We start from the raw sequence: 144,179 nt of genomic DNA, 5'->3' as shown, positions 1-144,179 counted from the left end.
AGGGTCGGAGGGTCAGTACTGAGGGAGTGCTGCATTGTCAGAGGGTTAGTACTGAGGGAGTGCTGCACCCTCGGACGGTCAGTACGGAGGGAGTGGTACACTGTCAGAGGGTCAGTACTGAGGGAGTGTTGCACTCTCAGAGGGTCAGTACTGAGGGAGCGATGCACTATCAGAGGGTCAGTACTGAGGGAGTGCTGCACTGTCAGAGGGTCAGTACTGAGGGAGCGCTGCACTGTCAGAGGGTCAGTACTGAGGGAGCTCTGCACTGTCAGAGGGTCAGTACTGAGGGAGTGCTGCAATGTCGGAGGGTAAGTGCTGAGGGAGTGCTGCACTGTCGGAGGGTCAGTACTGAGGGAGTGCTGCATTGTCGGAGGGTCAGTACTGAGGGAGTGCTGAACTGTCGGAGGGTCAGTACTGAGTGAGTGCTGCACTGTCGGAGGGTCAGTACTGAGGGAGTGCTGCATTGTCAGAGGGTCAGTACTGAGGGAGTGCTGCATTGTCGGAGGGTCAGTACTGAGGGAGTGCTGCACTGTCGGAGGGTCAGTACTGAGTGAGTGCTGCACTGTCGGAGGGTCAGTACTGAGGGAGTGATGCATTGTCAGAGGGTCAGTACTGAGGGAGTGCGACACTGTCGGAGGGTCAGTACTGAGTGAGTGCTGCACTGTCGGAGGGTAAGTGCTGAGGGAGTGCTGCACTGTCGGAGGGTCTGTACTGAGGGAGTGCTGCACTGTCGGAGGGTCAGTACTGAGTGAGTGGTACACTGTCAGAGGATCAGTACTGAGGGAGTGCTGCACTCTCAGAGGGTCAGTACTGAGGGAGCGCTGCACTGTCAGAGGGTCAGTACTGAGGGAGTGCTGCACTGGCGGAGGGTCAGTACTGAGGGAGTGCTGCATTGTCAGAGGGTCAGTACTGAGTGAGTGCTGCACTGTCGGAGGGTCAGTGCTGAGGGAGCGCTGCACTGTCAAAGGGTCAGTACTGAGGGAGCGCTGCACTGTCAGAGGTTCAGTACTGAGGGAGCTCTACACTGTCAGAAGGTCAGTACTGAGGGAGCGCTGCACTGTCAGAGGGTCAGTACTGAGTGAGTGCTGCACTGTCGGAGGGTCAGTACTGAGGGAGTGCTGCACTGTGGGAGGGTCAGTACTGAGGGAGTGCGGCCTTGTTAGAGGGACAGTACTGAGGGAGTGCTGCACTGTCGGAGGGTCAGTACTGAGTGAGTGCTGCACTGTCGGAGGGTAAATGCTGTGGGAGTGCTGCACTGTCAGAGGGTCAGTACTGAGGGAGCTCTACACTGTCAGAAGGTCAGTACTGAGGGAGCGCTGCATGGTCAGAGGGTCAGTACTGAGTGAGTGCTGCACTGTCGGAGGGTCAGTACTGAGGGAGTGCTGCACTGTGGGAGGGTCAGTACTGAGGGAGTGCTGCATTGTTAGAGGGACAGTACTGAGGGAGTGCTGCACTGTCGGAGGGTCAGTACTAAGTGAGTGCTGCACTGTCGGAGGGTAAATGCTGAGGGAGTGCTGCAATGTCGGAGGGTCAGTACTGAGGGAGTGCTGCATTGTCAGAGGGTCAGTACTGAGGGAGTGCTGCACCCTCGGAGGGTCAGTACGGAGGGAGTGGTACACTGTCAGAGGGTCAGTACTGAGGGAGTGCTGCACTCTCAGAGGGTCAGTACTGAGGGAGCGCTGCACTGTCAGAGGGTCAGTACTGAGGGAGCGCTGCACTGTCAGAGGGTCAGTACTGAGGGAGCGCTGCACTGTCAGAGGGTCAGTACTGAGGGAGTGCTGCACTCTCAGAGGGTCAGTACTGAGGGAGCGCTGCACTGTCAGAGGGTCAGTACTGAGGGAGCGCTGCACTGTCAGAGGGTCAGTACTGAGGGAGCGCTGCACTGTCAGAGGGTCAGTACTGAGGGAGCTCTGCACTGTCAGAAGGTCAGTACTGAGGGAGCGCTGCAATGTCGGAGGGTAAGTGCTGAGGGAGTGCTGCACTGTCGGAGGGTCAGTACTGAGCGAGTGCTGCACTGTCGGAGGGTCAGTACTGAGTGAGTGCTGCACTGTCGGAGGGCCAGTACAGAGGGAGTGCTGCATTGTCAGAGGGTCAGTACTGAGGGAGTGCTGCATTGTCGGAGGGTCAGTACTGAGGGAGTGCTGCACTGTCGGAGGGTCAGTACTGAGTGAGTGCTGCACTGTCGGAGGGTCAGTACTGAGTGAGTGCTGCACTGTCGGAGGGTCAGTACTGAGGGAGTGCTGCATTGTCAGAGGGTCAGTACTGAGGGAGTGCTGCATTGTCGGAGGGTCAGTACTGAGGGAGTGCTGCACTGTCGGAGGGTCAGTACTGAGTGAGTGCTGCACTGTCGGAGGGTCAGTACTGAGGGAGTGCTGCATTGTCGGAGGGTCAGTACTGAGGGAGTGCGACACTGTCGGAGGGTCAGTACTGAGTGAGTGCTGCACTGTCGGAGGGTAAGTGCTGAGGGAGTGCTGCACTGTCGGAGGGTCTGTACTGAGGGAGTGCTGCACTGTCGGAGGGTCAGTACTGAGTGAGTGGTACACTGTCAGAGGATCAGTACTGAGGGAGTGCTGCACTCTCAGAGGGTCAGTACTGAGGGAGCGCTGCACTGTCAGAGGGTCAGTACTGAGGGAGTGCTGCACTGGCGGAGGGTCAGTACTGAGGGAGTGCTGCATTGTCAAAGGGTCAGTACTGAGTGAGTGCTGCACTGTCGGAGGGTCAGTGCTGAGGGAGCGCTGCACTGTCAAAGGGTCAGTACTGAGGGAGCGCTGCACTGTCAGAGGTTCAGTACTGAGGGAGCTCTACACTGTCAGAAGGTCAGTACTGAGGTAGCGCTGCACTGTCAGAGGGTCAGTACTGAGTGAGTGCTGCACTGTCGGAGGGTCAGTACTGAGGGAGTGCTGCACTGTGGGAGGGTCAGTACTGAGGGAGTGCGGCCTTGTTAGAGGGACAGTACTGAGGGAGTGCTGCACTGTCGGAGGGTCAGTACTGAGGGAGTGCTGCACTGTCGGAGGGTAAATGCTGTGGGAGTGCTGCACTGTCAGAGGGTCAGTACTGAGGGAGCTCTACACTGTCAGAAGGTCAGTACTGAGGGAGCGCTGCATGGTCAGAGGGTCAGTACTGAGTGAGTGCTGCACTGTCGGAGGGTCAGTACTGAGGGAGTGCTGCACTGTGGGAGGGTCAGTACTGAGGGAGTGCTGCATTGTTAGAGGGACAGTACTGAGGGAGTGCTGCACTGTCGGAGGGTCAGTACTGAGTGAGTGCTGCACTGTCGGAGGGTAAATGCTGAGGGTGTGCTGCAATGTCGGTGGTTCAGTACTGAGGGAGTGCTGCATTGTCAGAGGGTCAGTACTGAGGGAGTGCTGCACCCTCGGAGGGTCAGTACGGAGGGAGAGGTACACTGTCAGAGGGTCAGTACTGAGGGAGTGCTGCACTCTCAGAGGGTCAGTACTGAGGGAGCGCTGCACTGTCAGAGGGTCAGTACTGAGGGAGCGCTGCACTGTCAGAGGGTCAGTACTGAGGGAGCGCTGCACTGTCAGAGGGTCAGTACTGAGGGAGTGCTGCACTCTCAGAGGGTCAGTACTGAGGGAGCGCTGCACTGTCAGAGGGTCAGAACTGAGGGAGCGCTGCACTGTCAGAGGGTCAGTACTGAGGGAGCGCTGCACTGTCAGAGGGTCAGTACTGAGGGAGCTCTGCACTGTCAGAAGGTCAGTACTGAGGGAGCGCTGCACTGTCCGAGGGTCAGTACAGAGGGAGTGCTGCAATGTCGGAGGGTAAGTGCTGAGGGAGTGCTGCACTGTCGGAGGGTCAGTACTGAGGGAGTGCTGCACAGTCGGAGGGTCAGTACTGAGTGAGTGCTGCACTGTCGGAGGGTCAGTACTGAGGGAGTGCTGCATGGTCAGAGGGTCAGTACTGAGGGAGTGCTGCATTGTCGGAGGGTCAGTACTGAGGGAGTGCTGCACTGTCGGAGGGTCAGTACTGAGTGAGTGCTGCACTGTCGGAGGGTCAGTACTGAGGGAGTGCTGCATTGTCAGAGGGTCAGTACTGAGGGAGTGCGACACTGTCGGAGGGTCAGAACTGAGTGAGTGCTGCACTGTCGGAGGGTAAGTGCTGAGGGAGTGCTGCACTGTCGGAGGGTCTGTACTGAGGGAGTGCTGCACTGTCGGAGGGTCAGTACTGAGTGAGTGGTACACTGTCAGAGGATCAGTAGTGAGGGAGTGCTGCACTCTCAGAGGGTCAGTACTGAGGGAGCGCTGCACTGTCAGAGGGTCAGTACTGAGGGAGTGCTGCACTGGCGGAGGGTCAGTACTGAGGGAGTGCTGCATTGTCAGAGGGTCAGTACTGAGTGAGTGCTGCACTGTCGGAGGGTCAGTGCTGAGGGAGCGCTGCAATGTCAAAGGGTCAGTACTGAGGGAGCGCTGCACTGTCAGAGGTTCAGTACTGAGGGAGCTCTACACTGTCAGAAGGTCAGTACTGAGGGAGCGCTGCACTGTCAGAGGGTCAGTACTGAGTGAGTGCTGCACTGTCGGAGGGTCAGTACTGAGGGAGTACTGCACTGTGGGAGGGTCAGTACTGAGGGAGTGCGGCATTGTTAGAGGGACAGTACTGAGGGAGTGCTGCACTGTCGGAGGGTCAGTACTGAGTGAGTGCTGCACTGTCGGAGGGTAAATGCTGAGGGAGTGCTGCACTGTCGGAGGGTCAGTACTGAGGGAGTGCTGCATTGTCAGAGGGTCAGTACTGAGGGAGTGCTGCACCCTCGGAGGGTCAGTACGGAGGGAGTGGTACAATGTCAGAGGGTCAGTACTGAGGGAGTGCTGCACTCTCAGAGGGTCAGTACTGAGGGAGCGCTGCACTGTCAGAGGGTCAGTACTGAGGGAGTGCTGCAATGTCGGAGGGTAAGTGCTGAGGGAGTGCTGCACTGTCAGAGGGTCAGTACTGAGGGAGTGCTGCATTGTCGGAGGGTCAGTGCTGAGGGAGTGCTGCACTGTCGGAGGGTCAGTACTGAGTGAGTGCTGCACTGTCGGAGGGTCAGTACTGAGGGAGGGCTGCATTGTCAGAGGGTCAGTACTGAGGGAGTGCTACACTGTCGGAGGGTCAGTACTGAGTGAGTGCTGCACTGTCGGAGGGTAAGTGCTGAGGGAGTGCTGCACTGTCGGAGGGTCAGTACTGAGGGAGTGCTGCACTGTCCCAGGGTCAGTACTGAGTGAGTGGTACACTGTCAGAGGATCAGTACTGAGGGAGTGCTGCACTCTCAGAGGGTCAGTACTGAGGGAGCGCTGCACTGTCAGAGGGTCAGTACTGAGGGAGTGCTGCACTGTCCCAGGGTCAGTACTGAGGGAGCGGTACACTGTCACAGGGTCAGTACTGAGGGAGTGCTGCACTCTCAGAGGGTCAGTACTGAGGGAGCGCTGCACTGTCAGAGGGTCAGTACTGAGGGAGTGCTGCACTCTCAGACAGTCAGTGCTAAGGGAGTGCTGCACCCTCGGAGGTTCAGTACGGAGGGAGCTCTGCACTGTCAGAAGGTCAGTACTGAGGGAGCGCTGCACTGTCAGAGGGTCAGTACTGAGGGAGTGCTGCACTGTCGGAGGGTCAGTACTGAGGGAGTGCTGCACTGTCGGAGGGTCAGTACTGAGGGAGCTCTGCACTGTCAGAAGGTCAGTACTGAGGGAGCGCTGCACTGTCAGAGGGTCAGTACTGAGTGAGTGCTGCACTGTCGGAGGGTCAGTACTGCGGGAGTGCTGCATTGTCAGAGGGTCAGTTCTGAGGGAGTGCTGCACTGTCGGAGGGTCAGTACTGAGTGAGTGCTGCACTGTCGGAGTGTCAGTGATGAGGGAGCGCTGCACTGTCAGAGGGTCAGTACTGAGGGAGCGCTGCACTGTCAGAGGGTCAGTACTGAGGGTGCGCTGCACTGTCAGAGAGTCAGGACTGAGGGAGCACTGCACTGTCAGAGGGTCAGTACTGAGTGAGTGCTGCACTGTCGGAGGGTAAGTGCTGAGGGAGTGCTGCACTGTCGGAGGGTCAGTACTGAGGGAGTGCTGCATTGTCAGAGGGTCAGTACTGAAGGAGTGCTGCACTGTCGGAGGGTCAGTACTGAGGGAGTGCTGCACTGTCGGAGGGTCAGTACTGAGGGAGTGCTGCATTGTCAGAGGGTCAGTACTGAGGGAGTGCTTCACTGTCACAGGGTCAGTACTGAGGGAGTGCTGCACTGTCAGAGGGTCAGTACTGAGGGAGTGCTGCACTGTCCCAGGGTCAGTACTGAGGGAGTGCTGCACTGTCAGAGGGTCAGTACTGAGTGAGTGCTTCACTGTCGGAGGGTCAGTACTGAGGGAGTGCTGCACTGTCGGAGGGTCAGTACTGAGGGAGTGCTGCATTGTCAGAGGGTCAGTAGTGAGGGAGTGCTGCACTGTCGGAAGGTCAGTACTGAGTGAGTGCTGCACTGTCGGAGGGTCAGTACTGAGTGAGTGCTGCACTGTCGGAGGGTCAGTACTGAGGGAGTGCTGCATTGTTGGAGGGTCAGTACTGAGTGAGTGCTGCACTGTCGGAGGGTCAGTACTGAGGGAGTGCTACACTGTTGGAGGGTCAGTACTGGGGGAGTGCTGCACTGTTGGAGCGACAGTACTGAGGGGAAACTGTGCTGTCAGAGGGTCAGTACTGAGGGAGTGCTACACTGTTGGAGGGTCAGTACTGGGGGAGTGCTGCATTGTTGGAGCGACAGTACTGAGGGGAAACTGCACTGTCGGAGGGTCAGTACTGGGGGAGTGCAGCACTGTCGGAGGAGCAGTACTGAGGGAATGCTGCACTGTCGGAGGGTCAGTACTGAGGGAGTGCTGCACTGTCGGAGGGTCAGTACTGAGGGAGTGCTGCACTGTCGGAGGGTCAGTACTGAGGGTGTGCTGCACTGTCGGAGGGTCAGTACTGAGGGAGTGCTGCACTGTCGGAGGGTCAGTACTGGCGGAGTGCTGCACTGTCGGAGGGTCAGTACTGAGGGAATGCTGCACTGTCGGAGGGTCAGTACTGGGGGAGTGCTGCACTGTCGGAGGGTCAGTGCTGAGGGAGTTCTGCACTGTCGGAGGGTCAGTACTGAGGGAGTGCTGCACTGTCGGAGGGTCAGTACTGAGTGAGTGCTGCACTGTCGGAGGGTCAGTACTGAGGGAGTGCTGCATTGTCAGAGGGTCAGTACTTAGGGAGTGCTGCACTGTCGGAGGGTCAGTACTGAGTGAGTGCTGCACTGTCGGAGGGTCAGTGCTGAGGGAGCGCTGCACTGTCAAAGGGAGAGGACTGAGGGAGCGCTGCACTGTCAGAGGGTCAGTACTGAGGGTGCGCTGCACTGTCAGAGAGTCAGTACTGAGGGAGCACTGCACTGTCAGAGGGTCAGTACTGAGTGAGTGCTGCACTGTCGGAGGGTAAGTGCTGAGGGAGTGCTGCACTGTCGGAGGGTCAGTACTGAGGGAGTGCTGCACTGTCGGAAGGTCAGTACTGAGTGAGTGCTGCACTGTCGGAGGGTCAGTACTGAGTGAGTGCTGCACTGTCGGAGGGTCAGTACTGAGGAAGTGCTGCACTGTCGGAGGGTCAGTACTGAGGGAGTGCTACACTGTTGGAGGGTCAGTACTGGGGGAGTGCTGCACTGTTGGAGCGACAGTACTGAGGGGAAACTGTGCTGTCAGAGGGTCAGTACTGAGGGAGTGCTGCATTCTCAGAGGATCAGAACTGAGCTCGTGCAGCACTGTCGGAGGAGCAGTACTGAGGGAATGCTGCACTGTCGGAGGGTCAGTACTGAGGGAGTGCTGCACTGTCGGAGGGTCAGTACTGAGGGAGTGCTGCACTGTCGGAGGGTCAGTACTGAGGGAGTGCTGCACTGTCGGAGGGTCAGTACTGAGGGAGTGCTGCACTGTCGGAGGGTCAGTACTGGCGGAGTGCTGCACTGTCGGAGGGTCAGTTCTGAGGGAGTGCTGCACTGTCGGAGGGTCAGTACTGGGGGAGTGCTGCACTGTCGGAGGGTCAGTACTGAGGGAGTTCTGCACTGTCGGAGGGTCAGTACTGAGGGAGTGCTGCACTGTTGGAGGGTCAGTACTGAGGGAGTGCTGCACTGTCGGAGGGTCAGTACTGAGGGAGTGTTGCACTGTTGGAGGGTCAGTACTGGGGGAGTCCTGCACAGTCGGAGGGTCAGTCCTGGGGGAGTACTGCACTGTTGGAGGGTCAGTAGTGAGGGAGTGCCGCACTGTCGGAGGGTCAGTACTGAGGGAGTGCTGCACTGTCGGAGGGTCAGTACTGAGGGAGTGCTGCATTGTCAGAGGATCAGTACTGAGGGAGTGCTTCACTGTCAGAGGGTCAGTACTGAGGGAGTGCTGCACTGTCAGAGGGTCAGTACTGAGTGAGTGCTTCACTGTCGGAGGGTCAGTACTGAGGGAGTGCTGCACTGTCGGAGGGTCAGTACTGAGGGAGTGCTGCATTGTCAGAGGGTCAGTAGTGGGGGAGTGCTGCACTGTCGGAAGGTCAGTACTGAGTGAGTGCTGCACTGTCGGAGGGTCAGTACTGAGTGAGTGCTGCACTGTCGGAGGGTCAGTACTGAGGAAGTGCTGCACTGTCGGAGGGTCAGTACTGAGGGAGTGCTACACTGTTGGAGGGTCAGTCCTGGGGGAGTGCTGCACTGTTGGAGCGACAGTACTGAGGGGAAACTGTGCTGTCAGAGGGTCAGTACTGAGGGAGTGCTGCATTCTCAGAGGATCAGAACTGAGCTAGTGCTGCACTGTCGGAGGAGCAGTACTGAGGGAATGCTGCACTGTCGGAGGGTCAGTACTGAGGGAGTGCTGCACTGTCGGAGGGTCAGTACTGAGGGAGTGCTGCACTGTCGGAGGGTCAGTACTGAGGGTGTGCTGCACTGTCGGAGGGTCAGTACTGAGGGAGTGCTGCACTGTCGGAGGGTCAGTACTGGCGGAGTGCTGCACTGTCGGAGGGTCAGTACTGAGGGAGTGCTGCACTGTCGGAGGGTCAGTACTGGGGAGTGCTGCACTGTCGGAGGGTCAGTACTGAGGGAGTGTTGCACTGTTGGAGGGTCAGTACTGGGGGAGTCCTGCACTGTCGGAGGGTCAGTCCTGGGGGAGTACTGCACTGTTGGAGGGTCAGTACTGAGGGGAAACTGTGCTGTCGGAGGGTCAGTACTGAGGGAGTGCTGCACTGTTGGAGGGTCAGTACTGGGGGAGTGCTGCACTGTCGGAGGGTCAGTCCGGGGGGAGTGCTGCACTGTTGGAGGGACAGTACTGAGGGGAAACTGTGCTGTCGGAGGGTCAGTTCTGGGGGAGTGCTGCACTGTCGGAGGGTCAGTCCGGGGGGAGTGCTGCACTGTTGGAGGGTCAGTACTGAGGGGAAACTGTGCTGTCAGAGGGTGAGTACTGAGGGAGTGCTGCACTGTCGGAGGGTCAGTACTGAGGGAGTGCTGCACTGTCGGAGGGTCAGTACTGAGGGAGTGCTGCATTGTCAGAGGGTCAGTAGTGAGGGAGTGCTGCACTGTCGGAAGGTCAGTACTGAAGGAGTGCTGCACTGTCGGAGGTTCAGTATTGAGGGAGTGCTGCACTGTCGGAGGGTCAGTACTGAGGGTGTGCTGCATTGTCAGAGGGTCAGCAGTGAGGGAGTGCTTCACTGTCGGAAGGTCAGTACTGAGGGAGTGCTGCACTGTCGGGGGGTCAGTACTGAGGGAGCGTCACACTGGTGGAGGGTCAGTACTGAGGGAGTGCTGCACTGTCGGAGGGTCAGTACTGAGGGAGTGCTGCACTGTCGGAGGGTCAGTACTGAGGGAGTGCTGCACTGTCGGAGGGTCAGTACTGAGGGAGTGCTGCACTGTCGGAGGGTCAGTACTGAGGGAGTGCTGCACTGTCGGAGGGTCAGTACTGAGGGTGTGCTGCACTGTCGGAGGGTCAGTACTGAGGGAGTGCTGCACTGTCGGAGGGTCAGTACTGAGGGAGTGCTGCACTGTCGGAGGGTCAGTACTGAGGGAGTGCTGCACTGTCGGAGGGTCAGTACTGAGGGTGTGCTGCACTGTCGGAGGGTCAGTACTGAGGGAGTGCTGCACTGTCGGAGGGTCAGTACTGGCGGAGTGCTGCACTGTCGGAGGGTCAGTACTGAGGGAGTGCTGCACTGTCGGAGTGTCAGTACTGGGGAGTGCTGCACTGTCGGAGGGTCATTACTGAGGGAGTTCTGCACTGTCGGAGGGTCAGTACTGAGGGAGTGCTGCACTGTTGGAGGGTCAGTACTGAGGGAGTGCTGCACTGTCGGAGGGTCAGTACTGAGGGAGTCCTGCAGTGTCGGAGGGTCAGTCCTGGGGGAGTACTGCACTGTTGGAGGGTCAGTACTGAGGGGAAACTGTGCTGTCGGAGGGTCAGTACTGAGGGAGTGCTGCACTGTCGGAGGGTCAGTACTGGGGGAGTCCTGCAGTGTCGGAGGGTCAGTCCTGGGGGAGTACTGCACTGTTGGAGGGTCAGTACTGAGGGGAAACTGTGCTGTCGGAGGGTCAGTACTGAGGGAGTGCTGCACTGTTGGAGGGTCAGTACTGGGGGAGTGCTGCACTGTCGGAGGGTCAGTCCGGGGGGAGTGCTGCACTGTTGGAGGGACAGTACTGAGGGGAAACTGTGCTTTTGGAGGGTCAGTACTGGGGGAGTGCTGCACTGTCGGAGGGTCAGTCCGGGGGGAGTGCTGCACTGTTGGAGGGTCAGTACTGAGGGGAAACTGTGCTGTCAGAGGGTGAGTACTGAGGGAGTGCTGCACTGTCGGAGGGTCAGTACTGAGGGAGTGCTGCACTGTCGGAGGGTCAGTACTGAGGGAGTGCTGCATTGTCAGAGGGTCAGTAGTGAGGGAGTGCTGCACTGTCGGAAGGTCAGTACTGAAGGAGTGCTGCACTGTCGGAGGGTCAGTACTGAGGGAGTGCTGCACTGTCGGAGGGTCAGTACTGAGGGAGTGCTGCATTGTCAGAGGGTCAGTAGTGAGGGAGTGCTTCACTGTCGGAAGGTCAGTACTGAGGGAGTGCTGCACTGTCAGGGGGTCAGTACTGAGGGAGCGCTGCACTGTCGGAGGGTCAGTACTGAGGTAGTGCTGCATTATCAGAGGGTCAGTAGTGAGGGAGTGCTGCACTGTCGGAAGGTCAGTACTGAGGGAGTGCTGCACTGTCGGGGGGTCAGTACTGAGGGAGCGCTGCACTGTCGGAGGGTCAGTACTGAGGGAGTGCTGCATTTTCAGAGGGTCAGTAGTGAGGGAGTGCTGCACTGTCGGAAGGTCAGTACTGAGGGAGTGCTGCACTGTCGGAGGGTCAGTACTGAGGGAGTGCTGCACTGTCGGAGGGTCAGTACTGAGGGAGTGCTGCACTGTCGGAGGGTCAGTACTGAGGGAGTGCTGCACTGTTGGAGGGTCAGTACTGAGGGTGTCCCGTACTGTCAGAGGTGCTGCCGTTTAGATATCATGTGTCTGACAGTCTAGTGTAAAATAATCAAGGGCTCATCAGGGTGATTTTAAAATCCTTTGATACTTGTTGACTCGTGCTTTCCCACATTGCTGTTGATGGGATATTGGCTGTATCCTAAATGGATGCAATGTTTCCCAACATAACAACAATCACTATCAGTTATTGCCCATGTACCGATTTCAGAGCAAGCAAGAGAAAGAGCTTGCATTTATATAGCACCTTTCACAGTCTCTGGATGTTTTAAAGCATTTCACAGCAAATGAAATACTTTTGAAATGTTGTTACTTTAGTAATATAAGAAATGTAGCAACCAATTTGTGCAAAACAAGATCCCGCAAGTGGAAGTGTAATGATGACCAGATAATCTGGTTTAGTGATCTTAGTTGAGGGATAAATAATAGCCAGGACACTGCGGAAAACTCTCTTGCTTGCCTTTGAAATAGTGTCTTGGGAACTTTTACACCAACCTGAGAGAGCAGACAGTGCCTCAGTTTAACATCTCTTTCAAAAGAAGACACCTCCCTTAGTAGTGACAGTAAAGTGTCCTCCTCCACTGTGTGCTCAAGTCTGTGGAGTAAATCATAAACCCACAACCTGCTGACTCTGAAACAAGAGTAAGACCAGTGAACCAAGGATGTCACATGCTGAGAATCCTGTGGTGAGTAACTCACCTCCTGACTCCCCAAAGCCTGTCCACCATCTACAAGGCACAAGTCAGGAGTGTGATGGAATACTCTCCACTTGCCTGGATGGGTGCAGCTCCAACAACACTCAAGAAGCTTGACACCATCCAGGACAAAGCAGCCCGCTTGATTGGCACCCCATCCACAAACATTCACTCCCTCCACCACCGACGCACAGTGGCAGCAGTGTGTACCATCTACAAGATGCACTGCAGCAATGCACCAAAGCTCCTTCGACAGCACCTTCCAAACCCGTGACCTCTACCAACTAGAAGGACAAGGGCAGCAAATACATGGGAACATCACCACCTGCAAGTTCCCCTCCAAGTCACACACCATCCTGACTTGGAACTATATCGCTGTTCCTTCACTGTCGCTGGGTCAAACTCCTGGAACTCCCTTCCTAACAGCACTGTGGGTATATCTACCCCAAATGGACTGCAGTGGTTCAAGAAGGCAGCTCACCACCACCTTCTCAAGGGCAATTAGGGATGGGCAATAAATGCTGGCCTGGTCAGTGACACCCACATCCCATACTGAATTTTAAGCGCTGCCACTTGGAGCTCATTCGCACATGCAAGTCAGCCCATTCCCCCCCAATCACACAGAGGGGGTGGTCTCTCTGATGCTGGTAATGGTGTCAGCTGACTAATAAGCAGGTTCTAGCACCATCTTTAAAAGGCAGCCAGCCCTGCATGAAACCTCTTCCTACTTTTGTCTTGTGCTGCTGGAGCTGAGCATCCAGGATTGGCTGCAGCACAGCCCCAGCTCTGAAGATGCAAGCCCTGGAAGGCAACTGGGAATGGCAGAGGTGGGAGGAAGGGTGGCCTAACAGTTCAGTGGTGCCTCCCTGTTCACTCTTCTCCAGGCTGCAAGGGAAAGGTGAGAGGTCCTTTTCCCCAGCGACTGTAAGAAGATGTCCTCTTGCCTGACCAAGCAAGCCTGGACAGTGATTGCAGAGGAGGTCAGCTGCCGTGGGGGGGGGTCACCTGCCGAGACTGGGTCCAGTGCCGCAAGAGGGTGAAAGATCTCATGCGCTCAGCAAAGGTCATTTTCAGAATGGCTCCGTTTGACCTGGGTGCCCCCATGGCACATGGGAACCTCTACTATGTCAAAGATAGGTAGGTGGAGTGGGGAGGATTGATGCCACGTGAATGGCTACATGTGTGAAACCACTCACCCTCGTTTACACCTCAGAGGATGGCACCTACATGACAGGCTCAGTCAATATTCCAGACTATGTTGTTTTAGCACCCCTGTTGTGAGATGTGTCATGTTGTTGTTTGACCAGGTTCAATAACTGCATCCTTGCTCTTCCAGCCGACGAGGGCTTACAATAGTCGGGAGGTGTGCAGGACCGGTGGCGGGGTGCCAGACCTCAGGCCACTCACCCAAGCTGAGGAAGAGGTGTTGAGCTAGCTGGCAGCCAGGGAGCACATGCAGTTTCGGACGTGGAGATTGGGGTCCTGGGTGAACAGACTGCTTTTTACAAACACAATGATTCCTGATAAGATTTCATATTTGGAGACTATGCTGTCATCATTGCAACAGTTGTACCATAAAACCTAAATGTTTGCTCTTCACATTGTACCTTGCAGGGCGATGCTCCAAATCGACATTGGAGGCTCCGGACACTTCCACCGCCACTGAGGAAGAGACAACCTCAGAAGGTGCAACGTCTCATGATACTCTCTCACCTTCCACCAGCGCAGATACACTCACCTCAGTGGGACTGCTTTAGAATCTGGGTCACAAGCTGGTGAGAGCACCACACACGTGCCCGAGCAGCTGGCTGAGGCTGAGGCAGGCAACGTCTCTGACAGTCGGAGGACGGTGGGTGTCCAGGCGCATGCTCAGCCCAGGCTGATGATGATCCTCTGGTGTCGACAGCACAGGGCCTGCTGAAGTTGCAGGGAGAGGTAAGGCAACATCTGGCAGAGATGCCACAGGCCATACGCAGCCTTGAGAGGACGATGGGGGAGTCCATCCAGGCCTTGGCAGCTGCCCTGACCGAGGCACATGAGCGCATGGCTTCCTCCATCGAGAGGTTGGCGACCCTCATGGAGATTCCACTGATATCTGCTGACCTGCAAACCCTCACCTCGGCCATGAGCTGAACACAGCAATGGATAGGCAAGACAGGGACCAGGTACCTGGAGAGTGTCTCTGCTCATGGTCCTTCTCAGGAGAGCAGCGAGGTTCCTACGAGTCTTAAGAGGGAGGAGGTGAGTCTGCACTCCACATCTGGGGTCCCCCCCTTAGGGGGTTTCCTATGATGAGAGGCTGAGTAAATTGAGCCTATATTCTCTGGAGTTTAGAAGAATGAGAGGCAATCTAATTGAGATATACCAGATTCTGAAAGGGCTTGATAGGGTAGAAGCTGAGAGATTGTTCCCACTGGTCAGGAAACCTAGAACATGGGGACACAGTCTCAGGATAAGGGGCCAATCATTCAGGACTGAGATGAGGAGAAATTACTTCACTGAAAGGATTGTGAATCTTTGGAATTCTCTACCCCAGAGGGTTGTGGATGCTCCATCATTGAATACATTTAAGGCTGGGATAGATGGATTTTTGGTCTCACAGGGAATTAAAGGATATGGGGAGTGGGCAGGAAAGTGGAATTGAAGCCCAAGATCAGCCATGATCGTATTGAATGGCGGAGCAGGCTCGATGGGCCCTATGGTCTACAACTGCTCCTATTTCTTGTGTTCTTGTAGACGCTGGTTCCTCAGCCCCTCCACCGGTTAGTCCAGCTCCAGCAGCCACGACATCCGAGGGCCGTCCTGCACTGGCGCCCAGAGAATGACCGCCCAAGTCATCCAAAGCCATAGGGCGTCCTGATCATCAGCCTGCCTCCAGTCAAGCTGCTAGCACTGAAGTAGCACTGTGAAGAAGCACCCGTAAATATTTCAAAAAGACACCATGACACATATGGGTTTTCACGGGCGAGATGCCTATGTTATACTCGATATCATTAAATGTGCTTTTCTATCATGTGTCTCCTTTCTCCTGTCTGAATGACGTATGCCACCATGTAACGATTATGTGTCCTCCCATTACATCATTGACCTGATACAACTACCAATGTATGGAATAACATCATTGCCATACCAGTATGTGTGATGTGGCACTGCGTGGATGCAGTCACATGGGCAATGGCTCAGACAGCTGCTGCCAGTAACACTGGAGCGACAGATATCACAGATGCAGAAAACAGCAGACTAGATGAAGGTTGCTGGTGTGTGACGTGAGGAGCATACGTTACACTTCAGAGCTTGTGGAAGTGCTCAATGATCAGGTGTTGTCATGCATCCGTTGCTCAGCGCTCGCCATATCTGCCCTCCATCAATGCTCTCCATGCTCCCATGCGCATCTGCTGCTGGATGCCCTCTGTTTCCTCATCACATGAGGATGTCTCCTGCTCCCGTACCTCATCATCCTGCAAGGCCACCCCCCCCTGTGTAATGCAATGTTGTACATACATCAACGATGCCCATAACCCATATCTGGTGCGTACTGTAGGGCCCGACCCGATCTATCCAGGCAGTGAAAGCACATTTTCAGCATGCCATTGGCCTGCTCGATGGTAGCACATGTGGAGCTGTGGTAGGTGTTGTATCTCTCTCCTGCATCGCTGCTGGGGTTCCTCACAGGTGTTAGGAGACATGTCAGCCAGGGGTAGCTCTTGTCCCCAAGAATCCATCCCAGAATCTGAGCCGGTGCAGTGAAGAGCATTGGCACCTGGGACTGGCGCAGGATGAAGGAATCATGGCAGCTGCCCGGAAAGCAGGCACACACTTGCAGGAAGTGTTTCCTGTGGTCACATTCTAGGTGCACGTTGAGTGAGTAGAAGCCCTTTTTATTTAGGTATGTGACTGGTTGCTCCATTGGAGCCTTGATAGCCATGCATGCAGTCAAGGACCCCTTGCATCTGTGGGAATTCTGCAGAGGCCCCAAATTGAATGACCCTCTGGTCACCGGCCCTCCTGTACAAGGCATCGGTGACCTCCCTGATACAGTGGTGTACTGCTGATTGCGAAACCCCACACAGGTCGTCGGTGCATCCCTGGATTGATGCAGGGGAATAGAAGTTTAAAGCCACTGTCACTTTGTGAGCAACAGACATAGGGCGTCCAGCAAAGACATAGGGACATAGCGTCCAGCACAGACATAGGGCGTCCAGCAAAGCCCATCGGCTGTAGTCATCATTCAACAGTGTACAGAGATGTGTCACCACCTCTCTGGACATCCGCAGTCGCCCCTGACACTGGTGCTCCGACAGCTGCAGGTATGAAATGCGGGCCCTATAGACCTCCTGTCTTCTCTGGCCTTGAATGTGCCTTGGTGGAAGCTGCTGCTGTGTCCATGAGCTTCCACATGGGCTGCACCTGCCTCCTGGTTCCGCCTCTGGTGGATATGCCTCCTCCTGGCATGTGAATCCAGAACGACTGGGTGGACCAGCCCCATCTCTGTGCTGGAGGTCAACTCTGTTCCTTCACAAGGTCAATGGCACCTATCTGGGCAGAGAGTGATGTGAATTGGTGCTTCTCTTGTGTCCCCAGCATGAGCTGTGTGGTATGGCATGACATTGCTCGTCTTAGCTTTAAATAAGAGCGGGGCAGTCTGAAAACCCTCAAAACCCTCATATCATTGAACCATTGAAACGTAGAAAAATTACAACATAGAAGGAGGCCATTCAGCCCATGATGTCTGTGCTGGCTGACAAATCCAGCCGTTCAATCGAATCCCACCTTTCAGCACCTGGTCCATAACCTTGCAGCTTGCAGCACTTCAGGTGCAGGTCCAAAAGAATTGAGGGTTTCTGCCTCCACCACCATTCCTGGCAGTGAATTCCAGGCACCCACTTCCCTCTGGGTGAAAATGTTTCTCATGTCCCTTCTAATCCTTCTACCAATCACCTTAAATCTGCGCCCCCAGTTAATTGACCTCTCCGCTAGGGGAAACAGGTCCTTCCTGTCTACTCTATCTAGGACCTTCATAATTTTGTACAGCTTAATTAAGTCACCCCTCAGCCTCCTCTGTTCTAAGGAAAACAACCCTAGCCTATCTAATCTTTCCTCATAGCTGCATCTTTCAAGCCCTGGCAACATTCTTGTAAATCTCCTCTGTACTCTCTCCACAGCAATTATATCCTTTCTGTAATGTGGTGACCAGAACTGTACACAATACTCCAGCTGTGGCCTAACCAGTGTTTTATACAGTTCCAGCATTACATCCCTGCTTTTGAATTCTATACCTCGGCCAATAAAGGAAAGCATTCCATATGCCTTCTTCACCACTCTATCTACCTGTCCTGCCACCTTCAGGGACCTGTGGACATGCACTCCAAGGTCTCTCACTTCTTCTACCCCTCTCAATATCATCCCGTTTATTGTGTATTCCTTTGCTTTATTTGCCCTCCCCAAGTGCATTACCTCACATTTCTCCGGATTGAATTCCATTTGCCACTTTTCCACCCACTCAACCAAACCATTGATATCTTTCTGGAATCTACAGCTATCCTCTTCACTATCAACACGGACAATTTTAGTGTCATCAGCAAATTTCCCAATCATGCCTCCCACATTTAAGTCCAAATCATTAATATATACCATAAACAGCAAGGGACCCAACACTGAGTCCTGTGGAACGCCACTGGAAACAGCTTTCCATTCACAAAAACATCTGTTGACAACTACCCTTTGTTTCCTATCACTGAGCCAATTCTGGATCCAACCTGCCACATTCCCCTGTATCCCATGGCTTTCATTTTACTGACCAGTCTGCCATGTGGGATCTTGGCAAAATCCACATAGACCACATCCACTGCACTACCCTCATCAATCCTCCTTGTTGCTTCCTCAAAATACTCAATCAAGTTAGTAAGACATGACCTTCCCTTAACAAATCCATGCTGACTATCCCTGATTAATCTGTGCCTTTCTAAGTGGCAGTTTATCCTGTCCCTCAGAATTGATTCTAACAATTTAACCACCACTGAGGTCAGACTGACTGGCCTATAATTATTTGCTCTATCCCTTGCACCCTTTTTAAACAATGGTACAACGTTCGCAGACCTCCAATCGTCTGGTACCTCTCCTGTATCTAGTGAGGATTTGAAGATGATCCTCAGCGCATCCGTTATTTCCTCCCTGGCTTTCTTTAACAACCTGGGATGCAATCCATCCGGTCCTGGTGATTTATCCACTTTCAAGAATGTCAGACCCTCTAGTACTTCCTCTCTCATTATGCTTATCATATATAATATTTCACACTCCTCCTCTTTAACTACAATGTTTGCATCATCCCTCTCCTTTGTGAAGACAGAGACAAAAAAACTCATTAAGAACCCTGCCCACATCTTCTGCATCCACGTGCAAGTTCCCTTGTACATCTCTGATAGACCCTACCCTTTCCTTAGTTATCCTCTTGCTCTTAATGCACTGATAAAACATCTTTGGGTTTTCCTTGATTTTACCTGCCAATAATTTTTCATATCCTCTCTTTGCTTTTCTAATTTCCTTTTTTACTTCACCCCTGCACTTTCTATACTCCTCTAGGCTTTCTAAAGTATTAAGATTTTTGTGATCATCATTAGCCTTTTTTTTCTGCTTTAACTTATCCTGTAAGCTTCTATTTAACCAGGGGGCTCTAGATTTGGCAGTACCAACCTTTCTCTTTGTGGGGACATGCCTACACTGTGCCTGTAGTATCTCGCTTTTGAATGCCTCCCACTGGTTTGCGGCTGATTTTCCTTCAATAGCCATATCCAGTCCACTTTTGCCAGATCACCTCTTAGTTTCTTAAAATTTGTCTTCCCCCAATTTAGAACGTTTACTCCTGATTTATCTTTGTCCTTTTCCATGATTATGCTAAAACTAACTGTATTATGATCACTATCTCCAAAATGATCACTCACTGTTACTTCATCCACTTGCCCAGCTTCATTACCGAAGACCAACTCTAGAATTGTGCAACCTCTCTTTGGGCTTGTTACATGCCTGGATTTGACCAGTGGCAACATGAGCTTAAACTGTCTAACACTTGTGCCCTCCATCCCGCATAAAGGACTCATCAACTACCATTGTTCTCCCCCTCCCCCACACATCAGGGTCCGCCCCCTTTCCCCCCAAACATTCATGGGCGCAGAGTGGCCCCCTTTATGGAACAAGTGTACAGGGTACCACCTTTCAGGATTGCAGTGTTGAGACCCCCTTCAGAACACACCCGCACCCATCTCATTTCATGTATGTTGAGTCCAGAAGACTGTAGAGTGCCTAATTGGAAGATGAGGTTCTGTTCCTCAAGCTTTCGTTGAGCTTCACTGGAACACTGCAGCAGGCCGAGGACAGAAATGTGGGCATGAGAGCAGGGCAGTGAATTAAAATGGCAAACAACCGGAAGCTCGGGGTCATGCTTGCAGACCAAGAGGAAGTGTTCTGCAAAGTGGTCACCCAATCTGAGTTTGGTCTCCCCAATGCAGAGGAGACTGCATTGTGAGCAGCGAATATAGTATACTTAATTGAAAGAAGTACAAGTAAATCATTGCTTCACCTGGAACCTGTCTAGTGAACCTTCTCTGAACTGCTTCCAATGCAAGTGTATCTCTTGTTATGTAAGGAGACCAAAACTATATACAATACTCTAGGTGCGGTCTCACCGATGTCCTGTACAGTTGTGTCAAGACTTTCCTACTTTTATACTCAATCCCCCTTGCAATAAGTATCAACATTTCATTTGCCTTCCTGATTACTTGCTGTACCTGCATGCCAACGTTTTGTGACTCAGGACACCCAGATCCCTCTGTACTGCAGCATTCTGCAGTCTCTCTCCATTTAAATAAATGCTTTTCTATTCTTTTTATCAAAGTGGGCAACCTCACATTTTCCCAAATTATACTCCATCTTCCAAATTTTTGCCCACTCACTTCATCTATATTTCTGCAGACACTTTGTGTCTTCCTCACAACTTGCTTTCCTACCTATTTTTGTATTGTTGGCAAACTTGGCTACAATCCATTTGGCCCCTTCATCCAGGTTATTAATATAGATTGTAAATAGTTGAGGTCCCAGCACTGATCCCTGTGGCATTCCACTAGTTACAGATTGTCAACCTGAAAATGCCCCATTTATCCCGACTCTCTGTTTCCTATTAGTTAGCCAATCCTCTATTTAAGTTTAGATATGGTAGACAAGGAAAAGCTGTTCCCATCAGATGATATAAGGACTAGGGGGACAGATTTCAGGTTTTGGGCAAGAGTTACAGGGGGGATGTGAGAATGAACTTTCCGATACAGAGAATGATAATGATCTAGAAATTGCTGCCTACGAGGGTGGTGGAAACAGAGACAATGAATGATTTCAAAAGGAAATTGGACGGACTATTGAGGGAAATAAACTTGCAGGGCTATGGGAATAGAGCTGTGGAATGGAACTGACTGCATTACTCTGCAGAGAGCCATCATAGACTCGATGGGTTGAATGGACTCCTTCTGTGTCCTAAAGACCCTATGAGTGAGAAACTCTTGTCTGACACCACAATTGATTGGAAAAGGCACCTCCAACCCTCTGATCTGTTTGTCTCTAAGTAAAAGGCACATTGGCTGATGAAGAGTATTAGCCAATGGGTGGGTCTATACGTAGAGTTGGACAGTGACATAAGATGAACACAAGCCACATATACCAAGCTGTGAAATTCTGATCTAGTCTGTGTAAGCAGGTTGATCACTGCAGGAGTTCCTCAGGGTGTGTCCTAGGCCCAACCATCTTCAGCTGCTTCAGCATTGACTTTCCCTCCGTCATAACATCAGAGGCAGGGATGTTTACTGATGTTTACACAGTGTTCACTACCATTTGTAATGCCTCAGGTAATGAAGCAGATTGTGCCACATGTAGCAAGACCTGAACAACATTGAGACTTGGGCTGATAACATATGAACATACGAATTAGGAGCAGGAGTAGGCCATTCAGTCCCTCAAGCCTGCTCCGCCATTCAATAAGATCATGGTTGAACTGTTCGTGTTTCGAATTCTACACTGCCATCTACCCCACAATAACCCTTGATTCCCTTGCTGAACAAGAATCTATCTACCTCTGCCTTAAAAATATTTACCACTGTCTGAGGCAGAGTTTCAAAGTTGCACAACTCTCGAGAGAAAAATATTTCTCCTCATCTCTGTCCTAAAAGGACGACCCCTAATTTTAAAACACTGCCCCCTAGTTCTGGACTCACCCACAAGAGGAAACATCCTTTCCACATCCACCTTGTCAAGACCGCTCAGGATCTTATATACTTCAATCAAGTGTCCCCTCACTCTTCTAAACTCCAGTGAAAACAAGCCCAGTCTGTCCAACCTTTCCTCATAAGACTGGTCTGGCCTACATGTGACTCCAGACCCACAGCAATGTGGTTGACTCTTACATGCCCTCTGAAATGGCCTAGCAAGCCACTCAGTTCTATCAAACTGCTACAAAGTCTAAGAAAAGGAATGAAACCGGATGGACCACCCGGCATCGACCTAGGCACTGGAAACGACAACAGAAAACCAAGCCCTGTCGACTCTGCAAAGTCCTCCTTACTAACATCTGGGGGCTTGTGCCAAAGTTGGGAGAGATGCCCCACAGACTAGTCACGCAACAGCTTGACATAGTCATACTGACGGAATCATACCTTGCAGACAATGTCCCAGACACCACCATCACCATCCCTGGGTATGTCCTGTCCCACCGGCAGGACAGACCCAGCAGAGATTCGGGCACAGTTGTATACAGTCGGGAGGGAGTTGCCCTGGCAGTCCTCAATGTTGATTCTGGACCCCATGAAGTCTCATGGCAACAGGTCAAACATGGGCACGGAAACCTCCTGCTGATTACCACCTACCGCCCTCCCTCAGCTGATGACTCAGTACTCCTCCATGTTGAACAGCACTTGGAGGAATCACTGATGGTGGCAAGGGCACAGAATACACGCTGGGAGGGGGACTTCAATGTCCATCACCAAGAGTGGCTCAGTAACATCACTACTGACCGAGTCCTAAAGGACATATCTGCTAGACGGGGTCTGCGGCAGGTGGTGGAGGAACCAGCAAGAGGGAAAAACATACTTGACCTCGTCCTCACCAATCTGCCTGCTGCAGATGCATCTGCCTATGACAGTATTGGTAGGAGTGACAACCTCACAGTCGTTGTGGAGACGAAGTCCCGCCTTCACATCGAGGATACCCTCCATCGTGTTGTGTGGCACTATTACCGTGCTAAATGGGATAGATTTCGAACAGATTTGGCAATGCAAAACTGGGCATCAATGAGGTGCTGTGGGCCATCAGCAGCAGCAGAATTGTACTCAACCACAATCTGTAACCTCATGGCCCGGCATATCCCCCACTCTACCATTACCATCAAGCCAGGAGACCAACCCTGGTTCAATGAAGAGTGCAGGAGGGCATGCCAGGATCAGCACCAGGCATACCTCAAAATAAGGTGTTAACTGTTGAAGCTACAACACAGGACTATCTGCATGCCAAACTGCGTAAGCAGCGTGTGATAGACAGAGCTAAGCGATCCCATAACCAACGGATCAGATCTAAGCTCTGCAGTCCTGCCACACCCAGCCATGAATGGTGGTGGACAATTAAACAACTAACTGGAGGAGGTGGCTCCACAAATATCCCCATCCTCAATAGCCCAGCACATCAGTGCAAAAGATAAGGCAGAAGCATTTGCAACAATCTTCAGCCAGAAGTGCCGAATTGATGATCCATCTCAGCCTCCTCCTGAAGTCCCCAGCATCACAGATGCCAGACTTCAGCCAATTCGATTCCCTCCGCGTGATATCAAGAAACGACTGAAGGCACTGAATACTGCAAAAGCTATGGGCCCTGACAATATTCCGGCAATAGGACCGAAGACCTGTGCTCCAGAACTTGCGGCACCCCTAGCTAAGCTGTTCCAGTACAGCTACAACACTGGCATCTACCCTGCAATGTGGAAAATTGCCCAAGTATGTCCTGTACACAAAAAAGCAGGACAAGTCCAACCCGGCTAATTACCACCCAATCAGTCTACTCTCAATCATCAGTAAAGTGATGGAAGGTGTCATCAACACTGCGACCAAGCGGCACTTGCTTAGCAATAACCTGCTCAGTGACGCTCAGTTTGGGTTCCCCCAGGACCACTCAGCTCCTGACCTCATTACAGCCTTGGTTCAAACATGGACAAAAGAGCTGAACTCAAGAGGTGAGGTGAGAGTGACTGCCCTTGACATCAAGACAGCATTTGACCGAGTATGGCATCAAGGAGCCCTAGAAAAACTGAAGTCAATGGGAATCAGGGGGAAAACTCTGCTGGTTAAAGTCATACTGAGCACAAAGGAAAATGGTTGTGGTTGTTGGAGGTCAATCATCTGAGCTCCAGGAAATCACTGCAGGAGTTCCTCAATGTAGTGTCCTAGGCCCAACCATCTTCACCTGCTTCATCAATAACCTTTTTCAATCATAAAGTCAGAAGTGGGGATGTTCGCTGATGATTGCACAATGTTCAACACCATTTTTGACTCTTCAGATACTGAAGCAGTCCGTGTAGAAATGCAGCAAGACTTGGACAATATCCAGGCTTGGGCTGATAAGTGCAAGTAACAATCGCATCACACAGGTGCCAGGCAATGACCATCTCCAACAAGAGAGAATCTAACCATCTCCCAGTGACATTCAATGACATTACCATTGCTGAATCCCCCACTCTCAACATTGACCTGAAACTGAACTGGAGTAGCCATATAAGTACCATGGCTACAAGAGCAGGTCAGAGGTGAGAAATCCTGAGGTGAGTAACTCAACTCCTGACTCCCCAAAGCCTGTCCACCATCTACAAGGCACAAGTCAGGAGTGTGATGGAATACTCTCCACTTGCCTGGATGGATGCAGCTCCAACAACACTCAAGAAGCTCAACACCATCCAGGACAAAGCAGCCCGCATGTTTGGCACCCCATCTATAAACATTCACTCCCTCCACCACCAACGTACAGTGGCAGCAGTGTGTACCATCTACAAGATGCACTGCAGCAATGCTCCAAGGCTCCTTCGACAGCACCTTCTAAACCCACAACCTCTACCAACTAGAAGGACAAGGACAGCAAATGCATGGGAACACCACCACCTGCAAGTTCCCCTCCAAGTCACACACTATCCTGACTCGGAACTGTATCGCCGTTCCTTCACTGTCGCTGGGTCAAAGTCCTGGAACTCCCTTCCTAACAGCACTGTGGGTATACCTGCTCCACATGGACTGCAGTGGTTCAAGAAGGCAGCTCACCACCACCTTCTCAAGGGCAATTAGGGATGGGCAATAAATGCTGGCCTGGCCAGCGACGTCCACATTCCATTAATGAATTTTTTAAAAAGACAACCCGATAAGCGGCAAGGAATATTCCCCTTGATGTTCAGCAGCAATACCATCGCTGAATCTGCTACCATCCACATCCTGGGGGTTATCATTGACCAGAAACTTAACTGGATCAGCCATATAAATACTGTGGCTACAAGAGCAAGTCAGATGCTGGGAATTTGGCAGCAAGTAACTCACCTCCCCAAAGCCTGTCCAGGATCTACAAGGAACAAGTCAGGATTGCGATGTAATACTTTCCACTTGCATGGATGGGTGCAGGTGCAACAACACTCAAGAAGCTCAACACCCTCCAGGTCAAAGCAGTCTGCTTGATCGGCACCCCATCCACCACCTTAAACATTCTCTCCACCACCACCAGTGCAGAGTAGCAGCAGTGTGTACCATCTACAAGATGCCACCTACACCACCATTTGCAAGTTCCCCTCCAAGCCACATGCCATCCTGACTTGTGTTATGACAAAGGTAGGAGTAATGCACAGTTAAATCAGTCCCACTACTCCACAGGTCACAGCATATTAGTAAAGTTTCCCAACTACAGAGAAATAGACAAATTAAACACTTTATTTATCCCTCAGAATAAGGCACACCAAACCAGGTTTCTTTAACAAACAACAACATTAACTATTTATTAATAAACCAAGTTTTAAATAATAATGAGATAAATCTATATGTATGAAAAGATTTTATAACTTATTCTTCCTAACCCTCATGCACACAAAAGACCAACAGTTAACCAGTTTTAAAAGGTTCAGGTGCAACAGTTTGTTATGAATATTAAATGAACAATCGTTTAGTGGTATAGAACTTGAGTATTAGTGAAAATAGAGACATGTTGTCAAAGTTTTTCATCTTGCACGCATCAGGACATTCGCAAGAATAACCAATGTAAGGGAAAACAACAATTTATACTGCATGAGAGGAGTGCTGACTGGTTGGCAAGTGAACTCTGATTGGTAGAGGCATTGCCATGGAGAATGCACCAGCTTATGGTAACTGACAGTTAATTGCCAAGCCTCAAATTACCCTGGAATCAATTTAATCAATTTAAGATTGTCAGTAGCGGTCTTAGTGTCATGCATGTGCATGTATTGGAAGCTACAAGTATTAATACACAAGGCCCTGTTCTTTGCAGACAGAAAAAATATTTACTAAAATTGTGCTGTTTCAGCTGAACAAAATAATTGACAGCCATTAGCTGGATCATTCCTCAGGGCAATTTCTTAACCAGAGTCAAGCTGCCTGCTTTTTATTTCAAACTAAGCTTGGCAGTTAACTGTCAGTCCCTATAAACTGGTGCATTTCCCATGGCAATGCCTCCACCAATCAGAGTTCACCTGCCACCCAATCAGCACTTTCTTCTCATGCAGTATAAGTTGTTTTCCCTTACATTGGTTATTCTTGTGGATTGTCCTGATGAGTGCAAGTCAAAAAGCTTCAAGAACGTGTCTCTATTTTCAGCAATAATAAAATAATTAGATGTCACAGTCTGATAGGATATTTCCAGATCGGTCAGGTGTCTCACAGTTGAATAGTAGGATGCCACTCAAAGTCTCTCCAGGTGAAATTAATGGGAAGTCTGTGATGGGTAGGCATTCAAGGCAATTCTTCTACAGCAGGTGTCACACAGGTCTTTCAGCAAAAGGGTGTAGCAACAAGTCTACTTGGATTTTTAAGTAGCAGTCTGACAGAAAGCAACATTCTTGAGATTTCAAGATCTCTCAAAAACATAAAAGGCAACAGGACTCACTCTTGAGGCTGAGATTCTGGAGACTGAGGACAACAACAATCTGCCACAGCCGAAACACAAGGCTTCCTTTCTCCAAAGCAGTGTTCCTCCACAGAGTGTAGCAACTTCTCTTTTCCTGGGTCTTTTCTCTATCTTCAGACAGGTTAAAACCACATCTTAAATGTAATATTTCTTTCTAAGAGATGAGAACTGTCTTTTTCAGAGAGAGTAGTTCTTTTCTCTGGTCTATCAGGAAATCACAGCCACAGTTCACTGCTAGTTGCTCCCAGCTCCCTGGTCTGTTTCACACAGCAAAACTGAAACGGAAAGCTTCCAACAACCAAGTCACAAGACAGACATAAATCTTCCTGGTTGCTTGGATATAAGTTTTACAGCCTACACACTTCAAAGGGCTGAATTTCGCTGTAAAGTAGGCACCTATCCAACACAGAAGTGCCGCCACCAAGCCCTGGCGATATTATGTGCAGAGGATCATTTAAATGGAGAGGGCGGTTGGCCACCCCGATGACGTAGAAGACGTGGCCGCTGTATCCCCGGCAACGTGTCTCACACCACCGCGCAGGCGACAGCACCATTTTTAAAGGGCTTCAAGCCCTTCATGAGAGATTTGCATCTTGAAAGGGAAATGCCCTTTTAAATTTTTTAATTAAAAAGCAAAAGCAGGAGGCCCTCTCCCAAACCCCAATCTTTGTTTTATATGCCAATCTGACAGTCATTAATTTTATTCCCACCTTGAACATGCCCTTCAACCCCTTCCCAGCATCCCCACATCCAATAAAAAATGTTTTCTCCGTTCCCCCCTCCAACCCACCCTGATCATTTTAACCCTCTCCCCTCCCCACCAGTTTCTTACCTTCGGAACTTCATACGGAGTTTCGAAGGGGTGCGAGTTGCGATCAGTGGTGGTAAAATCGGCGTGGGACGGCCGGCAGATAAGTTCTAATGTTTCTAATTTCAATATTTTAATGAAGGCCCCATTGCTTGGTGGTGGGGTGGTCACACCGAGGTCCTCTGCTGCCAGAATAATGCGGCGGGGCCTTCTCAACATTGGGGGTCGAGGCAGGCCTTTCCCGGCAGAATGGTACAGGCTCCTCCACTATGACCCCCGATGTCAAGGGGCTTATAAAATTCAGCCCAAGTGTCAGCATTTAGTGTTCACAGAAAGTCCTTTTTTCTCAGTCTTAAAGGCACACAGACGTCTTTTTTAAAAAAAAAACTTCTTGTGACACCTCTGCCCTTGGCATAATGAAACACCATTTTTGAAGGTGTTCATTACAATGTAAAGCAGAAATTGAAAAAAACATTTTAAACATATTTTCACATGCATGCTCCCATTCGCTGTACTGGTAGTTAACACAATTTTTCTTTGTACCATTGTTACTCATGTAACACAACAAGGTTAAACTCAGGACAAAGCATTGGCGAAGACATTGTTTTGTCCTGAAATGTGTACAATCTTCAAATGATAAGACTGTAACAATAAACTCCATCTGAATATTCTGGCATTTTGGTTTTAAACTTTTTCCACAAACGTTAATGGATTATCATCAATATCCTCGAGGCGACCAACATCCCCAGCTTGTACACACTGTTGAGTCAGCGGCGCTTGAGATGGCTTGGCCATGTGAGCTGCATGGAAGATGGCAGGATCCCCAAAGACACATAGTACAGCGAGCTCGCCACTGGTGTCAGACCCACCGGCCGTCCATGTCTCAGCTTTACAGACGTCTGCAAACGCGACATGAAATCCTGTGACATTGATCACAAGTCGTGGGAGTCAGTTGCCAGTGTTCGCCAGAGCTGGCGGGCAGCCATAAAGACGGGGCTAAAATGTGACGAGTCGAAGAGACTTTGTAGTTGGCAGGAAAAAAGACAGAGGCGCAAGGGGAGAGCCAACTGTGTAACAGCCCCGACAAACAAATTTCTCTGCAGCACCTGTGGAAGAGCCTGTCACTCTAGAATTGGCCTTTATAGCAACTCCAGGCGTTGCTTCACAAACCACTGACCACCTCCAGGCGCTTACCCATTGTCTCTCGAGACAAGGAGGCCAAAGAAAGAAAGAAAGAAAGATATCATTGTTTGTTTGTGGTCTTGGTGGACATATACTTCGAAATGTTTAAGAGCCAGCAATAGTCCTAATGTTTCATTTTCCATGGTGGAATACTTTTTTTTTGGGTGGCAATTCAATTTGTTTGAGAGTACCCTACTAGTTTTTCTATACCTAATTCATTTAAGGCTGGGATAGATAGAGTTTGGGTCTTGCAGGCAGTCAAGGGATATAGGGAGCGGGCAGGAAAGTGGAATTGAAGCCCAAGATCAGCCATGATCGTATTGAATGGCGGAGCAGGCTCGATGGGTCATATGGTCTACTTCTGCTGCTATTTCTTGTATTCTTGATTCATCATCCTGTAATAAGACTGCACAAACCCCCAGGTCACTAGCATCAATCGCTACCTTGAAGGGTTTAGCAAAGTTTGGAGCAGCCAAAACTGGTTCATTAGTTAAGATTGCCTTTAGATTTTCAAAAACTGCTTGGCATTCATCCGGCCATACTACCTTGGTTTTCTTTTTCTGTAGCAAATCGGTTAGAGGAGCAGCTACAACTCTGAAATTCAGTACAAACTTTCTGTAAAAAATACAAATCCCCAAAAACCTCATGATTTCACATTTGGTCTTAGTGATAGGGAACTCCACTAAGGCTTGTACTTTTACAGTTCTTGACAATACTTGCCCTTGCTCCACTATATGCCCGAGGGAGGTCACTCTTGCTTTTCTGAATTCGCATTTTGCCAGATTTACCTCTAAATCAGCAGCTTGTAATTTTTTAAACAGTTTCTAGCTGATTTAAGCATTCTTTCAAAGCATTACTGTATATTAGTACATCATCAAGATACACTACACAGTTGGGAACACTGGCAACCACTTGATTCGTTAGTCTCTGAACAGTTGCTGGAGCATTTTCTAGCTCGAATGGCATCACTCAGCATTGATAAAGACCATCTGGTGTGACAAAAGCTGATACTTCATTAGCTCGAGGTGTCAAAGGAACTTGCCAGTATCTCTTTAACAAATCTATTTTGGTAAGAAAAATGGCACTGCCCACTCTGTCAATACAGTCCTCCAAGTGAGGAATTGGGTAGGAGTCTGTCTTCATTACAGGATTGACTTTTCTGTAGTTTATGCAAAGTCGGTTGACCCGTCAAGTTTAGGCAATAATACTATTGGTGAACTCCAGCTGCTTTGACGAGGTTCAATTAAGTAGTTTTCTAGCATGTATTGGATTTCTGCTTTTACTTGGGCCTGTTTGTCTGGACTTAACCGATAAGGATACTATTTTAAAGGAACAGATTCCCCTACATCCACATCATGTGTAGCTAAGGTTGTACATCCTGGCTTATCTCTACAGACTTTTTTAAATGTGGTGAGAAGCCTTGTTAGGTCTTCGTGTTGTCCTACCTCTAAGTACAAAAGCATGTGGTCCAATTTTCCTAGCCATTCTGTATTTGTGACTGGATAGTAAAAGGTTCAATCTGAGAATTGTCTAGACCTCCTTCTACCTCATCCTCACAATCCTTTTCCTTCTCAACAGTCCCCATTACCTGACATACCTGAACTGGCTAATCCTCCTCCTTGCGATAATATCGCTTTAACATATTGATATGACACAATCATATAGTCATATAGTTTTACAGCACAGAAACAGGCCCTTGAGCCCAACGCGCTGTGCCGACCATCAAGCACCCGTCCAAATCCAAACTAATCTCATTTCCCCGCACTTGGCCCATAGACCCAATCAATTCTTTTTCCAGCGAATAGGGGTGCCAATCAAGTAATTTACCTTACCCACTCTTTTTAATCACTTTACATGGACCACTGAACCGTGCTTTGAATGGTTCACCCTGTAAAGATAACAATATGAATACTTCATCTATGGTTGAAAATTTTGAAAACTTTGTGTTCTTGTCTGCCCATTTTTTTACATTGGCTTGGGATGATTTAAGTGTTCCTGAGCCACCTAGCAAGCTTTTGTGAGCCTTTCTCAGAACACAGATACAGAGTCTGATATCAAAAATTCATTCCTTTGTTCTAAGAACCTGTCTTTGATGAGTTTTAGAGGACCTCTTATTTCACGTCCATAAACCAGTTCGAAAGGACTAAAACCGTTAGACTCATTCAGTGAATCTCTTGTGGCAAATAAAAGAAAGTTTAGCCCTTTATCCCAATCATGCGGATATTTGTGTCAGTATGCTCTAATCATTGTTTTGAGAGTTTGGTGGTACCTCTCTAAAGCTCCCTGGGACTGTGGGTGATATAGAGTCATAGAGATATACAGCACTGAAACAGGCCCTTTGGCCCACCAAGTCTGTGCTGACCATCAACCATCCATTTATACTAATCCTACATTAATCCCATATTCCCTACCTTTCCTCAATTCTCCTACCACCTACCTACACTAGGGGCAATTTACAATGGCCAATTTACCTATCAACCTGCAAGTTTTTGGCTGTGGGAGCAAACCGGAGCACCTGGCGGAAACGCACACAGACACAGGGAGAACTTGCAAACTCTGCACAGGCAGTACCCAGAATTGAACCCGGGTCGATGGAGCTGTGAGGCTGTGGTGCTAACCACTGCACTGAAGATTTTAACTGTTTGATACCCAAATTGCCCATGACTTCTTTAAATATCATAGACATGAAATTAGAACCTTGATCCGATTGAACTTCAAGTGGTAATCCATATCAAGTAAAGAATTGGGTTAACTTCTCGACAATTACTTTAGCACTAATTTCCTCAAAGGAATGACCTGTAGATATCGAGTAGCCATATCCATGATAGTGAATATATATTGATGCCCCGCTTTTATTATTGGCAAGAGTCCTACACAGTCTACCAATACCCTACTATATGGTTCCTCAATAACTGGTGTAATAGGACGCCACTCAAAGTCTCTCCAGGTAAAATTAATAAGCAGTCTGTGATGGGTAGGCATTCAAGGCAATTCATCTGCAGCAAGTGTCACACAGATCTTTCAACAAAAAGGTATAGCAACAAGTCTATCTGGATTTTTAAGTAGCAATCTGACAGTAAGAAAATTTCTTGAGATTTCAAGATCTGCCAAAAACATGAAAGGCAACAGGACTCACTCTTGAGGCAGGGATTCCTGAGACTGGGGGCAACAGCAATCTGTCACACCTGAAACACAAGGCTTCCTTTCTCCAAAGCAGTGTTCCTCCACAGAGTGTAGCAACTTCTCTTGTCCTGGGTCTTTTCTCTATCTTCAGGCAGGTCAAAACCACATCTTAAATGTCGTATTTCTCTCTAAGAAATGAGAACTGTCTTTTTCAGAGAGAGTAGTTCTTTTATCTGGTCTATCAGGAAATCACAGCCACAGTTCACTGCTAGCTGTTCCAGCTCCCTGGTCTGTTTCACACTGAAAAACTAAACTAAAAGCTTTCAACAACCAAGTCACAAGACAGTCATAAATCTTCTTGGTTGCTTGGATACAAATTTTACAGCCTACACACTTCAAACACAAAGTGCCAGCATTCAGTGTTCACAGAAAGTCCTTTTTCTCTCAGACTTAAAGGCACACAGACCTTTTAGTTTAAAAAAAACCTCTTGTGACATTTGAAACTATACAGCTATTCCTCCTACTAATAATTCCCATTGACTCCAGTTTTGCTAGGACTTGTTGATGCCATACTCGGTCAAATGCTACTTTGATGTCAAGGGCAGTCACTCTCACCTCCAGAGTTCAACTCTTTTGGCCATGTTTGTACCAAGACTTTAATGAAGACGATAGCAAAATCGTCTGGAATAAAAGTTAGATGCCGATTAAAGGTTTGTTGCACCATGCTACACTAAATCATTAACTCGGATGAGCCCTCCCCACGCAGTCAGTTAGTATTTTCCCATTCTCAGGTTAAGGACTGGCAGTTTAGACCATACACAGACTCAATAGGCCAACATTAATTTCTGAGAATGCTAAATCTTATAAAGGAAGGAGGTGATAGCATGTGCTAGTTTACAACTCAGTTGCTTGATGCTGGTGAGTGCTTGTTCCATGAATCAATGACCCAATGGTGGAAGGCATCACAGTGCCCCAATTAGATGTGTTCAGTTTATGTTGAGTTGTTTGGAGTTTGTTGGGCAGTTGAACAGATTAGTCACAGTTGCTGTTTTAGTGAACGATGCCCACTCTCTAGGATATCACTCAATGTCTCAGTCATCACCAGACAGACCCTATCAGTTACCAATGTTGATGCCCCCAATTCCCTTGTTGACATTGTTCCCTCTGTGTCCAGCCCTCGACCTCTCGCATGGAAATTAGTTGCAAGGAGGTGCGGCTTTATTTGGTGCAATCAGTTCCAGTAGCTGCCCTGATCTGGGACATTATTATCAGTCAGTGTGTCATAGTGTGTGCTAGGACATTGCTGTTTACCCTCTCCACTGCTATTGATAGATTTTAGGGCATGTGTACATGAAATAGAAGCATATCCTTATCAGTAATATCATGATGCTGTGTTGGTGTCCATCATGAGGGAATATGAGGCTTCTGCTGTGACACAACCTCAAGGAACAGAATTATAGAATGATACAATAGTGAAGGAGGCCATTCGGCCCATCATGCCTGTGCTAGCTCTTTGAAAAAGCTGTCCAATTAGTCCCACGCACTTGCCCTTTCCCTATTTCTCTTGCAAATTTTCCTTCTCAAGTATTTATCCAATTCTCTCTTCGAAGTTGCTATTGAATCTGCTTCCACTGAACTTTCATGCATTCTATTCCAGATCACAAGTCATTGCATATTCTCCCCACCTCCCCTGCCTCGTCTCCCCTCGAGATTTTTTTGCTAATCACATTAAATCTGTGTCCTCCGGTTAATGACCCTTCTGCCACTGAAAACAGATTCTCCTTATTTACTCTATTAAAAACTTTCATAATTTAGAACACGTCTATTAAATCTCCTGTTAACCTTCTCAGCTCTAAGGAGAGCAACATGAGCCTCCATGTAACTCAAGTCCATTTTCCCTGAAACCATCCTAGTAAATCTCTTCTGCACCCACTCTAATGCTTTGACATCCATGACCATTTACAATTTTAAGTTCCTTTTAGTTTGCATTAGATTCATATCCTTGGTTCAAATGTGGACAAAAGAGCTGAACTCAAGCGTTGAGATGAGAGTGACTGCCCTTGACATCAAGGCAGCATTTGACTGAGTATGGCATCAAGGAACACTAGCAAAATTGGAGTCAATGGGAATCAGGGGGAAAACTCTCTGCTGCTGGGAATTGTACCAAGTGCAAAGGAAGATGGTTGTGGTTGTTGGAGGTCAATCATCTGAGCTCCAGGACGTCACTGCAGGCGTCCCTCAGGGTAGTGTCCTAGGCCCAACCATCTTCAGCTGCTTCATCAATGACCTTCCTTCAATCATAAGGTCAGAAATGGGGATGTTCACTGATGATTGCACAATGTTCAGCACCATTCGTGACTCCTCAGATACTGAAGCAGTCCGTGTAGAAATGCAGCAAGACCCGGACAATATCCAGGCTTGGGCTGATAAGTGGCAAGTAACATTCACGCCACACAAGTGCCAGGCAATGACCATCTCCAACAAGAGAGAATCTAACCATCTCCCCTTGACACTCAATGGCATTACCATCGCTGAATCCCCCACTATCAACATCCTGGGGGTTACCATTAACGAGAAACTGAACTGGAGTAGCCATATAAATACCGTGGCTACAAGAACAGGTTAGAGGCTAGGAATCCTGCAGCGAGTAACTCACCTCCTGACTCCCCAAAGCCTGTCCACCATCTACAAGGCACAAGTCAGGAGTGTGGTGGAATACTCTCCACTTGCCTGGATGGGTGCAGCCCCAACAACACTCAAGAAGCTCGACACCATCCAGGACAAAGCAGCCCGCTTGATTGTCACCCTGTCTACAAACATTCACTCCCTGCACCATTGACGCACAGTGTCACCAGCGTGTTCCATCTACAAGATGCACTGCAGCAATGCACTAAGGCTCCTTCGACAGCTCCTTCCAAACCCGTGACCTCTACCAACTAGAAGGACAAGGGCAGCAAATACATGGGAACACCACCACCTGCAAGTTCCCCTCCAAGTCACACACCATCCTGACTTGGAACTATATCGACGTTCCTTCACTGTCGCTGGGTCAAAATCCTGGAACTCCCTTCCTAACAGCACTGTGGGTGTACCTACCCCACATGGACTGCAGTGGTTCAAGAAGGCAGCTCACCACCACCTTCTCAAGGGCAATTAGGGATGGGCAATAAATGCTGGCCTAGCCAGTGACGCCCACATCCCATGAATTGAATTTTTAAAAATCAAAATAATTATAACAGAATCACAGAATTGTTACAGCACAGAAGGACACCATTCGACCCATCACATCTGCACTGGCTCTCCGAATGAGCAATTCTCCTAGTGCCTTTCCCCCGAATAAGTGGCAGGAGGTGTACACTGTTTTTCAGGTAGTGACTGTGGCAACCATTGGGATCAGTATTTGTTTGTCTACGAATCAGCATGATACATTTTGCAGAATATAGCAGACAGAGGGGAGAATGTGTGGCATTCCCAGAATCTTTAACTGGAGGATTCAGTGGGGAAAATCACAAGATCTGGATCGTAATATATCCAAATGTATTGGTGACACAAAATGAGATGGGAAAGGAAGCTGCGATGAGGATGTAAAGAACATTAAGGGATATAGATAGGTTAACTGTGTGGGAAAGAAGATGGCAGATGGAGTATGTTGTGGGGAAATGTAAAATCATACATTTGGTAATAAGATTAGGAAAGCAGAATGATTTTAAAAAGTGAGAGACTGGTAAATATTTGTTTGCAGAGGAATTTGGGAATCTTTGTACATGAATCACAGAAAGTTAATATACAGGTGCTGCAAGCAATTAGGAATGTAGATGATATATCAGCCTTTAATGCAAGGGGCTTGGAGTATAATACTAAGGAAGTTATGCTTCAATTATATAGTGCTTTGGTGAGACCAAACCAGGAGTACTGTGCATAGTTACATATGAACATATCAATTAGGAGCAGGAGTAGGCCACTCGGCCCCTCGAGCCTGCTCCACCATTCAACAAGGTCATGGCTGAACTGATTGTAAACTCAACACCACATTTCCACCTACCGCCGATAACCTTTCACCCCCTTGCTTAGCAAGAATCTATCTACCTCTGCCTTAAAAATATTCAAATACTCTGTTTCCACCACCCTTTGAGGAAGAGAATTCCAAAGACTCACAACCCTCAGAGAAAAAAATATTCTCCTCATCTGTGTCTTAAATAGACGACCCTTTATTTTTAAACAGTGAGTCCTAATTCTAGATTCTCCCACCAGGGGAAACATCCTTTCCACATCTACCCTGTCAAGACCCCTCAGAATCTTATATGTTTCAATCAAGTCACTTCTTACCCTTCTTAACTCCAGCAGATACAAGCCTAGCCTGTCCAACCTTTCCTCATAAGACAGCCCGCCCATTCCAGGTATTAGTCTAGTAAACCTTCTCTGTACTGCCTCCAACACATTTAGATCCTTCCTTAAATAAGGAGACCAGTACTGTTCACACTACTCCAGTTGTGGTCTCACCAATGCCCTGTATAGCTGAATCATAACCTCCCTACTTTTATATTCAATTCCCCTCCCAATAAATAATAACATTTTATTAGCTTTCCTAATTACTTGCTGTACCTGCATACTAACCTTTAGTGATTCATGCACTAGGACACTCAGATTAAAGGCCTACTGCCCGACCAGAACCCGACGGTCGGACCGCTCTTCCGGATCCATCTTTCGGGCTTGGCTCGGATCGAGCCGGGTCCAGGTTGGGCTGGGTCCAGGTCGTAAACACACAAGTCTTGCATTTTGCTCTGCTGGCAAGTGTGAAAAGTTCAAAAACCTATCTGAGCTGCTGGGAGTCTGGGACGTCAAGGAGGGAAATTCTGAGTCTGCGCAGTGAACATCTCTATGACGTCATCGCGCTCATACTGCAGCTTCCTGAATCCATCTATCCAAAAGTGGTAATGTAAGTGAGTGAACTATGGAGGTAAAACGAATGCTGTCAACTGGAGAATGTTTAGTAGTGGAAAGTCCTGTAGGTGGAAAAGGTAAATCTCCTGTTTGGAAGCATTTCAATCCTGTTGTTTTCTGTGATAGTAAAAGTGCAACTGGATTTGTACAATGCAAATCTTGTAAACTTCTACTAAAATATGACAGCAAAGAGACAGGAAATTCATCAGTGGCACACTGAAAAAGGTTGTACTAGACCCGCAGCAGGCCAAGTCAGTCATCCATAACTCTGTGCAGATGAGTGAAAAAAACATATCCACTCACAGGAAATCACAAATTACAGACAAATGCGTGAGTCTGTTGCAAGGTTATTTGACCTTCCCAAACTGTCTCCAGTGAAGGGTTTGCAGAGCTAGCACAAGAGCTTAGCAATGTGGGTGCTACATTCGATCAAGTATCAGCATCAAGTGTGTTACCAAATCTGTACTGTACTGTATGTGTGTCGACTAGAGTCCTGACAGTGATCATTTTATATTTTTTATATAAATATCGTATATTTTATAATAATTAATCACTCAGGACCTTCCTGGTCTCTGCATCTCAGCTGCTCACCAGATAAACTTGCAGCAAGTATTTCAACCTGTAAAGCAGGAGTCTAGGTAGTGTATATAAAAACAAGAAATGCTGGAACCACTCAGCAGGTCTGGCAGCATCTGTGGAAAGAGAAGCAGAGTTAATGTTTCGGGTCGGAGTTCAGAGTTCCAAAGAAGGGTCACTGACCTGAAACGTTAACTCTGCTTCTCTTTCCACAGACGTTGCCAGACCTGCTGAGTGGTTCCAGCATTTCTTGTTTTTATTTCAGATTTCCAGCATCCGCAGTATTTTGCTTTTCTTTTAGTCTAGGTAATGTATATTTTCTGAGCCTTTGTGTAATTGTGTTTATTTTAAGCAATACTGGTCCAGTGTGGCACAACCTGTCTGGGCACAACTCCATGGGTTTCTGTTTAACTCGTGACCAAACAATCACTGACTCCATGGCTCCAATCTTCATCTTTTTAAACAAGCTTTCAAGTCCAATTACAGTTTTTGCTGCTTATCAGCACAAAGTGAAAAAGTGAAAATCGGAAGGTAGATGGTAAACTGAACATTCCAGTGGTCAGGTCGGGCTCGGTCAGGCAGGGCGTGGGGGGAAATGGCAGGACCCAGGCCGAGTCAGGCTCAGGTCCAATGCTGTTCTGTCAGGTTCAGGTCAGGTTTTTATCTCCTGACCTGAGCAGACCTTTAACTCAGATCCCTCTGCATCTCAGAGCACTACAATCTCTCACCATTTAGATAATGCGCTTCTTTTCACTCTTCCTGCCAAAATGGACAATTTCAAATTTTCCCATATCATACTCCATTTGCCAGATCTTTGCCTGTCTATATTCCTTTGTAGCTTCCTTGTGCCCTCTTCACAAGTTACTTTCCTACATATCTTTGTGTCCCTTCATCCAAGTCAGTTATATAAATTGTAAAAGGTTGAGGCCCAGCACTGATCCTTGTGGCACACCACTCGTTACATCTTGCCAACCAGAAAATGATCCATTTATGCCTACTCTCTGTTTCCTGTTAGCTAGCCAATCTTCTATCCACGCCAAAATGTTCCCCGCTGTACCATGAGATTTTATTTTCCACAATAATCTTTGATGTAGCACCTTATCAAATGCCTTCTGGAAATCCCAGTACAGAACATCCATTGGTTCCCCTTTATGCACAGCACATGTTACTTCTTCAAAGAACACCAATAAATTGGTTAGGCATGATTTCTTTTTCACAAAACCATGTTGACTCTGCCTGATTATCTTGAATTTTTCTAAATGCCCTGCTATAACATCTTTAATAATAGCTTCTAACATTTTCCTTAAGACAGATGTTAAGCTACCGGCCTGTAGTTTCCTGCTTTCTGTCTCCCTCCCTTTTTGAATGAAGAAGTTACATTGGCTATTTTCTAACCGAATGGAACCTTCCCCGAATCTAGGGAATTTTGGAAAATTAAATCAATGCATCAACTATCTCACTAGCCACTTCTTTTAAGACCCTAGGATGAAGTTCATCAGGACCCAGGGACTTGTCAGCCCGCAGCTCCAACAATTTGCTCAGTACCACTTCCCTGGTGATTGTAATTTTCTTGAGTTCCTCCCTCCCTTCCATTTCCTGATTTACAGCTAATACTGGGATGCTACTTGTATCCTCTATAGTGAAGACCGATGCAAAATATCTGTTCAATTTATCTCTCGTCTCCTCATTTTCCCTTATTAATTCCTCAGACTCACTTTCTATAGGACACTCACTGAAACTCTTTTCTTCTTTAAATATCTATAGAAACTCTTACTACCTGGTTTTTATATTTCTCGCCAGCTTTCTCTCGCACTCTAATTTTCCCCTCATTATTACTCTTTAAGTCATTCTTTGCTACTCTTTATATCCTATCCAATCTTCTGACCTGCCACCCATCTTTGTGCAATTATATGCTTTTTCTTTAAATTTGATACTATCTTTAACTTTTTCAGTTAACCACGGATGGTGAGTCCCCCCCTTGGAATTTTTTTTTCTTGCTGAAATGTATCTATTCTGTGTATTCTGAAATATCCCCTTAAATGTCTGCCACTGCATCTCTACTGACCTATTCCTTAACCTAATTTGCCAGTTCACTTTTGCTAGCTCTGCTTTCATGCCCTCATAATTTCCCTTATTTAAAACACTACTCCGAGACCCACCCTTCTCTCCCTCAAACTGAATCCAAAATTCAATCATATTATGATCGCTGCTGTCTCGGGCGCCTTCACTATGAGGTCATTAATTAATCCTAGCTCGTTACACAATACCAGGTCTAGTATAGCCTGCTCTCTGGTTGACTCTAGAATGTGCTGTTCTCAGAAACCATCCAGAAAATATTCTATGAACTCCTCTTCAAGGCTACCTTTGCCATGTGATGTTTCCAGTCTATATGTAGATTAAACTCCCCCATTATTATCACCATACCTTTCTGACAAGCTCCCATTATTTCTTCCTTTATAACCCATCCTACTGTATGGTTACTGTAAGGGGGCCTAAATACCACTCCCACAAGTGCCTTCCTGCCTTTATCATTTCTCATCTCAACCCAAACCGCTTCTACATCCTAGTTTCCTGAGTCTAACATCAGTGGTTGGGAAACTATTGGAAAAAATTGTGAGGGACAGGATTAATCTCCACTTGGAGATGCAGGGATTAATCAGGGATAGTCAGCATGGCTTTGTCAGGGGGAGATCGTATCTAACTAATTTGATTGAATTTTTCGAGGCAGTGAGTAGATGTGTAGATGAGGGTAAAGCAGTTGATGTAGTCTACATGGACTTCAGTAAGGTTTTTGATAAGGTCCCGCATGGGAGATTGGTTAAGAAGCTAACAGCCCATGGGATCGAGGGTAATTTGGCAAGTTGGATCCAAAATTGGCTTAGTGGCAGGAGGCAGAGGGTGATGGTCGAGGGTTGTTTTTGCAAGTGGAAGCCTGTGACCAGTGGTGTACCGCAGGGATCGGTGCTGGGACCCTTGCTGTCTGTAGTGTACATTAATGATTTAGACATGAATATAGGAGGTATGATCAGTAAGTTTGCAGATGACACAAAGATTAGTGGTGTTGTAAATAGCAAGGAGGAAAGTCTTAGATTACAGGATGATATAGATGGGCTGGTAAGATGGGCAGAGCAGTGGCAAATGGAATTTAATCCTGAGAATTGTGAGGTGATGCATTTTGGGAGGACTAACAAGGCAAGGGAATATACAATGGATGGCAGGACTTTAGGAAGTACAGAGGGTCAGAGGGACCTTGGTTTACTTGTCCATAGATCACTGAAGGCAGCAGCACAGGTAGATAAGGTGGTTAGGAAGGCATATGGGATACTTGCCTTTATCAGCCAAGGCATAGAATATAAGAGCAGGGAGGTTATGATGGAGCTGTATAAAACGCTAGTTAGGCCACAGCTGGAGTACTGTGTACAGTTCTGGTCACCACACTATAGGAAGGATGTGATTGTTCTGGAGAGGTTGCAGAGGAGATTCACCAGGATGTTGCCTGGGCTGGAGCATTTCAGCTATGAAGAGAGACTGAAAAGGCCAGGGCTGTTTTCCTTAGAGCAGAGAAGGCTGAGGGAGGGACCTTTTTTCCCTTAGTGGAGGGGTCAATAAACAGGGGTCATAGATTTAAGGTAAGGGGTAGGAAGTTTAGAACGGATTTGGGAAAAGATTTTTTCACCCAGAGGGTGGTTGGAATCTGCAACGCACTGCCTGAAGGGGTGGTAGAGGCAGGAACCCTCATAACATTTAAGAAGCATTTAGATGAGCACTTGAAATGCCATAGCATACAAGGCTACAGGTCAAGTGCTGGAAAATGGGATTACAATAGTTAGGTGCTTGATGGCTGGCACAAACAGGATGAGCTGAAGGGCCTGTTTCTGTGCTGTATAACTCTATGACTCTATGACTCCATGACTGAACTAAGAAAGGATATACTTGCCTTAGAAAGCAGCAAAAAGGTTCACTAGATTGATTTCCGGAATGAGAGGATTGTTCTATTCGAACAGATTGAGTAAAATGGACCTCTATTCCCTGGCCGTTTGAAGAATGAGAAGTGATCTCATTGAAGTTGTTACGATCTGGTGAGGAAGGGGTCTAGGGGTGCCCTCGCAGCCTTTGCCTGGTTTAACCGTAACAGGATTTGATTTTAAGAACACCGTGTTCCGTGTTTTAGCTCCCCCTCAGTGAATCCTTATTCACTGCTCTCCAATTGTTATAGTCACAGAGTCATACAGCATAGAAACAGGCCCTTCGGCCCACTACGTCTATGCCGACCATAATGCCTATCTATACTAATCCCACCAGCCTGCATTAATTCCATATCCCTCTATGCCTTGCTCATTCAAGTACCTGTCCAGATGCCTCTTAAATGTTGCTACTGTTCCTGCCTCCACCACCTCCTCAGGCAGCTCATTCCAGATACCCACTATTCTTTGTGTGAAATCCCAGCTCATTCCAGATACCCACTATTCTTTGTGTGAAATTCCAGCTCATTCCAGATACCCACTATTCTTTGTGTGAAATTCCAGCTCATTCCAGATATCCACTATTCTTTGTGTGAAACTGTAAGACAAAGAAATCAACCAGACAGGTTTTATTAGATTTAAACAAGACAAGATCAAAGTTTATGAACCTTGAACTCTAATTGTTAATGACTACCAATTCACTAGCATGCATACGCGATGAACAGATGTACAGATATAAACAGAAAAGTAGAAAGAATAAAGGAGAAAAGTTTGAAGCAATAGCTGGGGTTTATTTACTGTCCTTTCAATTTGATTTAAATTCTTCAATTTCGGTTAAATCTTGCAATTTCACTGGGGCCCAGTGGATGCTTTCAAAGTTGTTCGGATGCAACAGTCTTCTCTCTTAAGTGTCCTTTCCTGCTTGATTAAAAACAGAGCCCATCTCCGTGTGAGCCGTGGGAATGCGGGTTAATGTTGAGGAGGCGGTGGAGCTGGGACTGTGTCTCAGGCTGATTGGCAAACTCATTTACTGCAGCTTAAACAGAGCTGTCAGAAAAAGGGGCATTGTGTTCAGTAACCTTACTCACCTGGGAGGTTTCACTTGTTATCATGGAGATATTCCGTATTCTAGCTTTGTTATTTGTTACAATCTGTTCTGCTCAGCCGCCCTCTCTCTTTCTGCCCGCTGATAAATGTTGGATATCTCCCAAATTCCGGCAAGAGTGTGGATTTGCGGGAATTGCAAGCAGTGAGTGTGTGCGGAGAGGTTGTTGCTTTGATGTTGGGAGCCGGGATGTGCCGCCGTGTTTCTATTCACTGGACAATCTGCCAGGTGGGTGTATTCTCACTCCGTCTATATTCCAGAGCAGTTATTTCCAGGGTCAGCTGCAGTTGGGATTGTCCAGGATAATCCTTTCATTTTCCTTGGATTCAGTTCAGTGAATATTTCAAACCTGTCTGAGTGAAACTGATTGTGGGATGAAGACTATCTCCTCCAATAGTTTATCTTCATCCCAATCAAACTCCCCAAGGATAATCCCGGGAATATTAACTGTCAGGATTTAACACTGAGCCCTGATAATATTGGGTAGGTTCAGGGTTTGGTTTTAAGCGGAGTTTTGAAGTGAAGGAGGGGAAAGGTTTGTGGAGAGAATTCCGTTTAAAGTTGAGACAGATGGAAACCTGCTTGTCAATGGCAGGAGAGAGAAAATTCCCTGATGTTCAAGGGGCTGGAATTGAAGGAAAATGGGTTTGGGGAATGTGGAGGTTTTAGATATGGGGAGGGGATTTTAACCCCAGGGTTGGAATTTTAAATTTTTTTCTCTACTGGTCTGGGAGCTGTTATGAGTTCGAGTGCAGGGTGAAGATTGGGACAAGAGAGTTATAGGAGATTGCGTTTGTCCTGCTGGGAGGTGACTATCATTTTTTTCTCTTACATCCCCATGGGATGTGGGTGTCACTGGCTAGGCCAGCATTTATTGCCCATTTCTAATTGCCCTTGAGAAGGTGGTGGTGAGCTGCCTTGAACTATTGCAGTCCATGTGGGGTAGGTAAACCCACAGTGCTGTTAGGAAGGGAATTCCAGGATTTTAACCAAGTGACAGTGAAGGAACAGTGATATAATTAAGTGTGAATGGTGTGACCATGGAGGGGAACTTGAAGGTGGTGTCCCCCATGGGACTGCTGTGATTTTCCTTCTAAATGGTAGAAGTCATGGGTTTGGAAGGTGCTGTCTTAAGGAGACTTGGTGTGTTGCTGCAGTGCATCTTGTAGATGGTACACTGCTACTGTCAATGGTGGGTGGTGTGCCAATCAAGTGGGTGGCTTTCATCCTGGTTGATGAGCTTATTGTGGTGTTTGAGCTGTACCCATCCAGGCAAGTAGAGAGTATTCCATCACACTCCTGACTTGTGCCTTGTAGATGGTGGACAGGCTTTGTGGAGGCAGGAGGTGAATTAATCGCTGCAGGATTCCTAGCCTCTGACCTGCTCTTGTAGCCACGGTATTTATAATGACTACTCCACTTCCGTTTCTGGTCAATGGTAAAAAGCCAGGATGTTGATAGTTGGGGATTAAGTGATTGGTAATGCCATTGAATGGCAAGGGGTGATCATTATTGCCTGGCACTTGTGGTAAGTAACATTTATGCCACACAATGAAATAAGAAAATAATTACAACACAACAGGCCATTCAACCCGTCAGGTACCTACTGGTTTACTAAGCGATTCAGCCCATCTCTCTCTCCCCAGAAGCCCTGCAAATGTTCTGTAGATAATTATCCAATAGCCTTTGAAAGCTCTGATTAAATCTGTCTCCACTACTCGAGCAGTACATTCCAGATCCTAACCACTCGCTGTGTCAGTTTTCCCTCCTGTCACCTCTGCTTCTACCAATCTCCTTCAATCTGTGCCCTCTGGTTCTCCACCCTTGTGCCAATGGGAACAGTTTCTCTCTATCTAATTGGTCTAGGCCCCTCATGTTGCCCACCTATCAAATCTCTCCTCCTGGGGAAGCTGGGACTGTATTCCTTGTTCTATCCACAGAGCTGAAGTCCCAGTCCCTCATCCCTGGAAGCATTCTCAGAAACATGTTCTGCTGAGATTGGGACAACAACTAAACGCCTTTCATTGCCTGTCTTGCAGTTTGCACCAAGGATGGGCGGGTCCTGATCGCCATCTCCAAGGATTTGACGCTGCCTCCTGTAAACCTGACAACGGTGCATCTGAAGGATGGACACGGAGCTGAGTGCAGTCCCACCGTGGCCTCTGTAGACACTGTGCTCTTTGAGTTCGCACTTACTGAGTGTGGCACTAGCCAGCGGGTATGTATTGTGGCTTGGCTGTCCCATCAATGGGTGTCAGTCAGTACTGATGGTCTTGTGTCTCTTGTAGCTGGACGGGGTGGACGTGGTGTATGAAACGGATGTGTTGGCTCAGTTTGAGATCTTGGATGGTGCTTTGGGATCGGTGAGCCGGGACAGCCCCTTCAGGTGAGAATGGGAGCACATTGAGCGGCTAGAGGTGGTGAGGAGCTGAATTGTGTAGCCGTGTCCCTTCTCTTGCAGGCTCCATGTCCAGTGCAGTTACAAGGGAAGCCAGGAGTCTGAATTGCAGCTGAAGCCCCGAGTTTACACCCTTTCTCCGCCACTGCCTGCCACCGAGACCGGGATCCTGCTTCTGGAGCTGAGAATAGCGAGAGGTAGCGAGTGCTCTCTGATGGCTAGTGTCCAACTTCTGTCTCTCTCTCTGTCTGTCTCTGCACATTGTGACCATCCTGCATCTTTCTCTTTTCAGATGCTGCCTACCGGAGCTGGTACGTGGCCAGTGACTACCCGATCCTGAGTGTGCTCCGGGAGCCCGTGTTTGTGGAGGTTCGTGTCCTGAACCGGAACGACCCATCCCTTGTGCTGGTGCTCAATGAGTGCTGGGCGAGCCCTACTGCCGAGCCCTATTCCCAGCTTCAATGGAAGCTCCTGGTGAACAGGTGAGGGGGTGGGGGAGGCAATGAAGATTCAGCAAAGCAATGAGGTGTTAGCAAGTGGTTTCCCTGTTCCTCTGCATTGTATTCTAGTCTCATCTTGGATCACTAGTTGACAGCAATGCTATCATTCTTTCTGTTCCAGGTGCCCCTTTACTGGTGACAACTACAAAAGCCGCCTCCTCCCGCTAGACGCTGCTTCCCATTTGCGTTTCCCAACTCATCATAAGCGCTTTGTAGTCAGCACTTTCACTTTCTGGGAGCGAGTTTCAGGCCGGCCTCTGAGCGGGGAGGTGAGTCTCCTTCAGTCATTCTGGCTGACTTGGTTGAGCTTGTTACTGAGTGAGCTCCCTGTTCTATCTATCTTTTTGAATGGAGAAGCATTCCTCTCCTCCTGCTTCCTGGGAGCTGTGGCACTCACCATACCGCACTGTCTCTTTGCAGGTTTACTTCCACTGCAGTGCTGAGGTTTGCTCCCCTTCCAGCCGAGAGAACTGCACAGCTTCCTGCAGCCCCAGTAAGTACCTGGGATGTGAGTAGAAAGTGAACCCTGATGGGGAGTGTGTGGGAGATCTGAACACTGGGCCCAGAAGTGTCAGCAATCCTGCAGCTCTGAACTGCTCAATGTTTTTCCCCCAAGTCCCATTGTGTGCAAGTTTCCATCAGGAAGTGGCAGTCAGTGGGAGCACAAGAAAGCAGGGAGATGCAGACCAAGCATGTTGTGATCCCTCAGCCAGGATAATGTGAGCAGGAATGTTGGTTCATTGTTCCTCACTCCTCACCTGCAGAGTGGAATCTAATTGGTCCAGGTGCACTCTGCTCCAAACCTCAACTGGTTCAATCTTTGGGAACTTTCAACAGGCATCTGATTCTCATGTCAGCAGGAGTTCCCAATCTAATGTAACTATTGGTTTAGAGCAGTGTCCTATATAACTGGTGAAATTAGTTAATGAAAGCCACACTGGACATTTTACAAACATGTAAAAGTGAAATACTGCACATTCTGGAAATATTCAGCATTTCTGGCAGTATTTGGGGAGAAAAGTCAGGTCAGTGACCTGTCAGATTTCTGTGGCCATTGTACAAACTTTGATTCTAGTGTCCTGTAAAATTGGTTTAATCAGGAAACTCTATTTAAATAGTGCCCTATCACTGATATTTGAGCCTCTTGCTTTTTGTTTGAGGCGTCAAGTTATTACAGCCCATGAGGAGGCCTTTGCACCCATTGTCAGCTCTCTGTAGATAAATCTGTCCTATTTCCTGGCTCTATCCCTGTAGGTCAGAAAGTTTTTTTTTTTTTATTTTATTTCCATCAAGCACCTATCCAATTTACTTTGAAACTTGCATTTGTTGGAAGCAGAGATAATCAAGTTTGAGCTTGAACATCTGATTCAGGCAGCTACTGAACCTTGATGTCTTCTCTCCCCAGAGAGACGTAGAAGCTCCAATGACCAGTCTGGGACCTTGGTGACCACTGGACCCATCATTTTCCTGGAAGATGGGGAGAGATTTCCTGCTGGATCCCTGCAGTCAGAGAAAGGTAAAGGAGGAACTTCCTCCAGTGTGTAGTGATGCAGTAACTGGTGCCCCTCTAACCCTGGCTTCTCTCCACAGATGCTGCTGTGGATTCCCCCTCCCATGTTCTTCCTGGAGTAGCAGTTGGGGTGGCTCTGCTCTCTGTGGTCCTGTTGGTTGGGACTGTTGCTGTGTGGAAAATGGATGTGGGTCACAGGGTGGGTTCTGAGTGCAGATCAATGGAACTGTAGATCTGTCTGGATAATAAACTCCTGTTTATAGATCAAGTCTTGGTCTCTATCTGACTGTTTAATGTATTCAATGTAATGAATGTCTCAATAGTATCTTTCAGCCATAATTACACTCTTCCCATAGGAGGAGTGAGATGTAAACTACATTCCATTTGGAGTAAAATGGGTTGCACCATGATTTTAACTGTAACTCTGATCCTAGGCATTAGTTTCAGGCCTCTGTCACTGCCACTTCCATGAGGGAATATTTTAACCAGTTCAAATCTAGCAAATGAGCTGTCACCACATCCTCAGTGAACCAGACTAGTCCCTGGCCTCTGCCATTGACATCTCAACAGGAACACATTACTGTTCAGAATTAAGAGTTGATGTATTGAGGATTCATCTGGACCATGTGCTTGTTGGGTTTTTACTGGGTTGCTGGAGATACTGGTTACTGATACAATAACATCCCTGGGTGCTTCACAGAGAAGGAGTAGTGCTACCTGAGGAAAAGCACCAGCATTCCATCAATTTTTGGACCAAACCAGGATGTCTGATCTATCCCTGAAGATAGGAAACAGCTAGTCAGGTGCTAAAAAGACACTTAATGGGAGATTAGGAAAACTGACTGCAGCCTGGCAGTGCTGCAGAGTTTCATTGGTCTGTGATGGTTGTAGTTTGGCAAGCAATCTAATGAAGGTGGTGGCAGTGATTTTTTTTTTTTTATTCATTCATGGGATGTGGGCATCACTGGGCAGGCCAGCATTTATTGCCCATCCCTGCAGCTGGGTGCAGTTCCAGCATTGGCCACTGCTCCCAGTGGCACTGCTGAGACTAAAAGCTGTCCGCCTGCTCATTGGTCACCAGCTCCATTAGGTGGAGGTAGAAGTCCTGCCCAACACCAATTACACTCCTGGGGAGTGTAAAATCCAGTCCATTGATATCTTCCTGCAGTCTACATCTGTCTTCCTCACTCCCAACCACATGGCCAATTTTTGTCATCTGCAAACTTCTTGATCATTCCTCTTACATTTACATCCAGATTGTTTATATATTCACCATAAAAAGCAGGGGACCCAGTACTTAACCCTGCTGAATCCCACTGGAAACAGCTTTCCAGTCACAAATACACCCGTCAACAATTATCCTTTGTTTCCTGCCACTGAGCCAACTTTGTATCCAGCTTGCTACATTCCCCTGGATCCCATGGGCTTTTCTTTTTTTAACCAGATTGCCATGTGGGACCTTGTCAAAAGCCTTGCTAAAATCCATATAGACCACATCAACTACACTACCCTCATTAATCCTCCTCGTTACTACTTCAAAAAATTCAATCAAGTTCGTCAGACGCAACCTTCCCTTAACAAATCCATGCTCACTATCCAGCAGAAGGAGAAATGCTACAAATAATAGATGCCCCTCTACATTACTTTCTTCGATCTCAGCAAAGCCTTTAACCCTGGCAGCAGACACGGTCTCTTCAAACTACTAGCAAAGATCGGATGCCCACCAAAGCTACTAAGTATCATCTCATTCCATGACAATATGAAAGGCACAATTCAGCATAGTGGTGCCTCATCAGATCCATTTCCCATCCTGAGTGGTGTTAAACAGAGCTGTGTTCTCGCACCCAAACTATTTGGGATCATCTTCCTGCTGCTCTCTCATGTGTTCAAGTCTTAAGAAGCAATTCTCCTCCACACAAGATCAGATGGCAGGTTGTTCAACCTTGCCTGTTTTAGAGCAAAGACTGAAGTACAGAAAGTCCTCATCAGGGAACTCCTCTTTGCTGACCATGCTGCATTAACATCCCACACGGAATAGTGTGTGCAGAGACTCATCAACAGGTTTGCAGCTGCCTGCAACGAATTTGGCTAAACAATCAGCCTCAAGAAAATGAACATCATGGGACAGGACATCAGAACTGCTCCATCCATCAATATGGGTGACCACACTGTGGAAGTGGTTCAAGAGTTCACTTACTAGGGCTCCACTATCACCAGTAATCTGTCTCTCGATGCAGAAATCAACAAGCACATGGGAAAGGCGTCTGCTCCTATGTCCAGACTAGCCAAGAGGGTGTGGGAAAATGGTGCACTGACACTGAACACAAGTCCGAGTGTTTCAAGCCTGTGTCCTCAGTACCTTGCTCTACGGCAGCGAGGCCTGGACAACGTATGTCAGCCAAGAGCGATGTCTCAACACATTCCATCTTCGCTGTCTCAGGAAAATCCTTGGCATCAGGTGGCAGGACTTTATCTCCAACACAGAAGTCCTCGAGGCAGACAACATCCCCAGTATGTACACTCTACTGAGCCAACGGCACTTGAGATGGCTTGGCCATGTGAGCTGCATGGAAGATGGCAGGATCCCCAAGGACATATTATACAGCGAGCTCGTCACTGGTATCAGACCCATTGGCCGTCCATGTCTCCGCTTTAATGACGTCTGCAAATGTGACATGAAGTCCTGCGACATTGACCATAAGTCGTGGGATCCAGTTGCCAGCGATCGCCAGAGCTGGTGGACAGCTATAAAGGCGGGGCTAAAGAGAGGCGAGTTGAAGAGACTCCACTGTTGGCAGGAAAAGGGACAGCTGTGTAAGGAGAGAGCCAACTGTGGACAGCCCCGACAACCAACTTTACCTGCAGAGCATATGGAAGAGTCTATCACTCGAGAATTGGCATTTATAGCCAATCCAGGCACTGCTCCACAAACCACTGACCACCTCTCGGCACTTACCCATTGTCTCTCGACAAGGAGGCAAAAGGAAGGAATCCTTGATTAATCCATGCCTTTCTAAATGACAATTTATCCTGTCTCTCAGAATTGATTCCAATAATTTTCCCACCACTAGGCTAGACTGACTCACCTGTAATTATTCAGTCAATCCCTCGCACCCATTTTAAACAAATGTACAAAATTAGCAGACCTCCAATCCTCCGGCACCACCCCTGTATCCAATGAGGATTGGAAAATGATGGATCGAGCATCTGCTATTTCCTACCTGGCTTCTTTTAACAGCCTGGGGTATATTTCATCCACCCTGGTGATTTATCCACTTTCAAGGATGCTAATCTCATTAATACTTCCCCTCTCTCTCTGCTTATCACATCCAATACTTCACACTCCTCCTCCTTAACCACAATATCTGCATTGTCCCCCTCTTTTGTGAAGGAAGACGCAAAGTATTCATTAAGAACCAAACCCACATCTTCCACCCCTACACATAGGTTACCTTTTTTTGTCTTTTATGGGCCCTACTCTCCTTAGTTACCCTCTTACTCTTAATGGATTGACATATCTTTGGGTTCCCCTTTAATTTACTTGCCAATATTCTTTCTTGCCCTTTCATTTCTTTCCTTTCCTAATTTACTTTTTGATTTCACCCCTCCACTTTCTATACTCCTCAGCTTTCTGTAGTGTTGAGTTCTCGGTGTGTGACATAAGCTTTCCTTTTCAGCCTCATCTTACCCTGTAACCTCCTTGACATCCAGGGGGCTCAGATTTTGCTATCCCACCCTTTCTCTTTGTGGGAACATGTTTACTCTGAACCCCCTGAATCTCCCCTTTGCCTCCCACTGCTCTGACACTGATTTACCTTCAAGTAGCTGTTTCTAGTCCGCTTTCACTAAATCACTTCTCAGCTTAGTAAAACTGGCCTTGCCCCAATTGATAACTTTAACTCCTGTTCTGTCTCTGTCCTTTTCCATAATTATGTTAAAACTAACTGAATTATAATCACTAACACCAAAATATTCTCCCACTGCCACTTCTTCCATCTGTCCATCTTCATAACCTAAAACCAAGTCCCGAGCCATGCCCTCTCTTGTTGGACTTGCTGCATACTGGCCAGAAAATGGACCTTAAGAACTCTGTACCCTACATTCCATTCACATGAAAACTATTCCACTTAAAATCCCCTACTATTGCTGGCCTATTGTTTTTGCACCTCGGAGATTTGCCTACATATTTGCACTTTGATCTGACTGTTTGGGTGTCTATAGTACACCCAGTAGTGTGACTGTCCCTTTTTCGTTCCTAGCTCAATCCATACGGCCTCAACTAATGATCCTTCAAACATATCATCCCCCCTCACAGCTATAATTGCTTCTCTAACCAAAATTGCCTCCCCTCCCTTTTTATCCTTCTCTCTCTATCTCATCTGAAGACCCTGTAACCAGGAACATTGAGCTGCTGTTCCTGTCCATCTTTAGCCATGTTTCTGTAATAGCTATGATATCATACTGTCACGTGTCTATCTGTGCCCTCAGCTCATCTGCTTTATTTGCTATACTCCTTGCAATGAAGTGGATACTGTGCACTATCAAACTCTTGTTTTTTGTTAATTTTCTATCCTTTGTTTCCTCTGCCTTACAGGCACACTCACTAATTTTCTGCCTTCCATTGGTTATGACTGAGGTGGGAGGTCTTTTTTAGTTCCATTTCTCCACAGGTCACAACATATATTTTAAATGTTTACCTAGATACCGATGCAGTCAATCATATATTCAATTTTTTATCCTTGAATAAAATATATCAACTAGGTGTCTTTAATAAACAACTAAATTGTCTGTTTATCAAACTAGACTTAACCAGTAATGAAGCAAAGCATTAACACACTGATTGAAATATGAAAGTTCCCTTTTTACCTCAGCCCCCTCACACACACCGGTTATCCAAAAAATAGAGAATTTGTCTTTCGAGCTTTGTTACAGAAAAAGCAAAACAAAGAATACTTTGGCTAAATACTTGCTAATGCTTGAAGAAAAGAGGGGATATGAAAAGTAGTTTAAAACTAGTTTAAACCCTGCCCAACTACACTAGCAAACCTCTGGGTAAGAATATTGGTCCCGGCCCTGTTGAGGTGCAAACCATCTGGTTTATTCAGGTCTCGCCTCCCCCAGAAGTGGTCCCAATGCCCCAGGAATCTAAAGCCCTCCCTCCTGCACCAATCGCTCCAGCCATGCATTCATCAGCTCGAACCTATTTCCATGCTCACTAGTGCATGTCACTGGGAATAATCCAGTGATTACTATGTCTGAGGTCTGCCTTTAGCTCCCTAAAATCTGCTTTCAGGACCTCATCCCTCTTTCTACCCATGTTGGTACCAATGAGAACCATGACCTCTAGCTGTTCACCATCCCCCTTAAGAATGTCCTGCAGCTGTTCTGTGACATCCTCAACCCTGGCACCAGGGAGGCTACACACCATCCTGGAGTAACGTCTACGTCCGCAGAGACGCCTGTCTTTTCCCCTAACAATCGAATCAGTCAAAGTCTTGGTATTCATATTAATCTGTATTATGGGAGCATCTTCACCAAACCCAAGGACTGCAAGCCACTGAAAGTGGCAACGCAGGTGGATAAGGTAGTCAAGAAGGCATACGGCATGCTTGCCTTCCTCGGTCGGGGCATAAAGTATAAAAATTGGCAAGTCATGCTGCAGCTGTACAGAACTTTAGTTAGGCCACACTTAGAATATTGTGTGCAATTCTGGTCGCCACACTACCAGAAGGATGTGGAGGCTTTGGAGAGGGTACAGAGGAGGTTTACCAGCATGTTGCCTGGTCTGGAGGGCATTAGCTATGAGAAGAGGGTGGAAAAACCCGGATTGTTTTCACCGGAACGACGGAGGTGGAGGGGCGACATGATAGAGGTTTAGAAAGTTATGAGTGGCATGGACAGAGTGGATAGTCAGAAGCTTTTTCCCAGGGTGGAAGAGTCAGTTACTAGGGGACATAGGTTTAAGGTGCGAGGGGCAAAGTTTAGAGGGGATGTGCGAGGCAAGTTCTTTACACAGGGTGGTGAGTGCCTGGAACTTGCTGTCGGGGGAGGTGGTGGAAACAGATCCGATAGCGACGTTTAAGAGACATCTTGACAAATACATGAATAGGAAGGGAATAGAGGGATATGGGCCCCAGAAGTGCAGAAGGTGTTAGTTTCGGCAGGCATCAAGATCGGCGCAGGCTTGGAGGGCCGAACGGCCTGTTCCTGTGCTGTACTGTTCTTTGTTCTTGTTCTTTGACTGCAGTGGTGGACGGAGAAGATCCATCAGCAACACGGTCACACGGCAACTATAGATGGACAATAAATGCAACTGTATCATCACCCAATTCTCAAACTGTACAAAACTCGAGAGAAATGCAGGAGATTTGGGGGAAAAGCAAAACTGGGGCCTTTTTGCAAATATTCTCCAAATGTTTTGCTCCCCAAATATGTATGGTTCCAGATCATTTGACTTTTCAACTATCTAACAGGAATGATGTCTGTTCCGTTCCTCAGAGGATGTTATTGAGAAACGGGCTCAGAAAATGGCTCTAATTAAAAAAGTTATGTGGAGATAACAATAAGCTCAGGGGCTCAGTTTTGCTCTGTGTTTATTAGATTGTCCGGGCTCTACATGTTTACTATTACTAAATCCTCGTCCATCATTCTTCTTTTGATTTCTTCACCAATCATTCTCTGCTGGGTTCTATAACTTTCTCTGAAATCTCTCTTGTGATACAAGGCTGATTCTGGATAAAGTACAGGGCACGAAATGTATAAAAGTTTACTGGGAGGTGGAACTAAGCACAGGGACTCAATTGTGGTCTTGTGTTTTATATTGTCTAAGCTCTACAAGTCTATGGTCAGAATTCTGGCCACTGCTTACACACCATCCCACCAAGGGCCAGTGTTTGTAAACTGTTAGCTAATTAATAAGTAGAGGAGTAACTAAACCAGAGGGAGGAGATTACTGTATTTAGCATTAATATTGAAAGTAGAAACCTAGCGCTAGGGACCATATAGTTAAATGTAATTTAAATTTTTATTTTAAATTAATTTATTGAGTAGTGCTAGAAATGTCAGTTAGAGGGGTGAAGTGCTTCACCTGTGAGATGTGGAAGGTCAGTGACACTTCCAGTGTTCCGGACAACTACATCTGCAGGAAGTGTACCCAGTTGCAGCTCCTCACAGCCCGCATGGATCGGTTGGAGCGGCAACTGGATGCACTTAGGAGCATGCAGGTGGCGGAAAGCGTCATAGACAGGAGTTTTAGAGAAGTGGTTACACCCAAGGTGCAGGCAGATAGATGGGTGACCGCTAGAAGGGGCAGGCAGTCAGTGCAGGAATCCCCTGTGACTATCCCCCTCTCTAACAAGTATACCGTTTTGGATACTGTTGGGGGGGATGGCCTATCAGGGGAAAACAGCAGCAGCCAGAGCAGTGGCACCACGGCTGGCACTGTTGTTCAGCAGGGAGGGACAAAGCGCAGAAGAGCAATAGTTATAGGAGACTCTATAGTCAGGGGCACAGATAGGTGCTTCTGTGGACGTGAAAGAGACTCCAGGATGGTATGTTGCCTCCCTGGTGCCAGGGTCAAGGATGTCTCTGAACAGACAGGGGGCATTCTGAAGGGGGAGGGTGAACAGCCAGAGGTAGTGGTAAACATCGGTACTAACGACATGGGCAGAAAGCGTGACGAGGTCCTGCAGGGGGAGTTTAGGGAGTTAGGTAGAAAGTTAAAAGACAGGACCTCTTGGGTTGTAATCTCGGGATTACTCCCTGTGCCATGTGCCAGTGAGGCTAGAAATAGGAAAATAGTGCAGCGAAACAGGTGGCTGAGCAGCTGGTGTAGAAGGGAGGGTTTCAGATATCTGGATCATTGGGATCTCTTCAGGGACAGATGGGACCTGTACAAGAAGGACAGGTTGCATCTAAACTGGAGGGGCACTAATATCCTGGCTGCGAGGTTTGCTAGCGTCACTCGGGAGGGTTTAAACTAGTGTGGCAGGGGGGTGGGAACCAGAGCAGTAGGACAGCAGGAGAAATAACTGAGGAAACTAGTAAAGAAGGCCAGTAAGACTAAGAGGAAGAGCAGGCAGGGAGATGTTGTGGAGCACACCAGGACAAGAGGTCTGAAGTGCATTTGTTTCAATGCGAGAAGTATAACAGGTAAGGCAGATGAACTTAGAGCTTGGATTAGTACTTGGAACTATGATGTTGTTGCTATTACAGAGACTTGGTTGAGGGAAGGACAGGATTGGCAGCTAAATGTTCCGGGATTTAGAAGCTTTAGGCGGGATAGAGGGGGATGGAAAAGGGCTGGGGCAGTTGCATTACTTGTTAAGGAGAATATCACAGCTGTACTGCGGGAGGACACCTCTGAGGGGTCATGCAGCGAGGCAATATGGGTGGAGCTCAGGAATAGGAAGGGTGCAGTCACAATGTTGGGGGTTTACTACAGGCCTCCCAACAGCCAGTGGGAGATAGAGGAGCAGATATGTAGACAGATTTTGGAAAGATGTAAAGGTAACAGGGTTGTAGTGGTGGGTGATTTTAACTTCCCCTATATTGACTGGGACTCACTTAGTGCTAGAGGCTTGGATGGGGCAGAATTTGTAAGGAGCATCCAGGAGATCTTCTTGAAACAATATGTAGATAGTCCAACTGGGGAAGGGGCGTACTGGACCTGGTATTGGGGAGTGAGCCCAGCCAGGTGGCCAAGGTTTCAGTAGGGGAGCATTTCGGGAACAGTGACCATAATTCCGTAGGTTTTAAGGCACTTGTGGATAAGGATAAGAGTAGTCCTCGGGTGAAGGTGCTAAATTGGGGGAAGGCTAATTGTAACAATATTAGGCAGAAACTGAAGTATTTAGATTGGGGGCGGCTGTTTGAGGGTAAATCAACATCTGACATGTGGGAGTCTTTCAAACGTCAGTTGATTAGAATCCAGGACCAGCATGTTCCTGTGAGGAAGAAGGATAAGTTAGGCAAGTTTTGGGAACCTTGGATAATGAGGGATATTATGAGCCGAGTCAAAAAGAAAAAGTAAGCATTAGTAAGCGATAGAAGGCTGGGAACAGATGAAGCCCTTGAGGAATATAAAGAAAGTGGGAAAGAAATTAAGCAAGGAGTCAGGAGGGCTGAAAGGGGTCATGAAAAGTCAGTGGCAAACAGGATTAAAGAGAATCCCAAGGCTTTTTATACATATATAAATAGCAAGAGGGTAACCAGGGAAAGGGTTGGCCCACTCAAGGACAGAGGAGGGAATCTATGTGTGGAGCCAGAGGAAATGGGCGAGGTACTAAATGAGTACTTTGCATCAGTATTCACCAAAGAGAAGGACATGGTGGATGATGAGTCTAGGGAAGGGAGTGTAGATAGTCTCAGTCATCTCATTATCAAAAAGGAGGAGGTGCTGGGCGTCTTGCAAAGCATTAAGGTAGTTACGTCCCGAGGGCCTGATGGGATCTACCACGGAATACTCAGGGATGCAAGGGAAGATATTGCTGGAGCCTTGACAGAAATCTTTGTCTCCTCATTGGCTACAGATGAGGTCCCAGAAGACTGGAGAATAGCCAATGTTGTTCAAAGAACAAAGAAAATTACAGCACAGGAACAGGCCCTTCGGCCCTCCAAGCCTACGCCAATCCAAATCCTCTATCTAAACCTGTCGCCTATTTTCTAAGGGTCTGTATCTCTTTACTTCCAGCCCATTCATGTATCTGTCTAGATACATCTTAAAAGACGCTATCGTGCTCGCGTCTACCACCTCCGCTGGCAAAGCATTCCATGCACCCACCACCCTCTGCATAAAGAAATTTCCACGCATATCCCCCCTAAACATTTCCCCTTTCACTTTGAACTCATGTACCCTTGTAATTGAATCCCCCACTCTGGGAAAAAGCTTCTTGCTATCCACCCTGTCTATACCTCTCATGATTTTGTACACCTCAATCAGGTCCCCCCTCAACCTCCGTCTTTCTAATGAAAATAATCCTAATCTACTCAACCTCTCTTCACAACTAGCGCCCTCCATACCAGGCAACATCCTGGTGAATCTCCTCTGCACCCTCTCCAAGGCGGCACAGTGGCGCAGTGGTGAGCACCGCAGCCTCGCAGCTCCAGGGACCCGGGTTCGATTCCGGGTACTGCCTGTGTGGAGTTTGCAAGTTCTCCCTGTGTCTGCGTGGGTTTTCTCCGGGTGCTCCGGTTTCCTCCCACAAGCCAAAAGACTTGCAGGTTGATAGGTAAATTGGCCATTATAAAGTGTCACTAGTATAGGTAGGTGGTAGGGAAATATAGGGACAGGTGGGGATGTTTGGTAGGAATATGGAATTAGTGTAGAATTAGTATAAATGGGTGGTTGATGTTCGGCACAGACTCGGTGGGCCGAAGGGCCTGTTTCAGTGCTGTATCTCTAATCTAATCCTTTTGGTAATGTGGCGACCAGAACTGCACGCAGTACTCCAAATGTGGCCGAACCCAAGTCCTATACAACTGTAACATGACCTGCCAACTCTTGTACTCATACCCCGTCCGATGAAGGAAAGCATGCCGTATGCCTTCTTGACCACTCTGTTGACCTGCGTTGCCACCTTCAGGGAACAATGGACCTGAACACCCAAATCTCTCTGTACATCAATTTTCCCCAGGACTTTTCCATTTATTGTATAGTTCACTCTTGAATTGGATCTTCCAAAATGCATCACCTCGCATTTGCCCTGATTGAACTCCATCTGCCATTTCTCTGCCCAACTCTCCAATCTATCTATATTCTGCTGTATTCTCTGACAGTCCCCTTCACTATCTGATACTCCACCAATCTTAGTGTCGTCTGCAAACTTGCTAATCAGACCACCTATATTTTCCTCCAAATCATTTATGTATATCACAAACAGTGGTCCCAGCACGGATCCCTGTGGAACACCACTGGTTACACGTCTCCATTTTGAGAAACTCCCTTCCACTGCTACTCTGTCTCCTGTTGCCCAGCCAGTTCTTTATCCATCTAGCTAGTACACCTTGGACCCCATGCACCTTCACTTTCTCCATCAGCCTACCATGGGGAACCTTATCAAACGCCTTACTGAAGTCCATGTATATGACATCTACAGCCCTTCCCTCATCAATCAACTTTGTCACTTCCTCAAAGAATTCTATTAAGTCGGTAAGACATGACCTTCCCTGCACAAAACCATGTTGCCTATCACTGATAAGCCTATCTTCTTCCAGATGGGAATAGATCCTATCCCTCAGTATCTTCTCCAGCAGCTTCCCTACCACTGACGTCAGGCTCACCAGTCTATAATTACCTGGATTATCCCTGCTACCGTTCTTAAACAAGGGGACAACATTAGCAATTCTCCAGTCCTCCGGGACCTCACCCGTGTTTAAGGATGTTGCAAAGATATCTGTAAAGGCCCCAACTATTTCCTCTCTCGCTTCCCACAGAAACCTGGGATAGATCCCATCCGGACCTGGGGACTTGTCCACCTTAATGCCTTTTAGAATACCCAACACTTCCTCCCTCCTTATGCCGACTTGACCTAGAGTAATCAAACATCTGTCCCTAACCTCAACATCCGTCATGTCCCTCTCCTCGGTGAATACCGATGCAAAGTACTCGTTTAGAATCTCACCCATTTTCTCTGACTCCACGCATAACTTTCCTCCTTTGTCCTTGAGTGGGCCAATCCTTTCTCTAGTTACCCTCTTGCTTCTTATATATGAATAAAAGGCTTTGGGATTTTCCTTAACCCTGTTTGCTAAAGATATTTCATGACCCCTTTTAGCCCTCTTAATTCCTCGTTTTAGATTGTGCCTACAATCCCGATATTCTTTCAAAGCTTCGTCTTTCTTCAGCCGCCTAGACCTTATGTATGCTTCCTTTTTCCTCTTAGCTAGTTTCACAATTTCACCTGTCATCCATGGTTCCCTAATCTTGCCATTTCTACCCCTCATTTTCACAGGAACATGTCTCTCCTGCACGCTAATCAACCTCTCTTTAAAAGCCTCCCACATATCAAATGTGGATTTCCCTTCAAACAGCTGCTCCCAATCTACATTCCCCAGCTCCTGCCGAATTTTGGTATAGTTGGCCTTCCCCCAATTTAGCACTCTTCCTTTAGGACCACTCTCGTCTTTGTCCATGAGTATTCTAAAACTTACGGAATTGTGATCACTATTCCCAAAGTAGTCCCCTACTGAAATGTCAACCACCTGGCCCGGCTCATTCCCCAACACCAGGTCCAGTATGGCCCCTTCCCGAGTTGGACTATTTACATACTGCTCTAGAAAACCCTCCTGGATGCTCCTTACAAATTCTGCTCCATCTAGACCTCTAACATTAAGTGAATCCCATTCAATGTTGGGAAAATTAAAATCTCCTATCACCACCACCCTGTTGCTCCTACAGCTTTCCATAATCTGTTTACATATTTGTACCTCTATCTCACGCTCGCTGTTGGGAGGCCTGTAGTACAGCCCCATCATTGTTACCGTACCCTTCCTATTTCTGAGTTCTGCCCATATTGCCTCACAGCTCGTGTCCTCCATAGTGCCTTCCTTCAGCACAGCTGTGATATCCCCTTTGACCAGTAATGCAACTCCTCCACCCCTTTTACCTCCCTCTCTATCCCGCCTGAAGCATCGGTATCCTGGGATATTTAGTTGCCAATCATGCCCTTCCCTCAACCAAGTCTCAGTAATAGCAATAACATCATACTCCCAGGTACTAATCCAAGCCCTAAGTTCATCTGCCTTACCTACTAAACTTCTTGCATTAAAACAAATAAACCTCAGACCACCAGTCCCTTTGCTTTCATCATCTGCTCCCTGCCTACTCTTTCCCTTAGTCACGCTGACTTCATTATCTAGTTCCTTACAGGCTTTAGTTACTACATCCTTACTCTCTACTGACCTCATTTGGTTCCCACCCCCCTGCCACATTAGTTTAAACCCTCCCCAACAGCGTTAGCAAAAGCACCCCCAAGGACATTGGTTCCAGTCCGGCCCAGGTGTAGACCGTCCAATTTGTAATAGTCCCACCTCCCCCAGAACAGGTCCCAATGTCCCAAAAATCTGAACCCCTCCCTCCTGCACCATCTCTCAAGCCACGCATTCATCCTGACTATTCTTTCATTTCTACTCTGACTATCACATGTAACTGGTAGCAATCTTGAGATTACTACCTCTGAGGTCCTACTTTTTAACTTGGCTCCCAACTCCCTAAATTCTGCTTGTAGGACCTCATCCCGTTTTTTACCTATATCATTGGTGCCTATGTGCACAACAACAACTGGCTGTTCACCCTCCCCCTTCAGAATGTTCTGCAGCCAATCTGAGACATCGCTGACCCGTGCACCTGGGAGGCAACATACCATTCGAGAGTCTCGTTTTTGACCACAGAACCGCCTATCTACTCCCCTTACAATCGAATCCCCTATGACAATAGCCCTTCCACTCTTTTTACCGCCCTTCTGAACAGCAGAGCCAGCCACGGTGCCATGAACCTGGCTACTGCTGCCTTCCCCTGGTGAGCTATCTCCCTCAACAGTATCCAAAACGGTATACCTGTTGTGGAGGGAGATGACCGCAGGGGACACCTGCGCTGCCTTCCTGCTCTTTCTCTGCCTTTTGGTCACCCATTCCCTTTCTCCCTCAGCAATCCTAATCTGCGGTGTGACCAATTCGCTAAACGTGCTATCCAGGACCTCCTCAGCATCGCGGATGCTCCAAAGTGAGTCCATCCGCAGCTCCAGAGTCGTCATGCGGTCTAACAAGAGCTGCAGCTGGACACTTCCTGCAAGTGAAGGAGCCAGGGACATCAGCTATGTCCCTGAGCTCCCACATTGAGCATGAGGAGCATGTCACGGGTCTGAGATCTCCTGCCATTTTTAATCTTAAGCTTAAACTTAGTTAAATGAAAAAGGAACGAAAAGGTTTTTACCAATCACACGATTAAAAAAAAGAGAAATAGAAAAAGCCTTACCTTATCTACACACCACAGAGTCCTTTTTTTTTTGGTTAGAGGAGGAGAGCGGGTGGGAGACACTACAGGTGTAGTGTCTCGGGTTCAGAAACAGCCCAAATATATAGGGTTTTACTTACCCAGCAGCCCCCTGGTCTCCGCCGAAAACAAAAAGAAATTAAGTTTACTTTAAACTGACCTTCCCAGCTGCTCACTCACTCGCACTCTCTGCTCCCGAAACAGCTGCTGCAATGAAAGCCGAAAAAGCTGCTGCACTGCAATGTTTAAGAAGGGTAGCAAGGATAATTCGTGGAATTATAGGCCGGTGAGCCTTACATCAGTGGTAGGGAAATTATTAGAGAGGATTCTTCGGAACAGGATTTACTCCCATTTGGAAACAAATGAACTTATTAGCGAGAGACAGCATGGTTTTGTGAAGGGGAGGTCGTGTCTCACTAATTTGATTGACTTTTTTGAGGAAGTGACGAAGATGAATGATGAAGGAAGGGCAGTGGATGTTGTCTGTGTGGACTTCAGTAAAGCCTTTGACAAGGTTCCTCATGGCAGACTGGTTCAAAAGGTGAAGTCACACGGGATCAGAGGTGAGCTGGCAAGGTGAATACAGAATTGGCTCGGTCATAGAAGACAGAGGGTAGCAGTGGAAGGATGCTTTTCTGAATGGAGGGCTGTGACTAGTGGTTGTCCGCAGGGATCAGTGCTGGGACCTTTACTCTTTGTAGTATATATAAATGATTTGGAGGAAAATGTAGCTGGTCTGATTAGAAAGTTTGCGGACGATACAAAGGTTGGTGGAGTTGCGGATAATGATGAGGATTGTCAGAGGATACAGCAGGATATAGATCGGTTGGAGACTTGGGCGGTGAAATGGCAGATGGAGTTTAATCCGGACAAATGTGTGGTAATGCATTTTGGAAGGTCTAATGCAGGTGGGAAGTATACAGTAAATGGCAGAACCCTTAGGAGTATTGACAGGCAGAGAGACCTGGACGTACAGGTCCATAGGTCACTGAAAGTGGCAACACAGGTGGATAAGGTAGTCAAGAAGGCATATGGTTTGCTTGCCTTCATTGGTCGGGGCATAGAGTATAAAAATTGGCAAGTCATGCTGCAGCTGTACAGAACCATAGTTAGGCCACACTTAGAATATTGCGTGCAATTCTGGTCGCCACACTACCAGAAGGACGTGGAGGCTTTGGAGAGGGCACAGAGGAGGTTGACCAGGATGTTGCCTGGTCTGGAGGGCATTGGCTATGAGGAGAGGTTGGATAAACTCGGATTGTTTTCACTGGAACGACGGAGGTGGAGGGGCGACATGATAGAGGTTTACAAAGTTATGAGTGGCATGGACAGAGTGGATAGTAAGAAGCTTTTTCTCAGGGTGGAAGAGTCAGTTACTAGGGGACATAGGTTTAAGGTGCGAGGGGCAAAGTTTAGAGGGGATGTGCGAGGCAAGTTTTTTTTTTTTATATACACAGTGGGTGGTGAGTGCCTGGAACTTGCTGCCGGGGCAGGTAGTGGAAGCAGGTACGATAGCAATGTTTAACAGGCATCTTGACAAATATATGAATAGGATGGGAATAGAGGGATATGGACGCCGGAAATGCAGAAGGTTTTAGTTTAGGCAGGCATCAAGATTGGCGCAGGCTTGGAGGGCCAAATGGCCTGTTCCTGTACTGTTCTTTATTCTTTGTTCTGTATTGATGACATTGTGATTTTCTGGTGGACACAGGATAAACACCTCACCACCATCACCAGACTCTTCACATGGCTGAACAACTCATCAAGGCTCCTTAGACAGCACCTTCCAAACCCACAACATCTACCACCTAGAAGGACCAGGGAAGCAGATGCATAGGAATGCCATCACCTGCACTTTCCCCTCCAAGTCACACACCATCCTGACTTGGAACTATATCGCCGTTCCTTCACTGTTGCTGGATCAAAATCCTGGAACTTCATTGCCAATTACACTGTTGGTGTACTTACCCCCCACATAGACTGCAGCAGTTCAAGAAGGCAGCTAGAAACACCACTACCTTCTCAAGGGCAATTAGGGATGGGCAATAAATGCTGACTTCGCCAGCGACGCCCATATCACCCGAACAAATAAAAAAAAAAGTCACTGACTGTAAGTGAACTGACAACTTGGAGGTCATTCCTTGGTTTATCAGCTATTAATGCAGGTTCAGTCCCCAATCGAGTGGCATAGACTCAGAATGAACTAGTCTTTCTCAACCTGCCCTACCACCTTCAATGATTTGTGCATTTACACCCCCCAGGTCCCTCTGTTCCCCTTTGGAATAATACCCTATATTTTGTCTTACATTTTGGGTGGCAGAACAAGGAACGTTATCACGTCACACTTCTCTGCATTGGGGTGGCACAGTGGCGCAGTGGTTAGCACTGCAGCCTCACAGCTCCAGCGACCCGGGTTTAATTCTGGGTACTGCCTGTGTGGAGTTTGCAAGTTCTCCCTGTGTCTGCGTGGGTTTCCTCCCACATGCCAAAAGACTTGCAGGTTGATAGGTGAATTGTTCATTATAAATTGCCGTAGTATAGGTAGGTGGTAGGGGAATATAGGGACAGGTGAGGATGTTGTAGGAATATGGGATTAGTGTAGGATTAGTATAAATGGGTGGTTAATGGTCATCACAAACTCAATGGGCCGAAGGGCCTGTTTCAGTGCTGTATCTCAATCTAAATCTAAAAATCAATCTAAATTCCATCTGCCATGTGTCCCCCATTTCACCAGCCTGTTTATGTCCTCTTGGAGCTGTGATTGAGTCTGTGATGTGACACCAATGGAGGAGCATCTGCAAACCATTAGCTGAAGCAATGACTCACTAAATGAACTGTTAGCTGTGAACACTTTAGATTCAAAACTTGTGTTTCTTCTGAGACAGTCATTCACTGGAGAATGAAACTAAAAGCTTCAGAATTCTGGGAAGACCAAACGGGTCCTATCCAGTTTAAAGCATAGGTCAGGGTCATGAGAGGTGTGAGCAGAGTTATTCAAGGCTCAGATTACAGATCAATAAGCAGTTGTTTTAAAAAGACAGGCTGCAGGCTGAGGAAATCACAGAGCTGGACATTGGGGAATAAGACTTACAGCAGCTGTTTTCAGTGACTTAAAGAGTTATCAGGGCAACCACACTAAGACTGTTGTGGGTGTGGCTGAGATTGTGGAAGAGGAGACAAGACCGAACCATTAAAGGGAAGATTGCATTGCTTGCTAGAGACAGGATCCTGGAGGACAGGGCTTGGAAAATTACCGCAGAAAGATCCCGATTTTGAAGAAATTTGGAACTTTTCATTGCCATATTACTAATAGGACTGTTCAAAGGACTTGAGAACTATATTTGTTGCATCTGATAATTAATATGTAACCTTTAAGATAAATTTAGCATTTAGGGGACAGTGATCATTGTATCATAAGATTTAGGCTGATTATGGAAAAGGACAAAAAGCAATCCAGGGTAAGAATAATTAACTGGGGGGAGGGCCAAATTCATTGGGGTAAGAATGGAGCTGGGGCGAATAAATTGGAGTCAAAAGCTGGCAGGAAAACCAGTGGATGAACAATGGGCTACCTTCAAAGAAGAAATGATTCAGGCACAGTCGAGGTATGTTCCCTCAAAGGGGAAAAGTAGGGTAAACAAATCCAGAGCTCCCTGGATGACAGAACGGTAGTAGAGGTAAAGATTAAGATAAAGAAGAAGGTTGTTTATGACAGATGCCAGGTAGAAAATACTATTGAGAACCAGGCTGAAAATAGAAGGGCCAGAGGGTAAATGAAAAAGCAAATATGAGAAGCAAAGAGAGAGCATGAAAAGAGACTGGCAGCTAGCATTAAAGGAAATCCTAAAGTTTTCTATAGGCAGATAAATAGTAAAAGGGTGGTAAAAGGAGGAGTGGGCTGAATAGAGACTAAAAAGGGGATTTACACATGGAGGCAGTGAGCGCAGCTGAGGTATTAAATAAATACTTTGCAGTTGTCTTTACCAAAAAAGAAGATGCAACCCTGGCAATATTGAAAGAGGAGATAAGTCAGACAATAGAGGGGTTTAAATTTGATAAAGAGGAAGTTTTAGATCGACTGTCTGGACTGAAAGTGGATAAAGTTCCAGGAGCAGGTGAGATGCATCCAAGGATATTGAGGGAAGAGAGAGTGGAAATCATAAAAGCACTGACCATGGTCACGAGGACAAATACACGTTAATTAAGGAAAGCCAGCATGGATTTCTTAAGGGAAAATCACCGGAATTTCTTGAGGAGTTAATAGAGAGGGTTGATGAGGGCAATGTTGATGTGATGCCTACCTTTCTAAAGGTATTTGATACAGTGCCCAACAGACTTGTGATCAAACTTGTAGCTCATGGAATAAAAGGGACAGTAGCAACATGGATACAAAATTGGCTGATTGACAGGAAACAGAGTAGTGGTTAATGGATGTTTTTCGGGCTGGAGGAAGGTTTGTAGTGGAGTTCCGCAGGGATCAGTGTTGGGACCCTTGCTTTTCCTCATTTATATTAATGAGCTGACCTTGGTGTAAAGGGCACAATTTCAAAGTTTGCAGATGGTACAAAACTTGGAAGCATTGTGAACTGTGAGGAGAATAGTGTCTAACTGCAAAAGGACATAGACAAGTTGGTGGAATGGGCAGACAGGTCGCAGTTGAAGTTCCATGCAGAGAAATGTGAAGTGATTCATTTTGGTTGGAATAGATAATATAGAATAAAGGGTACAATTCTAAAGTGGTGCATGAGCAGAGGGACCTGGGTGTCTATGTGCATATGTCATTGAAGGTGCCAGGACAGGTTGAGAGAGCAGTTAATCAAGTATCCTGGGCTTTATTAATAGGGGCATAGAGTGCAAGAGCCAGGAGATTATGTTGAATTTCTATAAGACACTGGTTCAGCCTCAGCTGGAGTATTGAACAAAGAACAGGAACAGGCATTTCAGCCCTCCAAGCCTGCGCCGATCTTGATGCCTGCCTAAACTAAAACCTTCTGCATTTCCGGGGTCCGTATCCCTCTATTCCCATCCTATTCATATATCTGTCAAGATGCCTCTTAAACGTCATTATCGTACCTGCTTCCACCACCTCCCCCGGCAGCAACTTCCAGGCACTCACCACCCTCTGTAAAATACTTGCCTCGCACATCCCCTCTAAACTTTGCCCCTCGCACCTTAAACCTATGTCCCCTAGTAACTGACTCTTCCACCCTGGGAAAAAGCTTCTGACTATCCACTCTGTCCATACCGCTCCTAACTTTGTAAACCTCTATCATGTGGCCCCTCCACGTCCATCATTCCAGTGAAAACAATCAGAGTTTATCCAACCTCTCCTCATAGCTAATGCCCTCCAGACCAGGCAACATCCTGGTAAACCTCTTCTGTACCCTTTCCAAAGCCTCCACGTCCTTCTGGTAGTGTGGCGACCAGAAATGCACGCAATATTCTAAGTGTGGCCTAACTAAGGTTCTGCAGCATGACTTGCCAATTTTTATACTCTGTGCCCCGACCGATGAAGGCAAGCATGCTGTATGCCTTCTTGACTACCTTATCCACCTGCATTGCCACTTTCAGTAACCTGTGGACCTGTACGCCCAGATCTCTCTGCCTGTCAATACTCCTAAGGGTTCTGCCATTTATTGTATACTTCCCGCCTGCATTCGACCTTCCAAAATGCATTATCTCATACTTGTCCGGATTAAACTCCATCTGCCATTTCTCTGCCCAAGTCTCCAACCGATCTATATCCTGCTGTATCCTCTGACAATCCTCATCACTATCCACAACTCCACCAACCTTTGTGTTGTCCACAAACTTAATCAGTCCAGCTACATTTTCCTCCAAATCATTTATACATACTACAAAGAGCAAAGGTCCCAGCACTGATCCCTGCGGAACACCACTAGTCACAGCCCTCCATTCAGAAAAGCACCCTTCCACTGCTACCCTCTGTCTTCTATGACAGAGCCAGTTCTGTGTCCATCTTGCCAGCTCACCTCTGATCCCATGTGACTTCACCTTTTGTCCCAGTCTGCCATGAGGGACCTTGTCAAAGGCTTTGCTGAAGTCCATATAGATAAAATCCACTTTCCTTCCTTCATCAATCATCTTTGTCACTTCCTCAAAAAACTCAATCAAATTAGTGAGACACAACCTCCCCTTCACAAAACCATGCTGCCTCTCGCTAATAAGTTTGTTTGTTTCCAAATGGGAGTAAATCCTGTTCCGAAGAATCCTTTCTCAATTTCCCTACCACTGACGTAAGGCTCACCGGCCTATAATTTCCTGGATTATCCTTGCTACCCTTCTTAAACAAAGGAACAACATTGGCTATTCTCCAGTCTTCTGGGACCTCATCTGTAGCCAATGAGGATGCAAAGATTTCTGTCAAGATTTCTTCCCTTGCCTCTTTCAGTATTCCGGGGTAGATCCCATCAGACCCTGGGGCTTATCTACCTTAATGCTTTGCAAGACACCCAACACTTCCTCCTTTTTGAGGATGAGATGACTGAGACTATCTACACTCCCTTCCCTAGGCTCATCATCCACCAAGTCCTTCTCCTTGGTGAATACGGATGCAAAGTACTCATTTAGTACCTCGCCCATTTCCTCTGGCTCCACGCATAGATTCCCTTCTCTGTCCTTGAGTGGGCCAACTCTTTCCCTAGTTACCCACTTGCTCTTTATATACGTATGAAAAGCCTTGGGATTCTCCTTAATCCTGTTTGCCAATGACTTTTCATGACCCCTTTTAGCCCTCCTGACTCCTTGCTAAAGTTCCTTCCGACTGCCTTTATATTCCTCAAGGGATTCGTCTTTTCCTAACCTTCCAGCCCTTACAAATGCTTCCTTTTTCTTTTTGACTAGGCTCACAATATCTCGCGTTATCCAAGGTTTCCGAAACTTGCCAAACTTATCCTTCATCCTCACAGGAACATGCTGGTCCTGGATTCTAATCAACTGACGTTTAAAAGACTCCCACATGTCAGATGTTGATTTACCCTCCAACAGCCACCCCCAATCTAAATTCTTCAGTTCCTGCCTAATATTGTTATAATTAGCCTTCCCCCAATTTAGCACCTTCACCCGAGGACTACTCTTATCCTTATCCACAAGTACCTTAAAACTTATGGAATTATGGTCACTGTTCCCGAAATGCTCCCCTACTGAAACTTCCACCACCTGGCCGGGCTCATTCCCCAATACCAGGTCCAGTACGGCCCCATCCCGAGTTGGACTATTTACATATTGTTTCAAGAAACCCTCCTGGATGCTCCTTACAAATTCTGCCCCAGCCAAGCCCCTAGCACTAAGTGAGTCCCAGTCAATATAGGGGAAGTTAAAATCACCCACCACGACAACCCTGTTACCTCTACATCTCTCCAAACTCTGTCTACATATATGCTCCTCTACCTCCCGCTGGCTGTTGGGCGGCCTGTAGAAAACCCCTAACATCGTGACTGCACCCTTCCTATTACTGAGCTCCACCCATATTGCCTTGCTGCATGACCTCTCTGAGGTGTCCTCCCGCAGTACAGCTGTGATATTCTCCTTAACCAGTAATGCAACTCCCCCACCCCTTTTCCATCCCCCTCTATCCCGCCTGAAGCTTCTAAATCCTGGAACATTTAGCTGCCAATCCTGTCCTTCCCTCAACCAAGTCTCTGTAATAGCAACAACATCATAGTTCCAAGAACTAATCCAAGCTCTAAGTTCATCTGCCTTACCTGTTATACTTCTCGCATTGAAACAAATGCACTTCAGACCACCAGTCCCGCTGTGCTCAGCAACATCTCCCTGCCTGCTCTTCCTCTTAGTCTTACTGGCCTTATTTACTAGTTCCACCTCAGTTATTTCACTTGCTGTCCTACTGCTCTGGTTCCCACCCCCCTGCCACACTAGTTTAAACCCTCCCGAGTGATGCTAGCAAACCTCGCAGCCAGGATATTTGTGCCCCTCCAGTTTAGATGCAACCCTTCCTTCTTGTACAGGTCCCATCTGTCCCTGAAAAGATCCCAATGATCCAGATATCTGAAACCCTCCCTTCTACACCAGCAGCTCAGCCACGTGTTTAGCTGCACTATCTTCCTATTTCTAGCCTCACTGGCACGTGGCACAAGGAGTAATCCTGAGATTACAACCCTAGAGGTCCTGTCTTTTAACTTTCTACCTAACTCCCTAAACTCCCCCTGCAGGACCTCATCACTCTTCCTGCCTCTGTCTTTGGCACCGATGTGTACCACAACCTCTGGCTGTTCACCCTCTCCCTTTAGAATGCCCCCTGTCCATTCAGAGACATCCTTGACCCTGGCACCAGGGAGGTGACATACCATCCTGGAGTCTCTTTCACATCCACAGAAGCGCCTATCTGTGCCCCTGACTATAGAGTCCCCTATAACTATTGATCTTCTGCACTTTGTCCCTCCCTGCTGAACAACAGTGCCAGCCGTGGTGCCACTGCTCTGGCTGCTGCTGTTTTCCCCTGATAGGCCATCCCCCCCAACAGTATCCAAAATGGTATACTTCTTGGAGAGGGGGATAGCCACAGGGGATTCCTGCACTGACTGCCTGCCCCTTCTAGCGGTCACCCATCTATCTGCCTGCACCTTGGGTGTAACCACTTCTCTAAAACTCCTGTCTATGACGCTTTCCGCCACCTGCATGCTCCTAAGTGCATCCAGTTGCCGCTCCAACCGATCCATGCGGTCTGTGAGGAGCTGCAACTGGGTACACTTCCTGCAGATGTAGTCGTCCGGAACACTGGAAGTGTCACTGACCTTCCACATCTCACAGGTGAAGCACTTCAGCCCTCTAACTGACATTTTTAGCACTAATTAATAAATTAATTTAAAATAAATAAATACTTATTAAATCCTTACTAAATTGTTATAATAACTATATGGTCCCTAGTGCTAGATTCCTATTATAAATATTAAATACTGACTAAATACAGTAATCTCCTTCCTCTGGTTTAGTTACTCTACTTATTAATTAGTTAATTAGGGTTTTAATCAATTTTTATCAATGTTTTATATTCAAATTCAGTGAAAAAATATTCCCTACCAGCCAATCAGGTCGCAGCTTTCTGTGATGTCATTTTCAGTTATTTTTACCAGAGGTAAGTGTTTTATACTTACCGGTCCGGAACTCCGCCCTCCAAGTCTTCTCCCAGTCATCTGTGCTCTTTGAAATCTCTCAGCTCCCCTCACTCTGAGGACAGGGAGGAAATGAAAGGAGCTCCTCGCTCCCTCCTTACGAACTTCCTCAGTTACCAAACTTCTACTGTAGCACTCTATTACAACCCAAGTCAGCATTCCAGTACTAACAAAGTCAAAACTGTAAGTTGGCTCACTTTTATACTGACTCACTCGAGCCCTCTGAAAACTGGTTTAAGCCAGTTATCTAATTAACAAGGTGCAGCTGCAAGCAGAGCCTGAGTGAACCCTGTTTAAAGCTGGTCTAAAACTCACCTTCTCCAACCCTAATGGCAACTGTTAAGTTAATCTGCTAAATAAAAGACAGATTAGATTTAACATAAAATTAACCCTTAATTATCCTCAGTTACCAAACTTCCACTGTAGCAGTCTATTGCAACCCAAGTCAGCACTCCAGTGCTGGGCACCACACTTTAGGTAAGACTTGAGGGCATTAGAGAGAGTACAGAAACGATTCACGAGAATGGTTCCAGGGATGAGGAATTTCAGTTATGAAGATATGTTATGTTCAGTTATGGAGAAGTTGGCACTGTTTTCCTTGGAGAAGAGAAGGCTGAGAGGTGATTTGATAGAGGTATCAAAATCATGAGGTGTCTGGACTGAGTAGATAGAGATAAAGTGTTCCCACTCGTCAAAGGATCGAGAACAAGATTTAAAGTATTCGGTAAGAGAAGCAAAAGTGACATGAGGAAAACCTTTTTCATGCAGCGAGTGGTTAAGGTCTGGAATGCACTACCTGAAAGTGTGGTGGAGGCAGGTTCAATTGAAGCATTCAAAAGGGAATTCGACTGTTAGATAAAAATGAAGAAGGTGCAGGGGAATAGAACTGAGGGAATTGCTCTTTTGGAGAGACAGTGCAGACACAATAAGCTGAATGGTGTCCTTCTGCACTTTAACGAATCTGTGACTCTGTGATAAATATTTTGAGCATGATTTAACTCTTAGAAAATGTTTAATCTATGTTGGTTTTGGTTTGAGTATTAAAATAATTTTTTTAAAGTGAAATTGTGTCCTTTTGGTTTTTCTTTCCTAAATTGGGGTCAGTCGATGGATTTGATCCTTTTGCTTTGTTGGTGATCTCCACGGGGACATTAACAAATTGGGATCTTGTCCGGGATGTGATGTATAACTGGGCTATGGAATGGATAGACTGGAATTTTCCAGAGCTAAAGCAAAGAATATTTCACCTTTACTTTGTCTGTGATCAGTGAGAAATTAACATGAGTACTATTGATGTTCAAAACTTTGTCAAGAGAGAAGATGTGACTCTCAGTGCCTTGAAACAATTGGCAAAAGATCATTTGAAGATTGTAGCTGGGATTGTTGGGGAAAGATTAAAACCAGAGGCTCAGAAAGCAGAGATAATCCAAGAATTGGTTCCTCACTTCTTTCCTAAATTGGTGTCAGTCAGTGGATTTGATTGTTTTGTTTTATATGATGATCTCCATGGAGATGATAAAATCTATCACTATCATCCTGACAGTTCACAATACTTCCAGCTTATTATTATTTACAAATTTTGAAATTGTGCCGAGCACACCCAAATCTAAATCATTAATCTAGATCAAGATAAACAGTGGTCCCAATACCAGCCCCTGGGGAACCCCACTATATACCTTCCTCCAGTGCCAATACAACTGTTTGCCACCAGAACCATTAATATGCTCTTTTCCTTTGTCCTATGACAAGAAGCATCTTGACAAATACATGAACAGGATGGGAATAGAGGGATACGGACCCCGGAAGTGCAGAAGGTTTTAGTTTAGACAGGCATTAAGATTGGCACATGCTCGGAGGACCGAATGGCCTGTTCCTGTGCTGTACTGTTCTTTGTTCTTTGACATCTTTGTTATTTAATCTCTCCTCTGCCCTCTGCCCGAACACACACTTTCCCTTTAGTTCTGTTCTCCCCCTCCGCCCCGCCCCCTTCACCAACATGCTTCACTTGGTTAAAACCCAATTGTTTTTAACCTTTGCCAGTTCTGATGAAAGGTCACAGACCTGAAATATTAACTCTGCTTCTCTCTCCAAAGATACTGCCTGACCTGCTGATTATTTCCAGCTCTTTCTGTTCTTATTTAAGATTTTCAGCATCTGTCTATTTTGCTTTTAATTTATTTGCCACTATTCTGTTTCCTGTCATTCAGCCAACTTCGTATCCATGTTTCCACTGTCCCTTTCATTCCATGGGATTCAACTCTGTTGACAAGTCTGTTATTGTGACACTTTTATCAAACACCTTTTGGAAGTCCATTTTCACCACATCAATCACATTCCCCTCAACAACTCTCTCAAGCATGTTGAGCAGAGCCTAGTGATCAACTCCATCCATGTGGAAAATTCTTTGATGGAACTGAAGCATGACTTGTCTAACAATATGGTCTGGACAGATCAGGTGATTACTAAACTCACTCAGTCCACAATGACACATTGGACAGTGGGTATCTGTGCTGTACTGAACCAGGTCAATGAACTGAGTCAAGATGCATTGAGACAGAAAGTAGTTTATTGAAACCCATTGAAAAGCAATGTTGAAACAGAAAGTGACACTGCAGAATGTGCAGCTGTACTGATCCAGGACTGAATCCACTGTATATTCTGAACTCAATCCCACTGTGTGCTCAGTCAGCTCCTAATAAAAATGTGCCTCTACTGAGATGAAGCATTGACCTGATGGGGATCACATGATCATCCAAAATCCTCATAGTCCCCAAAGCAGGGGTGTCCCAGTAGAAAATGAAGATCCAAAGTCAGGCTGCCCCCGCTCCTAATTCAGAGAGAGCTAAGCATCACATGTGAAAGTCCAAGAGAATCTCCAGAAGGTGTTAGAAAGATCTCTGGAACAAGGACTGGAATAGAGGAGGCATCAGAAATAGGGATTGAAGGAGGGGGCAGAGGAACATGGATCTGTTCAATCCACTGAGATCACAAGGGGACATTCCAGGAGATGGGGGTCTCTGAGAGGGGCTTTGGTCTGGAGCTGAATCAATCTTCCCCAGTGTCCATGGGATGGAAGCGGCCTCTCTCTGTCCCACAAGATACCGAGTGTGTCATTACCACAAACAACAAGATGATCATTTACAATTCTCGCTTTCTTGACTTCATGAGACTTTATGTCTAAATTCTATCCGTGCTGCCTCCTTAAGAGGGGACACTTGTGGAGCTGTCTTTGGAGCCAGTGTCCTTTCCTGCTTTATTAAAAACAGAGCCCATCTCCGTGTGAGCCGTGGGAATGCGGGTTAATGTTGAGGAGGCGGTGGAGCTGGGACTGTGTCTCAGGCTGATTGGCAAACTCATTTACTGCAGCTTCAACAGAGCTGTCAGAAAAAGGGGCATTGTGTTCAGTAACCTTACTCACCTGGGAGGTTTCACTTGTTATCATGGAGATATTCCGTATTCTAGCTTTGTTATTTGTTACAATCTGTTCTGCTCAGCCGCCCTCTCTCTTTCTGCCCGCTGATAAATGTTGGATATCTCCCAAATTCCGGCAAGAGTGTGGATTTGCGGGAATTGCAGGCAGTGAGTGTGTGCGGAGAGGCTGTTGCTTTGATGTTGGGAGCCGGGATGTGCCGCCGTGTTTCTATTCACTGGACAATCTGCCAGGTGGGTGTATTGTCACTCCGTCTATATTCCAGAGCAGTTATTTCCAGGGTCAGCTGTAGTTGGGATTGTCCAGGATAATCCTTTCATTTTCCTTGGATTTAGTTCAGTGGATATTTCAAACCTGTCTGAGTGAAACTGATTGTGGGATGAAGACCATCTCCTCCAATAGTTTATCTTCATCCCAATCAAACTCCCCATGGAGAATCCCGGGAATATTAACTGTCAGGATTTAACACTGAGTCCTGATAATATTGGACAGCTTCAGGGTTTGGTTTTAAAGGGAAGGAGAGGATTCCCTTTAAATTTGAGGCAGATGGAAACCCGCCTGTCAATGGCAGGAGAGAATTCACTGATGTTCAAGGGGCTGGCGTGGAAGGAAAATGGATTTGGGGAATGTGGAGGTGTTCGATATGGTGAGAGTTTTTTTAACCCTGAGGTTGCGATTTTAAATTTATTTCTCGACTGGCCTGGGAGCTATGAGTTGGAATGTAGGGTAAAGATTGAACTGGGTTTGGTGTGTATTAAGATCGAGGCGAGAGTTTTACTAGATTGGGTTTCACTTGTTGGGAGGTGACTGGATCATTTTTTTTTCATATTCCCCATGGGATGTGGGTGTCACTGGCTTGGTTAGCATTTATTGTCTGTTTCTAATTGCACTTGAGAAGGTGGTGGTGAACTGCCTTCTTGAACTGTTGCAGTCCATGTGAGGTAGGTAAACCCACAGTGCTGTTAGGAAGGGAGTTCTAGGATTTTGAGCAAATGACAATAAAAGAATGATATAGTTTTAAGTCAGAATAGTGAATGTGGAGGGGAACTTGCAGGTGCTGTTCCCATGGGACTGCTGCACTTGTCCTTCTAAATGGTAGAAGTTGAGGGTTTGGAAGGTGCTGTCTGGAGGAGACTTTGTGTTGTTGTACATCTTGTAGATGGTACACACTGCTGCCACTGTCAGTGGTGGAAGGAGTGCCAATCAAGCTGCTTTCTCCTGGATGATGTCTCGCTTTGAGTGTTGTTGGAGCTACACCCATCCAGGCAAGTGGAGAGTATTCCAACACACTCCTGACTTGTGCCTTGTAAATGGTGGACAGGCTTTGGGGAGTCAGGAGGTGAGTTAATTGCTGCAGGATTCCGAGCCTCTGACCTGCTCTGGTAGCCACGGTATTTATATGGCTACTCCAGTTTATTTTCAATGGTTTTAAGAAAAAAACAGGATGTTAATAGTTGTGGGTTTAGTGATGGGAATGCCATCACTAAACAGTACTTACTGTTTTACTTACGGTTTTCCTTGTCTTTGAGTTTCTTTTGGCGCCGGAGGAACCGGAAGCTGGTCGGCAGCGAGGACTCCTGGGTAGGTATTTTCCTTAAAGGTGCGGAGCTGAGTAAACCCGAGCCACTACACATGTAGTGTCTCCCACCCATCCTCCTCCTCTAACCTAATAATAAGACCCTTTTTACCCTCCTCCTCTAACCAAAAAGGACTGAGCAGGTAAGCTATTTACTGTTTTTGTTAATATCTATAGTTGTACTTAACTAAGGGGTAATTGAATAAAAGAAATGGCAGCCAGTGTAGTGTATTGCTCCTCCTGCAGAATGTTCGAGGTGAGGGGAACCTCCGGTGACCCTGCCGACTTCACCTGCTGGAAGTGCATCCGTCTCCAGCTCCTATCAGACCGTGTTAGGGAATTGGAGCTGGAGCTGGATGAACTGAGGATCATTCGGGAAGCTGAGGGGTTGATAGATAGAAGCTACACGGAGGTCGTTACTCCACAAATCAAAGGCAGCTGGGTAACAGTTAGAGGTGGGAAGAGGTCAGTGCAGGGATCTCCTGTGGTCGTTCCCCTCAACAACAAGTATACAGTTTTAGATACTGTTGGGGGGGACGGCCTATCGGGGGCAGGCTGCAGTGACCGGGCCTCTGGCACGGGGTCCTGCACTGTGGCTCAGAAGGGAAGGAGGGAGAATGGGAGAGCACTAGTCATCGGGGACTCGATGGTGAGGAGTACGGACAGGCGGTTCTGTGGGCGCAGGCGAGACGCACGGATGGTTTGTTGCCTCCCTGGTGCCAGGGTCCGTGATGTTTGTGATCGCGTCTTCAGGATCCTTAAAGGGGAGGGGGAGCAGCCAGAGGTCGTGGTGCACATTGGCACCAACGACGTAGGAAGGAAGGGTGGCACAGATGTTAGAAGTGAGTTTAGGGAGTTAGGCTGGAAGCTGAAAGCTCGGACGGACAGAGTTGTTATCTCTGGTTTGTTGCCGGCGCCACGTGATAGTGAGGCTAGGAATAGGGAGAGAGCACAGCTGAACACGTGGCTGCAGGAATGGTGTAGGAGGGAGGGCTTCCAGTTCTTGGATAATTGGACTGCATTCTGGGGAAGATGGGACCTGTTCAAACAGGACGGGCTGCATCTGAACCAGAGGGGCACCAATATCCTGGGAGGGAGGTTTGCTAGTACTGTTCGGGAGGGTTTAAACTAGTTTGGGAGGGGGATGGGAACCGGACTTGTAATCCAGGGACCAGTGGGTCCACTCAGAAAGACAAAGAGTGTAGTGAGGTATTGGGGAAGGTAGCACTGTCACAGAGGACAGATGGGCACGGAGAAGGGTTAAAGTGCGTATACTTCAACGCAAGAAGCATCAGGAATAAGGTGAGTGAATTGAAGGCGTGGATGGGCACTTGGGACTACGATGTTGTGGCCATGACTGAAACGTGGATAGGTGAGGGGGAGGAATGGTTTTTGGAGGTACCTGGTTATAGATGTTTTCATAAGATTAGGAATGGTGGTAAAAGAGGTGGGGGGGTGGCATTGTTAGTTAGAAATAGTGTAACAACTGCTGAAAGAATTTTCGAGGAGGATCTGCCGACTGAGGCACTGTGGGTTGAGGTCAGGAACAGGAAAGGAGCAGTCACCTTGATGGGAGTTTTCTATAGGCCCCCCAATAGCAGCAGGGAGGTGGAAGAGCAGATTGGGAAACAGATTTTGGAAAGGAGCAGAAGTCACAGGGTAGTAATTATGGGGGATTTCAACTTCCCAAATATTGATTGGCAACTCTTTAGATCGAATAGTTTGGATGGGGTAGTGTTTGTGCAGTATGTCCAGGAAGCTTTTCTGACTCAGTATGTAGACTGCCCGACCAGAGGGGAGGCAATATTGGATTTGGTACTAGGTAATGAACCAGGGCAAGTGATAGAGCTGTTGGTGGGCGAGCACTTTGGAGATAGTGATCACAATTCTGTAGCATTCACTGTGGTAATGGAGAGGGATAGGTATGTGCAACAGGGCAAGGTTTACAATTGGGGGAAGGGTAGATATGATGCTGTCAGGCAGGAGCTGAGGAGCATAAGTTGGGAGCATATGCTGGCAGGGAAGGGCACGGTCGAAATGTGGAACTTTTTCAAGGAGCAGATAGTAGGGGCCATTGATAAGCATGTCCCTGTCAGACAGGGAAGGGATGGTCATGTGAGGGAACCGTGGTTGACAAGAGAGGTTGAGAGTCTTGTTAGGAAGAAGAAGGATGCGTATATAAAGTTGAGGAAAAAGGGCACAGGCATAGCTCTGGAGGGATACAAGATGGCCAGGAAGGATCTGAAGAAAGGGATTAGGAGAGCTAAGAGAGGGCATGAAAAATGCTTGGCGGGTAGGATAAAAGAAAACCCCAAGGCCTTTTACGCGTATGTCAGAAATATGAGGATGACTAGGGGGACCATAGGTCCGGTCAAGGACAATAGCGGGAGACTGTGTGTTGAGCCGGAAGAGATAAGTGAGGTTTTGAATGAGTACTTCTCTTCGGTATTTACGAATGAGAAGGGGTGTATTACTGAAGAGGACGGTGGGAAGCAGACTGGTAAGCTCGAGGAAGTGCTCGTTAGGAGGGAAGATGTGTTGGGGTTTTTGAATAACTTGAAGATAGACAAGTCTCCCGGGCCTGACGGGGTATATCCAAGGATGTTATGGGAAGCAAGGGATGAAATTGCAGAGCCGCTGGCAATGATCTTTTCATCTTCTCTGCTGACGGGGGTGGTACCAGGTGATTGGAGGGTGGCAAATGTTGTGCCCCTGTTCAAGAAAGGGAATAGGAACAACCCTGGGAATTACAGGCCAGTTAGTCTTACTTCGGTGGTAGGCAAGTTGATGGAAAAGGTGCTGAGGGATAGGATTTCTGAGCATCTGGAAAGACACTGCTTGATTCGGGACAGTCAGCACGGTTTTGTGAGGGGTAGGTCTTGCCTCACAAGCCTGATTGAATTCTTTGAGCAGGTGACCAAGCAAGTGGATGAGGGTAAACCAGTGGATGTGGTGTACATGGATTTTAGTAAGGCATTTGATAAGGTCCCCCATGGTAGACTTATGGAGAAAGTCAGGAGGCATGGGATAGTGGGGAATGTGGCCAGTTGGATTAAGAATTGGCTAACTGATAGAAGGCAGAGAGTGGTCTTAGATGGTAAATACTCAGCCTGGAGCCCAGTTACCAGTGGTGTGCCGCAGGGATCAGTTCTGGGTCCTCTCCTGTTTGTGATTTTTATTAACGACTTGGATGAGGAAGTCGAAGGGTGGGTCAGTAAATTTGCAGATGATACAAAGGTTGGTGGAGTTGTGGATACCGAGGAGGGCTATTGTCGTCTGCAAAGGGACTTGGATAGGTTGCAGTGCTGGGCTGAAAAGTGGCAGATGGAGTTTAACCCTGAAAAGTGTGAGGTCGTCCATTTTGGAAGGACAAACATGAATGCAAAATACTGGGTTAACGGTAGGGTTCTTGGGCATGTGGAGGAGCAGAGAGACCTTGGGGTCTATGTGCATAGATCATTGAAAGTTGCAACTCAAGTGGATAGGGCTGTGAAGAAGGCATATGGGGTGTTAGCGTTCATTAGCAGAGGGATTGAATTTAAGAGCTGTGAGGTGATGATGCAGCTGTACAGGACCTTGGTAAGGCCTCATTTGGAGTACTGTGTGCAGTTCTGGTCGCCTCATTTTAGGAAGGATGTGGAAGCCTTGGAGAGGGTGCAGAGGAGATTTACCAGGATGTTGCCTGGAATGGAGAATAAGTCTTACGAGGAAAGGCTGAACATTCTAGGCCTCTTCTCATTAGAAAGGAGAAGGATGAGGGGTGACATGATAGAGGTTTATAAGATGATCAGGGGAATAGATAGGGTAGACAGTCAGAAACTTTTTCCCCGGGTGGAGCAAAGCGTTACAAGGGGTCATAAATTTAAGGTGAAGGGTGGGAGATATAAGGGGGATGTCAGGGGAAGGTTCTTTACCCAGAGAGTGGTCGAGGCATGGAATGCCTTGCCCGGGGAAGTTGTTGAGTCAGAAACTTTAGGGACTTTCAAAAGGCTTTTGGATAGGTATATGGATAAAGGAGAATGATGGGGTATAGATTAAATTGTCCTTGACAGAGGACAAAGGATCGGCACAACATTGTGGGCCGAAGGGCCTGTTCTGTGCTGTATGTTCTATGTTCTATGTTCTATGAATGTCAAGGGGTGATGGTTATTGCATAGCACTTGTGTGGCATACATTTTACTTTCAATGATGAAATTGGAAAATAATTACTTTACAGGAGGCCATTCAATCCATCAGGTCCTTACTGGTTCACTAGGAATAATTCAGTTCTTGTTTCCCCAGAAACCCTGCATGTAGTCTCTAAATAATTATCCAATAGCCTTTGAAAGCTCTGATTAAATCTGTCTCCACTACTCGGGCAGTACATTCCAGATCCTAACCACTCGCTGTGTCAGTTTTCCCTCCTGTCATCTCTGCTTCTACCAATCTCCTTCAATCTGTTCCCTCTGGTTCTCCACCCTTGTGCCAATGGGAACAGTTTCTCTCTATCTAATTGGTCTAGGCCCCTCATGTTCCCCACCTATCAAATCTCTCCTCCTGGGGAAGCTGGGACTGTATTCCTTGTTCTATCCACAGAGCTGAAGTCCCAGTCCCTCATCCCTGGAAGTATTCTCAGAAACATGTTCTGCTGAGATTGGGACAACAACTAAACGCCTTTCATTGCCTGTCTTGCAGTCTGCACCAAGGATGGGCGGGTCCTGATCGCCATCTCCAAGGATTTGACGCTGCCTCCTGTAAACCTGACAACGGTGCATCTGAAGGATGGACACGGAGCTGAGTGCAGTCCCACCGTGGCCTCTGTAGACACTGTGCTCTTTGAGTTCGCACTCAGAGTGTGGCACTAGCCAGCGGGTATGTATTGTGGCTTGGCTGTCCCATCAATGGGTGTCAGTCAGTACTGATGGTCTTGTGTCTCTTGTAGCTGGACGGGGTGGACGTGGTGTATGAAACGGATGTGTTGGCTCAGTTTGAGATCTTGGATGGTGCTTTGGGATCGGTGAGCCGGGACAGCCCCTTCAGGTGAGAATGGGAGCACATTGAGCGGCTAGAGGTGGTGAGGAGCTGAATTGTGCAGCCGTGTCCCTTCTCTTGCAGGCTCCATGTCCAGTGCAGTTACAAGGGAAGCCAGGAGTCTGAATTGCAGCTGAAGCCCCGAGTTTACACCCTTTCTCCGCCACTGCCTGCCACCGAGACCAGGATCCTGCTTCTGGAGCTGAGAATAGCGAGAGGTAGCGAGTGCTCTCTGATGGCTAGTGTCCAACTTCTGTCTCTCTCTCTCTCTGTCTGTCTCTGCACATTGTGACCATCCTGCATCTTTCTCTTTTCAGATGCTGCCTACCGGAGCTGGTACGTGGCCAGTGACTACCCGATCCTGAGTGTGCTCCGGGAGCCCGTGTTTGTGGAGGTTCGTGTCCTGAACCGGAACGACCCATCCCTTGTGCTGGTGCTCAATGAGTGCTGGGCGAGCCCTACTGCCGAGCCCTATTCCCAGCTTCAATGGAAGCTCCTGGTGAACAGGTGAGGGGGTGGGGGAGGCAATGAAGATTCAGCAAAGCAATGAGGTGTTAGCAAGTGGTTTCCCTGTTCCTCTGCATTGTATTCTAGTCTCATCTTGGATCACTAGTTGACAGCAATGCTATCATTCTTTCTGTTCCAGGTGCCCCTTTACTGGTGACAACTACAAAAGCCGCCTCCTCCCGCTAGACGCTGCTTCCCATTTGCGTTTCCCAACTCATCATAAGCGCTTTGTAGTCAGCACTTTCACTTTCTGGGAGCGAGTTTCAGGCCGGCCTCTGAGCGGGGAGGTGAGTCTCCTTCAGTCATTCTGGCTGACTTGGTTGAGCTTGTTACTGAGTGAGCTCCCTGTTCTATCTATCTTTTTGAATGGAAAAGCATTCCTCTCCTCCTGCTTCCTGGGAGCTGTGGCACTCACCATACCGCACTGTCTCTTTGCAGGTTTACTTCCACTGCAGTGCTGAGGTTTGCTCCCCTTCCAGCCGAGAGAACTGCACAGCTTCCTGCAGCCCCAGTAAGTACCTGGGATGTGAGTAGAAAGTGAACCCTGATGGGGAGTGTGTGGGAGATCTGAACACTGGGCCCAGAAGTGTCAGCAATCCTGCAGCTCTGAACTGCTCAATGTTTTCCCCCAAGTCCCATTGTGTGCAAGTTTCCATCAGGAAGTGGCAGTCAGTGTGAGCACAAGAAAGCAGGGAGATGCAGACCAAGCATGTTGTGATCCCTCAGCCAGGATAATGTGAGCAGGAATGTTGGTTCATTGTTCCTGATTCCTCACCTGCAGAGTGGAATCTAATTGGTCCAGGTGCTCTCTGCTCCATACCTCATCTGGTCAGGAATGGGTTTTACCTTGTCCAGGACATTGAAGAGGCACCTAATTCTCATTCTGTCACCAGGTATTCCAGATGTAATGAAAGTATTTTCAGGATAGAGGACACTCCTATAAACTGGTGATATTAGATCACGGAGTCCACACGGACCATTCTACAAGCTGCTTGGTTGTTGCAGGTTCATTAGAATATAGGAAAATCAGTTATGGACAGGCAGCCATATTTAACTCATGCTCCTTATCACTGATACTTTGTGCTGGAGGTTTTTGCATCCAAACATGAATCTGTAAATACAGAAGAGGAGGCCTTTCCACAGAATTGATTTGTCAACTCTTTGAAGCTACCAAATAATTACATTCCTCTGCTCTATCCCTGTAGCTCTAACAAGTTTATTTTCAAGTAATTCCATCCAATTTACTTTGAAACTTGCATGTGGTGGAAGCAGAGATTATCAAGTTTGAGCTTGAACATCTGATTCAGGCAATTACTGAACCTTGAACTCTTCCTTCCCCAGAGAGACGAAGAAGCACCAATGACCAGTCTGGGACCTTGGTGACCACTGGACCCATCATTTTCCTGGAAGATGGGGAGAGATTGTCTGCAGGGATCCAGCAGGAAGAGAAAGGTAAAGGAGGAACTTCCTCCAGTGTGTAGTGATGCAGTAACTGGTGCCCCTCTAACCCTGGCTTCTCTCCACAGATGCTGCTGTGGATTCCCCCTCCCATGTTCTTCCTGGAGTAGCAGTTGGGGTTGCTCTGCTCTCTGTGGTCCTGTTGGTTGGAACTGTTGCTGTGTGGAAAATGGATGTGGGTCACAGGGTGGGTTCTGAGTGCAGATCAATGGAACTGTAGATCTGTCTGGATAATAAACTCCTGTTTATAGATGAAGTCTTGGTCTCTCTCAAATTATTCAATGAAAGTTGTAATTTATAATCTAGTTTCAGCTGTAAATTGTTTCCTCCCGACAGCAACAGAAGGAGGTATAAAACTCACTGGGTTTGGAGTAAGATGAGGTTGCACAATGATATTAGTTGTATCTAACTGATACTGGGCTTTAGTCTCATATCTCCAGTCTTGCCACTTCCATGAAGGAATCATTTCCACCAGTTCAACAAGCCTGGTAAGTGAGCTGTACCACCCATGCCCAGTTAACAGGACTGGTCCCTGGATTCCCCATAAACATTTTACCGCTCTCTCTACATGGAACTGATATATTGAGTATTAGTCTAGACCATGTGCTTGGTTTTACTGGGCTACTGGTGTACAATAATATACCTGGGTACTTCAGGACGTGGGAGTGCTACCTGAAGAAAAGTGCCAGCATTTCATTTATTTGGACCAAGCCAGGATGTCTCCATCCCAACCTCTGAAGATGGGGAAACAGCAAGTCAGGTTGCTTGAAATTCCACTTAATGGGAGATTAGTGAAACTGACTGGAGCCTGGCAGTGCTGCAGAATTCCCTTGTTTCACTAGTCTGGGTGATTGTAATTTGTGACCAGCAATGCTATCCTAAAAATATCTTTAGCAGTTTGGGCTGTTGCTGAGCAGCAGTGGAAGCTGAATACTGAGTCTGAGCAGCTGTTGGGAATTGTCAAATACAGATTGATTACAGACCCATTACAAAGCATGAAGGAGGGTCAGCATTAGGATATTCAGGATGGAGTCTGGCTGCTCATCCTTGTGTAGTGTCAGCTGAATGAAGCTCTACTCCACTCTATTCAGTGGAATGACACTGCTCTGTTACAACAGCTCCGTGCTAATTCAATACACTTGTCTGGGCAATCCTTTAGAAAGGGATTTTTGCTGCTGATATTGAGCATGCAGTTTCAGAAGTCTTGGGAGAAACTCACCTGAAAATGACAGTAAAGTAAGACAATATCAGCATAAAATCAATAACTACCTGTAACCATCTGCATCCTTTTTGTGGTGTAAATATTCATTGTATCACCTCTGGATCTATTGCTGACCAGCTTGTGTCCTCTGGTTCTGATCTATTCTACCAATGGTAAGTTCTGTAACTACACTCCAGACCCTCACTTTAACACCTTGATCAAATCACCTCTGAATCTCCTTTACGAGGAGAACAGCACTAGCTTCTCCAATATATCAACATAATTGAAGTTCCTCACACTAGATTCCAGTGTATTTTTTTTGTTTGCACCCTCCGAACCTACCTTTCAGCATGGTGTCTGGAATTCCACAGTACACCAGTTGAGGCCAAAGCAATGTTTTAGAAAGTTTCACCAACTTGCTTTTGTACTGCAAGGCTTCTCTTTACCAAGTCCTAATTACCATCTGCTTTATTAACCACTTTCTCAACCTTCACTGCTACATGCAATGGTTTGTGTGCATAAACCCCCAGGTCCCTCTGCTCCTTTTTCAATTCAGTCATGGGATGTGGACATTGCTGGCTGGGTCAGCATTTATTGTCCATCTCTGTCATTGCTCTTGAACTGAGTCACTTGTGTTATAACTGAGGTGGGAGGAGTGTATTGTTGGTTCTAATTCCACTTCTGCACCAGTAACAAATTTAAATGTTGACCACATTGGCAAGTGAGGGAAAAAGTGTTTATTCCAGAATAAAACACATCAACCAGGTTTCATTAAACAAAATTGTTTATTGGTTAACATTCAGTTTGTAATGAAGTAAAGCACAATTACAGCTTGAAATATTAAAGCTCCTTTTTGCCTTCACCCCTCGCTCTGACCATTGGCCTCCTTTGGCACCAATGATTCTAATCAGCCCATCCTGTCTGTACCAGCTCTCCAAGAGCAATTAACTCCATTCCATTTCTCCTGCCTTCTCCCATAACCCTACACACTCCTCCTACTCAACAGTCTAATTCCATTTTGACTGCTTCAACTGCATGTGCCTCCACCACTCCATCATTGCATTCAAGACATTAACCACTTGCTGCATGAAGTATTTCCTCAGTCACTTTTGCTTCTCTCAAATACTTGAGATCTGTCCCATCTTATTCTCAACCCTTTCACAAGTGGGAACAGTTTCTCTCTACTGTCTGGACACTTGATTTTTACATCCTGTCAATTCTCCTCCACCTTCTCCAAGGAAAACAGACCTAACTTCAATCTGTCTTTTTCTTTTAAAATCCAGTTCCTCATCCTGGAACCTTTCTTGTGAATCTCCTGTACTCCCTCCAATGTCGTCTTGTCTTTAAGTGTGGCACCCAAAATGGGTCACAATACTCTAGCTGAGGCAGCAGTAGTGTCTTGTAAGAGTTCAACAAAACTTCCTTGCTCTTGTACTCAATGCCCCTATTAATGAAGTATCCAGTACTTTTGGTTTTATTAACCATTCTCTCAACCTGTCTTGTCACCTTCAATGACTTGTGCACATATACACCCAGGTCTCTTCCCCTTTAGAATTGTACCCTTTGTTTTGTTTCTCTGTTCTTCCTACCAAAATGAATCCCTTCACATTACTCTGCATTGAACTTCATCTGCCATCTATCTGCCCATTCCACTAACATGCCTATCCTTTCAAAGTTCTAAACTCTCCTCTCCATTCACAATGCTTCCAAGTTTCATATCTGTCAACTCTGAAATTGTGCCCTGTACACCAAGGTCTAGGTCACTTATATCAGAAAAGCAAGGGTCTCAACACTGATTCCTGGGGGAACTCTACTACAAACCTTCCTCTATCTCCAAATAATCCATTAACAACTTTGTCCTGTCACTCAGCCCATTTCATATCCATTACTACTGTCCCTTTTTATCCCTTGAGTTTTAACCTTGCTCAAGACTGGCACTATGAAACCCCTTTCTGGAAGTCTGCACACATCAACCTTCTGTTACCTCTTCCAAAAAAAGACTCCATGTTTGTGATTTTTATATTGAATCTATGCTGGTTTCCTTTAACACAATTAGTCCATGTGACTAATTTTGTCCCAAGTTCCCCACTGAAGTTAAACTGACCTGTAGTTACTGGGCTTCTAGTTTCACCTTTTTAGAACAAGGGTGGAAGATTTATAATTCTCCAGTCCTCTGGCACCAAGTTGAAGGAAGATTGAATTAAGGCCAGTACCTCCATGATTCCCTCCCCCATCCCCCTCTGTCCCTCTATCTTGGATAAATATCTCCTGGTGCTTTATCTACTGAGTGCAGACAGCCTATCTAATGTCCATCAATTTTAAACCTAGTGTCTGAATTATCTCCTTGCACCATTGCCTGGGTTGCACCTCCTGAGTAAAGAGAAATGTAAGGTATTTATTTAATACCTCAGCGATGCCCTCTGCCTCCATGTGTAAATCCTCTTTATGGTCCATAATCAGCCCCATCTTTTTCCTATGTCTATAGAAAACTGATTCCATTTTTAGCTGCCAGTCTCTTCATACTCATTGCTGTTTATTTCTTTTTCACTTTCCCCTCTGGACTGCCTGTACAGCCTGATTCTCCACAGTATTTTCTACATGGTATCTATCATAAGTGCACTTTTTTCTTTTAATCTCTACCTCTTTGGTCATCCAGGGAGCTCTGGAATTGTTTGCCCGACCTCTTTTACCCTTCAGGAACATACCTTGACTGGGCCTCAGCTTTCTCTCTTTCAAGGTAGTCCATTGTTCAGCTACTGACTTTTTTTTTCCTGCCTATCTTTGACTCCAATTTATTCACCCTAGCTCTGTTCTTGCCTCATTGAAACTGACTCTCACCAGTTAATTATTCTTACTCTGGATTATTTTGTCCTTTTTCCATCGTCAGCCTAAACCTCCAGATACAATGATCACTGTCTCCTAAATGCTCTCCTGATATTTGATCCACTTGGATCACTTCATTCCCATGAACCATTTCTAGCTGTGTCTCCTTTCTCATTGGCAGAGCAACATACTGCTGTAAATATTTTCCTGAACATTCTCTCTAGGAACTCTTGCCCCTCACTGCCTTTTACTCGACCACTATTTCTTTGAATAAAGTTTCTTCCTACTATAACTACCCTATAATTTTAGCATCTCCCTCATTTTGTTCCATGTTTATACCACTAGCTGGTGGCCTGTAGACAACACTGAGCAATGTAACTGTTCCTTTAGCTCTAACTGAATTGATTCTGTCCTTGCCTCGTCTGGGACTTACCTTTTTTTTTCCAGCACTGCAATGCTCTCAATCAATACTGCTACCCCTCTTTTTCCCTTTCCTATCTTTCCTGAACACTTTGTATCCAAGAATATTTAACACCTGTCCTGCCCTTTGAGCCAGGTCTAATTACAACCATCATATTTCCACATGGCAATTTACACCTGTACCTCCCCAATCTTATTTACCCCACTCCATGTATGTACATTATCCTGTTTTAGACTTTATTACTTTCTCCCTTGCCCCACCTAATAACTTGCTATCCCTTACTTTTAGTGCTAGCTCTCTCCCAATATGTCTGATATTTGCTCCTGGTTTCCAGTTTTGCTTCCCTCCAATCTGAGCTCCCATCCCCTGCCAATGTAGTTTATACCCTTCCCAACAGCAGTAGTAATTCTCCTGTGAGGATATTGGTCCCAGGCCTAAGATGCAACCTGTCCATCTTGTACAAGTCCCACCTACCCCAGAACCAGTCCCAATGCATCAGAAATCTGATGCCCTCTCTCCTCCACCACTTCTCCAGCCACATGTTCAATCACTCAATTCTCCTGTTCCTGTACTCTTGTGGGATTAGGAGTAATCCTGAAATTACTGCTTTTGAACTCCTGCAATTTAATCATGCTAGCTTCCTAAAAATCTGCTTTCAGGCCTTGTCTCCCTTGTCTTTTTTTTTCCCCCCACCTTTTGGTGCCACCATGGACCACAACCTCTGGCTGTTCACCCTCCCCAGAAGAATCTCCTGTAGCCACTGTGCCTCTCTTGACCCACACCAAGCAGGCAACACTCCATCCTGGAGTTACATCTATAAGCTGCAGAAATGCCTCTGTTCCCCTAACTAAGGAATCCCCTTTCACTACTCTTCCTCCCCCTCCTGTGCAGCTCAACTACCTGTGGTTCCACAAACTTGGCTCTGACTGCACTCCTGAGTAACCAATGCCCTCATTATCCAAAATGGAAAGCCAATTGCCTTGGGTCTCCTGCACTACCCAGCTAGTTCTTAGACTGACATCACCCATTCACTGCCTGCATGCTCCTCATTTGCAGTGACCATTGTTCTCTGCCTCACTGAACCACAATGACTCCAGCCACCACTCATCCTGAAACCCAGAGCTCAAGCTTGTGCAGCCAGTGACACTTCCTGCAGATGTCTGTCCAGGACACATGGTGTCCATGATGCATATGCTGTACATTCCACTTGGCTGAGCTGCCTTGACATTCCTTTAACTTTACAGACTATTTATTTATTCTAAGTAGAATAGCTTGCCAGTTACTTGCCATCCAGCTCCTTCCACTGCACTGTAGTAAATAAAGGAGCACCTCCCTTCACTAAACTCTCCATTCACCAAACTCTTCACATTATTTGTTTGAATCTGCACTCTATTTGCAGGCTGCACCCAGACCTCTATACTTTTGAAGCTGAAACTGCAGTAACCAGGTGGGACTAGTTAGCTACTCTACTAGACTGCTACTCTGCAGTAGAGTGTATTGATCCTTGCTTAAGGCTGGAAGATACTTGCTTTACTTAAATCTGATCTGCAGATCACTTCAGTAAGATATTGGCACTTGAATATCCCTGTGGTTCACCTTGTAAAAGGCATTATACTAACACTCCATCCCCTGGTTGAAATCTTCAGCTCTTGGCATGTTTGTCTGCCCATTTCTTTGTTTGGGAAGCTTTATGGTGTTCCTGAACAACTTTGCAAGCTCATGAGCTGTTCCCAGAATACAGATACATCTGGCACAAAAGATTCATCCCTCTGTTCTTTAAAAAAAAAAAATTAGTTTGAGAGGACCTGGTGTATTATATCAATTAAATAATTGTACCAGTTTAGTCCTTTTGACTCATTAGGTGAATCCCTGCTGGTCAACAAAAATTCTAGCCCTTTATCCCAATCATGGGGATATTTGTGACAGTATGCCTTGATCATTGTTTTGAGGGTCTGATGGTACCTTTCTAAAGCTCTGTCTGTGGGTGGTTTGGTGAAGGTTTTAACTTATACCTAAATTACCCATAACTCTGGAGAAATCTGACATAAAATGGGACCTTTGATTTGATCTGACTGAAATTCAGTAATCCATAATCTAGTGAACTGGGTTAATATTTCTACCACTACCTTAGCAGAAGTAGTTCTCCAGGGAATGGCTTCTGGGAACCAAGTAGCTGTATCCATGGTGATGAGTATATATTGGTGTCCCACTTGCTTTCAGTAAAGGTCCTCCAATCTACCAACACCTAAATGATTCTGAACAACTGGTATGGGAATTGGAGGTGCTAGTTTTCCCACAATCTGGCACTGTTTTATATTCATTCCTGGAATGTGGGGTCACTATCTAGGCTAGCATTTATTTCACATCCCCAATTGTTCTGGAAGGTGGTGGTGAGCTGCCCTCTTGAACTGTTACCATACAAGGCACATGGACTGTATGTTTTACAAAACTCACCACGTCCTTGGAAAGACTTGGCCAGTAAATGATTTTTATACACAATCCCCATAACCCCCACAAGAGGAATTTCATGCATTATCTTCAATAGTTTCCACCAATACTATAAACTACCAGGGCAGCACAGTGGTTAGCGCTGCAGCCTCACAGCTCCAAGGACCTGGGTTCGATTCCGGGTACTGCCTGTGTGGAGCTTGCAAGTTCTCCCTGTGTCTGCGTGGGTTTTCTCCGGTTTCCTCCCACAAGCCAAAAGACTTGCAGGTTGATAGGTAAATTGGCCATTATAAATTGTCACTAGTATAGGTAGGTGGTAGGGAAATATAGGGACAGGTGGGGATGTTTGGTAGGAATATGGGATTAGTGCAGGATTAGTATAAATGGGTGGTTGATGTTCGGCACAGACTCGGTGGGCCGAAGGGCCTGTTTCAGTGCTGTATCGCTAATCAAATAATCAAAACTACCATCTGTTCTTCATCCACAGGTCTGAAGAGGTTGCCACTTCATCAGAATCTCATTTTTAATATAGTGATCTTCTGGAATGCCCTTTGTATCAGCTTCTGTTAGAGCTGATCAGGGCTGAGAAAGCTAATCCAGAGTTAGTGATAGAGAAGACTTGCTGAATCGGGATTTGGATAGTCCAAATGAAATAAACTTCCAGTTATTCAACTGGTGCTAATTTTACCTCTGACAATGAAACTGGTTTAGCCATTACTCAGGTTACTGCATATGAAGGAAATTCCTGGAATCTTTTTCCTGTAACTGTTCTGTCTCTTTGACTTCACTTGGTTTTTCCAGTGACTACTGGAGAAGCTACTGCCTTTTGCTCCAGTCAGATCATTCCCCAGGAATAGATCAGATCAGTCTACTGGCAAACTATGGACAACTCTTACAATTACCATTCCAGGCATTTGGTCACACCAATTACACCCAATACAAAGGTACAGGTGTATATGTAACTCCCTGTCAATGCCATTCACTAAATCCTTGAAATTCAGTGCATTCTCTGGTGGAAGTCTTGTGCCTTTTCCCCCAGAATAACTGTTTAGTTGGCTCCTGTATTCCTAAGTATAACTGTTTATCATCCTCACTTGAGGGATAAGAAGTTGCTTTTCCTTTTAGACAAGAATTCCCTAAACTCTTTGGTATCACATTCACAAACCCTGCACACAGTGGTTTTTGTATTTAGCCTTACAGCTGCAGTCAGTGCTGTAGCCTTGTGGACCTCACTTCCACCCTCGGCATCTTCCTTTCTGGCCTGATGAGATCCCAGGGCATTCCCAGCTATCCCTTATCCATGGCTACTTGCCTTCCTTTCACCCTCCACCTTCTATCCTTCTCAGATTTGTGGGGGTGACAAAGGGTTTGGGCTTGTAAACAAGCTCGTAATCATCAGCAATTTCCACAGTGCTCAACCTTCTGGTTCTCTACATGGGCTCTTCCCAAAGGAGGGAGTGAATTTTAATATCTTCCAGGAGAATTAGTTCAAAGATTCTCATATGTGGCCTCTACGTTTAGTGCCCATATCCAAATTTCAAAATTAATTTGCTTTACCCCCAAATTCTATACAAGCCTACCCAGACAATCTCCATAAGTTCTAAAATTCTTCAGTAAGCTTCAGGGACTAACTCAGTCAGTGAGGATAGTTTTCATCTCAATCTGCAGAAGCCTCCTCAGCAACCATCGCATAAACTTCTTGAGCTCTGCCCATCAACCTGCTTTGCAGCAGCAGTGTCTAACTTTCCTTAGGCCACTTCATCTGTCTGGCATCTTTTGTTTCAAAAGAAATGGAAAGGTGCTTCTAATCCCTTGCCTCAAACCTGGAATGGTGGTCTGCTAGGTCCTGGGCTGGAGTCAGATCTTTCCTCACCAGGATTTTCCTTGAAGTCAAGGCCACACTGGTGTCTTAGTTCCAGCTTTTTAACTTCGAATTCCCTTCCTTCTCTGAAATTCTAGTTCAAGTTTTTATTTTTCATTGTCTATTCTTCCTGCTTAAATTTTCAGTTCTATTTCTATCTTTGACAACTTCAAACTGCCTCATTACTGAATTTTAATTACTTCAACTGCATTTTCCTCTAGTTTGCTTTCTTCTAATTTCAAATGTTATTACATCAATTGTCTGCTTTCTTAGCTCCTGGTTATAACTCCAACACCAACTGTTTTGCCAAATCCTTTATTTTAACCTTGATGAAGTGGCTCAAATCACCTGGGAATGTATTCTCCTTCCCCAGAAAAGTCACAACAACTGAGACATTCCAGTATTTTTTTTTTTATTCATTCACTGGATGTGGGCGTCGCTGGCCAGGCCAGCATTTATTGCCCATCCCTAATTGCCCTTGAGAAGATGGTGGTGAGCTGCCTTCTTGAACCGCTGCAGTCCATGTGGGATAGGTACACCCACAGTGCTGTTAGGGAGTTCCAGGATTTTGACCCAGCGACAGTGAAGGAACGGCGATATAGTTCCAAGTCAGGACGGTGTGTGACTTGGAGGGGAACTTGCAGATGGTGGTGTTCCCATGTATTTGCTGCCGTTGTCCTTCTAGTTGGTAGAGGTCACGGCTTTGGAAGGTGCTGTCGAAGGAGCCGTGGTGCATTGGTGCAGTGCATCTTGTAGATGGTACACACAGCTGCCACTGTGCATCGGTGGTGGAGGGAATGAATGTTTGTAGATGGGGTGCCAATCAAGCGGACTGCTTTGTCCTGGATGGTGTCGAGCTTCTTGAATGTTGGACCCATCCAGGCAAGTGAAGTAAGGTAAACTGTTCATCTACTGCACTGGAAACCTTTTTTTTTGGTCCTCTTTTCATTACCCCACTTATGATTGTGCCTTGTCAGCATTGGATATCCTGCAATAAGCCACCAATTACATTACAAACAAGGTGGGAGGAGTGCACTGTTTACTCTGGTTCCACTTCTCCATGGATCACAACATATATTTAAATTTTATCCCACTTACTGAAACGGTCAATCGTAGACTCTAATTCCAGAACAAAACAGACCAACCAGGTTTCTTTAAACAACAAAATCCAGTTCATTATTATAAAATGAGCCATAACCAGTAATGAAGTAAAGCATTAAGATGGTGAAATATTAAAGTACCCTTTTTACCCCTGCCTGAAAAAGACAAAACTTGGGATAAAATACTAACTTCTTGAAGAAAGGGTAGATATGGAAGCCTTCCTTTGTTTTGGTTTGGTATCCCAAATGCATATGGAGGGCTCATTGGGATCTTCCTAGAATAGTTCTTGGGTGATATTGCAGATCAGTTTGGGTAGGCTTCCAGGAAATGCAGCAGCAGAGGTTTCAGACACATTCCTTACAGCAGGAATGCAGCACCAGTTTTAGTCTGCTTCTTACACGTGCTTTTCAGTTCCAAGTTGGAAAAGTGGCAGGCTCTTTCCAAACTGCAGGAACAGACTGAGTCGGGGTGGTTTGTTTTTCTTCGCAAGTTTTCTCCAACTGTCTTTTCAACCATTGTTAATATCCCAACTAGCTGTCCAAATCTAAACCAACAATTTCACAAGAGACGAGCCTCCTGACCTCTCAATCTTGGCTTGTAAACATCTTCCAAGTCACAAACCCCTGCTGGGTTATTTGAAAATGGGGAACCTTCCAGTAATTGTTTACCTGGTTAAAAACCATCTATGGAGTCTATTCAGTTTTCCCAAAATCCAACTCTAAATTACACCAGATTTCAAAAATGCTGATCAATATAGAAGCTGTCCTAACACTTGCTAGTAAAGCCTGCCGCAGGTATAAAATTAAAATCTGACCCAGGCCCAACACTTAGTCCTATCTGGCTGGGTAGCTGGGTTTCACCGCGGAGTGCGGACTGCATGTCTTCTACCTGATGTCCTGAATATTCATTTGAAGATTACTTCCCAGAGCGAGGCAGCACTGTCCACGTCCATTTTGCCATCGGCCTTGTACTCTGGATTACTAGTCCAGTGATGTTACCACGACACCACAACCACCTCATCCTCCTCCCCACACCATCTCTAATTTATTTTATATTGCCTTTCCTCATTCTTCTGGAATCACTTCTGCCTGATATTTTCTCTGCCCATTCCACCAACCTGTCTTTAAAGACATACCACTGTCCTCTTCACAATAATTCCAAGTTGTGTCATTGGCAAATGTTAATTTTGCCATGCATTATGTCTAGGTCCTTGTCAATCCCTTTTATTCCATTGGTGTCAACTTTGCTGACAAACCTGTTTTGGGCACTTTATGAAATGCTTTCAGGAAGTCCATGTACATTCCAACTGCATCACTCTCCAACCTTCAGTTTCTTCACTGAAATATTAGTTAATCACTGTTTGCCCTTAGCAAATCCATGTTGGCTTCCCTTTAATCCACATGTGTCCAAGTGACTTGTTAATTTGCTCTGGATTTTCATTTTCAAAAAACTTTCCCATACATGAGGTTGAACTGACTGGCCTGTAATGGATGGGTTTACCCTTGCAGTCCTTTGGCCCCACTCCCGTCTCTGAGGAATGGAAGATTATGGTCTGTACTTGTGCAATTTCTGCCCTGGTCTCTGTGTATCCTTGGATGTATCTCATCCAGTCCCATTGACTTACCAAATAAACTGCAACCAGTCTTTCTAATGTCACTGCTATCAATTAGCCTAAACAGTGTGTTAATTACCTCCTGTCACTGACTTGGGCAGCATCTTCCTTGGTCAAGACCAATGCTAAGTAATAGTTTAATGCCTCAGCTATGCTCTCTGCCTCCATACTTCCCACTTTTAGTCCTGAATCAGCCCCACTCATTCTCTTAGCACCTTTTACTGCTGACATAGAAACCGAGAAAATAGGAGCAGGAGTAGGCCATTCATCCCTTCAGGCCTGCTCCGCCATTCATTATGATCATGGCTGATCATCCAACTCAGTAACCTGTTTCCACTTTTGCCCCACACACTTTGATACCTTTAGACCCAACTCCAATATCTGTATTTAACTCCTTCTTGAAAAGAGATGTTTTGGCCTCAACTGCTTTCTGTGGTAGTGAATTCCACAGGCTCACCACTCTCTGGATGAAGTAATTTCTCCCCATTTCAGTCCTGAATAGCTTACCCCGTATCCTTAGACTGTGACCCCTGGTTCTGGACTCCCCCACCATCGGGAACATCCTTCCTGCATCTACCCTGTCAAGTCCTGTGAGAAACCTATAAAATTCTGAGATCCCCCCTCACTCTTCTGAACTCCTGCGAATATAATCCTAACTGACTCAATCTCTTCTCATCCGTCAGTCCCACCATCCCAGGAATCCGTCTGGTAAACCTTTGCTGCACTCCCTCGAGCAAGAACATCCTTCCTCAGATCTGTCCATAGAAGATTTTGTATTCCCTTTTGTTAGCTGCCAGTCTCTCCTCTTTTTGCTTCTCATTTCTTCCACTTCACTCTGAACTTTCAATGTTTAGCCTGTTCACACTTGTTCACCTGACTTCTGTCATACACCTTTTTTCTGATTCATCTTACTCTCTATCTCTTGTCATCCAGGGAGCTCTGGCTTTGTTTTTTGTCTTATCTTTCTCATGGGAATGCACCTTAACATTACCCAAACTCTTTTGAAAAGTAGTCCTTTATTCAATTGCAATTCTGCCTGACAATATATCTGGGACAGACCTATTCTCATACCATTGAAATTGACTTCACCCAAATTTCATTACTTTTCCTCTGAATTTGTCCCTACCTTTTTTCCCCAAAGAAAACTAAACCTTGTGATATGAACACTGTCTCTATATATTCTAACACTTGATCCACTTGTCCCATCTCATTCCCTAGAATGAGATTCAGATCCAGAAATGTCTCCTTCCTCATTGGACTAGAAACATAACTGAAGTAGAAAATTCTCCTGAACACACTTGAGAAACACTTCCCCCTTTCTGCCATTTACACGACCATTATTCAGTCCACATTAGAATAATTGAAGTCCCCCATTATAACTACTCTACATAGTTTTTGCAATGCTCAGTAATTTCCTTGCAAATTAGTTCCACCATCTTTTTCTACCAGTTGGTCCCTGGAATATATGCAGTTGTGGAATGGTACTGCCATTGTTTCTCTCCCTCCTTCCTTCATTGCTCCTTACTGTACCATGCCCATTTTTAAGCCGGGCCTCTATTGTCATATCATTCCCCGATGTGGCTATCTGAGGCTGCAGATCACTAATGAATTTGTAATGTTTCCTTGGTCACCAAGCTTTCAGATAATCTTCATGTCTATGGCTTCTGTAAGAGGTTCCTTAATTGCCAGACTGCATGCTGGACATTAGGAATACATCTTCTTTGGCCTCCTTATCTCGAGAGACAATGGATAAGTGCCTGGAGGTGGTCAGTGGTTTGTAAAGCAGCGCCTGGAGTGGCTTTCAAGGCCAATTCTAGAGTGACAGGCTCTTCCACAGGTGCTGCAGAGAAATTTGTTTGTCGGGGCTGTTACACAGTTGACTCTCCCCTTGCGCCTCTGTCTTTTTTCCTGCCAACTACTAAGTCTCTTCGACTCGCCACACTTTAACCCCGTCTTTATGGCTGCCCGCCAGCTCTGGCGAACGCTGGCAACTGACTCCCACAACTTGTGATCAATGTCACAGGATTTCATGTCGCGTTTGCAGACGTCTTTAAAGCAGAGACATGGACGGCCGGTGGGTCTGATACCAATGGCGAGCTCGCTGTACAATGTGTCTTTGGGGATCCTGCCATCTTCCATGCGGCTCACATGGCCAAGCCATCTCAAGCACCGCTGACTCAGTAGGGTGTATAAGCTGGGGATGTTGGCCGCCTCAAGGACTTCTGCGTTGGAGATACGGTCCTGCCACCTGATGCCAAGTATTCTCCGGAGGCAGCGAAGATGGAATGAATTGAGACGTCGCTCTTGGCTGACATACTAATAAAAATAAACACCTTCATAAACAATTACTTGCGAATTGTGGCAGGTAAATCACCAGAGCCACAAGTAAAGTTGTTTTACAAATTAGAATATTTCACTCTTGGGAACTGCTCAAACATAGTTATAATTTCACTCCCCAAATTTGCTAACACATCTGTATTCTGATCTTTGAGCTGGAGGGTACAGCAGGTGGCGTATCAAGACTGAGCTGATGCACATCTAAAGGAGTGAACTTCGCTAATGGCACTGAGTAAATCAGGTAATAACAAGGTAGTCTGTGAAAAGTCAATGGGCAAATTATTGGAGAAATTTGAGGGACTGAAAAATCGTCAATTAGCAAGTGAAAGATGAGATGGACAACCAGTGTTGGGTTTATTAAGTGGAGCTCATTTGTGACTAACTTCAATAACTCTTTGAAGGAGGTAATAGTCAATGAGCAAGTTTTGATGTCTACAATGAAATGTGTCTTTTGACCAGGTCCCACATGGCAGATTAGTGAGAAAAGTGAAAGCTCATGGGATCCAAGGGGAATTAGCAAATTGGAACCAAAATTAGCTCAGTGGCAGTGTTATGATCTGTTTGAGATGTTTTGAGGACTTCTGTTAAAGATTGTGGATGTTTGTTATTTGCAAAAATGAAAAATTCCATGGATTTATTTATTGCTACAAGAGTCAGTGGGAAGACACTAGAGGTTTTGTTTGAAAACAAACCTTTTACTGGATGTCATATGCCTTAAGCTAAACAAACAGCCTTGATGACTTGTGTGCCTTCAGTCATTTCTTGATATCATGTAGAGCAAGTCAAATTGGCTGAAGTCTGACATCTGTGAAGCTGGGGACTTCAGGAGGAGGCAGAGATGGATCATCGACTCGGCCCTTCTGGCTGAAGACTGGTGCAAATACTTCAGCCTGAACTTTTTGACACTGATGTGCTGGGCTCCCCCATCATTGAGGATGGGGATATTTGTGGAGCTGCCTCATCCAATTAGTTGTTCAATTGTCCACTGCCATTCATCACTGGATGTGGCAGGACTGCAGAGCTTAGATCTGACCTGTTGGTTGTGTGATCACTTAGCTCTGCCTATTGCATGCTGCTTGGCATGCAAGTAATCCTGGGTTGTAGCTTCACCAGGCTGACACTTCATTGAGGTAAGCCTGGTGCTACTCCTGGCATGCCCTGCTGCACACTTCGTTGAACCAGGGTTGGCATCCCCACTTGATGGGGATGGTAGAGTGGGGAAATGCCAGACCATGGAGGTTAGATTGCAGTTGAGTACAATACTGCTGCTGATGGCCCACAGCACCTCCATGGATGCTCAGTTTTGCATTGCTAGATATGTTTGCAATCGTGGCATGATGATCAGTGCAGACTTGGAGGGCTGAATGGCCTGTTCCTGTGCTGTACTGTTTGTTCTCTCCCATTCACCATGGTTGTAGTTCGACAACATGATGTAGGGTATTCTTAATGTGAAGATGGGACTTTGTCTCAAGGACTGTGCAGTGGTCACTCCTAAATACTGTCCTGTGATGACCCATGGAGAAGTGGAACTGAAGAAAGACTGCACTACTCCTGTCTGTCATAACAGCAGGAAGCAGAGAGTAAATGGTCATTGAAGGATTTTACTAGGCATTTGTCTTTTCCTTGAGCCAGAGATGAATCTGAACTAGTAATTTTAATTGGAAATGGACTTTCCTGCATGAATGTTTACTAAAATAGTTTTGGCCTCAACTGGAGGCTGGTTGAAAATTCTGGACACTAATCAAGGTAAGCGAAGGATGTAGAGGGTGCAGAAAAGTTACTAGAATGAGCAACGCCACTTATGTTGATAGATTGTAGAAGCTGCTGCTGTTCCTAGTAAAAAGGAGTTTGAGGTGATTTGATAATTTTCACTGGAATGACAGACGTCGAGGGGCAACATGATAGAGTTTACAAAGTTATGAGCGGCATGGACACAGTGGATAGTCAGAAGCTTTCTCCCCAGGGTGGAAGAGTCAGTTACTAGGGGACATAGGTTTAAAGGTGAGATGGTCAAAGTTTAGAGGGGATGGACACACGCATGGAACTTGCTGGCAGGGGAGGTGGTGGAAGCAGATACAATAGCAACATTAGAGACATCTTGACAAATATAATGAATAGGAAGGGAATAGAGGGGTATGGGACCTGGAAGTGCAGAAGGTTTTAGTTTAGGCAGGCATCAAGATTGGCACAGGCTTGGAGGGCCAAATGGCCAGTTCCTGTGCTGTACGGTTCTTTGTTCAAAATGAGGGTCTGAAATGTCATTACAGAACTTACCATTGTTACAATATATCAGAACCAAAAGGGAACAAGCTGGTCAATAGAACCAGAGGTGATGGGAGGAATACTTACAGAACAGGATGCAGATGGTTACAGATAGTTATTGATTTTATGCCAATATTGTCTGACTTTACTGTCATTTTCAGCTGAGTTTCCCCAAGCCTTCTGAAACTGCATGCTCAATATCAGCAGCAATCCCTTTCTAAAGGATTGCCCAGACAAGTGTATTGAATTAGCACTGAGCTGTTGTATCAGAGCAGTGTCATTCCACTGAATAGAGTGGAGTAGAGCTTCATTCAGCTGACACTACACAAGGATGAGCAGCCACAGACTCCATCCTGAATATCCTAATGCTGACCCTCCTTCATGCTTTGTAATGGGTCTGTAATCAATCTGTATTTGACAATTCCCAACAACTGCTCAGACTCAGTATTCAGCTTCCACTGCTGCTCAGCAACAGCCCAAACTGCTTAAGATATTTGAAGGATCAGATTTGTCAATTACAAACATCACCCAGACTAGTGAAACAAGGGAACCCTGCAGCACTGCCAGGCTCCAGTCAGTTTTCCTAATCTCCCATTAAGTGTCATTTCAGCAACCTGACTTGCTGTTTCCCCATCTTCAAGGATGCATCAGAGATATCCTAACTTGGTCCAATTAGTAGGAATGCTGGTGCTCCTCATGTTGCAATTCTCCCTTCTCCTGCAGCATCCAGGTATATTTGTCAGTAACCAGTATCTCCAGCAACCCAATAAAAACCCAAGCACATGGTCTAGACTAATCCTCAATACATCAGCTCAGGGTTAATTCTCAGCAGGAACAGATTGTTCAGATGTCTGTGGCAGAGTCCAGAAAACCAGTCCTGTTCACTGAGGATGGAGTTGACTGCTCATGTGTCAGGTTTGAACGAGTTAATATATTTATGGAACTGGCAGTACCAGAAAGAGGTCTGCGACAATTGCCCAGGATCAGAGTTAGTTACAACTAGAATCATGAGCAACCCCATTTTATACTTGTGGGTGAGGTGTAATTGATCACTGAAAGTTCATTATAAATTGCAACTGCCATTGAATAATTTAACATTCAGATAGAGACCAAGACTTCATCTATAAACAGGAGTTTATTATCCAGACAGATCTACAGTTCCATTGATCTGCACTCAGAACCCACCCTGTGACCCACATCCATTTTCCACACAGCAACAGTCCCAACCAACAGGACGACAGAGAGCAGAGCCACCCCAACTGCTACTCCAGGAAGAACATGGGAGGGGGAATCCACAGCAGCATCTGCGGAGAGAAGCCAGGGTTAGAGGGGCACCAGTTACTGCATCACTACACATTGGAGGAAGTTCCTCCTTTACCTTTCTCTTCCTGCTGGATCCCTGCAGACAAACTCTCCCCATCTTCCAGGAAAATGATGGGCCCAGTGGTCACCAAGGTCCCAGACTGGTCATTGGTGCTTCTTCGTCTCTCTGGGAAAGGAAGAGTTCAAGGTTCAGTAGTTGCCTGAATCAGATCTTCAAGCTCACACCTGCTGAGTATTGGTGTCAGGAGGAGATAATCCATTTAGTAAAGTAAATTGGATGGGTGCTTGATGGAAATAAAATTGCTGAGCTACAGGGACAGAGCAGGGGAATGAGACTGATTTATCTACAGAGAAGTGACAGTGGACTGTGGGGGCAAAGGCCTCCTCCTGGGCTGTAATCACTTGATGGCCTCAACCAAAAAAGCACTAGGCTCTATGACAGACACTAAATGTTGGTTCCTGATCAAAACAATTCCATAGGACTGGTTTTAAATCACAAAGCTTCTACAATGGCCAGTCTGGCCTTCATTAACTAATTTCACTAGTGACAATAGAGAAAACCCTTCTAAAAATAGAGACATTCGGTTGGAAACTCCTGCTGACATGAGAATCAGATGCCTGTTCAAAGTTTCGAGACAAAGATTGAACGAGTTGAGGCTTGGAGCAGAGTGCACCTGGACCAATTAGATTCCACTCTGCAGGTGAGGAGTGAGGAACAATGAACCAACATTCCTGCTCACATTATCCTGGCTGAGGGATCACAACATGCTTGGTCTGCATCTCCCTGCTTTCTTGTGCTCACACTGACTGCCACTTCCTGATGGAAACTTGCACACAGTGGGACTTGGGGGAAAACATTGAGCAGTTCAGAGCTGCAGGATTGCTGACACTTCTGGGCCCAGTGTTCAAATCTCCCACACTCCCCATCAGGGTTCACTTTCTACTCACATCCCAGGTACTTACTGGGGCTGCAGGAAGCTGTGCAGTTCTCTCGGCTGGAAGGGGAACAAACCTCAGCACTGCAGTGGAAGTAAACCTGCAAAGAGACAGTGCGGTATGGTGAGTGCCACAGCTCCCAGGAAGCAGGAGGAGAGGAATGCTTCTCCATTCAAAAAGATAGATAGAACAGGGAGCTCACTCAGTAACAAGCTCAACCAAGTCAGCCAGAATGACTGAAGGAGACTCACCTCCCCGCTCAGAGGCCGGCCTGAAACTCGCTCCCAGAAAGTGAAAGTGCTGACTACAAAGCGCTTATGATGAGTTGGGAAACGCAAATGGGAAGCAGCGTCTAGCGGGAGGAGGCGGCTTTTGTAGTTGTCACCAGTAAAGGGGCACCTGGAACAGAAAGAATGATAGCATTGCTGTCAACTAGTGATCCAAGATGAGACTAGAATACAATGCAGAGGAACAGGGAAACCACTTGCTGGCACCTCATTGCTTTGCTGAATCTTCATTGCCTCCCCCACCCCCTCACCTGTTCACCAGGAGCTTCCATTGAAGCTGGGAATAGGGCTCGGCAGTAGGGCTCGCCCAGCACTCATTGAGCACCAGCACAAGGGATGGGTCGTTCCGGTTCAGGACACGAACCTCCACAAACACGGGCTCCCGGAGCACACTCAGGATCGGGTAGTCACTGGCCACGTACCAGCTCCGGTAGGCAGCATCTGAAAAGAGAAAGATGCAGGATGGTCACAATGTGCAGAGACAGAGAGAGAGAGACAGAAGTTGGACACTAGCCATCAGAGAGCACTCGCTACCTCTCGCTATTCTCAGCTCCAGAAGCAGGATCCCGGTCTCGGTGGCAGGCAGTGGCGGAGAAAGGGTGTAAACTCGGGGCTTCAGCTGCAATTCAGACTCCTGGCTTCCCTTGTAACTGCACTGGACATGGAGCCTGCAAGAGAAGGGACACGGCTGCACAATTCAGCTCCTCACCACCTCTAGCCGCTCAATGTGCTCCCATTCTCACCTGAAGGGGCTGTCCCGGCTCACCGATCCCAAAGCACCATCCAAGATCTCAAACTGAGCCAACACATCCGTTTCATACACCACGTCCACCCCGTCCAGCTACAAGAGACACAAGACCATCAGTACTGACTGACACCCATTGATGGGACAGCCAAGCCACAATACATACCCGCTGGCTAGTGCCACACTCAGTAAGTGCGAACTCAAAGAGCACAGTGTCTACAGAGGCCACGGTGGGACTGCACTCAGCTCCGTGTCCATCCTTCAGATGCACCGTTGTCAGGTTTACAGGAGGCAGCGTCAAATCCTTGGAGATGGCGATCAGGACCCGCCCATCCTTGGTGCAAACTGCAAGACAGGCAATGAAAGGAGTTTAGTTGTTGTCCCAATCTCAGCAGAACATGTTTCTGAGAATACTTCCAGGGATGAGGGACTGGGACTTCAGCTCTGTGGATAGAACAAGGAATACAGTCCCAGCTTCCCCAGGAGGAGAGATTTGATAGGTGGGCAACATGAGGGGCCTAGACCAATTAGATAGAGAGAAACTGTTCCCATTGGCACAAGGGTGGAGAACCAGAGGGCACAGATTGAAGGAGATTGGTAGAAGCAGAGGTGACAGGAGGGAAAACTGACACAGCGAGTGGTTAGGATTTGGAATGTACTGCCCGAGTGGTGGAGACAGATTTAATCAGAGCTTTCAAAGACTATTGGATAATTATCTGGAGATGACATGCAGGGCTTTTGAGGGGGGGGGGGGGGGGGGGGGGGATGGTGGGGAGAAATGAGAAACAGGGGAAGAAAGCCAATTGCTCTAACCAGGCAAAGGGTTGGCCCACTCAAGGACAGAGAAGGGAATCTGTGTGGAGCCAGAGGAAATGGGCGAGGTACTAAATGAGTACTTTGCATCAGTATTCACCAAGGAGAAGGTCTTGGTGGATGATGAGCCGAGGGAAGGGAGTGCAGATAGTCTCAGTCATCACATTATCAAAAAGGAGGTGGTGTTGGGTGTCTTGCAAAGCATTAAGGTAGATAAGCCCCCAGGGCCTGATGGGATCTACCCTAGAATACTGAGGGAGGCAAGGGAAGAAATTGCTGGGGCCTTGACAGAAATCTTTGCATCCTCATTGGCTACAGGTGAGGTCCCAGAGGACTGGAGAAAGCCAATGTTGTGCCTTTGTTTAAGAAGGGTGGCGAGGATAATCCAGGATATTACAGGCCGGTGAGCCTTACGTCAGTGGTAGGGAAACTATTAGAGAGGATTTACTCCCATTTGGAAACAAACAAACAAACTTGTTTGAGACACAGCATGGTTGTGAAGGGGAGGTCGTGTCTTACTAATTTGATTGAATTTTTTTGAGGAAGTGACGAAGATGATTGATGAGGGAAGGGCAGTGGAGGTGGTCTTTATGGACTTTAGTAAAGCCTTTGACAAGGTCCCGCATGGCAGACTGGTGCAAAAGGTGAAGTCACATGGGATCAGAGGTGAGCTGGCAAGATGGACACAGAACTGGCTCAGTCACAGAAGACAGAGGGTGACAGTGGATGAGTGTTTTTCTGAATGGAGGGATGTGACTAGTGGTGTTCCACAGGGATCAGTGCTGGGACCTTTGCTGTTTGTGGTATCTCTAAATGATTCAGGAAAATGTAGCTGGTCTGATTTGTAAGTTGGTGGACGACAAAGGTAGGTGGAGTTGCAGATAATGATGAGGATTGTCAGAGGATACACATCGGTTGGAGACTTGGGCGGAGAAATGGCTGATGGAGTTTAATCCGGACAAATGAGGTAATGCATTTTGGAAAGTCTAATGCAGGTGGGAAGTATACAGTAAATGGCAGAACCCTTAGGAGTATTGACAGGCAGAGAGATCTGGGCGTACAGGTCCACAGGTCACTGCAAGTGGCAACGCAGGTGGATAAGGTAGTCAAGAAGGCATACGGCATGCTTGCCTTCATCAGTCAGGGCATAGAGTATAAAAATAGGCAAGTCATGTTGCAGCTGGACAGAACCTTAATTAGGCCACACTTAGAATATTGTGTGCAATTCTGGTCACCAAATTACCAGAAGGGCGTGGAGGCTTTGGAGAGGGTACAGAAGAGGTTTACCAGGATGTTGCCTGGTCTGGAGAGCATTAGCTATGAGGAGAGGTTGGATAAACTCGGATTGTTTTCACTGGAACGACGGAGGTGAAGGGGTGACATGATAGAAGTTTACTAAGTAATGAGTGGCATGGACAGAGTGGATAGTCAGAAGCTTTTTCCCCAGGGTGGAAAAGTCAGTTACTAGTTTAAGGTGCGAGGGGCAAAGTTTAGAGGGGATGTGCGAGGCAAGTTTAAAAAAAAAAGGGTGGTGAGTGCCTGGAACTTGCTGTCAGGGGAGGTGGTGGAAGCAGATACGATAGAGACATCTTCACAAATATATGACTAGGAAGGGAATAGAGGGATATGGGCCCCGGAAGTGCAGAAGGCGTTAGTTTAGACAGGCATCAAGATCGGCGCAGCCTTGGAGGGCCAAATGGCCTGTTCCTATACTGTACTGTTCTTTACTTTCAGGGAACCAGTAAGTACCTGACGGTAAGAATGGCCTCCTGTGCTACAATATTCCGATTTCATCATGGCAAGTAAAACTCATGCCACGTAAATGCCAGGCAATGACCATCTCCCCTTGATATTCAATAGCATTCTGATCACTGAATCCCCCACTAACATCCTGGGAACTGGGGTAACTATATAAATAGTGTAGCTACAAGAGCAAGTCAGAGGCTGGGATTCCTGCAGTGATTAACTCAAAGCCTGTCCATCTACAATAGCATAAGTCAGGATTGAGATAGAATGCACTCTACTTGCCTGGATGGGCACATCAACATTTAACAAGCTTACACCATCCAGGACAAAGCAGCCCACATAATTGGCACCCCATCCACAAACATTCACTCCCCTACTCCCAAACAGTAGCAGCAGTGTGTACCATCTACAAGGTGCACTGCACAACACAAAGGCTCCTTCGACAGCTCCTTCCAAACCCACAACCTTCACCACCGAGAAAGACAAAGGCAACAGTTACATGTTAACACCACCTGCAAGTTCCATTCCAAATCACACCATCCTGACTTGGAACTATAATCACCATTCCTTCACTGTTCCAGGATTTTGATGCAGTAACTCCCTTCCTCACTGTGGGTGTATTTATCCCACATGGATTGCAGCAGTTCAAAAAGGCAGCTCACCACCACCTTCTCAAGGGCAGTTAAGGATGGCAATTAATGCTGGCCTGGCCATTAATACCCACATCCCAGGAACACATAAAAGGCATGATTCCATGACCTCTCAGCGGGAGGATCCCAATCCCACAATCACTTCCACTCCTCTATAACACTCCTGTCCCGATCATAACCCACACCAAATCCAGTTACATCTTCACCCTGCACTCCAACTCACATCGGCTCCCAGTCCAGCAGAGAAAATAATTTTAAATTCTAACCCTGGGGTTAAAATCCCCTCCCCATATCCAACCCCCCACCCCCAACATTCCCCAAACCCATTTCCAGCCCCTTGATCAGGAAATTCTCTCTCCTACTTCCATCAGCCTCAAAGAACAAAGAACAAAGAAAATTACAGCACAGGAACAGGACCTTCGGCCCACCAAACCTACGCCGATCCAAATCCTCTATCTAAACCTGTCGCCTATTTTCTAAGGGTCTGTATCTCTACTTCCTGCCCATTCATGTATCGGTCTAGATAAATCGTAAAAGACGCTATCGTGCCCGCGTCTACCACCTCCGCTGGTTATGCGTTCCATGCACCCACCACCCTATGCTTAAAGAACTTTCCACGCATATCCCTCCTAAACTTTTCCCCTTTCACTTTGAACTCGTGTCCCCTTGTAATTGAATCCCCCACTCTGGGAAAAAGCTTCTTGCTATCCACCCAGTCTATACCTCATGATTTTGTACACCTCAATCAGGTCTCCCCTCAACCTCCGTCTTTGTAATGAAAATAATCCTAATCTACTCAACCTCTCTTCATAGCTAGCGCCCTCCATACCAGGCAACATCCTGGTGAACCTCCTCTGCACCCTCTCCAAAGCATCCACATCCTTTTGGTAATGTGGCGACCAGAACTGCACGCAGTATTCCAAATGTGGCCGAACCAAAGTCCTATACAACTGTAACATGACCTGCCAACTCTTGTACTCAATGCCCCATCCGATGAAGGAAAGCATGCCGTATTCCTTCTTGACCACTATTGACCTGCGTTGCCACCTTCAGGGAGCAATGGACCTGAACACCCAAATCTCTCTGTACATCAATTTTCCCCAGGACTTTTCCCATTTACTGTATAGTTCACTCTTGAATTGGATCTTCCAAAATGCATCACCTCGCATTTGCCCTGATTGAACTCCATCTGCCATTTCTCTGTCCAACTCTCCAGTCTATCTATATTCTGCTGTATTCTCTGACAGTCCCCTTCACTATCTGCTACTCCACCAATCTTAGTGTCGTCTGCAAACTTGCTAATCAGACCACCTATATTTTCCTCCAAATCATTTATGTACATCACAAACAGTGGTCCCAGCACGGATCCCTGTGGAACACCACTGGTCACACATCTCCATTTTGAGAAACTCCCTTCCACTGCTACTCTGTCTCCTGTTGCCCAGCCAGTTCTTTATCCATCTAGCTAGTCCACCTTGGACCCCATGCACCTTCACTTTCTCCATCAGCCTACCATGGGGAACCTTATCAAACACCTGACTGAAGTCCATGTATATGACATCAACAGCCCTTCCCTCATCAATCAACTTTGTCACTTCCTCAAAGAATTCTATTAAGTTGGTAAGACATGACCTTCCCTGTACAAAACCATGTTGCCTATCACTGATAAGCCCATTTTCTTCCAAATGGGAATAGATCCTATCCCTCAGTATCTTCTCCAGCAGCTTCCCTACCACTGACGTCAGGCTCACCGGTCTATAATTACCTGGATTTTCCCTGCTACCCTTCTTAGACAAGGGGACAACATTAGCAATTCTCCAGTCCTCCGGGACCTCACCCGTGTTTAAGGATGCTGCAAAGATATCTGTTAAGGACCCAAATATTTCTTCTCTCTCGCTTCCCTCCGAAACCTGGGATAGATCCCATCCGGACCTGGGGACTTGTCCACCTTAATGCCTTTTAGAATACCCAACACTTCCTCCCTCCTTATGCCGCCTTGACCTAGAGTAATCAAACATCTGTCCCTAACCTCAACATGCGTCATGTCCCTCTCCTCGGTGAATACCAATGCAAAGTACTCATTTAGAATCTCACCCATTTTCTCTGACTCCACGCATAACATTCCTCCTTGGTCCTTGAGTGGGCCAATCCTTTCTCTAGTTACCCTCTTGCTCCTTATGTATGAATAAAAGGCTTTGGGATTTTCCTTAACCCTGTTTGCTAAAGATATTTCATGACCCCTTTTAGCCCTCTTAATTCCTCGTTTCATATTGCGCCTACAATCCCGATATTGTTTCAAAGCTTCGTCTTTCATCAGCCGCCTAGACCTTATGTGTGCTTCCTTTTTCCTCTTAGCTAGTCTCACAATTTCACCTGTCATCCATGGTTCCCTCACCTTGCCATTTCTACCCCTCATTTTCACAGGAACATGTCTCTCCTGCACGCTAATCAACCTCTCTTTAAAAGCCTCCCACATATCAAAAGTGGATTTACCTTCAAACAGCTGCTCCCAATGTACATTCCCCAGCTCCTGCCGAATTTTGGTATAGTTGGCCTTCCCCCAATTTAGCACTCTTCCTTTAGGACCACTCTCAACTTGGAACATAGAACATGACAGCGCAGTACAGGCCCTTTGGCCTGTGGAATTCTCTCCACAAACCTCTCCCCTCCTTCGCTTAAAACCAAACCCTAAACCAATATTATCAGGGCTCAGTGTTAAATCCTGACAGTTAATATTCCCGGGATTCTCCTGGGGGAGTTTGATTGGGATGAAGATAAACTATTGGAGGAGATGGTCTTCATCCCACAATCAGTTTCACAGACAGGTTTGAAATATCCACTGAACTAAATCCAAGGAAAATGAAAGGATTATCCTGGACAATCCCAACTACAGCTGACCCTGGAAATAACTGCTCTGGAATATAGACGGAGTGAGAATACACCCACCTGGCAGATTGTCCAGTGAATAGAAACACGGCGGCACATCCCGGCTCCCAACATCAAAGCAACAACCTCTCCGCACACACTCACTGCCTGCAATTCCCGCAAATCCACACTCTTGCCGGAATTTGGGAGATATCCAACATTTATCAGCGGGCAGAAAGAGAGAGGGCGGCTGAGCAGAACAGATTGTAACAAATAACAAAGCTAGAATACGGAATATCTCCATGATAACAAGTGAAACCTCCCAGGTGAGTAAGGTTACTGAACACAATGCCCCTTTTTCTGACAGCTCTGTTTAAGCTGCAGTAAATGAGTTTGCCAATCAGCCTGAGACACAGTCCCAGCTCCACCGCCTCCTCAACATTAACCCGCATTCCCACGGCTCACACGGAGATGGGCTCTGTTTTTAATCAAGCAGGAAAGGACACTGGCTCCAAAGACAGCTCCACAAGTGTCCCCTCTTAAGGAGGCAGCACGGATAGAATTTAGACATAAAGTCTCATGAAGTCAGGAAAGCGAGAATTGTAAATGATCATCTTGTTGTTTGTGATAATGACACACTCGGTATCTTGTGGGACAGAGAGAGGCCGCTTCCATCCCATGGACACTGGGGAAGATTGATTCAGCTCCAGATCAAAGCCCCTCTCAGAGACCCCCATCTCCTGGAATGTCCCCTTGTGATCTCAGTGGATTGAACAGATCCATGTTTTAAATAAAAACAGGAAATGCTGGAAATACTCAGCAGGTCTATCAGCATCTGTGGAGAGAGAAGTAGAGTTAATGTTTCAGGTCAGTGACCCTTCATCAGAACTGGCAAATATTAGAAATGTGAAAGGTTATAAGCAAGTAAAGTAGGGGGTGGGGCAAGAGATAACAAAGGAGAAGGTGTAGAAAGGACAAGGTCAAGGAATAACTGAACAGAAGGTCATGGAGCAAAGGTAAACAATATGTTAATGGTGTGCTGAAAGACAAAGTATTAGTACAGATAGGGTGTTAATGGACAGAAAACTGAACAGCCATAAGCACAAACATAAAAAAAAACAGTTGGTAAGCAAACTGAACAAACTAAGATGAAATAAATAAATAAATATATAAAACATAAAATAACTAAAAATAAAAGTAAAATTGTGGGGCCCGTCCTGCTCTGAAATTCTTGAACTCAATGTTCAGTCCGGCAGGCTGTAGTGTTCCTAATCGGTAAATGAGATGCTGTTCCTCGAGCTTGCGTTGATGTTCACTGGAACACTGCAGCAATCCCAGGACAGAGATGTGAGCATGAGAGCAGGGGGTGGTGTTGAAATGGAAAGCAACCGGAAGCTCGGGGTCCTGCTTGCGGACTGAGCGGAGATGTTCCGCAAAGCAGTCACTCAGTCTGCGTTTGGTCTCCCCAGTGTAGAGGGGACCACATTGTGAGCAGCAAATACAGTATACTACATTGAAAGAAGTACAAGTAAATCGCTGCTTCACCTGGAAGGAGTGTTTGGGGCCTGGGATAGTGAGGAGAGAGGACGTAAATGGGCAGGTGTTGCTATGGGTACCTGCATGGGTCCTAGTTATGCCTGTTTTTTTGTGGGATATGTCAAACATTCCTTGTTCCAGTCCTACTCAGGCCCCCTCCCCCAACTCTTTTTCCGGTACATTGATGACTGTATTGGTGCCGTTTCCTGCTCCCACAACTTTGCTTCTAATTTCCATCCTTCTCTCACCTTTACATGGTCCATCTCCAACACTTCCCTTCCCTTCCTTGACTTCTCTGTCTCCATTTCTGTGGATAGGCTCTCTTCTAATATCCATTATAAGCCCACCGACTCCAATCAGCACTCTCTTCTCATGCAGTATAAGTTGTTGTTTTCCCTCACATTGGTTATTCTTGTGATTGTCCTGATGAGTGCAGGATGAAAAGCTTCGATAACATCTCTCTATTTTCAGCAATACTCAAGTTCTGTACAACTAAATGATGATTTATATGTTTTTCCTTTAATTTTGATACCATCTTTAACTTTTTTAGTTAATGACGGATGGTGGGTCCTCAGCTTGGAATTTTACTTTCTTGTTGGAATGTATCTATTCTGTGTATTCTGAAAGGCTGATTTTGCTGACCATGCAACCACTAGGCAGCGCAATATTTGCCCATGTGCAAATGCAGCCTCATGCACTGAAATGTCACTGTCTGCGATGTTTTTGGCAGCTGTCAGTAGCAAAGATGGCGCTGCTCAATTCATCACAAAAACAATAAGGAATGAAACCAAAAGATGATCGCAGCCTCATCGCTTCCTCTCCTCTGCTCTCCACTCCCTCCTGTTTCTGGTCACCTCTCCTGCTCCCAGCAACGTGCTGTTTAATGAATTTTATTGACAATTGTGTCTGGACACAAACCCTAATTTTAAACCAGTGAGCATTTTAAAAAGGAATTTCCAACATTTTGGAAGTTGGAACAGATAAATCCTGGGAGCTTGTGTTCAGCTTGATTGTGTGTGCAATTCCCCTTCTTCGCCTTGCTGCTCGCTCCCCACTCCTTCCCACTCACATTCTCCTTCCCCTTCACTGGCTATCTTGTCACTCTCTCTCTTCCTCGCTTCCCAGGAGTGGGTGGTGAAGTGGGGAGTGAGCAGCTGAGTGGGGAGAAGTGGGGAGGCCGGGAGTGATGAGTGCCGAATGACGTTTTTGCGCACATGTGCGAATTAGTCCTGGCAAGCCGGCTGCTGATGTCGGCTGAGCATGTGCAGCACCAGACTGACAGCAAGTGTCTGTTCTGTGCCTGTGCGAACCTGGGTGCACTCTGATGACATGGGCACCGGGCTTCATTGTCAAAAGTCACTTTGATTCTGAAATATCCCCTTAAATATCTGCCACTGCATCTCTATTGACTTATCCCTTAACCGAATTTGCCAGTTCACTTTTGCTAGCTCTGCTTTCATGCCCTCATAATTGCCCTTGTTTAAGTTTAAGATCTTGGACCCATTCTTCTCTCCCTCAAACTGAATGCAAAATTCAATCATATTATGATCACTGCTACCTCGGGGCGCCTTGACTATGAGGTCATTAATAATCCTATCTCGTTACACAAGACCAGGTCTAGTATAACCTGCTCTCTGGTTGACTCCAGAATGTGCTGTTCTAAGAAACTATCCTGAAAACATTCTATGACCTCCTTATCAAGGCTACCTTTGCCTTCTGATTTTTCCAGTCTCTATGTAGATTAAAATCCTCCAATGATTATCGCTGTATGTTTCTGACAAGCACACATTATTTCTTCCTTTATACACTGTCCTACCATGTGGTTACTGTCAGGGGGCTTGTATACCACTCCCACAAGGGACTTCTTGCCTCTATCATTTCTCATCTCTACCCAAACTGCTTCTACACCATGGTTTCCTGAATTTAGGTCATCCCTTTTTATTGTGCTTATACCATCATTAATTAGTTCTGATCTCCTTAATGAAGAAAGGATATACTTGACTTATGCATGCAAAAAGGTCACTAGATTGATTCACGAGGAGAGGTTTGTCCTATTCGAAGAGATTAAGTAAAATTAACCTCTATTCCCTGGACTTTTGAAGAATGAGAGGTGATCTCATTGAAGTGTATAAGATTATGAGAGGGCTTGGCACTGTTATGACCAGGTGAGAAGGGGTCTCAGGGTTCCCTCTCAGCCTTTGCCTAGTTTAACCGTAACAGGGTTTAATTTTAAAACATCATGTTTTTAGTTCCCCCTCAGTGAATCCTTGTTCACTGCCTTCCGATTATTAGGCAAAGAAATCAGACAGGATTTCTTAGATATAAATAAGCAAGGTGGAAGTTTATTAACCTTAAACTCTAATTTGGTTAATGACTATGAGTGCGCAACGCGGCCACACTAGCATACATACGCGATAAACACGCACGCAGATAGAGACAGAAAAAGTAGAAGGAATAAAGGGGAAAGGTTGGAGGCAATATCTGCTAGTTATGGTCCTTTGAGTTCAATGTGGAGTCTTTGGTTCCGGTAAATCTTGCTGTTCGTTGGGGCCCAGTGCACGCTTCAACTTGTTTCGAGGTTGGATCTTTTCTCTCTTGAGGTTTAAGCAACTTCAGTGAGTCTGGAGGCTTGAGAGAAAGTGAGAGAGAGCCAGCCAGGAGAGAGACTGTCTTGTTCCAGGTTCAGTTACAATCTCCAGTCTGTGTGGGCACAATTCAAACCTCCAAGTTGGTCAGTAGGTTAGTCATGTGACTAAGTTGTTTTCAACAAACTCTCCTGCATCTTTTGTGGATTCCAAAGCTTTTGGTGGGGGGAGGTTGAGGGGTTGGGGGGGTGTAGTGCTCCCTCCCACCACGACAAGATGTGTATCACCATTGTCCAGCCCAATCTCTGTTCATCGAATCAGTAAGCAATTCTTTTGTCTCTCCAAGCACTGTCTCTTAGTATGCAAATGTCCTCCGGCCAAGTGTCTGGTGATCTCTTTTTAAACAAGTCATTTCTTCACTCCAGCAACAGTTTAAAATTAATGTTCATATGATGAAATTAATATGCCTCATTCTTGGCAGGTGGGGGTCTGTATGACAACACTTTACAGGCTAAGAGGCTGCTTCCCCAGCCAGGAGAGTTGAGAATGTTGGGACATAAGCTCAGGAAAAGAGGCTGGCCATTTAGGACTGAGCAGAGTAGAAATGTGTTCATTGTGAATCTTTGAAATTCTCTACTCAGAGAGCTGTGGAGGCTCAGTCATTGAATAGATTCAAGACTGATTGAGAGGTTTTTGCATACTCAAAGAATCAAGGAAATGGGGCAGGAAGTGAGGTTGAGGGAGCAGATCAGCTACCTTGTGGAATAGGCTAAGGGGCCTAATGGCCGACTCCTGCTCCCATTGTTTTTCTTATGTAAACCTGGGCTGGAATAGAGGAATCTTTAGAAAGAGGGAATACAAGGACAGGGCAAAGATTTAAAACATGGAATAAAAACAAAATACTGCGGATGCTGGAAATCTGAAATAAAAACAAGAAATGCTGGAAATACTCAGCAAGTCTGGCAGCATCTGTAGAGAGAGAAGCAGAGTTAATGTTTCAGGTCAGTGACCCTTCATCAGAACTGGCAAATATTAGAAATGTGAAAGTGGAGAAAGCAAGTAAAGTGGGGGTGGGGCAAGAGATAACAAAGGAGAAAGTGTAGAAAGGACAAGGTCACAGAGAACAACCGACCAGAAGGTCATGGAGCAAAGGCAAACAATATGTTAATGGTGTGTTGAAGGACAAAGCATTAGTACAGATAGGGTGTTAATGGACAGAAAACTGAACAGCTGCAAGTACAAAGATGTAAAGAAAGTGGGTAAGCAAACTGAACAAACTAAGATGAAATAAAATAAAACAAACACAAAAAAATTAATATATAAAAAATATAAGACAAAATAATTAAAAATGAAAGTAAAATGAGGGGCCCGTCATGCTCTGAAATTATTGAACTCAGTGTTCAGTCCAGCAGGCTGTAGTGTGCCTAATTGGTAAATGAGATGCTGTTCCTCGAGCTTGTGTTGATGTTCACTGGAACACTGCAGCAATCCCAGGACAGAGATGTGAGCATGAGAGCAGGGGGGAGTGTTGAAATGGCAAGCAACTGGAAGCTCAGGGTCCTGCTTGCAGACCGAGTGGAGGTGTTCGGCATGGGTGGCACAGTGGCGCAGTGGTTAGCACCGCAGCCTCACAGCTCCAGCGACCCGGGTTCAAATCTGGGTACTGCCTGCGTGGAGTTTGCAAGTTCTCCCTGTGTCTGCGTGGGTTTCCTCCGGGTGCTCCGGTTTCCTCCCACATGCCAAAAGACTTGCAGGTTGATAGGTAAATTGGCCATTATAAATTGCCCCTAGTATAGGTAGGTGGTAGGGAAATATAGGGACAGGTGTGGATGTGGTAGGAATATGGGATTAGTGTAGGATTAGTATAAATGGGTGGTTGATGGTCGGCACAGACTCGGTGGGCCGAAGGGCCTGTTTCAGTGCTGTATCTCTAAACTAAACTAAACTAAACTAAAATGGCCACCCAGTCTGCGCTTGGTCTCCCCAATGTAGAGTAGACCACATTGTGAGCAGCGAATACAGTATACTACATTGAAAGAAGTACAAGTCAATCGCTGCTTCACCTGAAAGGAGTGTTTGGGGCCTGGGATAGTGAGGAGAGAGGAGGTAAATGGGCAGGTATTACACCTCCTGCGATTGCAGGGGAAGGTGCCATGGGAAGGGGACGAGGTGGTGGGGGTAATGGAGGAGTGGACCAGGGTGTCACGGAGGGAACGATCCCTTCGGAATGCTGAGAGGGAAAGGGAGGGGAAGATGCATTTGGTAGTGGCATCACGCTGGAGGTGACGGAAATGGTGGAGGATGTGGAGGCTGGTGGGGTGGAAAGTGAGGACAAGGGGAACCCTGTAGCGGTTCTGGGAGGGAGGGAGGGGAAGGGTTGACGGCAGAGGTACGGGAAATTGGCCGGACACGGTTGAGGACCCTGTCAACAACAGTGGGGGGGAATCCTCGGTTGAGGAAAAAGGAGGTCATACCAGAAGCACCGTCATGGAAGGTAGCATCATCAGAGCAGATGCTTCGGAGACGGAGAAACTGAGAATGGAGTCATTCCAGGAGGTAGGGTGTGAAGAAGTGTAGTCGAGGTAGCTGTGGGAGTCGGTGGGCTTATAATGGATATTAGTAGACGACCTATCCCCAGAGATGGAGACAGAGAAGTCGAGGAAGGGAAGGGAAGGGAAGTGTCCGAGATGGTCCATGTAAAGGTGAGAGAAGGGTGGAAATTGGAAGCAAAGTTGATAAAGTTTTCGAGTTCGGGGCGGGAGCAGGAAACGGCACCAATACAGTCATCAATGTACCGGAAAAAGAGTTGGGGCCTGAGTAGGACGGGAACAAAGAATGCTCGACATATCCCACAAAAAATAAGGTACAACTAGGACCCATGCGGGTACCCATAGCAACACCTTTTACTTGAAGGAAGTGCGTGGAGTTGAAGGAGAAGTTGTTCAATGTGGGAACAAGTTCAGCCAGGCGGAGGAGGGTGGTGGTGGATGAGGACTGGTTGGGCCTCTGTTCCATTGCCTAACAACCATTGCTAAGCCAATCTTCCTCATATCTGCAACTTTCAAACTCTGGCAACATTCTTGTAAATCTGTTTTCTCCAAACAATTATGTCCTTGTAATTGACTATGATTCAGTGATTGTAATGTCATGGAGAGATAGTTACATGCCCCCTTGTTAGCAAAGGTCATTGCCTGGCACTTGTGTGGCACAGAGGTCGCTTTTCCCAAAGAAGTCTTGGATACAGCACAAGTGGCCATTTGGCCTGTTGTGTCCATACTGTCTCAGAGCAATTCAGCTCTTCCCTTTCCCAGAAGCCCTGCATGTCGTCTCTTGATAATTATCCGATAGTCTTTGAAAGCTCTGATTAAATCTGTCTCCACTACTCGGGCAGTACATTCCAGATCCTAACCACTCGCTGTGTCAGTTTTCCCTCCTGTCACCTCTGCTTCTACCAATCTCCTTCAATCTGTGCCCTCTGGTTCTCCACCCTTGTGCCAATGGGAACAGTTTCTCTCTATCTAATTGATCTAGGCCCCTCATGTTCCCCACCTATCAAATCTCTCCTCCTGGGGAAGCTGGGACTGTATTCCTTGTTCTATCCACAGAGCTGAAATCCCAGTCCCTCATCCCTGGAAGCATTCTCAGAAACATGTTCTGCTGAGATTGGGACAACAACTAAACTCCTTTCATTGCCTGTCTTGCAGTTTGCACCAAGGATGGGCGGGTCCTGATCGCCATCTCCAAGGATTTGACGCTGCCTCCTGTAAACCTGACAACGGTGCATCTGAAGGATGGACACGGAGCTGAGTGCAGTCCCACCGTGGCCTCTGTAGACACTGTGCTCTTTGAGTTCGCACTCACTGAGTGTGGCACTAGCCAGCGGGTATGTATTGTGGCTTGGCTGTCCCATCAATGGGTGTCAGTCAGTACTGATGGTCTTGTGTCTCTTGTAGCTGGACGGGGTGGACGTGGTGTATGAAACGGATGTGTTGGCTCAGTTTGAGATCTTGGATGGTGCTTTGGGATCGGTGAGCCGGGACAGCCCCTTCAGGTGAGAATGGGAGCACATTGAGCGGCTAGAGGTGGTGAGGAGCTGAATTGTGTAGCCGTGTCCCTTCTCTTGCAGGCTCCATGTCCAGTGCAGTTACAAGGGAAGCCAGGAGTCTGAATTGCAGCTGAAGCCCCGAGTTTACACCCTTTCTCCGCCACTGCCTGCCACCGAGACCGGGATCCTGCTTCTGGAGCTGAGAATAGCGAGAGGTAGCGAGTGCTCTCTGATGGCTAGTGTCCAACTTCTGTCTCTCTCTGTCTCTGCACATTGTGGCCATCCTGCATCTTTCTCTTTTCAGATGCTGCCTACCGGAGCTGGTACGTGGCCAGTGACTACCCGATCCTGAGTGTGCTCCGGGAGCCCGTGTTTGTGGAGGTTCGTGTCCTGAACCGGAACGACCCATCCCTTGTGCTGGTGCTCAATGAGTGCTGGGCGAGCCCTACTGCCGAGCCCTATTCCCAGCTTCAATGGAAGCTCCTGGTGAACAGGTGAGGGGGTGGGGGAGGCAATGAAGATTCAGCAAAGCAATGAGGTGTTAGCAAGTGGTTTCCCTGTTCCTCTGCATTGTATTCTAGTCTCATCTTGGATCACTAGTTGACAGCAATGCTATCATTCTTTCTGTTCCAGGTGCCCCTTTACTGGTGACAACTACAAAAGCCGCCTCCTCCCGCTAGACGCTGCTTCCCATTTGCGTTTCCCAACTCATCATAAGCGCTTTGTAGTCAGCACTTTCACTTTCTGGGAGCGAGTTTCAGGCTGGCCTCTGAGCGGGGAGGTGAGTCTCCTTCAGTCATTCTGGCTGACTTGGTTGAGCTTGTTACTGAGTGAGCTCCCTGTTCTATCTATCTTTTTGAATGGAGAAGCATTCCTCTCCTCCTGCTTCCTGGGAGCTGTGGCACTCACCATACCGCACTGTCTCTTTGCAGGTTTACTTCCACTGCAGTGCTGAAGTTTGCTCCCCTTCCAGCCGAGAGAACTGCACAGCTTCCTGCAGCCCCAGTAAGTACCTGGGATGTGAGTAGAAAGTGAACCCTGATGGGGAGTGTGTGGGAGATCTGAACACTGGGCCCAGAAGTGTCAGCAATCCTGCAGCTCTGAACTGCTCAATGTTTTCCCCCAAGTCCCATTGTGTGCAAGTTTCCATCAGGAAGTGGCAGTCAGTGTGAGCACAAGAAAGCCGGGAGATGCAGACCAAGCATGTTGTGATCCCTCAGCCAGGATAATGTGAGCAGGAATGTTGGTTCATTGTTCCTCACTCCTCACCTGCAGAGTGGAATCTAATTGGTCCAGGTGCTCTCTGCTCCAAACCTCGTCTGGTTCAATCTTTGTCTGGGAACCTTCAACAGGCATCTGATTCTCATGTCATCAGGAGTTCCCAATCCAATGAAACTATTATTGGGTTAGAGAGGGGTTTTCTCAATAACCACTAATTAATCAAGCCCAGACTGGCCATTTTACAAGCTGCTTGGTTGAAGTGTGTCCTTTGGAATTGTTCTGATCTGGAAACCATGTTTATTGTCACTATCATCGAGCCTAGTGTTTTTTTGCATGAGGCCATCAAGTTATTACAGCCCATGGAGCGGTCTTTGCAGACAGAATCCATTGTGACTTCTCTGCAGATAAGTCAGTCCCATTTCCCCTGCTCTATCCCTGTAGCTCTGCAATTTTTCCATCAAGCACCCATCCAATTTATTTTCCCAAATGGATCATCTCTCCTCCTGGCACCTGATAGGCAACAGGTTTGAGCTTGAACATCTGATTCAGGCAGCTACTGAACCTTGAACTCTTCTCTCCCTAGAGAGACATAGAAGCACCAATAACCAGTCTGGGACCTTGGTGACCACTGGACCCATCATTTTCCTGGAAGATGGGGAGAGATTGTCTGCAGGGATCCAGCAGGAAGAGAAAGGTAAAGGAGGAACTTCCTCCAGTGTGTAGTGATGCAGTAACTGGTGCCCCTCTAACCCTGGCTTCTCTCCACAGATGCTGCTGTGGATTCCCCCTCCCATGTTCTTCCTGGAGTAGCAGTTGGGGTGGCTCTGCTCTCTGTGGCCCTGTTGGTTGGGACTGTTGCTGTGTGGAAAATGGATGTGGGTCACAGGGTGGATTCTGAGTGCAGATCATTGGAACTGTAGTTAGTTAGTTAGTTAGAGATACAGTACTGAAACAGGCCCTTCGGCCCACCGAGTCTGTGCCGACCATCAACCACCCACTTATACTAATCCTACACTGACTCTATATTCCTACCACATCCCCACCTGTCCCAATATTTCCCTACAACCTACCTATACTAGGGGCAATTTATAATAGCCAATTTACCTATCAGCCTGCAAGTCTTTGGCATGTGGGAGGAAACCGGAGCACCCGGAGGAAACCCACGCAGACACAGGGAGAACTTGCAAACTCCACACAGGCAGTACCCAGAATTGAACCCAGGTCGCTGGAGCTGTGAAGCTGCAGTGCTAACCACTGCGCCACTGTGCCACCCCTGTCTGGATAATAAACTCCTGTTTGTAGATGAAGTCTTGGGCTCTGTCTGAATGTTAAATTATTCAATGGAATGGAAGTTGCAATTTATAAATTTACATTCTTCCCACTGCCACAGAGGGAGGTATAAACTTGACTCCATTTGGAGTCAAATGGGGTTGCCCATGTTTCTAGTTGTATCTAAATCTGATCCTGGGCAACAGTCTCACGCCTCTGGTACTGCCACAAGGAATCACTTAACCAGTTCAAGCCTGGCACATGAGCTGTCCTAGTCATGCCCAATGAACAGGACTGGTCCCTGAACTCTGCCATAGACATGGAAACACCGTAATCTGTCTCTGCTGAGGATCAATATGGAGCTGATATGGTCCTGACCAATTCTCCGCTTGTTGGGTTTTTTCTGTCTTTTGGAGATGCTGGCTGCTGAGATATAATGTACCTGGGTGCTTCAGAAATAGGGAGGAGTGCCACCTGAACTAGAGCACAGCATTCTATCTATTTGGACCAAGCCAGGATGTCTCCATCCCATCGACTGAAGATGGGAAACAGTAAGTCAGGTTGTTGAAATGACCCTTTAATGGGAGATTAGGAAAACTGACTGGAGCCTGGCAGTGCTGCAAGGTTCCCTTGTTTCACTGGTCTGTTATTTGTAGTTTATGGACCAGAAATCTGAGTAGGCAGTGGCATAGTGGTAATATCTTCTGTAATGGAGTGGTCCAGGATAAAGCCTTGCTGACATGGGTTTAAATCCCATCACAGCAGATGCTGAAATTTGAATTGAACTACTTTCAACATTAAAAAGCTAGTCTAATGGTGAGCATGACACCATTGTCAAAACACATCGGTTCACTCCTTTCTTTTTGGGGAAGGAAATTTACAGTCTTACCTGGTCTGGCCTACATGTGTCTCCAGATCCACAGCAATATGTTTGACTCTTAACTGCCCTCTGAAATGGCTTAGCAATACACTCAGTTCAAAGGCAATTGAGGATGGGCAACAAATGCTGGCCTTGTCAGTAATGTCCACATCCCAGGGATGAATAAAAATAATCCTCCCAAAACCTTTAGTAGTTTGGGCTGTTGCTGAGCAGCAGTGGAAGCTGAATACTGAGTCTGAGCAATTGTTGGGAATTGTCAAATGCAGATTGATTACAGACCCATTACAAAGCATGAAGGAGGGTCAGCATTAGGATATTCAGGATGGAGTCTGGCTGCTCATCCTTGTGTAGTGTCAGCTGAATGAAGCTCTACTCCACACTATTCAGTGGAATGACACTGCTCTGATACAACAGCTCAGTGCTAATTCAATACACTTGGCTGGACGATCCTTTGGGAAGAGTTAACCAATGGGCAGCCACTTCAGAAGGCTGAAGGAAACTCAACTGGATGTATTGGTAAACAACTGGCAATATTGGCACAATTGTCAGTATGACCTTTTGCACAGTAAGTGTTCTACATGTCACCTCTGGTTCTCTGGCTAACCAGCTTGTCTTCCTGGTTCTGATCTATTTTACCAATGGTAGATTTCTACAGTCCAGTCCCTCATTTTTGAACATCACCAGCTTCTACAACTTATCCACTTAATTGAAGTTCCTCACTCTGGATTCTAGTATCTTTACCCTCAAGCCTCCATATCCAACCTGTAGTATAGTGTCTAGAATTGAACACTGTTTTGGCCTCAACTGGCAATGTTTGAGCCAAGTTCATGAACTTTTTTTTTTGTACTGCAAGGCCTTTATACAAAGCCCTGATTACATCTGCTGCTTTAACCACTTTCTCAACCTGTGCTACCACATGCAATAGTTTATTTTCATTATAGCTCCAGGTTCCTCTGTTCCCACATCACATTTAATTCTTTAGTCATACAGCAAAGAAACAGGCCCTTTGGCCCATTGCATCCATGCTGACCATAATGCCTATCGATATATTACCCACTATTTGTGTGAATCTTTTTCGTCTTGCCTTTCTGCATTCTTCTAGAATCATCTTTGGCTGCCGTGTCTTGACAATGGGTCATTGGTTTGTGGAGCAGCACCTGGAGTGGCTATAAAGGCCAATTCTAGAGTGACAGACTCTTCCACAGGTGCTGCAGAAAATTGGTTGTAGGGGCTGTTACACAGTTGGCTCTCCTTGTACTTGTCTTTTTTTTCCTGCCCGCTGCTCAGTCTCCAACTTGCCACTGTTTAGCCCTGCCTTTGTCTGTCCACCAGCTCTGGCAATCACTGGCAACTGACTCCCATGACTTGTGGTCAATGTCACAGGACTTCATGTCACATTTGCAGACTTCTTTAAAGCAGAGACATCGCTAGTCAGTGGGTCTGATACCAGTGATGAGCTCGCTGTACAATGTGTCCTTGGGGACCCTGCCATCTTCCATGTGGCTCACATGGCCAAGCCATCTCCAGCACTGGCTCGGTGTATATGTTGGCCATCTCAAACTTCTGCATTGGAGATAGGATCCTGCCACCTAATACCAAGGATTCTCCAGATACGGTGAAGGTGGAATGAATTGAGATGTCACTCTTGGCTGACACAAATTATCCAGGCCTTCTTGCCATAGAGTAAGGTACTGAGGACATGAGCTTGAAGCAGCTCACAAAAGTGAGCATGTCAATGTGCCATTTTCCCACACCCTCTTGTCCAGTCTGGACATAGCAGCAGATGCCTTTCCCATGCACTTTTTTTTTCTGCATCGAGACAAGTTATTGGTGATAGTTGAGCCTAGGTAGGTGAACTCTTGAACCACTTCCAGAGCATGGTTACCAATATTGATGGATGGAGCATTTTCTGATGTCCTGTCCCATGATCATTTTTCTTGAGGCTGATGGTTAGGCCAAATTCATTGCAGGCAGCTGCAATCCTGTTGAGTCTCTGTAGACACTCTTCTCTGGGATGTTAATGCAGTATCGTCAGCAAAGAGAAGTTCCCTGATGAGGACTTTCCATACTTTGATCTTTGCTCTACGACAGGCAAGGTTGAATAACCTGCCATCTGATATTGTTTGGAGGAAAATTCCTTAAGACTTGAACACATGAGCAGCAGTGAAACGATCCCTAACAGTGTGTGAGAACACAGCCCTGTTTCACACCACTCAGGATAGGAAAGGGGTCTGAGGCACAGCTGGGCTGAATTGTGCCTTTTCATATTGTCATGGAATGAGGTGATAATTAGTAGCTTTGGACATCCAATCTTTGCTTGTAGTGTGAAGAGACCATGTCTGCTGACAAGGTCAAAGGCTTTGGTGAGATCCTATGAAGGCAACGTAGAGGGGCATCTGTTTGCAGCATTTCTCCTGTAGCTGGCAAAGGGAGAACAGCATGTCAATGGTGGATCTCTCTGCTCAAAAGCCACACTGTGCCTCAGGATAGACATTCTCAAACAGCTTCTGGAGTCTGTTTAAAACGACTCTAGTGAAGACTTTCCCCACTATACTGAACAGGGAGATTCTAGGGTAGTTGTAATCACCCTTGTTCAAATACAGGGTAATATTGGCATCACACATGTCCTATGGTACTGCTCCCTCAACCCAGCACAGGCAAAGCAGTTCATGGAGTGCTGACAGCATAGCAGGCTTGGCACTCCTAATTTCAGGGGTAATGCCATCCTTTCCAGGATCTCTTCCACTGGTTAGAGAATTAATGGCACCAGTATGGCTACATCAGAACTCCATGTCAAACGTCATGCTCTGCATTCCTTTGGACCCCACTAGGAAGGCTGAGAGGTTTTGATGCTTGGGCAACTCACAACCTCCATACATTCAGCCCAGGCACGCACCATGGAGCGGTCACTCCATAGTTAGCTCAGTGACCAAAACAGGGAAGGCAGCAGTTACAGGTTTTAAGTCCAGTTCAGTTGGTGTGGAGATTAGATGTCACAGCTTGCCTTTGTCAGTGGCAGAGGTCATCACATCTCTCTGGAGAGCTACTGCCTGCTTCAAATGTGGCAGCACCCCCCCCCCCCCCCCCCACCCCCAGTCAAATGTTCTGTCCCACCACAGTCCACCTGCTTCAATGGGTGCTTGGAGCTCTGTCATTGCCTGACAAGTGGACTGTAACACTGCACCAAACAGTACAACAAGAAAAAGAACGAAGGTACCAGCCCTTTGTGGGTTTTTTTGCAAGCTGGAACATCAGAACTGTGTCCTGGCCTGGCAGAAGACTTTGCACAAATCAATGACTCTCAGAAAACCACCATTGTTAACAACGAGCTCAGTAGACTCCTTGTGGACATTGCAGCACATCAGGAGACTCCACCCACTGTGAGTGGATCTCTAAGAGCAAGACTATACCTTCTACTAGTAGGGGTCCTGAACGAAGACAGCATGGAGTGGGCTTTATCATCAAACTCTTTGGTCAGCATGATAGAGCTGCCTTCAAATGGTTCAAATGCATATTGTCCATCTGACTGCTCGCTGCCTCTGGTCCAGTACACCTCAGCATCTATGCTCTAACACTTGGCTTCTCCACCTGAATGGTTAAAGACCAGTTCTCTGAGGAACTCCATAATAGCATTCCTAATATCAAACATTTGTTCCTGCTGGGGGACTTGCATGATCAGGTGCAACCCTGGCATTACTCATGGCCCTTCTGTTTCAGGTGTTATGGCATTGGAAGGATGAATGAGAATGGACAGAGACTGCTGGAGTTGTGTACCTATCACAACCTCTGCATCACCAACTTGTTTTTTCATACTTAAACCCTGTCACCAGGTTTCATGGAGGCACCCAAGATCACGTTGGCACCAGATGGACCTCATTGTCACAAGCAAGCCTCTGAAACAGTCTCCAAATCACATGCAGCTTCCACAGTGCGGACTGCAACACCGACCACTCCCTGGTGTGCAGCAAAGTTTGGTTCAAAGCAAAGAAGATAATCACTCCAGGCAGAAGGGCTGCCACTCTTATTCCCACATGATCAGTCATTCAAACATACAAACATATGAAGTAGGAGTAGGCCAAATAGCCCCCCAAGATGCTCTGCCATTCAATAAGTTCATGGCTGAACTCATTTCCACCTACCCCATAACCTTCCACCCCTTATCAAGAATTTACTTCAAAATTTTTTTTAAAGTCTCTGCTTCCACTGCCTTATGAGAGAATTTCAAAGACTCACGACCCGAGAGAAAAATTTCTCAAGTCTCTTAAATGGGAGACCCCTCAGTGACCCCCCCAGTTCAAGATTCTCCCATAAAGGGCAACATCCTTTCCTCATCCACCCAGCCAACACTCCTCAGGATCTTGTATGTTTCAATCAAGTCGCCTCTTACTCTAGAGTCTGTTATATGGCACAGAAACAGGCTCTTCAGCCCATGTCTGTGCTGCCCAGCAAGCACCTATCTATTCTAATCCCACAGTCCAGTACTTGGGCATGGTATAATGAATATATGCCTTGTATGCATGGTGTTTCAAATACATGTCTAAATACTAATGTGAGGGTTTCTGCCTCTACCACCCCTTCAGGTAGTCTGTTCCAGACCCCAAACACCCTCTGGGTGAAATAATTGTTCCTGAAAGCCCCTCTAAACCTCCTGCCCCTTGCCTAAAATCTATGCCCTCTGGTTATTGACCCCTCTGCTAAGGGAAAAAGTTTTGTCCTATCTAACCTATCAATGCCCCTCATAATTTTGTATACCTCAATCAGGTCCCCACTCAGCCTTCTCTGCTCAAAGGAAAACAGCCCTGGCCTTTTCAGACTCTCTTCATAGCTGAAATACTCCAGCCCAGGTAACGTCCTGGTCAATTACCTCTGCACCCTCTCCACTCAAATCACATCCTTCCTATAGTGTGGTGACCAGAACTGTACACAGTACTCCAGCTGTGGCCTAACTAGCATTTTATACAGCTCCATCATAACCTCCCTGCTCTTGTATTCTATGCCTCGACTAATAAAGGCAAGTATCCCGTGTGCCTTTCTAACCACCTTATCTACCTGTGCTGCTGCCTTCAGTGATCTATGGACAAGTACACCAAGGTCCCTCTAACCCTCTGTACTTCCGAGTCCTACCATCCATAGTGTATTCCCTTGCCTTGTTAGTCCTCCCAAAATGCATCAGCTCACACTTCTCAGGATTAAATTACATTTTTCACTGCTCCGCCCATTTTACCAGCCCATCTATATTGTCCTGTAATCTAAGGCTTTCCTCCTCACTATTTATGACACCACCAATTATTGTCATCTGCGAACTTACTGATCATATCTCCTATATTCATGTCTAAATCATTAATGTACACTACAGACAGCAAGAGTCCCAGCACCATCCCTGCAGTACACCACTGGTCACAGGCTTCCACTCACAAAAACAACCCTCGACCATTACCCTCTGCCTCCTGCCACTAAGCCAATTTTGGATCCAAATTGCCTGGATCCCATGGGCTCTTACCTTCTTAACCAATCTCTCATGCAGGCTCTTATCAAAAGCCTTACTGAAGTCCATGTAGGCTACAGTACCCTTAACTGCCGTACCCTTATCTACACATCTAGTCACCTCAAAGTTCAATCAAGTTAGTTAGACACGATCTTCCCCTGACAAAGCCATGCTGACTATCCCTAATTAATCCCTGTCTCTCCAAGTGGAGATTAATCTGCCCCTCAGAATTTTTTCCAATAGTTCCCTACCACTGATGTTAGACTCACTGGGTTGTAATTACCTGGTTTATCCCTGTCACCCTTCTTGAATAATACCACATTCGCTGTCCTCCAGTCCTCTGCCACCTCTCCTGTGGCCAGACAGGATTTCCAAAATTCTAGCAGATACAAGCCTAGCCTATCCAAACTTTCCTCATAAGACAGCCCACCCAGTCCAGCTTTTATTCTAGTAAACCTTCTCTGTACTGCCTCCAATGCATTTACATCCTTCCTTAAATAAGGAGACCAATACTGTACTCCAAATGTGGTCTCACCAATTCCCCCACATCGCTGAAGCATAACCTCCCTACTTTTGTATTCAACTCCCCTCATGATAAATGATAACATTTTATGAGATGTCCTAATTATGTCCTGTACCTGCACACTAACCTTTTGCAATTTGTGCACTCGGACACCCAGATCTCTCTGCATCTCAGAGCTCTGTAATCTCTCACTATTCAGATAATATGCTTTTTTTTCATTGTTGTGGCCAAAAGGGACAATTTCACATTTTCTTACATTATACTCCATTTGCCATGTCTTTGCCCACTCACTTAACCTATCTCTATCCCTTTGTAGCCTCCTTATGTCCTTTTCACAACTTACTTTCCTACCTATCTTTGTCATCAGCAAATTTAGCAATCATACCTTCAGTCCTTTCATCTAAGTCATTTATGTAAACTGTAAAAAGTTGAGGCATCAGCAATGATCCCTGTGGCACACCACTCCTTACATCTTGCCAACCAGAAAATGACCCAATTTTGCCTGCTCCTTGTTTCCTGTTAGCTAGCCAATCTTCTATCCATGTCAATATGTTACCCCCTACACCATGAGCTTTTATTTTCTGCAATAACCTTTGAGGCATCTTGGAAAATACTTTCTGGAAATCTAAGTACAATAAATCCACCTATTCTCCTTCATCCACAGCAAATGTAACTCCCTCAAAGAACTCCAATAAATTGGTTGAACATGGTTTCCCTTTCACAAAACCAGTCCATCTATATCTTCCTGCATTTTACATCTATATTCCTCGCTCTCCACCACAGCCAATTTTGAGTCATCTTCAAACTTCTTGATCATGCCTCCTACACTTGCGTCCAAATCATTAATATATACTGCAAAAATCAGGGGCCCAGTACTGAGCCCTGCAGAACGCCACTGGAAATAGCCCTCCAGTTGCAAAGACACCAGTCAACAATTACCCTGTTTCCTGCCACTGAGACAACTTTGTATCCAGCTTGCTACATTTCCCTTGGGCTTTTATTTTTTAATCAGTTTGCCATATGGGACCTTGTCAATAGCCTTGCTAAAATCCATGTAGATCCCATCAAATACACAACCCTCATCAATCCTCCTTGTTACTTCCTCAAATTCAATCAAGTTAGTCAGACACTACCTTCCCTTAACAAATCCATGCTGACTGTCCTTGATTAATCTAAGCCTTTCTCAGTGACAGTTTATCCTGTCTCGCAGAATTGATTCCAATAATATGCCCAGTACTGGGGTTAGACTGACTGGCCTGCTTTTATTCATAGGAACAAAGGAAGATAGGAGTAGGCCATTCTGCCCATCGAGCCTGCCTGCCATTCAATATGATCATGGCCTCTCAGCCACTTCAATGCCTTTTTTCTCACACTATCCTCATATCTCCTTTGTCATTTGTATTTAGAAATCTGGCAATCTCTGCTTTAAACATACTCAATGACTGAGTTTCCACAGCCCTCTGGGGTAGAGAATTCCAAAGGTTCACAACCCTCTGAGGAAAGACATTTCTCATCTCTGTCCTAAGTGGCTTCCCGCTTATTATGAAATTGTGTCCCTTGGTTCTGGAGTCCCTATCTTAGCTGCATCTACCCTGTCTAACCCTTTGAGTATTTTGTAGGTTTCAATGAGATCACATCTCATTCTTTGAAACGCTAGAGAATGCTGGCCCAGATTCCCCAATCTCTGTTCATAGGACAGTCCCACCACCCTGGGAACAAGTCTGGTGAAACTTCATTGCACTTCCACTATGGCAAGAATATCCTTCCTAAGGTAAAGAGACAAAAACTGCACACTGTTCTCCTGGTGCGGTCTAACCAAGGTTCTATACAATTGAAGCAAGATTTTACTCCTGTACTTAAACCTTCTTGCGATAAAGCCTAGCATACCGTTAGCCTTCTTAGCTGCTTGCTGCACCTGCATGTTACCTTTCAGTGACATATTGACAAGGACACCCAGGTCCCTTTGCACATCTACACTTTCTAATCTCTTTCCATTTAAGAAATACTCCACATCTATTCCTCCAACCAAAGTGGATAACCTCACATTTTTCCACATTATATTCCATCTGCCACATTCTTGCCCACTCACTAAGTCTGTCCAAATCCCCTTGAAGCCGCTTTGCATCTGCCTCAAAACACACATTCCCACCTAGTTTTGTCATCAGCGAACTTGGAAATATTACATTTGGTCCCCACATCCAAATCATTGATATATATCGTGAACAGCTGGGGCCCAAGTACTGATCCCTGCGGTACCCCAATAGTCGCAGCCTGCCAACATGAGAATGACCAGTTTATTCCTACTCTCTGCTTTCTGCCTGTTAACCAATCCTTAATCCATGTCAGTATATTACCTCCTATTCCATGTGCTTTAATTTTGCTAACCAACCTCCTGTGAGGGCCTTTATCAAAAGCCATCTGAAAATCCAAGTATACCACGTCCACCAACTCCCCTTTATCAATTCTGTTAGTAACATCCTCGAAAAAATCTTCAGGTTTGTCAAACATGATTTCCCATTCATAAATTCACGTTGACGATGCCCAATCAGATCATTGTTATCCAAGTGTCCATTTATCACATCCTTTGGAATAGATTCTAACATTTTCCCAATGACTGATGTAAAGCTAACAGCTCTGTAATTCCAGTTTTCTCTCTCCCTCCCTCCCTTAGTGGGGTGACATTTGCAACCTTCCAATCTGCAGGAACTGCTCCAAAATCTATAGAATTTTGGAAGATTTGGTCTAAACCTCGCTCAAACAAAGATTCAACGTTAGCAATCCTCCAATCCTCCATCACACCCTGTATCCAATGAGGATTGGAAAATTATGAACAGAGCATCTGTTTATTCCTCCTTGGCTTCTTTTAACAGCCTCAATCAGTCCCTGGTGATTTATTCACTTTCAAGGATGAAAAGGATAAAATCCCATTAATACTTCCTCTCTCCACATGTTTATCACATCCAATACTTCACACTCGTCCTCCTTAACTACAATATCTGCATCATCCCCCAATTTGTGAAGACAGATGCAAAGTATTCATTAAGAACCATACCCACATCTTCTGTCTTTTCACATAGGTTACCATTTTGGTCTTTTATGGGTCCTACTCTTCCCGTAATTATTCTCTTACTCTTGATCTATTGACAAAACATTTTTGGGTTTTCCTTGAATTTACTTACCAATATTCTTTCATACCCTCTCTTTTCTTTCCTAATTTACTTTGATTTCACTCCACTACATTCTCTCCGCTTTCTGTAGTATGAGTTCTCGGTGTCTGATATAAACTTTCCTTTTCTGCCTTATCTTACCCTGTAAGATTTTGCTGTCTTGCCTTTTCTCGTTTTGGGAAGATATTTACTCTGATGTCCCCACCCCTCGCAGAATCTCCTCTTTGAATGCTTCCCACTGCTCTGACACTGATTTACCTTCAAGTAGCTGTTTCCAGTCCACTTTTGCGAAATTACTTCTCAAATTAGTAAAATTGGCCTTGCCCCAATTGCTAACTTTAACTCCTGTTCAATTTCTGTCCTTTTCCATAATTCTTTAACCTAACTGAATTATGATCATTAATGCCATTCATTTCACCTGCCCAGCTTCATTACCTAAAACCAAGTCCAGAATCATGCCCTCTCTCCTGTTGGACTTGCTATATGCTGGCCAAAAAAATGCACCTTAATAATTCTGTTCCCTCCATTCCTTTCGCACTAAAACTATCCCAGTAAATATTGGGATCGTTAAACTCTCCCATTATTACTGCCCTATTGTTTTTGCACCTCAACAATCTGCTACATATCTGCTCTTCTATCTCCCTCTGACTGTTTGGGTGTCCAACGTAAACTCCCAGTAGTGTGACTGCCTTTTCATTTCCTAAGCTCAATCCATATGGCCTCAATTTATGATCCTTCAAACATATCATCCCTCCTCACAGTTGTAATTGCTTCTCTGAACAAAATTGCCACCCCCTCTCTCAGGTTCCCTTCCCCCTGCCAAACCAGTTTTAAACACTATCCAACAGCACCAGGAAATCTTCTGGCAAGGATGTTTGGCCTGTCTGAGTTGCAAACCGTCCGGCTTGTACAGGTCCCACCTCCCCCAGAAGCAGTCCCACTACCCCAGGAATATAAAGCCCTCCCTCCTGCACCATCTCCAGCCATGCATTCATCTCTAACCTATTTCCACACTCACTGGTGGTAATCCAGAGATTACTATGTCTGAGGTCCTGCTTTTTAATATCTTACATAGCTCCCTAAAATCTGTTTTTCAGGACCTCATCCCTCTTCCTACCTATGTTGTTGGTACCAATGAGAATCATGACCTCTTAAGAATAAGAACATAAGAAATAGGAGCAGGAGTAGGCCATTCGGCCCCTCAAACCTGCCCTGCCGTTCAATAAGATCATGGCTGATCTGCTTCAGACCTCAACTTCTCTTTCGTACCAGCTGCTCATGGCCCTCAACTCCCCGATTTCAAAAATCTATCTACCTCCTCTTGAAATACTTTCAGTGATCTAGCCTGCACAACTCTCTGGGGTAGAGAATTCCAGACATTCCCCACCCTCTAAGAGATGAAATTCCTTTGCATCTGTTTTAAATGAGTGTCCCCTTTTTCTGTAACTATGTCCCCTAGTTCGAGATTCCCCAGCTAGTGGAAACATCATCTCAACATCTACCCTGTCAAGCCCCCACAGAATCCTATACATTTTAATAAGATCACCCCTCATTCTTCTACACTCTAATGAATAAAAGCCTAACCTGTTTAGCTGTTCTTGATAAGTCAATCCCTTCAACCCAGGAATCAGCCTCGTGAATCTCTTTTGAAGTCCAAGCCAGTATATCATTTCTTAAATACAGGAACCAAAACTGTACACAGTACTCCAGGTGCAGCCTCACCAACACCCTGTACAGTTATAACAAGACTTCCCTATTTTTAAACTTCAACCCCCTAGTAATAAAGGTCAACATTCCATTTGCCTTAATTACTTGCTGCACCTGCTTGCTAACTTTGTGTTTCATGCACAAGAACATCCAGATCCCTCTGTACTGCACTTTTTGGAAAATTTCTCTCCATTTAAATAATAGTCTGCCTTTTAATTCTTCCTACCAAAGTGCATGACCTCACACTTTCCTACATTAAACTCCATCTGCCAAGTTTTTGCCCACTCATTCAACCTATCTATATCCCCTTGCAGATTTCTTATGTCCTCATCACAACATGTCCTCTCACTTATTTTTGTTTCATTAGCAAATCTGGGTATATTACACTCTGCCTCCTCTTCCAAGTCATTAATTATAGATAGTTGAATAACTGAGGCCCGAGGACTGATCCTTGTGGCACTCAACTTGTTACATCTTTCCAATCTGAAAAAGACCCATTAATTCCGACTCTGTCTTCTGTGTGTTAACCAATCCTCAATCCATGCTAATACATTACCCCCAATACCGTGAGCTCCTATCTTGTGCAATAATCTTTTATGTGGCAGCTTATCGGATGCCTTCTGGAAATCCAAAAACACTACATCTACCGGTTCCCCTTTATCAACTCTGCTTGTTATATCCTCAAAGAACTCAAGCAAATTTGTCAAAAATGATTTCCCTTTCACAAAACCATGTTGACTGTTTGATTGCATTAAGCTTTTCTAAATTTTCAGCTATTTCTTCCTTAATAATGGACTCTAGCATTTTGCCAATGACCGATGTTAGGTTGACTGTCCTATAGTTGCCTGCTTTTTGTCTCCCTCCTTTCTTGAATAAGGGCGTCACATTAGCGGTTTTCCAATCCACTGGGACCCTCCTGGAAATCAGTGAGTTCTGGAATATTTTGACCAATGCCTCCGCTATCTCTGCAGCCACTTCCTTTAAAACCCTTGGATGCAGGCCATCAGGTCCTGGCCACTTGTCTGCCTTTAGTCCCATTAGTTTGTCAAATACTTTCTCCTTCGTGATGGAGACTGTTACAAGATCTTTCCTCCCATTAGTTCCTTGTTTATCTGATATCTCTGGGATGGTTATAGTGTCCTTCACCGTGAAGACTGATGCAAAATATTGGTATAAATTATCTGCCATTTCCCTGTTCCCTGTTATCAATTCTCCAGTCACATCCCCCAAAGGTCCTACACTCACTTGAGCTACTCTCTCTCTCTTTATATACCTGTAGAAGCTCTTGTTTGTTTTTATATTTCTTGCCAATTTATATTCATAATCAATTTTCTCCCTCTTTATTAGCTTTTTAGTCATCCGCTGCTAGTTCCTAAAAAAAAAAATTCCCAATCCTCTGGCCTACCACTAGTTTTTGCCACTTTGTATGCTTTAGTTTTTGATTGGATACTCTCCTTGACTGCCTTTGCTGACCACAGGTGGTTCATCCTTCTCATCGAGTCCTTCTTTTTGACCAGGATAAATTTTTGCTGAGCGTTATGAAATATCTGCTTAAATGTCTGCCACTGCTCATCCACTGACCTACCCCTTAGTCTATTTTCCCAGCCCGCTTTAGACAACTTTCTCCATACCTCTGTAATTGCCCTTGTTTAAGTTGGGGACACTGGTTTGAGACCCGAGTTGCTCACCCTTAAACTGAATTTGAAATTCTACCATGTTGTGATCGCTACCCCCTAGAGGATGCTTAACCACGATATCTCTTATTAATCCTATCTGATTACACATTACTAGATCTAAAATAGCCTGTTTCCGGGTAGGTTCTGCAACATATTTCTCTAAGGAAAAATCCCTGATGCACTCTTCAAATTCGTCTTCCATTTACCTCTGCCAATCTGATTTATCCAGTCAATATGCAGATTAAAATCACCCATGAAAATTGTACAGCCCTTCTTACACACCTCCATTATTTCCCAGTTTATACTTTGTCCGACAGTGAGGCAACTCTTCGGGAGTCAAAGACTACTCCCACCCATGCCTCCTTCTCCTTGTTATTCCTTATTTCCAACCAAACTGATTCCACATCACGATCTTTTGCCCCTATATCACTACTCACCACTGCACTGATACCTTCTTTTATCAACAAAGTTACCCCACCTCCTTTTCCTTTTTGCCTTTTTTTCCGGAACGTCGAATACCCTTGAATATTGAGTTCCCAGTCTTGGTCAGCCTGCAACCATGTCTCTGTAATAGCGATCAAGTCATATTCATTTATTTCTATTTGTGCCGTCAACTCATCTATCTTGTTATAAATACTGTGTGCATTCAGATAAAGAGCTTTAAGCTTTGACTTTTACCATTATTACTCATTCTGGTTCTAATTTCTGCTGTACTCTTCTGCTTATATTTTCTGCCCCTTCCTGTCACACTTTGATTACCGTTCACCTCTTCACTACTCTGCAACTCTGCTCTCTTGTTTCTTTCTGATTTTTTAAATTTCCCTTCAATTGAACCCTCCCCACCACATTAATTAGTTTAAAGTCCTATCTACAACCCTCGTTATATGATTCGTCAGAACACTGGTCCCAGCATTGTTCAAATGAAGCCCGACCCAACAGAACAGCTCTCTCCTGCCACAGTACTGGTGCCAGTGCCCCATGAATCAGAACCCGTTTCTCCCACACCAATCGTTGAGCCACGTGTTTACCTCTAATCTTATTTACCCATTGCCAATTTGCATGTGGCTCAGTAGTAATCCTGAGATTATTACCTTTTGTGTTTTTTCTTTTTAATTTAACCCTGAGCTGCTCATAGTCCCTCAGTAGAACCTCTTTCCTAGTCCTACCTATGTCATTGGTACCTACCAGGACCACGACAACTGGATCCTTCCCCTCCCACTCCATGTTCCTCTTCAGCCCAGAAGAGATATCCATAACCTTGGCACCAGGTAGACAATGCAGCCTTCGGGACTGTCCCCTATTATCCCCTATTACTACTACGCTTCTCTTTTCTCCACACACTTGAATGGCACTCTGAACCATGGTGCTGTGGTCAGTTTGCTCATCCTCCCTGCTGTCAGTGCCCTCATCCACACAGAGCAACAACCTCATACCTATTGAATCAAGGGCAGTAACTGAGGCTCCTCCAAAGCTAAATTCTGGATCCCCAAACCTGGCTCACTCTCAGTCACACCATCCTGTCTCTGACCACGGTCCAAATTTGATGTAATTAATCTAAGGGGTGTGACCCTGAAACAGTGTCCAGATAACTCTCCCCTCCCTGATGTGTCGCAGTGTCCACAGCTCGGACTTCAGATCATCAACTCTGAGCTGAAGGTGCTCAAGCGGCTGCAGGACATTCTGAAGGGAGATGGTGAACAGCCAGTGGTCATGGTACATATCGATACCAATAACATAGGTAGAAAAAGAGGTGAGCTCCTGCACAATGAATTTAAGGAGTTGACAGCTAAATTAAAAAGCAGGACCTCAAAGGTAGAAATCTCAGGATTACTTTGTAAGTATTTGCAATAAGGTGGGTGAATTAACCACACAAACAGATGTAAATGGATACAATATAGTTGCAATTACTGAGACATGGCTGCAGGGTGACCAAAGATAGGAACTAAACATCCAGGGGTATTCAATATTTAGGAAGGACAGGCAAAAAGGGAAAGGAGGTGGAGTAGCGTTGTTAGTAAAAGAGGAAATCAATACAACAGTGAGGAAGGATATTGGCTCAGAGAATCCTGATGTGGAATCTGTATGGGTGGAGCTAAGAAACACCAAGGGGCAGAAAACATTGGTGGGAGTTGTATAAAGACCCCCGAACAGCAGTGGTGTTGTAGAGGATGGCATTAAACAGAAATTAGAGATGCATGCAATAAGGGTGCAACTGAAATTATGGGTGAATTTAATCTACACATAGATTGGGAAAACCAAATTAGCAATAATACTGGAGAGGAGGAATTCCTGATGGTTTTTTTGGATCAATACGTTGAGGAAACCAGGAGAGAACAGGCCATCCTAGACTGGATATTGTGTAACGAGAGGATTAGTTAACCATCCTGTTGGGCGGGGTTCCCTGGGGAAGAGCAACCATAACATGATGGAATTCTTCATTAAGTTGGAGAGTGAGAGAGTTGATTCCAAGATTAGGGTCCTGAATCTAAATAAAGGAAACTATGAAGGTATGAGGCGTGAGTTGGCTATGATAGATTGGGGAACGTTACTTAAAGGGTTGATGGTGGATAAGCAATGGCGAGCATTTAAAGAGCACATGGATGAATTACAACAATTGTCCATTTCTGTCTGGCACAAAAATAAAACAGGAAGGGTGGCTCAACTGTGGCTTTTCAAGGAAATTAGGGATAGTATTAGATCCAAAGAGGAGAAATATAAAATGGCCTGAACCAGCAGCAATTGGGAGCAGTTTAGAATTCAGCAAAGGAGAACAAAGAGATTGATTAAGAAGGAGAAAATAGAGTATGAGAGTAAGCTTGCAGAGAACATTAAAATTGACTGTAAAAGCTTCTGTAGATATGTAAAGAGAAAAAGATTAGTGAGGACAAATGTGGGTCCCTTACAGTCAGGAACGGGGGAATTTATAATGGGGGATAAAGAAATGGCAGACTAATTAAATACATACTTTGGTTCTGTCTTCACAAAGGAGGACACAAATTACCTTCCAGAAATGTTGGGGAACATAGGGTCCAGTGAGAAGGAGGAACTGTATGAAATCAGTATTAGTAGGGGAATGATGTTAGGGAAATTGACGGGATTGAAGGCCGATAAATCCCCAGGGCCTGATAATCTACAACCCAGAGTACTTAAGGAAATGGTCCTACTAATAGTAGGACAAATACTGGTCATTTTTCAAAATTCTATAGACTCTGGAACAGTTCCGATGGATTGTAGGGTAGCTAATGTAACCACACTATTTCAAAAAGGAGGTAGAGAGAAAACAAGGAATTATAGACTGGTTTGCGTGACAACAGTAGTGGGGAAAATGGTAGGGTCCATTATAAAAGATGTAATAGCAGAGCACTTGGAAAACAATGACAGGATCGGACAAAGTCAACATGGATTTAAAGAACAAAGAACAAAGAAAATTACAGCACAGGAACAGGCCCTTCGGCCCTCCAAGCCTGCGCCGATCCAGATCCTCTATCTAAACATGTCGCCTATTTTCTAAGGGTCTGTATCTCTTTGCTTCCTGCCCATTCATGTATCTGTCTAGATACATCTTAAAAGACGCTATCGTGCCCGCGTCTACCATCTCCGCTGGCAACGCGTTCCAGGCACCCACCACCCTCTGCGTAAAGAACGTTCCACGCATATCCCCCCTAAACTTTTCCCCTCTCACTTTGAACTCGTGACCCCTAGTAATTGAATCCCCCACTCTGGGAAAAAGTTTCTTGCTATCCACCCTGTCTATACCTCTCATAATTTTGTACACCTCAATCAGGTCCCCCCTCAACCTCCGTCTTTCTAATGAAAATAATCCTAATCTGCTCAACCTCTCTTCATAGCTAGCACCCTCCATACCAGGCAACATCCTGGTGAAGCTCCTCTGCACCCTCTCCAAAGCATCTACATCCTTTTGGTAATGTGGCGACCAGAACTGCACGCAGTATTCCAAATGTGGCCGAACCAAAGTCCTATACAACTGTAACATGACCTGCCAACCCCTGTACTCAATACCCCATCCGATGAAGGAAAGCATGCCGTATGCCTTCTTGACCACTCTATTGACCGGCGTTGCCACCTTCAGGGAACAATGGACCTGAACACCCAAATCTCTCTGGACATCAATTTTCCCCAAGACTTTTCCATTTACTATATAGTTCACTCTTGAATTGGATCTTCCAAAATGCATCACCTCGCATTTGAGGTGATTGAACTCCATCTGCCATTTCTCTGCCCAACTCTCCAATCCATTTATATTCTGCTGTATTCTCTGACAGTCCCCTTCCCTATCTGCTACTCCACCAATCTTAGTGTCATCTGCAAACTTGCTAATCAGACCACCTATACTTTCCTCCAAATCATTTATGTATATCACAAACAACAGTGGTCCCAGCACGGATCCCTGTGGAACACCACTGGTCACACGTCTCCATTTTGATAAACTCCCTTCCACTGCTACTCTCTGTCTCCTGTTGCCCAGCCAGTTCTTTATCCATCTAGCTAGTACACCCTGGACCCCATGCGCCTTCACTTTCTCCATCAACCGACCATGGGGAACCTTATCAAACGCCTTACTGAAGTCCATGTATATGACATCTACAGCCCTTCCCTCATCAATCAACTTTGTCACTTCCTCAAAGAATTCTATTAAGTTGGTAAGACATGACCTTCCCTGCACAAAACCATGTTGCCTATCACTGATAAGCCCATTTTCTTCCAAATGGGAATAGATCCTATCCCTCAGTATCTTCTCCAGCAGCTTCCCTACCACTGACGTCAGGCTCACCGGTCTATAATTACCTGGATTTTCCCTGCTACCCTTCTTAGACAAGGGGACAACATTAGCAATTCTCCAGTCCTCCGGGACCTCACCCATGTTTAAGGATGCTGCAAAGATATCTGTTAAGGCCCCAGCTATTTCCTCTCTCGCTTCCCACAGAAACCTGGGATAGATCCCATCCGGACCTGGGGACTTGTCCACCTTAATACCTTTTAGAATACCCAACACTTCCTCCCTCCTTATGCCGACTTGACCTAGAGTAATCAAACATCTGTCCCTAACCTCAACATCCGTCATGTCCCTCTCCTCGGTGAATACCGATGCAAAGTACTCGTTTAGAATCTCACCCATTTTCTCTGACTCCACGCATAACTTTCCTCCTTTGTCCTTGAGTGGGCCAATCCTTTCTCTAGTTACCCTCTTGCTCCTTATATATGAATAAAAGGCTTTGGGATTTTCCTTAACCCTGTTTGCTAAAGATATTTCATGACCCCTTTTAGCCCTCTTAATTCCTCGTTTCAGATTGGTCCTACATTCCCGATATTCTTTCAAAGCTTCGTCTTTCTTCAGCCTCCTAGACCTTATGTATGCTTCCTTTTTCCTCTTAGCTAGTCTCACAATTTCCCTATGAAAGGGAAATCATGCTTGACAAATCTACTGGAATTGTTTGAGCTTGTAACTCGTAAAATAGATAAGGGAGAACCATTGGATGTGATTTGGACTTTCAGAAGGCTTTCGATAAAGTCCTACATAAGAGATTAGCGTGTAAAATTAAAGCGCATGGCACTGGGGGTAAGGTACTGACATGGATAGAGAACTGGTTGGCAGAACAGGAAAGAAAGAGTAGGAATAAACCGGTCTTTTTCCGAGAGACAGGCAATGACTAGTGGGATACCACAGGGATCAGTGCTAGGACCCCAGCTATTCACAATATATATTAATGATATAGATGAGGGAATTAAAAGAGTGGCTAAAGTAAACGTTGGTCCTTTGGAAGATGAGAAGGGGAATTTAGTTATGGGATATGATGAAATGGCCGAGGCATTGAACAGGTATTTTGTATCGGTCTTCACAGTGGAGGACATTAATAACATGCCAGTAATTGACAAAGAGACGAACGTAGGTGAGGACCTGGAAACAGTCATTATCACGGAAGAGGTCGTGTTGGGCAAGCTAATGGAGCTAAGGATTGATAAGTCTCCTGGCCCTGATGGAATGCATCCCAGGGTACTAAAAGAGATGGTGGGAGAAATAGCAGGTGCACTGGCGGTAATTTTCCAAAATTCACTGGACTCTGGGGTAGTCCCAGCTGATTGGAAAACAGCAGATGTGACGCCACTGTTTAAAAAGGGAGGTAGACAAAGGATGGGGAATTATAGACCGGTTAGCTTAACCTCTGTAGTGGGGAAGATGCTTGAGTCTATTATCAAGGAAGAAATAGCAGGGCATCTCGATAGAAATTGTCCCGTTGGGCAGACGCAGCATGGGTTCATGAAGGGCAGGTCATGCTTGACAAATCTTTTGGAATTCTATGAAGACATTACGAGCAAGGTGGACAATGGGGACCCAGTGGATGTGGTGTACCTAGATTTCCAAAAAGCCTTCGACAAGGTGCCGCACAAGAGGCTGCTGCATAAGATAAGGATACATGGCGTTAGGGGTAAAGTATTAGCATGGATAGAGGATTGGTTGACTGACAGGGAGCAGAGAGTGGGGATAAATGAGTGCTATTCTGGTTGGCAAACAGTCACTAGTGGTGTGCCTCAGGGATCGGTGTTGGGTCTGCAATTATTTACAATTTATATAGATGATTTGGAGTTTGGGACCACATGTAGGGTGTCAAAGTTTGCAGATGACACTAAGATGAGTGGCAGAGCAAAGTGTGCAGATGACTGTGAAACTTTGCAGAGGAACATAGATACATTGAGTGAGTGGGCAAAGGTCTGGCAGATGGAATACAATGTTAATAAATGTGAAGTCATTCATTTCGGTAGGAGTAACGGTAAAAAGGATTATTACTTGAATGGTAAAAAGTTGCAGCATGTTGCTATGCAGAGGGACCTGGGTGTCCTTGTGCATGAATCGCAGAAGGTTGGTCTGCAGGTACAGCAAGTAATTAGGAAGGCAAATGGAATTTTGTCCTTCATTGCTAAAGGGATTGAGTTTAAAAGCAGAGAGGTTATGTTGCAGCTGTATAAGGTACAGGTGAGGCCGCACCTGGAGTACTGTGTGCAGTTTTGGTCTCCTTACTTGACAAAGGATATACTGGCACTGGAGAGGGTGCAGAGGAGGTTCACTAGGTTGATTCCGGAGTTGAGGAGGTTGGTCTATGAGGAGAGACTGAGTAGATTGGGATTATATTCATTGGAATTCAGAAGAATGAGGGGGGATCTTATAGAAACATATAAAATCATGAAGGGAATAGATAAGATACAAGTAGAGAGGATGTTTCCACTGACAGGTGAAGCTAGGACAAGAGGGCGACGCCTCAAGATTAGAGGGAGCAGATTTAGGACTGAATTGAGAAGGAACTTCTTCACCCAGAGGGTTGTTAATCTATGGAATTCCTTGCGCAGTGAAGTAGTTGACGCTTCTTCAGTAGACGTTTTTAAAGCTAAGGTAGATACCTTTTTGAACAATAAAGGAATTAAGGGATACGGTGAGAGAGCGGGTAAGTGGATCTGGGTCCACGAAAAGATCAGCCATGATCTTATTGAATGGCGGAGCAGGCTCGAGGGGCCGAACGGCCTACTCCTGCTCCTAGTTCTTATGATCTTATGAAATGTAATATATCTAAGTTTGCAGATGAGACAAAGCTGGGTGGGAGTGTGAGCTGTGAGGAGGATGCAGAGAAGCTCCAGTGTAATTTGGACAGGTTGAGCGAGTGGGTAAATACATGGCAGATGCAGTATAATGTGGATAAATGTTAGGATATCCATTTTGGTGGCAAAAACAGGCAAATTATTATCTGAACGGCGGTAGATTGGGAAAGGGGGAGGTGCAGCGAGACCTGGGTGTCCTTGTGCACCAGTCGCTGAAAGTAAGCATGCAGGTGCAGCAGGCAGTTAAGAAGGCAAATGGTATGTTGGCCTTCATCGAGAGGATTCGAGTACAGGAGTAAGGATGTCTTGCTGCAATTGGATAAGGCCTGGGTGAGACCACATCTGGAGTATTGTGTGCGGTTTTGGTCTCCTTATCTGAGGAAGGATGTTCTTGTTATGGAGGGAATTCAGCAAAGGTTCACCAGACTGATTCCTGGGATGACAGGACTGACGTCTGAAGAGAGATTGGGTTGATTAGGCTTGTATTCACTAGAGTTTACGAGAATGAGAGGGGATCTCACAGAAACTGACAAAATTCTAACAGGACTGAACAAACTAGATGCAGGAAGGATGTTCCTGATGGCGGGGGAGTCCAGGACCTGGGGTCACAGTCTAAGGATAAGGGGTAAGCCATTTAGGACTGAGATGAGGAGGGATTTCTTCACCCAGAGAGTGGTGAACCTGTGGAATTCTCTACCACAGAAAGCAGTTGAGGCCAAATCATTAAATATATTCAAGAAAGAGTTAGATATAGTTCTTAGGGCTAATTGGATCAAGGGATATGGGGAGAAAGCGGGAACAGATTACTGAGTTTGGATGATCAGCCATGATCGTATTGAATGGCGAAGCAAGCTCGAAGGGCCGAATGGCCTTCTCCTGTTCCAATTTTTCGATGTTTCTATGAGCAGCCAACACTTGCTGCAGATGTGGTCTGTGGATTGCACCGGTGTCCACCAGCTCCCACATGCTACAGCTCTGAAACATCGCCTGCCCAGCCATCTCTATTCTATTTAATTAATTAATTTGGATGTTAAATGGTTGGATGTTTGATGCTATGTTTGATTTAAATTAAAAGTGCATAAATAAAAACATGTCCTGCACCCGTTCTGTGACACCCTCAACCCTGGCACCAGGGAGGCTACACACCATCCTGGAGTAACGTCTACGTCCGCAGAGACGCCTGTCTGTTCCCCTATCTCTCGAATCAGTCAAAGACTTGGTATTCATATTAATCTGTATTATGGGAGCATCTTCACCAAACCCAAGGACTGCAGTGGTGGACGGAGAAGATCCATCAGCAACACGGTAACACGGCAACTATAGATGGACAATAAATGCAACTGTATCGTCACCCAATTCTCAAACTGTACAAAACTCGAGAGAAATGCAAGAGAGTTTATGAAATAGCAATAGTGGGGCCTTTCTGCAAATCTGCTCAAAACCTTTTGCTCCCTAGATCATTTGACTTTCCAAATATCTAACAGGAATGATGTCTGTCCCATTCCTCACACAGAGGATGTTATTGAGAAACGGGCTCAGAAAATGGCTCCAATTTAAACAAAATTATGTGGAGATAACAATAAGCTCAGGGGCTCAGTCTTGCTCTGTGTTTATTAGATTGTCCGGGCTCTACATGTTTACCATTATTACTAAATCCTTGTCCACTCTTCTTTTGATTTTGTCACAACTCACATTCTCTGCTGGGTTCTATAACTTTCTCTGAAATCTCTCTTGTGATACAAGGCTGATTCTGGATAAAGTACAGGGCACGAAATGTATAAAAGTTTACTGGGAGGTGGAACTAAGAACAGGGACTCAATTGTGGTCTTGTGTTTTATATTGTCTAAGCTCCACAAGTCTATGGTCAGAATTTTGGCCACTGCTTACACACCATCCCACCAAGGGCCAGTGTTTGTAAACTATTATGTATTGATGACATTGTGATTTTCTGATGGACACAGCATAAACACCTCACCCCCATCACCAGACTCTTCACATGGCTGATCAACTCACCAAGGCTCCTTTGACAGCACCTTCCAAACCCACAACATCTACCACCTAGAAGGACGAGGCAGTAAATACATGGGAACACCACCACCTCCAAGTTCCCCTCCAAGCAACACATCATCCTGACTTGGAACTATATTGCCGTTCCTTCACTGTCGCTGGGTCAAAATCCTGGAACTCCCTTCCTAACAGCAATGTGGGTGTACCTATCCAACATGGATTGCAACGTTTCAAGAAGACAGCTCACCTTCTTAAGGACAATTAGGGATGGGCAATAATTGTTGACCTGGCCAGCATTGCCACAAACAAATAAAAAAAAAGCAGGGCTAACTGTAAAGAAAGAGGAAATCAACTGGAACCTCCTGGACCCACCCCCAACTCCCCCCTACCCCACACCAGAGTGTCGTTCTTAATTGAACTGACAACATGGAGGTCATACCTTGGTTCATCAGCTATTAATGCAGGTTCATTCCCCAATAGAGTGGTATAGACTCAGAATGAACTAATCTTTCTCAACCTGCCCTGCCACCTTCAATGATTTGTGCATTTACACCCCCAGGTCCCTCTGTTCCTGCACCCCCTTTAGAATTATACACTTTATTTTGTATTACCTTTCCTCATTCTGCCACCCAAAATGAATCACTTCACACTTCTCTGCATTAAATTCCATCTGCCATGTGTCCCCCATTTCACCAGCCTGTTTATGTTCTCTTGGAGCTGTGATTGAGTCTGTGATGTGACACCAATGGAGGAGCATCTGCAAACCATTAGCTGAAGCAATGACTCGCTAAATGAACTGTTAGGTGTGAACACTTTAGATTCAAAACTTGTGTTTCTTCTGAGATGTCATTTGCTGGAGAATGAAACTAAAAGCTTCAGAATTCGGGAAGACCAAATGGATCCTATCCAGTTTAAAGCACAGGTCACAGAGCCATGTGAGAGAGGTGTGAGCAGAGCTATTCAAGGCTCAGATTACAGATCAGCAGAACTGAAACAGACTGCTGTGTGGACATGGAAGAAAACAGCAAGCAGTTGTTTTGAAAAGGCAGGCTGAGGAAATCAGAGACTGAGAGCTGGACATTGGGGAATAAGCCTTACAGCAGCTGTTTTCAGTGACTTAAAGAGTTATCAGTGCAACCACACTAAGACTGTTGTGGGTGTGGCTGAGATTGTGGAAGAAAAGACAAGACCGAACCGTTAAAAGGAAGATTGCATTGCTTGTTATCGACAGGATCCTGGAGGACAGGGCTTGGAAAACTACCTCAGAAAGATCCCGATTTTGAAGAAATTTGGAACTTTTCATTGCCATATTACTGATAGGACTGTTCAAAGGACTTGTGAGGACTATATTTGTTGCATCTGATAATTAATATGTAACCTTTAAGGTAAATTTAGCATTTACGGGACAATGACCATTGTATTTAGGCTGATTATGGAAAAGGACAAAGAGCAATTCAGGGTAAGAATAATTAACTGGGGGAAGGCCAACTTCATTGGGGTAAGGAATGAGCTGGGGCAAATAAACTGGAGTCAAAAGCTGGCAGGAAAACCAGTGGATGAACAATGGGCTACCTTCAAAGAAGAAATGATTCAGGCACAGTCGAGGTATGTTCCCTCAAAGGGGAAAAGTAGGGTAAACAAATCCAGAGCTCCCTGGATGACAGAACAGGTAGTAGAGGTAAAGATTAAGATAAAGAAGAAGAAGGTTGTTTATGACAGATGCCAGGTAGAAAATACAATTGAGAATCAGGCTGAAAATAGAAGGGCCAGAGGGTAAATGAAAAAGCAAATATGAGAAGCAAAGAGAGAGAATGAAAAGAGACTGGCAGCTAGCATTAAAAGAAATCCCAAAGTTTTCTACAGGCATATAAATAGTAAAAGGCTGGTAAAAGGAGGAGTGGGCTGAATGGAGACCAGAAAAGGTATTTACACATGGAAGCAGAGGGCATAGCTGAGGTATTAAATAAATACTTTGCATCTGTCTTTACCAAGGAAGAAGATGCAACCCAGGCAATGTTGAAAGAGGAGATAAGTCAGACAATAGAGGGGTTTAAATTTGATAACGAGGACGTATTAGATAGACTGTCTGGACTGAAAGTGAATAAAGTACCAGGAGCAGCTGAGATGCATCCAAAGATACTGAGGGAAGTGAGGGTGGAAATCATAAAGGCTCTGACCATGGTCACATGGAGAAATACAAGTTAATTAAGGAAAGACAGCATGGATTTCTTAAGGGAAAATCATATTTAACCAACTTACTGCAGTTTCTTGAGGAGTTAATAGAGAGGGTTGATAAGGGCAATAATGTTGATGTGATGCCTACCTTTCAAAAGGTATTTGATACAGTGCCACACAACAGACTTGTGAGCAAACTTGTAGCGCATGGAATAAAAGGGACAGTAACAACATGGATACAAAATTGGCTGAGTGACAGGAAACAGAGTAGTGGTTAATGGATGTTTTTTGGGCTGGAGGAAGGTTTGTAGTGGAGTTCCGCAGAGATCAGTATTGGGACCCTTGCTTTTCCTGATATATATTAATGAGCTGACCTTGTTGTACAGGGCACAATTTCAAAGTTTGCAGATGGTACAAAACTTGAAAGCATTGTGAACTGTGGGGAGGATAGTGTAAAACATCAAAAGGACATGGACAAGTTGGTGGAATGGGCAGACAGGTGGCAGATGAAATTCAATGCAGAGAAATGTGAAGTGATTCATTTTGGTTGGACCAGACAATATAGAATAAAGGATGCAATTTTAAAGTGGGTGCATGAGCAGAGGGACCTGGGTGTCTATGTGCATATGTCATTGAAGGTGCCAGGACAGGTTGAGAGAGCAGTTAATAAAGTATCCTGGGCTTTATTAATAGGGGCATAGAGTGCAAGAGGCAGGAGATTAATGTTGAACTTGGATAAGACACCGGTTCAGCCTCAGCTGGAGTATTGCATCCAGTTCTGGGCACCACACTTTAGGTAAGACTTGAGGGCATTGGGTAGAGTACAGAAACGATTCACGAGAATAGTTCCAGGGATGAGGAATTTCAGTTATGAAGATAGATTGGAGAAGTTAGGACTGTTTTCCTTGGAGAAGAGAAGGCTGAGAGGTGATTTGATAGAGGTATCAAAATCATGAGGGTTCTGGACTGAGTAGATAGAGAGAAACTGTTCCCACTCGTGAAAGGATCGAGAACCAGATTTAAAGTATTTGGTAAGAGAAGCAAAAGTGACATGAGGAAAATCTTTTTCATACAGCAAGTGTTTAAGGTCTGGAATGCGCTGCCTGAGAACATGGTGGAAGCAGGTTCAATTGAAGCATTCAAAAGGGAATTCGACAGTTAGATAAAAATGAAGAAGGTGCAGGGGAATAGAACTGAGGGAATTGCTCTTTCGGAGAGACAGTGCAGACACAATGGGCTGAATGGTGTCCTTCTGCACTTTAACGAATCTGTGACTTTGTGATAAATATTTCGACCATGATTTTCCTGTTAGAAAAGATGTAATCTATGT

General features: G+C 46.2%; 4 protein-coding genes across 4 annotated transcripts; 3 read left to right on the top strand and 1 right to left on the bottom strand.

The window, feature by feature from the left end:
* The first annotated feature begins 32,331 nt into the window (after positions 1-32,331).
* Positions 32,332-79,502, top strand: LOC137381253 (zona pellucida sperm-binding protein 4-like). Its single transcript, XM_068053608.1, has 13 exons — positions 32,332-32,337; positions 33,235-33,297; positions 34,659-34,787; positions 36,547-36,690; positions 42,063-42,231; positions 44,043-44,221; positions 44,292-44,389; positions 44,465-44,598; positions 44,694-44,883; positions 45,023-45,170; positions 45,322-45,394; positions 46,307-46,417; positions 79,234-79,502. The coding sequence occupies exons 1-13, from the start codon at positions 32,332-32,334 to the stop codon at positions 79,401-79,403; spliced, it is 1,614 nt and encodes a 537-aa protein (XP_067909709.1). The 3' UTR covers positions 79,404-79,502.
* Positions 79,413-91,969, top strand: LOC137381237 (zona pellucida sperm-binding protein 4-like). Its single transcript, XM_068053607.1, has 12 exons — positions 79,413-79,430; positions 79,481-79,578; positions 79,654-79,787; positions 79,887-80,076; positions 80,216-80,363; positions 80,515-80,587; positions 81,418-81,528; positions 81,603-81,721; positions 82,874-82,908; positions 89,229-89,371; positions 90,562-90,688; positions 91,801-91,969. The coding sequence occupies exons 1-12, from the start codon at positions 79,413-79,415 to the stop codon at positions 91,967-91,969; spliced, it is 1,365 nt and encodes a 454-aa protein (XP_067909708.1).
* Positions 91,970-92,556: 587 nt separating this feature from the next.
* Positions 92,557-108,837, bottom strand: LOC137381225 (zona pellucida sperm-binding protein 4-like). The gene is made up of 11 exons (XM_068053603.1): positions 108,750-108,837; positions 101,058-101,236; positions 100,890-100,987; positions 100,681-100,814; positions 100,398-100,587; positions 100,111-100,258; positions 99,887-99,959; positions 98,979-99,089; positions 97,974-98,081; positions 93,081-93,222; positions 92,557-92,644 (listed from the first exon to the last, which is right to left on the bottom strand). Exons 1-11 carry the CDS (start codon positions 108,835-108,837, stop codon positions 92,557-92,559), a joined length of 1,359 nt encoding a protein of 452 aa, XP_067909704.1.
* A 5,946-nt stretch (positions 108,838-114,783) lies between these two features.
* On the top strand, positions 114,784-116,919 carry LOC137381213 (zona pellucida sperm-binding protein 4-like; the record flags this gene model as incomplete). The annotated part of the gene is made up of 6 exons (XM_068053594.1): positions 114,784-114,969; positions 115,040-115,137; positions 115,213-115,346; positions 115,436-115,625; positions 115,765-115,912; positions 116,794-116,919. Coding segments are annotated over 6 exons (882 nt in total), but the record flags the coding sequence as incomplete, so codon positions are not given.
* Between the last annotated feature and the right edge of the window lie 27,260 nt (positions 116,920-144,179).

Source organism: Heterodontus francisci, chromosome 2 (assembly GCF_036365525.1).
Source record: "Heterodontus francisci isolate sHetFra1 chromosome 2, sHetFra1.hap1, whole genome shotgun sequence".
NCBI lineage: Eukaryota > Metazoa > Chordata > Chondrichthyes > Heterodontiformes > Heterodontidae > Heterodontus > Heterodontus francisci.
This window is presented reverse-complemented; position numbering and strand designations above follow the sequence as displayed.

Coding starts and splice junctions, on each gene's coding strand:
- LOC137381253 (XM_068053608.1), top strand. Junction 34,788..36,546: donor AGGTGTACACTGTTTTTCAG/GTAGTGACTGTG, acceptor AAAATATGACAG/CAAAGAGACAGGAAATTCAT. Junction 46,418..79,233: donor ATCCCTGCAGTCAGAGAAAG/GTAAAGGAGGAA, acceptor CCTGTCTTGCAG/TCTGCACCAAGGATGGGCGG.
- LOC137381237 (XM_068053607.1), top strand. Junction 80,588..81,417: donor CACAGCTTCCTGCAGCCCCA/GTAAGTACCTGG, acceptor TTCCTTCCCCAG/AGAGACGAAGAAGCACCAAT. Junction 90,689..91,800: donor ACAACAACTGAGACATTCCA/GTATTTTTTTTT, acceptor CGTGCTTTTCAG/TTCCAAGTTGGAAAAGTGGC.
- LOC137381225 (XM_068053603.1), bottom strand. CDS start 108,837: ATGGATATTAGAAGAGAGCCTATCCACAGAAATGGAGACAGAGAAGTC. Junction 100,988..101,057: donor AGTGTGGCACTAGCCAGCGG/GTATGTATTGTG, acceptor TGTCTCTTGTAG/CTGGACGGGGTGGACGTGGT. Junction 100,815..100,889: donor AGCCGGGACAGCCCCTTCAG/GTGAGAATGGGA, acceptor CTTCTCTTGCAG/GCTCCATGTCCAGTGCAGTT.